The sequence below is a fragment of the Lissotriton helveticus genome, chromosome 4_1 (genome assembly GCF_964261635.1).
Source record: "Lissotriton helveticus chromosome 4_1, aLisHel1.1, whole genome shotgun sequence".
Classification (NCBI taxonomy): Eukaryota; Metazoa; Chordata; class Amphibia; order Caudata; family Salamandridae; genus Lissotriton; species Lissotriton helveticus.
This window is the reverse complement of record NC_136063.1, coordinates 1,571,933,919-1,572,078,097: the sequence shown is the minus strand read 5'-3', so window position 1 is coordinate 1,572,078,097 and position 144,179 is coordinate 1,571,933,919.

Sequence of the window (144,179 nt, the reverse complement as noted above, 5' to 3'; positions counted from 1 at the left end):
GTGAAATTTGTGTACCCAATTTAATGGTATAGTGATAATTATGGCTTATAACCCCTTTCTCAGCCTGTCCCTTTTTCAATGAAAATGTAAAGGGCTCTTTCGAGAATACCTCTTAACTAGTGAAGTAAACCATGGAACATCAGCAGAATTATTCAACGATACAATCTTTAGCAAAAATAATTTCAATGTACTTGGCAATGAAAGATTGTTTTAAGCTGCCTTTCTCAAGATTGTTTTACTTATTCATTTACTATTTGAGTTTTTATGGACAGAGTTTGATTGTGTGGCTGGAATGTGTGCTGGTGTCTATGAAAATCAGTAGCCACTGTATAGTGGGTGCAAACATTATGACATAAAGTGCACCATGGTACTGGATAAATGTACGCCTTACACCAGTGGTGTGTAATGTAGATGCAGGAGGGCCGTGTCCATCTCAAGCTTTCAGTCTAACCACTGGCTATGAAAATGCTTTCCGGTTAGAGTAATTGTGTCTAAATGTTCATTATTTCGATATCCTAAATGTCTAGAACTGATTCAGCTCTCTTGCACGAACATTGCTCCTCCCTACCTTGGCAATGGTAATTGCCAAGGAGAAATCAATGTTACAAATGTCACCATTGACTTCTGATCTCCTCATGTTGTCAAAAACCCTCTGGTTTTGCAACCTAAACACTAAACCATAAAATTCCGATCTTGGTGGGGTCCCTTAGTGTTTATCATCCAAAAAGAGATGCAATGTCCTCTGTAAATGTTTGTCAAATTGTGGCTGATGACTATTTTCTCACTTTTCAGTTCCTTCACGTTTGAACTTAAATCAATGGTCTTTGACTCTCGCTTAAGACATATAATTTATTAGTCTCTAGCCGTGCCGTGAACATTTTTTGTTGTTGAGCAATGCATGGATCACATCACATCTCAACTTGTATTGAAAAACAATAGGCAGATCTTTGTTGGGGACTTCAACTTCCACTGGATAAAACATAATTACAGCTTATTTATCTCCTTTGCCTCCTTTCTGCATGACAATGGCCTGACTCAACGCTATGTAAGAGGCATTTAAAGGGATCACTGACAGAATATCGACATCAAAAATATCAAAGTACAAAAATATCGATGCAAAAATGTTGTTGTCCCGAATATTGAAGTCCTATCTATATAATGGTAAGTACAAAAATATCAGGGGGAAAATATTGTTGTAAAAAATATCGTTGGTAAAAATCTTTTTTTTAATATTAGAAAATAATGTGAAATAAAGAAAATAATACATACAATTAAAAAAATAGTTAGAATTATTTGAAAATGTTTAAAATTATAAGTAATAAATATAATGTATAAAAACATACATATATATCAAATATAATATATATTTATTTATTAATATTAATTAATAATTATTTTATTAAATTTTAAATGGTTAGAAACATATTAAAATTATAAATACATATATATATATATATATATATACACACATAAACCAATAACATAAAAATAAAAATAAAACTAAATATACAATAAATTAAAATATTAAAATATTTTTAATCTTTTTAAAATACATTTTATACTACATTAACTTAAACAATAGAGAAAATATTGGATAGCGGAGGGGTAAAAATTACTAAACTCACTCCAGTGAGTGCAGCAGTAGAGAAAGTGTTGAATAGCGTAGGGGTAAAAATTACTATTCCAACTTCACAGAATGCAACAGTAGGGAAAGTGTTGGATAACGTAGGGGTTAAAATTACTATTCCCACTCCAGAGAGTGCAACAGTAGGGAAAGTGTTGGTTAGCGTAGGGGTAAAAATTACTATTCCCACTCCCGAGATTGGAACAGTAGGGAAAGTGTTGGACAGCGTAGTCGTAAAACTTAGTATTCACCCTCTTGAGAGTAAAACAATAGGGAAAGTGTTGGATAGGGTAGTGGTAAATATTACTATTCATACTCCAGTGAGTGCAACAGTAGGGAAAGTGTTGGATAGCGTAGGGGTAAAAATTACTATTCCAACTTCACAGAATGCAACAGTAGGGAAAGTGTTGGATAGCGTAGGGGTTAAAGTTCCTATTCGGACTCCAGAGAGTGCAACAGTATGGAAAGTGTTGGTTAGCGTAGGGGTAAAAATTACTATTCCCACTCCCGAGAGTGGAACAGTAGGGAAAGTGTTGGATAGCGTAGTGATAAAAATGAGTATTCACACTTCTGAGAGTGCAACAATAGGGAAAGAGTTAGGATAGGGTAGGGGTAACATTACTATTCCCACTCCAGAGAGTGCAACAGTAGGAAAAGTGTTGGATAGCGTAGGGCTAAACATTACTATTCCCACTCCAGAAAGTGCAACAGCAGGAAAAGTATTGGATAGCATAGGGGTAAAAATTACTATTCCACTCCAGTAAGCGCAACAGTAGGGAAAGTATTGGATAGCGGACAGTTAAGGATTACTATTCCTACTCCAGAGAGTGAAACAGTAGGGAAACTGTTGGATTATGTAGGGGTAAAAATTACTATTTTCACTCCAGTCAGTGCAACAGTAGGGACAGTATTGGATAGCGGACGAGTAAAAATTACTATACCCAATATGGAGAGTGCAACAGTAGGGAAAGTGTTGGATAGCGTAGGGGTAATACTTACTGTTCACACTCCAGAGAGTGCAACAGTAGGGAAAGTGTTGGATAGCGTAGGGGTAACAATTACTATTCCCATTCCAGTAAGTGCAACGGTAGGGAAAGTATTGGATGGTGGACGGGTAAAAATTACTATTCCCACTCTAGAGAGTGCAACAGTATGGAAAGTGTTGGATAGCGTAGAGGTAAAAATGTATATTCCCACGTCAGGGAGTGCAACAGTGGAGAAAATGTAGGATAGCGGAGGGGAATAATTTACTATTCTTACTACAGGGAGTGCAACAGTGTTGGATAGCGGAGGGGTAACAATTACTATTCCCACTCCAGTGAGTGCAACATTAGGGAACATGTTGGATAGCAGAGAGGAATAATTTATTATTCCCACTCCAGCAAAATAATTAAAAATAATAAACAAACAATTAATTAATTTAAAATATATATATTTGCCTCCCACCATATACCCCTATAAATGACACAACCGATGTTGTAAAACATAACACTTTTTACATAATTAATTAATAATTAATTAATTAATTAAAGTTAACAATGTAAAAACGAGTAATAATTCAATTCACACAATTAACAATATAAATCAATTTAAAATATATATTTTTTAAAAATACAAAAAAAAAAGAAATTAAATTACTTCCCAAACTATTCCCCTATCAACAAACAATACACTCCTAAAAAAGCACACAAATAACATAATTAATATTTAATTAATATTTATTAATAACCAGTTAATAAATGATTAACAATATATTATTTGTCACAATTTACAATAAAACATTTTAATACATAAATGTTAAATAATCAAAAAATATAAATACATTGATTATTATTAAATTACTTCCAACCCTACTCTCCTATAAACCCACAACCGACTCCTAAAAAAATAGCTAAATTTACATATTTACCAATTAAATATTCATAATTAACAAACAATTAATAACTAATTAATCATAAATTAATTATCACAATTAACAATATAAAATATTAAATACGTAATTATTAATTAATAAATATTATTCATTAATTTTAATTAAATTACTTGACTTCCCACCCTACTCCCCTATAAACCCACAACCCGCTCCTAAAAAATAACACAATTAGGATATTTACAAAATAATTACTAATTAACAACCAATTAATAAATAATTGATAATAAATTAATTATCACAATTAATAATATAAAATATTAAATATATAAACATTAATTAATAAGAAATATGAATTAATTACTTATAATTACATTACTTCCCACCCTATTCCCCTAGAAACCCACAACCTGCAGCGGAATAAAAACGCAACATTTAATTAAAAATAATTAATAAATTAAAAGAAATATTATTTAATTTACTATGATTAAATTCCTTCCCACCCTATTCCCCTATAAAGCCACTTAAAAAAATGTAATACCTTCTAAAAATATAATGCAAATATAATGCATATATTAAAAAATATATAATACGTAACGAAAATATAAAACACATACATTTAAAATATATACTAAAATACTAATATAAACATCGATATTATTAGGAATAATATTTTTACAAACGATATTACTGACTTGGATATTAACAAAAACAATATTTATTACCTTAAAGTCGATATTCTGGTCCACGACATTCTTGCTGCCGATATTCTTTCACTTCGGTATTCCCTACTCAATATTATGTCTGTGCGCCCATTTAAAGCCTCCACACATGATCTAAGTAGTGTCAAAAAAGTCAAAATTTTTGTTGAGGACCTAATTAAAGTAGACTTGTCTGATGATTAACAAACTGCCTTCACCATGACCTGTACCAGAACCACCACTATTGTATGAACTAAAAATCCCAAAATATGGCTCAGCAGTTTTAGGAATGTCAACATGAATGATCCTGTCTCTAGTCTTACAACTAATTTCCCCTAGATACCAGAGCATCAGGATGTTATTGTTGAAACCTGTTTAATGGTGCTATGCCCATGATTATTAATGACATTGAAACACTTACAAAAATCATGAATAAGAAATCTGTATGAGAGGATAGCAAAGAATTCAAAGTGGTAAAAACGTTAGGTGTGTGACTGCTGTTAGTGACCCTACGGTCAGAAGAGCTTTCATGGAAAATATGTTTGAATATGCATCATCATACATTTGATCTCAAATTGATTCTGCCAAGAGAACACCTACAAGAAAATTAAATTGCCAAATCTGTCACTTTTGCTTTTGCCAGTGTGACAGAGACAGGAAAGAAACAAGAAGAATGTTGTAAGTTCTTAGCCACTAAATATAAGCCTTTGAACCATCTCTCCGATCTCTTCCCATCACTCCCTCAGATACACCCCATCACATACACAAACTCTTGAAACCTCAGTTCTAGTTTAATAAGAAACTCACTAATTAAACCTCCGTGTATAATCTTCAAAGCTAAACTCCCCAGTAATGCCCCAGACCCAATCCCACCTAACCCAGCCAAAGAGTGTCACCCTAATGCCTGAGTGGAAAAACGGATCAATCTCTTGTTCTAGGAGTCTTTCTGGACTGTTTAAAATTAAGTCAACATATGCTCTTTCGAAGATCCTGTTGCACTGATTTAATTCATTTCTATCACAGGTCCAAATTTGCTAGCCAAATTGCTTGAAAATATCCAACAATAAGCAACAGAAGCAATTTGTGGAAGACAATATTCTTCTCAACATCTTCCAGCCTGGCTTCAGAGCTGGCTGGAGTATTAAAATGGCAATCTTGTAAATCATTGATAGAGCCCTACATATTCAAAACAAAGGTCACTCTTACCTGGTGATACTGCCTGATGTCATCATCATCATTAAAGATTCTTTATTCGATTTCATAACCATCAAAGGTGTAAAACATCCATGTGATACATATAACAGATTTCACTTCATTCAATATCCTTGATACATAAATAGAATAGATTAGAATAGAATAGAACATTAAAATGAAATAGGAAAATATAGTCCCAGCAAGCCTAATGCAATGCAATTTTATTACAGTTGTTTCTGTTGGTATCCCCCAAATTGATAATCTTATGTCTGAAATTCCTAAATTATAATTTAAAATTAACCCATTATAAGGTGCAATGTTTGGAAAAGTGCTTTTAGAGAGAAAAGGGCAATACATATAAACTATATAAGCACACTTATGTACATAATGCATGAATACTTAAAATAGTTTCCACAAGACAACCCATAAACTAAAAGTGCTCAAATTGACAATTATTTCAGGGACTTCGCCCACTTTGTCTAGATGTTGATCAAGAACCGAATGACATAAAAAACAACCAGACCAGATGTGTCAGTCATCAATATGCGTTTCGCCTCTCTAAAAGGTAGTACCTCCATAGAAAAACAGATCGGGTGCAAAAATGTCTGCACACACCAAGATATTCAGGACATACAAACATAATATGATCAAGTGTCTCAGAATTCATGCCACAGGCTGGGTAATTAATCAAATGAGAAATTGTTATTCCAATATTTACTGAACAATCGATGCGCCAAACAACCTGTTCTAATAAACCATCTAATAAACAAGCTCTTGGCCAGCAGTGGTATTGTCTATATAGCTTTTAAGAGTAGGAGTAGGTTTAAATGCCAAGAACTGCTCGGTAAGGTGGCCAAGAGTACCCCTGGTTCTTATCTCTTGTGACACAGAGACCAGAATGTCAACTTTAAGACCTACTTATTCACCTCACAAACTAATTCAGGCGAGTCCCACATTCTGATCAATCCCAATTTTTTTGCACCAGTCACAAACAAACCTTAACCAGGGTATCTCCAAGGCATGATCCATATTCCTTACATCACTCAAAGGAATCTTTATATTCAACTAATTCTGGTGTAGTCCAGATACAGAATACTAGTGATTTTAAGAGCGCCTGATCAGATAGTCTTTGCATCCCCATATCAAAATAAGGTGGCACCAAGATGGTACTTAAGGGGACCAAGATCAATGATTTAAGAAATATGTTCTGCATCACTGCAAGCCTCATGGTATCAGTGTAGCCCCAAACGTGTGCACAATCCAATGGAGCACTTCCGACCTTTGCTGAAAATGTTCCAAGGCCGGGGAAATGTAACACAAGTATGTGTTCTTCTAGAAACGTAGAATGGCCTTAGATCTGTGTGATATTGTGAGGGCTTGTTTATTTACTTGGTGGACCCAATTAAATTTGTCTGACAGAGTTACCCCCAAACAATCAAAGCTATAGACCCATTCGAAATGGTCTTTCCCAGCCATTACTGATCAGCTCTTATTAACATTCATATCTAAGACCATAAATTACGTTTTTGCAGCATTTAAATCCAAACCCCTGTGGCCACAAAACTCCAGAAATGTATTTAGCAGATTTTGTAACCCCATCTGGGACTTGGAGGTTAATAATGAATTGTCTGCAAGAATAAATATAGGTGTTGTAGCCCCCACTGAGAGTGGGAGAGTCATTGACACACTTTGGCAGTTTCTCGGCCACATCATTTACATATAAGCTGAACAAAGTGGGAGCCAAAATGCACCCCTGTCAAACCCTTCTTGCGACTATGATGTGCTTTGTCAGATCACCTCTATCACCCCACCTGACCTGCATGTAGTTTGTTTCATGCAACCTGGAGAGTAATTCAATTAACCCATCAGGAACTCCCATGGCTGCTAGTACTCTCTAAAGGCTCTCCCGGGGTATCAGATTGTATGCGGCACCCAGGTCAACAAATGTCACATACAGTTTCTGGTTGTTTAACAGGGCATATTTCCAATAAAGGAGGAATATTTTAAAACCTCATCTAAAGTGCTAACTTTAGCATGAAATCCTGCCTGAAAGGGTATTAGAATCCTCTTTTCTTCCATTCACTAATGCAATCTATTTAAGACCTGCCTGGCGAATATTTTTATATTATTTGATGGACAATTAGCATCTCCTTTTTGAAATATATGGAATAATTCCGCCACCCTCCAGGTATTCGGGATATTTCCACCCCGGCTATTGCATTAGATAGAATGTTCACATAACCAGCCCACAGCCCATGTTCTGATTTATATAGAACGCCTGGAATGCGATTGGGACCAGGAGCGTTTAGTGCCTTAAGTCTATTAATAGCAGAAAGGGTATCTTCTAGACTAAAAGAGATCCCAACGGTCTTCCCATTTCCCAGCTTGGTAATATCACTCTTGGGACACTCACCAACCACATTGGAGGGCTGTTTTGTAGGTGGAGCCGGAGCGTAGTTTTGCAAAATGTTCTTCCCATCTTTCTGGCGGGATATTATTCCTTCCGGGGTTGAAGATTCCAATTGTGCTATATGCAATAAAATGCCAGAATGTCCAGTCATCATTCATTTTGAGGGCCTAGAGCATGTGTTGCCAATTAGCATCTTCCCACTTCCTTTTTGCAAGATCGATTGCACACTTGTATTTCCGACAAGCTTTGCAAATCTCAGGTCGGTTACTTCCCCTAATTCTCAGTGCTTTCTTGGACTGCTCACAGTTGGGGAGTATCATTTTGAATCTTTGGGAGGGGATTGTAGGTTACCAGTCGATTTTTTTTATTAAAAAATGCTCCGTAATTTGTTAAAAAAAAGTCCATGAATCTAAGATTGGTATAGCCGCCTCAGGGGAATTGTCATAATTGGATAAATAATATATAAACCACAGATATATCTCGGTGTAGATGTTCTTATTAGCTATAGCCCTAGGCCAGTAATCTCTTCTGAAGTTGTTGGCCACAACAGGATCGAGGACCACAGTGTTGTGATTAGACAATGATCTTGTAAGGTCATTTCCCACAAGTGTCACAATCAAGGGTTTGTAGTCACTATCTGTAGGTGGCAAAACCACCATGTCATGAATATTGGCCAGAGACTGACCTCCAGGAAAACTTAATCAATCAGACTAGTAGTGACTCCCCTCTTAAACATGGCTGCTTTCTTTTGGTCAGAGCTGGTTCTCTAATTACATGCTCTCAAGCACTGCCCTACCAACACAAATGCAATTTGTAAAGCAACACTGGAGAGACAGTGATGTGATTTACCCTCAAGGCTAAGGATGTTTGATTGCCCATCCTCCTTTTCTGTTATCATACTAGGAAATTGAGAGGGTTCAAATGAAGAATTAAAATCACCAGCTACCATCACTTTAGCCTTCTTCTGGAACTGAACAATCAAATCGACTAAAAGAGATGTAAACTGTGATTCGCTATTCAAAGGCCTAGAACTAGCATATATATTTAGTAACACCAATTTCAAACCCTTTGGCAATTCAAGCATTACCTCCATTAAATCAGGTGAATCTACATTAAACAATTTATGGGTACACATAATGTCTGTCTTTGCCAGTGAAGAACATTGAAACCTGAAAAAGGAGTCCCACTGATACTTGGTCCTTTTAAACCAACAAAGAAGAAATTGGCACAGAAGCTGAAATATAAAAGTACATCTTCATTAACTTCAAATGAGTGAGACTACGTCACACCGAAGCCTTAGCAACTGAATGAGGCAGTCCAAGGAGTACAGAAAACTGGGTCTTTAAATATGCTTAGGGTTACATAGTAAGCATAAAACCAATGTGCAGTCCTGGCTCATGTAAGCATGCAAAATGACTAAGATGGGCATACAAGATCTGCTTGCTCAACAAAGTGGGGGGAGAGTTACTTCTCCATGCAGCAGCAAAAATAGCCTGACAGTTATACTAGAGAAGCAGGTGCCCTCCTGGGCATGTGTGAAGATGGAAGATGCTAAATATAATTTGTCTCTAGGCAGACTTCAAGAGCACTTAACACTGAGGGAGGACAGAGCACATGGCAAACAAAATGGCTGTCAGAAATACAAAATGGCTTTCCACTCATGCTAACAAATCCGTCCAATATTTAACAGATGGTCCTTTTAGCATGAGCTAAAGACATTCCTATGATCCAGTAGGAACATAGAAAATATTGGCACATTAATTTATATTTTTATCAATTTCCTAATTCGTTGCTAGGTGGGCATTTTCCTTTCTAAACATTTCATTAAGCGGGTATATGTAAACTATAAGCAGGAACGGAGCATTGGGTCATAATTAACCTACAGATAGCCAGAGAGAGTAATGACCACTATTACAAACAGAATTATCATTTTTCTAGTCCTAATCTAAAGCAAACCCTAAAATCATCTAGTAAACATGTTTAGGGCTCCTATGCATTTCAGTGACTATTCATTTTAAAATAGCTAACAGGACATCTCTAATAAAAACCTTTCCTAAACGACTGTTACATTTTCTTTTTATGAGGGCTAGAACATCAATTTAATACATCCAAGGAAAGGGTAAAGTCACATTTTTCAATTGCTCAGAAAAATGTTTTACATGCATAATAAGTATAACTAATGCAAATATTAAAGCGACTAAACATATTATTACAAAAACAATCCTGGCTCCAAGGGACCAAGAGGACCACACAGGGCCATAGGAATTAGAACATAGAGCTGCAAAGGGCTGCTCCTCCTCAAAAATGGGACGACTAAAGGGGTATATTATTGACAAGAAAAAGAAAAAAAAAATCCTTGGGGAAATTGAAGCTGTTGTACAACCAACCAGAGGAGAGTCTTCTCCTTGTGTCCGTTTGAGCCTCACAGGCAGGCTCTTGTTGTTTCCACGGTGGAGCTGCACAACTCGCAACTCAAAAATCCCAGTCCATTTTCAAGGAAAAAGTCTCTTCTTTCAGGATAGGGCAGTCACCCACCAGGCAAATGATCTTAGCGATCCTGTTTAGTGTCTCAGGCAGTGCACCAGTTTTTTTCACTTCAATCTAACAGGCAGCAGAGTCACAGCACCTGTACTCTAATCTCAAGTCCTTCCCTAACTCCTGTATTGCTCTGCTGGCACACTGCTCATTCGTTGGGGCCACATATTACATCCAGTGTACCCAAGTATCTCTTATCCAACAAACAAAGGAGCAAACTTGTATTCACTTTGGGACCAGAATTCAAAGGCCTGATGCTAGGATCTCTGAAGCAACCCTTGTTTGAAAAGGGGTCACCTCAAGCAAAGCCTCCTCGCCGTTCTGGTCGGTCTGTGACTCTCAGCTGGGCATCAACCACAATTTCTCCTTTCTGATTTGTGACTCCGTCTTTTGCCCAAGACAGTGGCAGGGGTATACACTTAACTTCCCAGTGCTTCCGCCTTCACTGAGGTCCTAGTTGCCAGCAATGCCTGTGCTGGTTACCTTCACTTTGGCTGCAAGCTGGACTGGTGCTGACGCTGACTCCCCAGGCTGAATCTGATGTCCGGGCCCCTCGGGTAGTGGTTTGTACAGCAGCAAATATCTATTTGTGGACAGAACAAAAGTTCTTTAGACAAGGCACAGAAGCAGTTAATCAACAGAGAGGATAGTTTCAAAATCCTTCCTAGTCTTGGGACGCCCCGTATATTAATTTACTAAACTCAGAGAAAAACAACACAGACATACTCTAAATCCTTACATTTGTGTATTCCTGTGTACTAATCTGAAAACCCTCAAAAAAGGAAATGTTCTACACTTTTGCTCATAAACTTTACATTACTTGTACAGGACTGAAGACACTTCTAAAATGATTCTTCTTATTTATTTATTTATTTATTTTAGTGTCTTATAGAGCGCAAACTTGACCAGTGAGGGTATCAGAGCGCTTTACAGGGTATATAAGGTCTACAAACCAACATAAAATGCAGAGAAATACTCTTACATCTTACCCTTACTCCTACTTGTAAAGGATTACAATCATAGTCTGCTTCAGTGCTCAGAAGTGAGATAGGTGTGACAGATTTGTGGGCTATACCTACATTGTACGCTTATGACCATGCTTTCATGTTACAGGAGCAACAGGAAAATCTTAAACTGCTAATTTCACAGGGGCTCTTATCTATAAAACAATATTTCCTTCAAAACATTTTTTGCTAAGGATCACATGGGCATCTTCCCTACGTTCTACTTTTCATGATCCAGACTACACAACATCAGCTCTAATAAGGACTGTCAGTTTATTTACACAGACTAGCTAATAAAAAAACTAGCAATGCCTTTGCAAAACTACAATAATGGTGTTATCACCTAAGACTTGTAGAACAAAACTACCCACATCTAATTCCCCTTAAAGATCAAAATAAGGGAACAACAATCTAGACTACTGATCCTGTCATAATTTCATCAAACAGGAAGGGCAGTAATAAAACCTATATATTTATTCATTTTATTAATGCTAACAATGTTTAAAACAGTATTACCGAATAGCCAAATAAATGTCTCATCGGTATTTCACAGACAGTTTAGACAGGCTAAAAAAATTTGAGAAAAGGAGAGAGCAACATACATATTACCTGGCCTTAATTTGTAGAGGAGCTAGCCTCCTTCCCCCATTTTGACAGTAGGAAACCTGAAACAGGTTTCACTTCTGTCAACACTATCAACCCCTATTTGGAGCAACTGGGCATAAACAAAGTTATAGGAGGTACATAGCGAATTTGAGAGAGCTAGAAAAACACATGAATACCCAAACCCCAATCCTTTTCGCAAATGTACAAATTTCATTGCCTCAGCTTTTTAAGCATTAGTGATGTATAAATATGGCAAAGCTTATCTGTTAAGCAAAGTTCCCATATACCATTATATCATTGTCTATCACATGAGTGCATAAAGTGCCTGTTTTTTTCCCAAAACAAAAAAGGTAAAACTTCTCCTTTTCCCTTGTCCTCTTTCAAGAAATGTCAGAGGTCAAAATGGCAATGCAGACCTTGCTCTGGGAGCCATGCTATGCTTCTAAATATAGAGCTGACATTTAACTGTTCCCAGCTGTCTTATTCTGTATTCAAGGGTGTCCATGCGGCTGTCCAAATTCGCCTAGAGACAGAAAGCTGGAAAGCACTTATCCCCTGTTTGTAGTTAAAAGAATAACTTCTGCTGTTTCATACATATTTTCAATTATAAGCAGGGTGCAGTATAGTTTTGCAGCAATATAAAGGTCAGCTATTTCTTTGATACCTAAATGTATGCATTTACTGAATCCTAAGGCACTTTAAAAGCTACTCTAAATCAATAAGCAGGGGAGGGGGCAAATGTAGAATGAATATAAAACAAATAGGAAACAGAAAACCTAAAAGAATGTCCTGACAGTGTGACCTCAGTGGCAGTGTCCAAAGCAGCAACTTTCCCCCAAAAAGCCTGTAACTTGTGACAGAGCTCGGGGATGACTGAGACACCGGATAAGGACCAGGGTGAAGGTCAGAAAAACAAAATTGTACACCAGGAGCAGGAAGCAATCCTAATTAAACTGTCTGATACTCAAGTGCTCAGAGGAACACAACTGTGCAGCAAGACCTAGTAAACACATCTCCAAAGACACTGTACTTCTATGTCTTATCCAAGATACAAAAGGGTACACATTCACCACCCGGCAGACTGATTGTTTCAGGAATTGGATCACTTGTTGAGCCATTGAGACACTTTTGTGACTACTACTTATAACTAAATAAACTAAAAGGGGGAGGATAGAGGTATGAATGATAGAATCAACCTCCAATTCGAATATTACCAAACAATAAGATTCTATCAAATAGTATTTTATTTTTATTTTTATTTTAAATATATATAGTGAAAAATAAGTATAGTGAGTGTTTCTGATCCTTGTGGTTGACACGGAAAAGCACTATGTGTTTTTAAACTACCCCTCACACACTATGATTCCCATAGTGTCATGCTTCATCATTGGGGTCTTCCCGTCCCTCTACGGGCCGGGCGTGCTATGACCTGCGAACTACGCGGGAGCACTTGTTGTTATGAAGATAGGCTATGTGTGGTGTGAAAAATAGTGTGAGTGGTAGGGGGTGGAAGGATTAAGTGAAAGATATGAAATGTTAAAAATTCCCTGGCTAGTAGAAAAAAATTACTTATTCACTTCCCTAGCTGGAAATGTTACACAGGGGTTGTGGTAGGGTTATTTACTATGCCCTACTCGGTCGACAAGTCGAGTAGGAACTTAAACATGTTGCACGTGGGTACGCATCCGAGACCTTTTTCCAATACTGAGATCTGTGCATTTGAGAGGTTGAAGTCAGTCAGATTTACTACTAGATTAATTTCCGACTGGTTGAAGCCCCCGTCATGCTCCTGGTTGATACCCTTGGTTGTTCGTCTTCTCTCCGTGTCCAATGGACGTTTGTTCCTCTCCGATTCCTGCCTTTGTTCCTCCATTGGCGTGATCCTATAAAATTAGTTTGGTCATAGTAGGGGTATTATTGAGGTGGATAGGCCCAGGGTGGGTACATCCCTTGGGGATGTGGGAAAGGAGGGGGTCCGTAATGTTGTGGTGGATACATTGGTTGGCCCTGAAAATTATCCATCCCCTTGGTCCATGTTGATATGGACATCTGCAGTTGCTGCGTGAGCCTTTGTATCTCGGGCTTCTGCCTCGGCTTGAATCTGAACTTTTGGATCCGGTGTCAGATGATTCATCATCAGTCTCTTCCCCACGGGTTGGTCTGTAGTCTTCTCTGATATACGGGTATGTTTTTTCGAGTCTGAAGCGGCTTGTATCTTTCTTAAGTTTGTTATATTTGCTCTGTTTAAGGGTTGCTTCAAAATCATTGAGTGTTTTATTGAGTTCTTCCAGGTGTTTCCTCAAGTTGGCAGGTGTTTCATAACTCTTCAGGCGTACTTCAACTGCCTGGATTTCAATTTTCAATTCTTGTGCCAGTCTGCTGGCAGTTTTTATGATTAACACTATCCAGTCTCTCGTGCAATACCATGATATCTGTGACCAATCGATTTTGAAACTCTTGTCATTTTGGAAAATCTAAAGTTTGTTGCGAACTATTAAGCCAGGTGGGGCAGCATTAACTTTCAAGTATTCAGACATTAGTAACCTGTGTAGGGCAGTCTTTATTTGGGTTTGTCTCAGCTCTACCAACTCGTCCCAATCGTTGTTACTTGTGGAGGGCTCTGCTGTATTTAGGCCCTCAAATGTGCCAAGCGATGACATGATGTTTGCAATTTCATCTTCAGTGAAGGTTAAACCCAAATTTGTAACCATGGTGCTTGTATGCAATGGTACGCTGTCTTGTTCAAACAAACTAATGAACAAAAGTGTGGTGTGTGTTGCAAAAGACTAAAAAACTCCCACAGCTGTGCGCCGTCAATAATATCTAAATAAACCAAAAGGGGGAGGATAGAGGTCTGAGTGATAGAATCAACCTCCAATTCGATTGTTACCAAACAATAAGATTCTATCAAATAGTATTTTATTTTTATTTTAATTTTAAATATATATAGTGAAAAATAAGTATAGTGAGTGTTTCTGATCCTTGTGGTTGACAAGGAAAAGCACTATGTGTTTTTAAAATACCCCTCACACACTATGATTCCCATAGTGTCATGCTTCATCATTGGGGTCTTCCCCGTCCCTCTATGGGGCGGGGCGTGCTACAACCTGCGAAATACGCGGGAGCACTTGTTGTTATGAAGATAGGCTATGTGTGGTGTGAAAAATAGTGTGAGGGGTAGGGGGTGGAAGGATTAAGTGAAAGATATGAAATGTTAAATATTCCCTGACTAGTAGAAAAAATAATGTATTCACTTCCCTAGCTGGAAATGTTAAAAAGGAGTTGTGGTAGGGTTATTTACTATGCCCTACTCGGTCGACAGGTTTCGTAAGCAGTCCCCCTGCTTTACTCATCAGGACCTATGTTGATCCCTACTACACTCAAAAAACTAACTAATGTATAATATGCCTACTTTCCTAAAATAGACCAGCAAAAATAAGCTAGTCTATTTATTCCAGGGCTTGAGTGGGCACTTGTGAGAAAAATGATGACTCAGTCTGGTCTCTGGAAGGAAAAAATAAATAAAAGAAGAGAAACAAGAAATAAAGGATCAAAAACATTGTCTGAAACTTATTTCAAAATGACACATCACTATTACGTAGATCTCAGTTTGACCTGTAGAAAGAAGTGATATATTTTTCTCATAGTCTTTTTTCTTTCTTGTCATGGATTCTCTGTTTTGTGATCCAGATGTTTAAACTGGCAAAAATCGTCATTATTTGAGGTCATTTTGCCGTTTTTTTAGTTTCATTAAAGAACTCACACACACATGATTCATTCATACATATAAGAACAAGACAAGATGTTTAGATTTTTAGGTACTGTGGGCGTTCAGCAATTGAACTGGTGCAGTATCAACGGATTTACGAAAAGCTTCGTATGTCGGTTGTTTACAGAAAAACAACCATTTGCGTGCTTTAGGATTTGTCAAATAAGTGGTAAATTTATAAAGATAGCCGCTCATTGTCATTGTAAAATGGTGGTAGAGAATGACATTCTCGTCTAAATACATTCATATGACGCAATTGTAAAGAAAAGTTTTTTAAGTATATATACATTTCTCAGTTGTTATCGTGCCCCATGAGCTTGGCATCAGAGGTTTATTCATATGGTCACTGTGAAGAGTAAGCGTTTAAAATAAGTCTAAGCTGCAGTGCAAAATGGCCAGAGATTAGAGACTTCTGGCCGTAGTCTTACTCACTTTACCTCTGAAAATACCTCTCCATTACGCCTCAGTGCCGCTCCGTGGGTTACCTTTGTATGTCTGACACTGTGATATTTATCGGTCTTGAAAGAGGAAAAAGACTGCGAAAAAGAGGCTTCTCCGAGGGCTGGTCTGCTGCCTTTGCTTCCGTTAGAACGCGGAAGTGTATCCGTCAGGCTTGAACACTTCAAGCACATAAGAAGGGATTGAATTACGACATCCCTTGGACTGAACTGTAATCTAATCAAATCCTTTCCCTTTGACCTCAGTAACTCACTAAAACGTACAATACGCAAGACCCTCTGATGCTCACTAATTAGAACCTCAGAGTACAAGATCATATAATGAACTTAACCAATTATTTATACATCCCTGTGACCAACAGGGTATGTTCCTGTGACCCATGTAAAGATCAATATGGAAAATCTACCAGATGTATTAATCTCTATATGTCTTATTCTTTTTATTCTACATCCATGACTTTAGACATATACCCTAAAGGGAACTACTATCCTCCTGCCCCCAGGAATTGAAACCTTTCTGATTCACAACCATGCAAACCCACCCAATGACTACACAATACATAGCCATTGCATGTACCTATATATAGCTAAACTCTGTGGCATTAATAGTTCACTTAGTTTGACCGCTCCAAGATGGCGTCAAGATATGCATAGTAGCACGCAGGACCATCCTGGAAATCCGGCAATTGACATAAGCCTACATCACGAGTGCTGCTCAACTTCACCGCCACCATTCGGCCACGCAGGGTTGAGGGTAGGTGCTGTGCTCCCGGATAAAAACGAGAGTAAATCTGGCTGCTCGCAACTTAACACATAACCGAAGCGTCATCAGCTACAGCTGCCCGCGCTAGCGATAACACATGCGACCAAGCATGACCTCTCTTTTCTTTTACATTTGGATATTTTTAGCCCGCAACTGTGTGTTTCACCTTGTGTGAACCCATGAAATTTGATTAACGTGATGATTACATAAGATCATATAGACTTTTTTATGCCCTGTTACCATAATTGCTCACATTATTGCTAACATGCCACAGTGCACAAACGATACTAACGATCAAATAGGGGCATGTGGTGAATATAATTAAGTTACTGAGATTAAGATGCATAAACAGATACGTGAATGGCACGATGACCCACAAGTAAAATGATGACGCCTAAGTGATTGTAATATTAATTCTGTTTGTGTGATTGTGTGTAGCTTTAGAATCTGTTTCTTGTGTCTGGTGACTATTCCAACTCCAGACACATATGGCGTTCCACATTAAGGGATCCTCTGACCAATAAGGACACTGTATGTCAGAAGCTATCTAACATGACTGTACTATATGTTTGTCTGTGTCCTCTTTCCTCTCTCCTTGTCTTCTAAGTCGAACCACCAGTGATATTAATCACAAGTAGCTACCATCCTATTAGAGGGGGGAACCAACCCTGAGCTCATAAGAGGGGTTGGTTTACCACCTTCCGCCTGTTTTTTGGTCCTCATGAAGTGCCAAGGAACAATTTGACTATTAAAGGTGTGATACATGTTGACCTCTTCTTTCAGGTACTAGGGGACATTGCTATCCTCATAGTAGCGCAAACCTACATTTTTTTATTCTGACAGGGCAATCCTTTTAATAAACTCTGTGCGATAGCCCCTAAACAGTTTTACTCAGTTCTACACTCACTTTTCACCACCCCACTAGAACACCCTCACACTCATCAAACAGCAAGAAAATCTAAAAGATCTCCGCTGAAGTGACCCTTCAGGGAACCCATAGGTCATTGCAGCATCGGCCCTACAAGGAGCACCCGACCGATGATGAAGCATGACATTCCCAGGAATATGTGAGGGCAACAAAAAACACTTTTGTTGATTGTCCCTCATAACCGGTTCAGCACATAGAAGTTTTTTCTCTCTCTTCTTGACAGATTTTGTGTCTTATTAGGAACAGTAACCCCCATTTTTCAAACATATAGGGGGTGATTAGAATGGACAGTCCCGCCATCCCCAATTATGATGCGACCGCCACCGCGGCAGTTGCATCTGACATTTTAACATTGCGGCGGATGCTGCTGGCTGCAGCACCCGCCGCAGTGGAATAATGCCATGTTGTGCATTGCCATGCAAAACGTGGCAGGCACCGCGCGGTGCCTGCCACCTTGTGCATGGCAATGTAGGGGGGTACCTTTGGTACCCCCAAGTGCAGACCCACCCCAGGGGCCCGCAATGGGCCCCCAAAGCAAATCCCCACCAGCCTTTCCATGGGAAGGCCTTTAACACCCAGCATCATAATATGGATGGCGGTGCCTACTAGGCACCGCCACCATATATGTGCCCCAGTTCCACCCAGTCGGCAGTCGTAAACATTACTGCCCGGCAGAAAAGCGGCAACAGACTTTCCATCCGCCGCATTACCCACCGCCATTGTAATCTGGCGGTGGGTAAAGCAGGTTACGATGCCGGGCGGATTGTCACCAGCGGGCTGGTTGTGGCGCTCCACCCGCCATTGTAATTAGCCCCATAGTGTATTTTGGAGCATGGGTATACTGGACCTTTTTCAGCTCCTTGTCCGCCTTCTTCCTTTTTTTGCAAAAAAGATATGTTTGTGCATGGCACTGAGTAGCCTTCTTTAACCACTTGGCTGCTAAGGGTGTTCGATGAGCTCCATTGACTTTCCATTGAAATCAATGGAAAGTCCATGACGAGTTACCCTTGTCATTAGCGCTGAAGGGGTTAAAGTTTAACATTGTTCAGTCTGTAAACCTAATGGATCTGAAACCCAGTCTTAGGGAAGGCAATTCGGTTCCAGATGTGAAGAAAGTACAGCATGACTATTATTTGATATGCCTTTGCAGCACAGGATAAGCCAGAGATGTTTCAATAGTTTGAAAAATATTCTAAGTCTGCTGACATTTTCTGTACAAAATGGGTGATGATGGCATGTTTGAGGGCTACAAAAGAGAGGAAGCACTGATTAGCCTGGTCATTAGAGATGAAGGTGCAGTAAGGGGAGGAGTTTTCGAGGACATTAAAGTTTGTAATCATCATCAGTGGCTGGTGAAAACTCATGAAGAGGAGTAGAAAAGGTACATACTTTTCGGTGAGATTCCTCAAGTGAAGGGCTGTGGGTGAGGTCCTCTCCCTTAGAGCAGTGATTTAGATGGTGGAGAAGGCAAAGAAGTTATCTCAAAGATCATTTGAATGTACAAAGAGGCTTGTCATTAGATGAAGGGTCAACGTCCCCTTAAAGGTATGAATAAGTTCTTTGGTTGAATTATCTGCCCCACTGTTCGAAATTTAGCGACATTCTTTTTAGCTCTGGTGGAAGCGGATTTGTAGCCCCTGGAGTGCACTTTCCGAGTATTTTGCTGAGATAGAATCTTTGATTTATTCAAATGACTTTACAGTGCTCTGCTTTGGCATTTCAGTTTGCAAAAAATGTCTGTGAATCAATTAGTGACCTTTATGGGATTAGGTTTGCAGGCGGACAAGGGGTCAAGAGTATCTAATGCACAAGAACATTTTTTTAATGTGTGCTAGGGTTTCCTAAGGTACTCCAAATGGGTCTGTCGAGTCCAGAAGCAGTTATGTGTCAATGGAAGGCTAGAGAATAAGTTCCTGTGTAATCCAGTTTTTTTTGTAGAAAAAAGATTTGTTTTTTAATGAAGTTATGTTGATTTGAGAAGTTAATATACTATGGTCTCATCAGGTCAACTGCTGGGAGCCTACAATGAGGCTTTTTCATGGAAAATGAGTCAATGCAATGTCCTTGTGGGTGAGAGAACCAATATTCACCAATATGGTGGTCTAGTGAGATATTATAGGCACTATCACTGATTGAGGGTAACAATCTGTAGTGGTTTCATTTCTCATATGGTCTAGCGCGTGTCCCCTCGCGCTAGTCCATCTGTGTTCCTTATTAGAATGTTGGTTGGAGTCTGAATTCTCCAGTTCTTCATGACACGTAAACTGCTGTATACTATATGGCAATGACTATTATATTTGATTTATATTTCCTGATAATGAATGAATACATTTTCTTAATGAATGATTTAACGAATGACTTTGAATAAGAACTTTTAGTGACTTTTTACCTCTTTTTGGCAAGCCTCTGGAAGGGCACATTAATTTTGTAGGAATTTAATATACCATTAAGACATTGTTTTGATATGCTTCTCACATTTTTCACAACGTACTTGCTGTGAAGTGTATAATGCACATGAACCACTGGTAAATAAGCCATGCATATATATTCGGGTTTTCAAAATGGTGCTGATTGTTATTTTCCACTTACATTAGGTGCACTGGAAGCTCAATTGTATATTTCAGTACAACTCACTTTATTGTTTCCAATCAACCATTCATTAACAATTAAAAATTCAATACATTTACAATGTATGCAAGTTAAAAATTGCACACCCATAGGAAAACAAGACACAGGGTGTATTGCATAAACCTTTGGTCATAAAGCAAACATCTAAGCTGTTGCAGTTTATAGTCAATCTATTTACAAGAATTAGTCAGAAAACGTAACCAGAGACACAATCAGTTTGCTTAATCAGATCATCTGCTCACCCACTCTTTCAACCCGCCCATCAAACCAGCCTTTTCGTCCATCCAACCATCAATCTATCCATTTACCCTTCACGTATTCATCCATCCTTTCAATCAATCAATCGAACGTATGTAAAGCGCACTACATACCCGTGAGGTTCTCAAGGCACGGGGGGGGTGAGGCACTACTGATCGAACAGCCAGGTCTTGAGTATCCTCCTGAAGGTCAGCAGGTCTTGGGTCTGTCGTAGGCTCAGTGGGAGGGTGTTCCATGTCTTGGCAGCGAGGTGGGAGAAGGATCTCCCACCGGTGGTTGTTCTTCGGATGCGTGGGACGGTGGCTTGTGCGAGGTCGGCGGAGCGTAGCTGGCGGTTGGGGATGTAGAAGGAGATCCGTCTGTTAAGGTAGGCTGGGCCAGTCTTGTGGAGTGCCTTGTGTGCGTGGGTGAGGAGCTTGAAGGATATCCTCTTGTTGACGGGAAGCCAGTGCAGGTTTCTCAGGTGGGGGGTGATGTGGCAGTGGCGTGGTACATCGAGGATCAGGCGTGCCGAGGCATTTTGGATGCGTTGTAGTCGTTTGATGAGCTTGGTCAGGGCTCCCGTGTAGATGTTTCCGTAGTCGAGTCTACTGCTGACGAGGGCCTGGGTGACTGTCTTTCTTGTATCTGTCGGGATTCAGCTGTAGATCTTGCGGAGCATGCGGAGGGTGTTGAAGCAGGAGGAGGAGACGGCGTTGACTTGCTTGGTCATTGAGAGCGTTGAGTCGAGGATGATTCCCTGTTTGCGTGCGTGGTCAGTGGGTGTTGGGGCTGCCCCCAGTGCTGTCGGTCACCAGGAGTCGTCCCAGGCTGAAGGGTTGGAGCCGAGGATGAGGACCTCCGTCTTGTCCGAGTTCAGCTTCAGACGGCTGGTCTTCATCCAGTCAGCGACAGCCTGCATTCCTTCGAGGAGGTTGGCTTTGGCTGTGATGGGGTCCTTGGTGAGGGAGAGGATCAGCTGAGTGTCGTCAGCGTAGGAGATTATGTTGAGGTCGTGCTGTCGGACTGCGTGTGCGAGCGGGGCCATGTAAATGTTGAACGTCGGGCTGAGAGAGGATCACTGATGTACGCTGCAATGATCTCGGAGGCGTTGGAACGGAATGGGGGAGGGGGACGCTCTGGGTTCTTCCGGAGAGGAAGGAGGTGGTCCAATCCAGAGCCTTGCCTCGGATCCCTGCGGCATGGAGGCGTGCGCGTAGTGTGCAGTGGCAAACGGTGTCAAAGGCGGCAGAGAGGTCTAGGAGGATGAGTGCTGCAGTCTTGCTGTTGTCCAGCAGGGTCCTGATGTCGTCGGTGGTGGCGATGAGGGCAGTCTCTGTGCTGTGGTTGCTGCGGAACCCTGACTGGGAAGGGTCCAGGATTCTGTTTTCTTTGAGGTATCGCGTTAGCTGTCTGTTGACGGTTTTCTCAATGACCTTGGCTGGGAAGGGGAGCGGAGAGATGGGCTGGAAGTTCTTGAGGTCTCTTGGGTCTGCCTTAGGTTCTTCGAGTAGGTCAATGATCTCGGCCAGTTTCCAGATCTCTGGGAAGGTCGCGGTCTCGAGGGAGAGATTGATGACATCGCGCAGGTGGGGTGCGATGTTGCTGCTTGCTCTGTTGAAGACGTGGTGCGGGAATGGGTCCGACGGACAACCGGAGTGGATTGAGCGCATGGTCTTGATTGTGTCATCGATGGTCACGCTGGCCCTGGCTAGCAGGGGGTCATGGTCGATGGTGTACGGAGGGTCTGTTTTGTTGCTGTCTGTTGGGGCTGTCTGGGTATTGAAGCTGTCGTGGATGTCTGCTATCTTGCGGTGGAAGAAGGTGGCGAGGGAGTCGCACAGGGCTTGCGACAGTGGGATATCGTTGGTGTTGGTGTTGGAGCTGGGGTTGGAGAGTTCCTTCACGATGTTGAAGAGCTCCTTGCTATTGTGTGCATTGTTGTCGAGGCAGTCTTTGAAGGAGGTCCTCATGGTCACCCTGATGAGGTGGTGGTGGTTGCAGATCGCGTCCTTGTGTGCCATTTCTTCTCTAGTTTCCGGCAGGCTTGCTTGGAGGCTAGGAGTTCTGGGGTGAACCAGCTGGCCCTCTTGCTGGTGTCTCTGTGGGGGGGGTTCTTCAGTGGGGCGAGGGTGTTGGTGCTGTCCTCGATCCAGCATCTAAGGCTGTGTGCAGTGTTGTCGGTGTTGGAGGGTTCGGTGGTTGGGCTGAGAGCGAGGTTTGCCTGTAGTTGGTCTTCGGTGATTTTGCTCCAGCAGCGGTGGGGGATCTTTTGGGTGCAGTGGTGTGTGGTGGGTTTCTGGAAGGCCAAGTGGATGCAGCGGTGGTCGGTCCAGAGGAGTTCGGTGGTGTGGTTGATAGAGACGTAAGGGCTTGAGGAGAAGACTAGGTCGAGCGTGTGGCCAGCGGAGTGGGTGGGTGTTTCACCCTTTCAGTCAACCACTCTTTCATCCATCCATCGATATATCATCCCTTTCACTCATTCATCCATTATTTCACTCATCCTTCCATCCATCCATCCATCCAGTCCATCCATCCATTCTTTCACTCATCCATCCACCCACCCTTTCAACCTTTCCGTTAGGCCAGCCTTTCCATCCATCTAGCCATTTAACCTTTCACTCATCCATCCTTTCATTCATCTATTGTTCCTCCCTTTCACTCATCCATCCTTACATCCACTCATTCAATCATTTATCCATGCCTCTATCCATCCACCACATCATTTACTGACCCAGCCACCATTTCACTCACAATCCATCTATCTATCCATCCATGCATGCATACATCGATTCATCTATCCATCCATACTTTCACTCACTCACCTTCCCACCTTTTTGCATTAATTATGAGCACTTGTCTTCTGAGTTGCAGATAGAAGAGCCCCATCAAAAACACCTCCCTCGCTGTAGCTGACACACCTGTATTAGGATCCTCCTTATTTAATCCCAGATGCTGTTTTTGATATTGAATGATTAATGTCTGCATAGATTATTCAGTGATTTGTACCTGATTTTAACAACTCCACCTGCACCTATCAGTAATATTGACCAGTAATATTGACCAGCCTACAAAGAGTATTGGAGTTGCCTTGGATTGGTTGAATTTAGCAGATTGAGAGTATTTCTTCCCCTCCCTTCTAAGTAAGTATATAATGTTTTGATTCATTGTGGGCATACTTTCAATAAACCCTTAATACTTCCTAGCTACTTATCTGATAGGGTTCTATAATTTTGCAATGTTCTGTTATGTCTTCCCTTTGGACCTTCCTTTACCTTGATCTCACATTTGCAGAATTTATCGCAATCTGGCTTTTCTGTAATCCAGATTTATTGGAGGTAGCAACTATTAAATTGTTTCATAAAGCATGCCCAGTCGCTTCCTTCCTGTTTTCTCAACAACCCAGCATTATTCTGTTTCAATATAGATGATGATGCCTCTTTCTTTATTTAGGCCATTTTCTTGAGGTGGGTTTAACTCCCCATTGCTATTTGCTTTGGGTTTGGTTTCCAATATTAGTCCACTGAACCCTCCTGTTATTCCCTTCCATGCCTTCCCTTCAAGACCTCTAGCGTCTTCACTTTGTTGTTCCCATTTGACTTGCTGTACAGGATATTTCCATTATGATAGTGATTCATGCCTGTTGATAAGGACTATTAGTGTATAAACATATATAGTTGGAGATACTTGTAATTAGAATTTAATATAATAACTAAATTAATCTTCTACTCTGGGCCTTAGGACTGGTATGGTGTATTCGGCCTTCCTTGTATTTGATGTAATTCAAAACAGGATCGGATTGGTTCAAAAAATAGGCCCGGGCACCAGAATAAAAATGGCCCCTATTAGCGAAGCAACTGGCAATTTCTTGGGAATCAACAGTAAAAACCAATCTACCTGGCCATAAACCCAGCCCACAACTGCTAAGAAACCCGTCCACACCCTGATCTGTCAGTCCAGCCCATTGGGCACTGTCTGATTGCCCTATAGGCCAGTCCGACCCGGCGTGCAAATGATGTGGAAGCAAGTTGCAGATTTCTCATAATTCTCATAATTTGAAACCATGTGATTTGATGAACTGAAGATACCCTATTTCAGGTAAGAACTTTCCCATTTAGTTCTATTTAATTGTATTTGGATCAATAAATGTTCTATTCATTCTCTGAGATTGACTTAATATCTATTTGTCTATGTTGCTATATTTAAGTTAGAATTTATGTCAGAAAGACATTTTTTGTTTTCTTAATAACTTTGGCACCATTTCATGTATCTGCAAAAACTTCCCAGAGTAAATCTTCTTCAACTTTTTTAGGGAAGGTTTTGCCCTGATCTTTTCGGCAGCAGCAAAAAAAAGACAGGAGTGACCCAGAAGTGTGATTTCCCATTATAATTCCCATAGGAATGTTTTCTCCCCAATATGAAAAAACTGCTGAGCGAAATTACCACAAATTTGGCAAAAAGTAGGAACTTTACTTAGAAAGTGTGCTTTTTGTTATTTACTGTAAATTTGTTCAGTAGTTTCCGTGAAATTAGCTTTTAAAAAAGTGCTTGGATGAGCTTGAAAGGTTAATTATAGTAAACAGTTAGACTCCTTTGATATCCAAAATTCAAAGAATAGTCTGGCACGATCTGATTGGCTGGCCACAATATGGCAGAAAATGTTGTGGCTGCCATTACAAGACTGGAGGACTCGGTCCCTGAGTCCTGAAAGATGTTTTGAATCTGAAAAGTTCTTAGATTGTGTTTTCTAGACCATCTAAAAAAAAATATATATACATTTTTTTTGTAGCCTGATGTCGGTTGTCGGTTGAAACACGTGTTGGCTAGAAGTTTGTACTTTTCGCTGGATATATATAAAAATTTTGGAATAAGGTTTCAAGATTGTGACTTTCTCTGGTTATATATTGAAAATTTGAAAACAGAAGAAAATAAAACAGAGAACTACAATAACGACGATACCGTGTGGGCTATCAAGTTTGAATCTATATTGAGTGCGCAGGGCTGTTTTTCTGTTTATTTGTTTTGGGAAATTGTCCTCAAGTGTGGGAGAGTGTATGTGGCCCCTTCTGGTTCTTGGAGCACCTTCATAAACATATTTCTTGGGACTCTACAATACACAATTATTTGCATGTGAATTATCATACGAACTACTGCCGAATGCATGGTGTTAATTGCCCATTTTGGAACTGATTAATTTGTTTACTTAGGTAGCCCCTTTCATTGTTGAAGGATTTTGTTTTCTGACAGCTTTAGACTTTCTGTAAGCAGTAATACCAATGCCTGACTCTTGAATATTATAGGTTTACCTTACAATCTTTAAAATAATTACCTGACCTACTGAAATATTTACAGATTCATCATTTGTAATAACAATATATCTTTTTCTGAATGGTGCTCATATAGATGATCTAGTTGCACCATTAAAGCTATGAATTCTGCACCTTTTGTATATGGTTCACATCTTGCACCTGAATGTCTTTTGATTCACTTCGAAAGACTTGATAAAACAAAGATGTGTTTATCTCTTCTGTCCACTTAGCTTCCAAGACTAAGCGATTGAATGTGGTAATAGACCGCAAAACACATTGATTAACCTGTCCTAAGGTCAACAATTCATTACTTAACGAAAGAGTATATTATTTTCCTCATGAGATCAAAGAGATTAGCGTTTACCTATCCCATTTTTTCTAGCTTAGCACTGCAGATCCGGGCAGGGAAAATAAATTATGGTAGACATGCCCACAAAAGGGGGGGCGTGACTATCACTGTGACCCAGCAGACCTTTGGCAGACAAACTACTGGGTCAGCGATTACTGCAGACAGAACAGGTTTGAAGGAGGGAGAAATAGGAAATTAATGGCTAAGGTTACATTATGGTGGTAATGCTCAAAGATCTAGACCCTTTGGCTCTGAAAGAAAGGGCACTACACTAACAGCTTTTTTTGCCAGGCCTTTGCATAACAGCCATCATATTTTACTGCTAGTAGTTCTGCTGTCACACTACTGACCTACTGCTGCTGCTTGATTAAAGCATCAAATATTTGAGACTAATGGCCTAGTTTAGATTCTGGTGGGACTGATCCCGCCGTCGCTTTTTCAGTGGTCTTCCCGCCTGCCACCTTAGCGATCCACCCGCTCAAATTAGATGTTCGCTGGTCACTGCAAGGAAGACCGCAGCAATCGTGCCGCCTCCCCCAGAATCTTTTTCCTGCATCAGCGGCATCCAAGGCAGAAGCTGCTGTCAGAGGGAGTCCCACCATGATTCCCACCATTCAGATTATGATATACCTTTCCCTTGAGGTAACTGTGATGGGGGATCCTCCAAACTCGAGTTGGCAGAATGGAAGAAAAAGAGTTGAAAACCCACCTTTTTTTGGAGTCCCACCTGCGATTCCGTCTTGAACACCATCGCCCAGGTCTATCCTGTGCTGCTACTACTTTACCACAATGCTCAGCCACCCTGTTGTCACCCGGAACTGAGGTAGGCTTTTGTGATGGGTGTGGGTGTACATTCAATAGTGTGTGTATGTTGTTGGTGTGTAATGCTATATGTAAAAATAAGTGCAGTACACATTACCTACATATACATATGGACACATGCACAACATATATGTGTATTGAGCTGATAAGAAGTTGTACTTACCTGTCGCCACACCACCATGGCTTCACTCCATCAGGACACCACTGCCAGCACAACAGGAACATCTAAATCTGCACATTGGAAACCAGCCAGGATGATGGAGATGGTGTACTGTTAGCCAGCAGAGAAGACCTTGCGCTGCTGTGCTCTCCTGTCTCTTGCCGTAACAACTTAATACGGCGGGCAGGCCACCATTAGCTTGATAGAGTATTTGGGGCCGCCACCACCGCGGGACGGCGCCAGTACTGCCAAGATCTAAATCAGGCCCCAAGTGGTGCCAGAATTCATTGCTCAGGTTGAATACTACACAAACTAGACTCTCTGGGCCTGATTACTTCTTTGGCGATGCAGCGTAGGGACCGCCCCGCTGCACCGCCAACACTGTGGTCGGGGCAGATTAGGAGTTTCCCTCTGTCTGGCGGGCTTTTTTTTATGTTCCAGCGGCAGTGCCCTGAAAATGGGCACAGCAATGGGAACGCTAAAATCAGTTCCTGCACGGCATGGAATGTCAAGTCCATGCCATGCAGGAATTGTGGTGCATGCATACAGTCTGGCACATGTGCATACATCCAATGAAAGATGCAGGAAGTTATACCAGACAATCTGGTATACACAGCCATCTTCAAAGCTTGAAAACTTATGGGAACTCCTGGAAACTAAAGGTCCTGGTCAAGCAGCATTGCTTAGTGCAACCTAACAGAACTGAAGCCATTCACTAGGCTACTTGATGCGCACCACACCATATTAACAGACCATGGAGTCTGTTCTCTAGGTCTCCCTAAAGTTGTCGCGTTCAGTTAACTGACCCCCTGCCACTAAGGTCTCAGTCAATGTGCCAACCTGAATCAGAAAGTACAGTTGCATTGCAACCTATACAATTCCCACTGAGTAATGTTTGCATAAGAAGTGTTTCTTGTAAAAATAACAGTTGCATGAAATGGGTCACGTACTATTAGTGGACACCTAAACCTTCTTTCATATAGAGATAACATTAGGAAGCAATAGGAAGCATAATATGCATTATAAATGTTGTTTTAAAATCCTAACAGTGTATATAATATAAATTGAAACCACATAGAACATAAATAGCAATTCAGCAGTGCAATGCATGTGTAGTGAAAACAAGATCAATGTAAACATGGTTATTGCATTGTTTTTGTTGGCCTTAGGACTCTGTGCACTTAACTAGTGCTAACCAGTGCTAAAGTGCTTGTACTAACTCCCCTAAACATAGTTAAATTATTTGCACCCCGATTAGCATATTACATTTACTTATAAGTCTCTTGTAGATTGGTACATCTTATACCCAGGGCCTGTAAATTAAAAGGCACTGGTGGGCCTGCAGCAATTATTGTACTACCCACTTAAGTAAACCCTTAAAAAATGTCCCAGGCCTGCTATTAAAGTCTGAATACAGTTTTAAACTGCTGATTTGACATGGCAAAATAACCTCCTTGCCAAAGCATAAACTCCCATTTTGTTACATACACCCCACCCCTATGGTGGTCTTGCTAATCAGTGAGAAACTGCGCATCGCGCGTGCCCACACATGCGCATTTCTCGCGTGAAATGCGCATGCGAGTTTGCTCAAGGATTACCGATACGGCAAGGAAGAGAAGGAGGGCAACCCGGGGATGCCGCAGTACAGGTAAGTGGTTTTAAATTTTTTTTAATTAATGTTTAATTACTTGTAAATGGGGAGGTGGAGGTGGGTAGCGGAGTGGAGCGGAGCAGAGTTCCACAGAGTTTGTGTGCAACTCCCTGGACCTCCACATAACTCCGCTACGCACACTATGCCCGGGTAAAGGGACTTGATTTGCTGCATAGAGCCTGCTTTGAACTCTCAGAGGCCAGCCATGCTGTTTGACCCCCTGCATCTTCACCTGAGCCCAGGGTTACCACAATGTATCCATGGGCTTATTTGCTGGTCTCCTATTCAGAACAACAGGGACATAAAAGGCTCCCACTGCCTTGAATCCACACCTGACGCAGACTGAGTCCAGAACCCCTAGAGCCTAAGATCTTGTGCTTATATGTGAAAATAAGTTATGGGCCAAATGACACAAATCTAATGAGGTCCTAGAAAAGGTGCGAAGCTTGCACATTCAGATTATGCCTGACAGACATCATCCATCTTGATTTTATTACATTAATTTATTAAAGAAATGGGAAAAACCTGCATGTAGAGGATTGTTTTATATAGTAAAAAATCACTTGTGTTGCAATTAGACTCATTCGAATACAGCGTTTAGAAATATGCTCTTTAGGAGGGCCACACTGAACACTGCTTCCAACATAGCACCTTATAAAAATGCGTTTGTGTGTGAACCAACAAGTAATTCCTTACAAGTCCATAATTTGTATGTTGTGACATTTATCGGGCATTTTTCCCCATAAACGTCAGCAAGTATAGTCTGTAGAAATGTACCTGAGAAATGTGCTGGGTTATATAGTGTGTGCCACAAAACACACAATACTGGTATGTGCTGTAACAGGAAGTTTAGCATATGCTGGGATTTGATGAGGACCATTGTGAGAAATAGCTGAATTATCATGCCATGTCACGATGGGGTTATAGCACAACCTCTTTTTAGACAAAATGGCTGCTCTGTGTGCACCTGAAATGCAATGTTGCTCCGTATCTGGCAAATGGACGCTTCTTTTAGTTGACAGTTCAATGACCTACTGTAGCTACAGGATAGCAGATGGGACACTTTGTTTACATTACACCAACACCTAACTCACTGCATAAACATGAACGAATTTGCAGCTTAATATCAGGCCGCCTAACTTTAAAGTTGGAAACAAATAGCAAATAATGTGTCCAACACCTCTTTAAAAGAACTGAAAAGGTCACTCTGAAATCACTACTTTTCAGCTAGGCCACTGCAGTGCAAGGCAATTCGTCTGCGTTTTCCTTACTGCCTAGATACAAAGCTACACTGTAAAAAAAAATAGCTACTTTTTAGCTGGTAATAAAAAAGCAGGAGGGCGCCTTGCATCTATCATCAAATATAATTTAAAGGGCTAATTTCCAGCTCTCGGGGCTCACAGCAAGCAGTTGGTTGGATCAGTAAACTCTAAATGGGAATTGGCAGCTGGCTCCGCTGGGCCTGGCCTCTCTATGGAGGACTGCGGTGCAGGATTTTTTTTAACAGAATAGGAAAACAATGATGGAGTGTCATAACGTCCGTGGCTTTTGAGTTGCACGGAATTATAGCTTACCGGTGCCAATGCAAACAGTTAAATGTTTCCAGTGAGTATAAACGCGGGAGCAACTCCACGTGGCTGCAGCACCTGAGTAAACATGGCGCGGCCGAAGAAGCTAGTAAAGCTACCTAGATCTGAGCCTCAGGGAGCACAGTGAGAGCACAAAAAAAATCACACCTTGAGTTACTTCATTTAGGTATACTCCTTGTATTCACAATCTAAGAGTGCCACTAAAAGTAGCAAAAAAACATGTGCTATTTCCACTAACTAATTTAAAAAGAATATTAATTTCATACGTTAATTAGTATTTACAGCGCATCTACACCAAACAGGGTTTCATAGCACTGTCTTGGGAGGAACAACATGCTGCTTTACATGGCAAAATGCACTTTGGGCAAACGTTTGCGAAATCAATCACTTTTTAGATCCTCCCTGAAACGTTTAAGTGTTTAAAGAACGCGCTATTATGAAATGTCAGTTTTTTCCAGGAACTGGAGAAGGGGGCGGGGTGGGGGTGGGAGATTACAGATGGACGCCATTTCTTGGTTTAAAAAGTCTCAGGTTCACTAAGCAGGGGCTAAGGCTGGTGACACAGATTTCGAGCTTACGCAAGAGAACTCAGGACACTGGCCTTACATTTACATACAGAGGTTTTGAAAGTGACACTCATCTGTGCAGGTGGCCCATGAAAGGATGCAGAATGGGAATGGCAGAATGGATACTCGTAGCCGTGTGGTCCCGGCTTTCTGTGTCTCCTGAAGGAGATGCAAAGAGCCTTGCTGGAGCGCATGGCTGAAGACAGCTGTAATCTGGCCTGCAGCCACTAATGTCAGATTTGAGTCAAACTTGGATCCAAGATTTCTCATTATCTCGTCTGGTTGTGAGAGTGCAGCCAACTTTTGAGCTCAGAAGATAGAGGGTCCTACAGAGTTCTCTCTTCCTCCGATCAGCATTAACTCCTTCTTGTCTGAGCTGAGCTTTAGGTAATGTTTATACTTTTAATCATGAGTTCCTTTCTTGTTCACAGTAATCAATCGCCTGCCACCCAATCATAGTAGAACCTGACTGCTGAGAATATACAATGGAATTTCATGGGCTGAATGGAACGAGACTATCCAGAGGCTCAAGGTAGGCATAGGTGGGCCGGTGGGAGGGGGGGCGGGAGGATTATGACTATTATTGTGGCAATTAATAAAAATTGAGACAAGAGCACCATTTATAACCGCAATGTTAAAAGAGACACATATAAAATCAGTAAGTGAAAAAATGTCTGCAGAATGATTTTTTGCAGAGCGGGAGGGCTACAAGAAATCCAGTGTGGACAAACTTAGCCCACTATTGTGCATGGATACCAAGACAGTTCTTGGCATTGTGCATTTAAAAAAAAAAATCCAAAACCGGGCGAGGTCCTTCAGTCAGTTAGTGGTCAGCAATACGTCCGGGCCTCTTTACAGGTGTAAACTCCGTGGTTTAAAAACCCTGGTTTCAGTGAAGTGCGATTGTGTCTTTGAAAATAGCGGGCAGTAACATAATAGGTGCAGCATGGATTTTTGCCAATAGGCACAAAATCTGCAACACTGACAGTTCGATTGTTTCACCCAATTAGTTCCATTTTCTGGAATTGGTAGAGCCAGAAGCTTGAGGCACAAAACTGAGCGCCGTGTGAGTCTATTTAAAGGTTCTTAGAGGGAGGTCTGGGTTTTGACATTTTTGTTATAGTTTAGGGCCGCATGCAGGGGCGGCTCTAGGCTCATGGTGGCCCTGGGCAATGAGCGTAGGTGTGTGTTCTTGTATTTGCCAAGTATCACAACTATGGTCTTTCCAGTGTTGACAGTGAGTTTATTACACTTATTATATACATTGAGCTAGCCCAGAGCTCTCTTTATCCCATTTCTTGTATAGTTTAGATGATAAGATCATCTACATATTGAAGTACGGGCAGTCTAAACGATCCAATCATTTGTGATATTGTTTTGTCTTGCCCCAAGTCTGCCGTGTAGAGATTGAAGAGAATTGGTGCTAACACACACCCCTGTTTTAAGCCTCGATTGATTGGTATTTCAGATGTGCTCTTGGATCCATTATCAGGCTTGATGCTGACCCATTTTTTTAAACATAGGTACATAATTGCCTTCAATAAAGAGGAAGAGATGCCCGGTTGCGCTAATTTTGACCACAGTATGTTTCTATCCACACTGCAGAATGCGGCAAATTAATCTATGAAGTAGGTGAGAAGAGGAGAACTGAAAGGCTTCTTTATTTGCGAAGCCAAGTAAGCTAGAGCCACCGCATTGTCAATGGCTGAGGACTTAGCCCTAAACTGGTTTGATAATAGGGAATTATATTTTCCTCTGCAGACTACATCTGCGTCTAACAAGGCAATGAAGTTGATCATTTGATTGGTCGTTGGGAGGGTCCTTTACCCTTATTATAGATCAAGTGCAGTATGGATCCTCTCCATGAATGTGGTGGTATTAAAAGGACCGATAATGTTGACTCATAACTCAGTGTTGGCCTTGCACACAGACCCAGGCAACCCGCTTGGGCCTGCCTCTCCATTCCCTCTGATTATATGTAGAACTTTGCTGACAGTTTTTCTGGTAAACAAATTTGCTTGTTGTACATTATCAGTGTTTGGTGTAGTATCGTTTGTTCATTCTTCCATCCCAAAGAGCTCCCAAGAAGATTCAACTGTTTCGTAAGATGGCTGGCTGTCAGAATTTGATGAAGCGATAAGAGAATTCGAATTTTGTTTGTTGTATAAGGTCTCAGCATGTTTAACCCACAGTTCCATGCAACCCCTTTTCCCCTTACGCCAGGTTTACTTTCTACTTCATAGGTGTATTGTCAGAATTTTGCCTGGTTGTGGAGGCCGAGAAGTGGAGTGGAGTAATTCTTTATTGCTCAGCTAATTAAACCCATTGCAATTAGCAAATTTACATGTAAATTAACTTAAAATGTAATTTTGTAATTTTGTCCAATAAAACATTGTTATCAAACATGGTTGTGGAGGCCGAGAAGGGAGTGGACGTAGACGCATTCTTTTTTCACGTATTTAGACTTAACACTCCATATTTACATACAGTGTGCCTTTCTTAATGTAAAGACCCTCTGTTGCAGAGTAGCATTTTCTCTGTTTGTTCTGTATTTTCTCTTGGCTTCCCTTAGTGTTCTTCTGCTTTTCTGTATCCCTGCAGAATGCCATTCATTATTAGAAAGCTCACGAGGAGCTTTTTCGGTGCTTTGTTGTCTGTCTCTCAGGGCTTGATTCAAAAAGTTCGTGATGGGGCCCCAAGACGCTGTCAAACTGTGGCCTAGGTCATGATTCCTCATGTAAATTTCCCAGTTAAAGGACTTTTTTCCAGTGATTAAGACTCGATCCACTGATCTTACTCACAACATTTAACTTAGTAGTCTCTCTGGCATTAGGCTGAAAGGAGAAACATTGGGGGGGAGGTGATCGCTAGCATATCATTATTTAATCTCCTAGTTTTTACGAACAGTATGCATAACGTGACTCGCAAATGAGTTGTCCATGGAGCTATCTCTAAACGTGGGCTGTATCTTGCAGATTTGGTGGTTCTGACTTTTGTTTGGTTGTAGTAGGCCTGGAGTTAGTCGCTCAATTTCCCCTCTTGCTGGACCTTTATAGATGCATTTTGGTTTTTCAGGAGAAGCGTGTCCAGGTTAGCAAGATTAAAGTCTTTAGCAAGGACAATCTCCGCAGGTGGCTTTGTGCATGTGATTTCTTCCAAGGAATCGCAGCAGTCATCCACTATTGTGTTTTTGTTGCCCTTATGAAAGTTTAAATAGATATTGGCCAGTAGTAGTGCCCTTGATTTACCAGCAATGTTACCCCCCTCAATTATCACGGCGTGCAGTAAAGGATTGGTGGTGTAAACACTTCTTCCTTCATGATGCAGGGTGATGGAAACATATATAGAATACGATACTGTAAATCCAAACAAAGGGCCTCATTTACAACATTTTTTTGCAGGGCGGCACCTCATTGCTTCTTGCTGCGCTGCCCCGAGTCAATAGAAAAGGGCCAGAATGCACTGTATGTATGAGAGACGACACACTCCTGTCTTCTTTCACTGCACAGGTGCACACATGGCTGCCTTGCCCCAATGCAGGCACCCTTGCACAGGGCTTGTATATAAGCCCCAATGTGATTGGACTTTCTTGCTGGCTTGTAAAATTCAGGGTATCCTGCTGTGGGAACATGATTAGCAGTCCAGGATTCTTGCAGGCAGATTATGTCCCCATTAGTAATTAATTGGTAAGCCTCTGTGGTTCTGAAATTCTGGACCCTACCGTTGTCCCGGTATCGAGGTCCAATACCCGTGTCCCGAAAAATCAACGTACCATGACGAATTTGGTGTCGACGAACCGATAATGATTAGGACATCATTCCTATGCATTTGCGTCATGATCGAGGCATGCTAACACCCCTGAATCGTAGTTTCCGTCCCGACCCCCCAGACTCCATTTTGTAAACGGTATCCATCTTGTGTCTTGCCCTCATGAAAAGTCAATTAAAGGTCGAGCTTGATCTAAAAGGACACGTCCACCTTCCCTGACTTCCCCCTGACCTGTCCCAACTGACTCCCTTGCCTCCAGCCAAACCTGTTTAGGCAGCTCCTCGCCCAGTGGCCAAACACGATAGCATCAATGCACAACATACCACAAACCATTCGCATACAGATCATGTCTTCTACACACATACACACCTGTCCACGCTCCCTGTTTATGGCCAGTTTTATGACTAGGAGGTGCCTTCTTTTATTGGGGCTTCACCGATATCTGATGGGAGTTCCGGGCCTGGCTAGGTAATCTATCACAAATTGGACATCTAAAATACGGGCTTGCCTACATGACTTCGCTCTTTTGTATTATTGTAGAAATATGTATATAGCCATATCATAAACTCAAGAATTCTTGCTTGCAGCTATTATTTTTGTATATAAGGAGAAGGCTGGTTCTGTAAAAACGAACAGTCTCCTGAGAACACATGACCCGTGCTTGTCGTGCTTCTAGGACACCTGTTACTTGGTAGCTATCAATAAAACTTGATCTCTGACTACGACTAGAAGACTCCGTGTTTCTGTGGTCCGAAACAAGGGGGAACTCAGAGGTCTTCGGGTGTTATCCCCTGACACCACCGGGTTCTTAAAAACCCGGCACCTCACCTCTTGCTCAGTCATTAGCCGTCAAAAACCAGCAACATTCCATGATAATAATGTGATCTCTTGTTTGAGTGGATCAGCCGTTTTCGTTGTAGTTGTGGTGGGAGTTTGGTTGACAGAGACTTTCGCTTCTACTTTATGAACTGTATAGTGTTTTTTTGTATTCTTGTTGCCACTGCTAGGAGTGCTGATTAGGTGCAGCCTCCAGTGTGCTGCTAGCCAGCTCCAGACTTCTTAACTTCCCATGGGACTTTTAGCTTTTGGTATAGTGGACCCGTATTGAGGCTTTTTTTGTATGCTTTTGGGTCTGAGGCACGTGGAGCATTTCTTAATATACTTTTGGGACGTGTTTCACCTTGTTCTGTGCCCACAAGGCTCTCAAAAATTGGAGGATTTTTCCCCTGCTTAACTTCTTGTATGTCAGTGCCCCAGTTTTCAAATACTGCAGGCTCATTCAAAACTGACATCAACTAAGGGGGTAAGCTCCAGGTCACTACAGTCTCTTCCAATTGTGGAGAGTGACACGTTCACATAAATTGAACCCTATCTATGTCTCTGGATTTTAGGTATTTCAAGGAGGGTATATAATGTAGTAACCGTAAAATGTTTGTTCTGTTGAGATTGTCTGTATTTCGTCTTGACATATATTGTGGGCAGAAAATAAGTTCAGTCCGCTTAGATTCTTGGTCCAAAGTGGTAGTGTGCTTGTACAGCTTATTGTTCCTGGGTGTCCTTGGCTGGGCTTCCAATCCTTGTGGTGTCCTGTTTAGAGTACTTTAACTCTCCTTGTGGAGGCACTCCATGCTTGCGCCATTAGTTCCTGCTAGGGGAGGCTCTAATAGTAGCTCCTGCAACTTAATGGAGCGACGGTCATTGTACTGACCTTTAGTGGAGGACTTCTTTGCTTGAGCTATAATGTTACACACTGGTTGTGCCCCAGTAATTGAGAGTTTACCAGATTCTTTCCTGTTTGTTTTTAGGGCCAATGCACCTGGGATGTTTTGGGTTGTGTCTGATAGAGCTGCATCTATACAACCGGAGCTAAAGAAGTGCGAATTGATGCTTGACAGGCTAAAACTGAGGGGCATATTACCAAGAAGTACGTTAGTAAACGCACAACGCACATCCCCATATTGCCGGCTATCGCCGGATTTCATCGCCGTTTTAGCACGCAATTATCGATGCGCATCACGTAGGCGAATTGAAATCCGGCGATAGTCGGCGATATGGCACATTAGCGCATGAAAACAAACGTTGTTTTCATGTGCTAATGTGTGCCTTGATAATATGGGTGGGTGGATTCAGCGTTATGATCCACTCCCCCATGTTATCAATGCCCTAACACCTGGTCAGAGCAGGCGTTGGGAGACCTGTGATAAACGAGTTTATCGCAGGTCTCCCTCTCCCAACGCCTGCCTAGGTAATAGGGTGTTCCCACCTCCAACCAAATTTTACATGTGGTTGGACGTGGGAACGCCCACTTTGCATGTCATTAGCGGTGTTAATCGCCGACATGCAAAGTGGGCTTGCGCCCGGCTTTAAAATGCCCTTGTTAATAGGGCTCTGGCAGTATCGCCGCTTTCTTGGCACAATTCCCCGAAAAGCGGCGATACTTGCCCTTGGTAATATGCCCCTGAATTCCTTGTTCCACCTGGGGTGGTTGAATCCTCATGGTGTACATGTCCTAGTGCCTGATCTTCCTTTGTTTGTGAATGGCAAAGACCTTCGGGTGCAGTGTAGCGCTTTGGGTAACATTCCTTAGTGGTCCCTCTATGGTCAGTCTGTTAAGTGTTTTGAGTTATTATTTTTTTCTTATCTTTTTTCCCCTCCTCGTTAAGGGTTTAATGAATTGAGTATTCAACTGTAGTTAGTCAGCACCAGATTGTTGTAGTGGGATGTCTGAAGCATTTGCCGACTTTAAGCCCTCTAAAGACGTCACAAAGTTATCGTTGTGTGGCTTCTCTCATCACCAGGTATTTAAGTTCCTGGGTGGATATCACCTTTCCTTCAGACTCAAGAGCTATGGTAAGAGGTCATTCAAGTGTGTCTGCCAGTGCCCAGTTTATCAACCATTGGAGCACATACAGTCACGGTGTTCGTTTAAAATATTAAATCTGGATTCCAGATTGACAATTTTTAATTCGATGTTAGATATGCAGTTAGCATCATTTTGCAGCTCTAGTTTATGTGATTGCCATGTTGGAGCGGTAGTGGCAACAACAGGGATGAATTGATCAACGTTAGGGTGGCTTTCCATTGCGGAATTACAAGCACTCCTGTTAGTTGGCCACTTACTGTTTAGCTCGAGAGAACGCCCTAGATTTGACTGTTCCAGTGCTTCCAAGATCTTCGCATCTGTGTCATTTAACGCAAAGTTAACAGGCTAACAGGCTGACATAGTGGGCGGTTGCATATTTCCCATGGTATAGAGGCATTCCTGTTTACAGAAAAAGCTTTGATTTCCTCAGGATCCTGATCATGATGCCCTCTCCATAGTTGTTCCTTGATTACTCAAATGAATAGCATTTGTTGGGATAAGAGGGCGAGTCATCAAAAGAGCGGTGGGGTCAGTTGCAGAAGACAGTTCAATTATTTCTGAGACCGCCATTATCTGGGCCCACAAATTAGTTCCCTTAGTGAGCCAGCATTAGTGAGGGCCGAATAGTTCTGTGGCTGCTGTTGAGATTGGGGTGTGCTGTTGGATTGGGCAGCATTTGGGAGCGCCACCATTCTTTTTTGATGCCATGTGTTAGAAATGGGGGTCTAAAGTTTGCAATGGTTTGAACCTTTATCCAAGTAGGCACCCTTCTTCCTAGTCAGGATAAGGGAGATACTCTACTGAAATAATCCCTGCTCACCCCCTTGGTAGTTTGGCACGAGCCGTCAGACTTATCTCAGAGGCAGTGTGTAAAACATATGCACATAACCAACAGTAATACAGCGAAAGCACTACAAAAGGACACCACACCAGTTTAGAAAAATATCCAATATTTTATATATTTAAAACAAGACCAAAGCGATAAGAATCCAAATTACAGTCCTTAAAAAGATGCACTTTTCAAGAATAACACTGAAAATGCAGTTCTTTGGAGTTGGTAGCTCCGTCGGGTGCTACCGTGATACTGAAAACAACAGAATCCAATAGTTCCATCTGACGGCATTGGTCGAGGTGTCAGCAGACTTGTAGACAGTACCTTTCAGTTGAGGCCGATCAGGTTGATGCGAGTCGGTCATGGCAACAGTCACAGTTCTGATGCAAAGTGGAGTGGTGTAGCGTGCTGTGCCCTCAAGACGCGGTACAGGCAGCGGCTCGGTGAGACTAGGGCTGCGATGCGGAGTGAGGCCGTGCTCATTGCAGGGCTGACAGGTAATGGTGCAAACAAAAAAGCCGGTTAGCAGGAGCTGGTGTCGGTTAACCTAGACTGCAGTGTGGGACGAGGCAGTGCATCGTGAGACTAACGAGTGGTGCCCCAAAGCCACGATGCGGTCACGGGTGTGGAAGTCAGCAGGCAGTGATGGTGTCGGTGAGACCAGGGTGGCAAAGTGAAATGAGGCGGTGCGGAGTGTGGTGCCCACAGGTCACGATGAAAGCAGCGGCATCAGTGGTAGTCATCGGTGAGACCAGGGTTGCAGTGCGAGATACGACGGTGCCCTCTGTGATGCCTTCAGGATATGGATAAACAACAGAAGATGCTCGTGCTAGTCAATTAAATGCAAAAACCTTTTTTATCCAAAACATTGGAATCAAACCAAATGTTTTTTGTTTTTATTTTATTTTTGTTCATTTATTTTGCTCAGTGTTTCTTTTTCACATATTATTACTTTTCATTTAGCAAACTTTTCAATTTTTCGGACCTTATGTACAAAACCTAAACATTAATATTTACAAAAAAAATTACCAACAAGATCATTCCGACTTTCAAACATACTCCACTCATACCATTACAGATAAAAATACAGCTGGAATTATAATGTTCACAGCAAAGCCATATGACATCTGTTGTCTCAAAAGAGAAAATTCAATCTATTGTTTAATCCTTTAGTTTGTTCAGTCTTTTTTCAATGGCTATTAACAGGCTACGCGTTTCGAACTCACGTTTATTTACGGAGTTCTCATCAGGACCATAGTCTCTTTTTAATCAGAGCATAGAGGAATGGCAGTGTCCCCGACGTGTGATCCATTTTTACCACGATGGGCGGGGGTCTAAGGCTTGATAATTTGTGCCGTGATCCTTGGCAAAACCGGAAGTCAACGCTACTCTGAACGTGGCGTGTACACCGAGGAAAGAATGCATTCCATGCTCAGCGCCCCGACCTGTTAAGGCGGGAGCACTGGACCCCGGACACCAAAAGCTGGCAGCCAAAATCCAGAGAGCCAGGCTGCGAGAAGCATCGCAATCATGCACAATTTACGCTTAGTAGCCCGAACATTGCACAATAGACCCAGGATACATGTGCGAATTGAACAATCAATAGATACCCCCACCATATCATTCAGCATTTGGATAACCTTTTCCCAATATTCCTTTATGAGCAAACAGTGCCATGCTAGGTGTATAAAGTCTGCGGAGTCAGTTCCACATCTTTTGCATCGTGCATCTGGCCGAAGACCATATTTATGAAGCCTTGCTGGTGTATAATAAGTTTGGTGCAGATATTTGTATTGTTAGATTCTTAAGTTACCATTAGGTGTCAACATTTCTGTAAGTGAGCAAGTTAACTTCCACTCCTCTTCTGTGAGCGGATTTTCTAGTGCATCATTCCATCTTGTCCATGCCTTATGTGTTGTATCTGCTATCTCCTCTTGAATTGTAATGTATAGTCGTGATATTAATAGTTTATTATCAGGAGAAGTGATGATCAGTTGTAGCGCATTCAGTTGCGGGGGTTCCGCTGGATATGTAGGGTAATGTTGTTTGGACGCCCCCTGGAGCCTGTGGTAAGTAAAATGAAATAGCAGTGTTTGATTTTTTACTTAATCAAAATCTCGCAGTTGTTTGAACATCCCATCATGATAGAGATCACCCATTGTGTCAATCTCTACCTGCTGTAATAGCTTCATGCCCACCTCTTCTTGGGTTACAGATAAGTTTGGATGGTGTTGTAAAGAAAGGGTAGGTGCACATAATGGAATCTTATGTGACAACTTGCCTATTTGATGCCATGCAGCATTGGTAGCATCCACTGTATTAATATCTTTGTTATGCAGTGGAGGACTTTCATGGGTTATTACCGCTGTCAGTGGGATAGGTAGCGCGTCACTTTCCTCTATGGCCGTATGTGTAAGATAGGGAGTTTGATGGTACCAATGGTGAGCATACTGCGCCTGTGCACATAAATAGTAGAGGCGGAAATCTGGAACCCTGAAGCCTCCTCTCGAATATGGTAGCGTAAGAGCTCGCATTTCAATCCTGGCCTGCGTGTCCGCCCAAACAAATTTGATCAATAATGAGTGTAGCTGACGGAACACTTCCGACTGAGGGGTGATGGGAATATTGTTAAATAGATACAGGAACTTTGGTAGCACTACCATTTTTACAATTGCTAGTCTATCAGCTAATGATAGAGGCAGTTGGATCCAACGGTCAATTTTGTCATTAATAGTGCTAATAGCTCTAACACCTCAGACAGACAACATCGCTCCCCATCTTCGCAAGAAACCTCAAAACCTGGCTCTTCGACAGACCCCCTCCTTGATGGAATGGAACCTGCACCCCCCCCATAAGTTAGAATCAATGGTCTGTTCATAGCCCAGGCTGACCTTTCAAGCTTTTCTATCAGCAGCATGTCACATGTTATCCCAACTAACGAAAGAGGCCTCAGGAAATCAAACCAAAATGGCGTTCGTTCAGTTCAGGCCCGATTCTGAGCATCTACATAAGTTGCGTATATTTACAAAGGGGTTCGATCGAAATAGCAGTGATATATTGGATACATTATGACAACATTATATAGTATAAACTTTATATTCCTTCATTGTCCCACGCGCTATAGGCATAATATCAGATATGTAATTATTTATGCGAATACGAGCCACAGGGTTGATATAAAGCAACTGGATCCACTGCTGGAAAATCGGGGGAAAGCCCATTCTTTTAAGGACTATCAATAGGTATGCCACTCTATTGAATTGAATGCTTTGGCCGCATCCAACATAACTGCGGCTGCTTTGGTAGTGGGTACCATGTAGTGAGATAGCGCAAATAGCGTCCTGGTATTGTGTGCTGTTGACTGAGTTGGTATGAACCCGGACTGGTCCGGCAGGACCAGCGCAGTCATGAGGGGTTGTAGTCGCACTGCCAACCGCTTTGCTAGTATTTTAGAATCTACATTTATGAGTGACAGCGGCCTATAAGATTCACAATATACTGGGTCCTTTTCTGGCTTTAAGAGGGCCACCAGTACTGCTTCTTGCAACGTGGGAGGGAGAATTGTTTTATCAAAGTCATCCCCATACATAGCAAACAGGCGGGGTGCTATTAAATCTACGAAGGTCTTGTAAAATTCACAGGTAGACCCATCAGGGCCCGGCGCTTTCCCATTAGGTAGTGATTTAATGACCTCTGTGACTTCTTCCTCTGTAATTAGTAAGGAGAGATACTTCCGTTGGGTGTCTGAAAACCGGGCAATGGCAACATCTTCCAGATACTGCATTATCTCCTCTGGGGGCGTAGTGTTTCGTGATTCATATAGTGCACCATACGCGTTCACAAATTCCCGTAGCTTGCATCTCCCCGTTGACACTCTTGATCTTCAGGACATTTTGTGAAGCACGACCCTCACATATTTTAGACGCGAATACACTCCCAGGTCTACCTCCCTCACCAAAGGCCCCGGCTTTAGCACATTTCGTACTATAATAGAGTTCGTCTTCAGCTAGGGACTGATATTCGGTCACAACAGTCCTGATGTCTCCCAGTAATTGTGGGGTCTGTGACTGCTCATATTCACCCTCTAGGGATCTCAACTTACTCTCACACCTATATGATTGTCTAATACCCGCAGTCGTGCTTAAACATACCCCACGTAGTGTGGCTTTAAAAGCCTCCCACAGCAGACATGGGTCGTCAGTGGTCGGTTCATTAAAGAGGAAGAACTCAGAGATGGCTTTGGTGATCGTGTCTGTGTATACTGTGTCGGATAACGCTTTCGCAATAAAGCGCCAACTATAGGGAGGGGGCATGTAGTAGGGGATTTCGACCGATAAAAGTACAGGGTTATGATCTGACAGTGTCCTTGGGAGGTGTTTGATACTGTTAGCCCAGTGCAGTGCATCCCTTGAACCTATCCAGTACTCAATGCGGGACCAGCTATTATGCGCAGCTGATGTATGTGTCGCTTCTCTACAAGTCGGATTCTTAGATCACCATATATCGTGCAATTGTAGTTCGGAGAGATTATCATGCATTTTATTCATAGCCTTACTGTGTGGTTCTGTTGTGGACCCTGACCTGTCAAAATGTTCATTCAATACCAAATTAAAGTCCCCTCCCCATAGGATTGTCCGATCTACCACATTGTGCAGTTTCTGCCTGTTAAATTTCATGAAAGAGATCAGGGGCATCCGTGTTTGGACCATACATATTTATAAGGACCAGCCTCTGTCCTCTGAGTGTACCTATAATAATGACGTACCTTCGCAAATTATCTGTTATAGAAGTTTCAATAGAGAAACCCTGTTTAATCCGTATTGTAACCCCCCTAGAATATGATGAGTACATCAAACTATAGCTAGCTTCAGCCCATTTATGCCCGAATTTGCAAGCAGAACGTGGGGCAATGTGCGGTTCCTGGAGCAATGCAATGTCGATATGCAACCGATCAAAATGAGCAAACATGAGCCTTATTTTTTTAGGATTATTAAGTCCCCGCACATTCCACATGAGGAGACTCAAGATCACAGGCCTCAGGTTATCTGGAACCATGACATGAATGAAAAACCATATCCCAATATGATAACAAAGTCAGAAACTGCACCCCTTTCATTAAACAGTAAATGGTTAGTTGCATCTGTCCAGCATTTTGTAGTAAAGTTATCCTGGATTGCGGCGTTGCATCTCAAGCACTTTGGTCTGTAGAACATAACCTCACCCACCCACACCCCACCCACTTTAGCACCCCAAACATGCCAAAGACAGATCCCCTCAATAAACCACAAACCAACCATGACCAACTTGGGGAATACCCACTGGAGGGTCCGCCATGGGCACACAACACCATCCACAGTAGTGGATGTGGTCAAGTTAACAATGTTAATGCAGTGTAAGTTTAATCTAACATAAAATAAATAGACTTGGCCATGATTCAAGCATGGTGCGTTGTAACGTGATTTGTGACAGCGACTAGCTACCATCATACCCATCCCTCTAGGACAGCTTCCGGGAAGTCCTAAAGGATTTATCAACCTATTTCGGAGCACTCCCAACCCCCACCTCCAACCTCCCCATAGGTGTAAAATGGAGCCCACAAATCGTACCATGCTAGGCTCTTTCAATTTACGCTTTCCTCAACTGTGATACTATGCCGGACCGCCACTAACCATTGATGAGCCACAACTCGGGCATAGAAGCTGGGTGCAATTAGGTCTCAGCATATGACTTGCAATGGGTCAAATATACATACAGAAGGAATATAACCCTAAATGTTCCCCCAGTTCAGAGGTAGCACCACCCTTCCTACAACCCATAAGCATATGCCATTTTCTACATGTGGAGAGTACATTAAGACATCATAACCCACAAGGAGGATACCAGACTTACCCCCTTTAACTACGTACTGTGGACCCCCGGGCAGGAATAGTAACACTGCACCTTCATCATGGCATGTCGAATTGTTTACCTTGCTTTAGCCTAGTAACTGTAAAGAAACACCCTCACATTAACCTCAGCATACCACATTAATAGACTTAAAATGAACTCATGTGTTTTTGTTACTACACTAGACTTCCTGTAGTGCAAGTACAACAAAAGAAAATTAGTCCGCAGAGCAGTTCCCTGCAAAGGGTCACAGCAGTGTCGCTCCGCTTTTTACCAATCCACCAATGTTCTCCATGGTCCATATGTATCAGCTGTCCATCACCTATGCCAGCACCCATGGACCGGCATCGTCGTGCGGCTTTACACCGTAAGTCAGAAATTACACAGACTAGTTTCTCAGACTCAGAGTGTGTTCTTTTCCTGTTCTATTCTCTCTATCCAGCTACGCCATTGCTTAAAGAGTATATCCTATTCAGAATCTTGGGATTGTTCCTCTCGCCGACGATCTTTACGTTTTGAAGTGATTTTCTTGATGAATTCCTGCACGGCTTTTGGAGTCTGTAGAATCGTTGATCGCTCCTCCCATGTTACCTTCAACATAGCAGGATAGAGCATGACATATTCCACTTTAAGTTCACGCAATTTCACTTTGGCTTGGATGAATTCTCTGCGAGCCTGCTGGACTGCGACAGTAAAATCAGGGTAGAATTCGAGCTTATTGCCCTGATATGTTATCTGCTGCTTCTCCCTGTCTAACCTCAGCGCGGCATCTCTGTCCCTATAATTTAATATTCGAGCGATGATTGGACGCGGGGCTGCTCCTGGGGGTGGACGTGGCGCAAGGGACCTATACGCACGTTCCACTATTAGGACTGTGGAGACATTTTTCCCCCCAAAGACTGACCGGAGCATCTCTTCCACATATGTCTCTAGTCGGCCAGTATTTGTAGTTTCTGGAACGCCTGCAATTCGAATATTATTCCGGCGAGATCTTGCTTCTGAATCCTCCACCTTGCTCTTTATAACTTCTAGCACCTTCTCCATCCCAGTACATTTACTGGTAGTTGCGTGCGCTTTATCTTCGACAGCTGCAATGCGAGTTTCCGCGTTGTCCAAGCGCTCACCTTGTTTGTCCAATTTCACAGCCATGCTGTCTACTCGCTGGGTGAGGTGGTCTAACTTCCCATTAATATCGGTGTGTGAATGCGATGCTGCGCCTTTTTAGTTGCTTTCTTGTTTCAAATGTGAGTTTAGGCTGCTGTTTGTCCGGTTTAACCATGCTGTTATCGGTTGTTGCAGGTAGACAAATAACGAGTTCAAGTCCCCCAAGCCTATGTTATCAGAACGGTTGTCTAAAGGTTCACTTAACAATAGCAACGAGGAGGGCCCGTGAAGAGGTACAAATAGTGTTTATATGCTAAATTTCCCATGTGAAGTAGAGTGTTAATATCTTGAAATTATGCCGCGGTACTACCAAAGTCATGGAAGCAATGGATCTCCGCCTGCTTCTAATGTCTGGACAAGGCAAGCCTCTGCTGTTCCCTGGGACATATGATGGAATGCCTTGTTAGTATGTCTTCGTGGGTTACGATTAATGTGGTGGATTGAAGCATGCCGTCCTTCACCATGAAAACCCTGCTCCGGTAACCTCCATTATTTCGCGCTCAGTTGGAGGCACTACCATGTCGCGCAGTGACTTGCCGATATTCCTGCCTTGCATCAGTATAGTAATACTTTAACAACATGCCACAACACTATCAGGGATATAAGGGTAACAGATCGCCGCGTGATGCAATTCCCTGGACTGGACAGGCTTTCAACGATCTAGGAGCCACGCTAAGCGCCGCCATTTTGCGAACGATCCGATTTGCCAGTCTGGAGCCCCATTGTAATGCTGTCTTCCTTCCAGGTCTTAACAAGAAAAGATCATGCTATCAGGGATACCGCTAGATGCGCATTTCGCTCATCACATACGCTGTGTGAGGTTTGTTTCTTTGTTTTGTTTAATGCTACAGGAAACAGCTTATTTGTCAGACGCCGCCATTTTGTGCCCCAGGGAGTGTGCGGTATAACGTCAGTCTGTTTTGTAAGCCTTCCGCTGCTCCGATAATTCACCCGTTCCGAGTAGTAAAACGGCGGCTGTGTCCAATTTCAGGATGTTTTCTGCCAGTCACGGAACACCCGCCCTCCTCCGCTTACCGCTGCATCACTGTCAGATCTCCCGGCGACAAGGGGGTTACTACTGTGCCTTCCGCCGCCTCAGTGATGCACATGATTAGGCACCCGCATACGTGTTTCTGACATCAATTTCAGCAAATCCCCGGCATACCTCTGCCGGGACTTCAGTGTCTTTCTTCAGGCTCCACCAGTTTCAGCTAATCGACCAGCTGCAGTTAGACTCGCGATGCTCCGCTACCAGGCGGCCGCCATATTGCTTAGGTCCGCGATAGTTGAGTCGGTCTGACCTTGAAACGATTTTACCATCTCCCACACCGTGCCACAGCACACATCTCCTTCCCAGCTAGGCACCACCACTTCCGACACATATTTCAGCCAAAATTCGAGAATTATCCACACTGCAACCGCTGCATCATGGCCAATTTGTGTACCTGACCGGCGGAGCTGTCTTAGCAGGCAGCCATTCCGCAGTGCACCATCTAGCGCCCCCGCTCCCCCAATATTTATACTCAGTTTCTCTTTGTTCTTTTGGGCAGAGAGTGCGTGTACCCATCCCAAACCAGTTCTGTCCTCTCTGGCCCAGCTTCCTGGCAGGAGGTGGAGACAGCATTGTCCAAAGCAGACCAGGCCCATTCAGGTGCAAGGAAATCTCCTCCTACTACTCTAAATGAAGCCCAGGTCTATTCAGCCCAGCCCTGTCTCAGCCAGGAAAGGCAGGACACACCTCGACCCCCTCAGTGGCTGTCTAAGATAATGCAAATCCCCAGCCACTTTCACTCCAAAGTCAGGCAGTCAATCCACAAACCCAGCAGAGGCACACAGGATGACTAAGCAAGTGAATACCTACTTTCTAAAAAGTGTATTTTCAAAACCAGAACACAGAAATTATCTTTAATCAATGATGCATTTTTGCATTCTGTGTTCAGGTATACTAAACCCTATTTCCCTATCATGTGTCAATGGTAAGATATGCTTATAAGATGTTATAAGTAAACTCCCATTCTATCCTAAGAGACAGATAGCCCTTCCATAGTGAAAACAAAAAATACTGTGATTCACTACCAGGAAATGTCATACATACCAGTATATGTCTTACCTTTAATATACACGGCACCCTGCCCACAGGGGTACCTTGGGCCTACCTTAAGGGTGACATATGTAAGAAAAATGGGACGATTAGGGCCTGGCAAGTGGGTGCACTCACCAGTGTGAGAAGTTGGCCTGGCATATGATGTCCACTATTCTAGTGGGCACCTTGCACCAGTCCAAACGACCCTTATTAATGGTAGGTTTAAGACAACCTTTATAGAAAGCTATCCTAGAGGTAGCTGTGGAGAGCAGCCTTCAGGCTAAGTCTTGAAGGAATGTAAAACCGCTTGTTTTACCAGTCTATAATCTCTTGAATGATCAAATGAAAGCACACCACACAAGGCATGTATCAAATATATATGTATTTATTCTAAACACAACCCCTCTAGTCTCTTTATGAGGCTAGAGGCCAAAGTACAACACACAAACTTTAAAGAGCATACAGTAAATAGCACAGTACACATTTTGCCCTAGGGGCCTCACAAACCATATACTAAAATAGTGGTATAACAACCGCGTGGGACGCGTGCATTGTCTAAACACAGCCGCGAATCACCATTAACTTCTATGGAGGAAAAGCAAGTTACAATTTTAAAGATTAAGGACACTTCGGAGTGATCTACGATGGAACCCCTTTAGACTTTGACACTTTGAGAGTCAAGACCCACGGGAGCACCGGAGTACTTGTGTTACCTCACCCAGGGAAGCTGGGTGCATAGGTGTCTTTTGGTGTCGGGTTTCGTCGTCGATTCCAATGGAGAGCTGCGGAGATGTGCGGCAGGTGACCAGAGGAAAAGTGTCCGGGTTGATCCAAGGGTGGATCGGAGATCTGAAGAACCTGAAAGCAGAGGGGACAGAGCCTGGGTCACTATACAGTGACCAGGATGGCAACAGGAAGATGCCAGCCGATGTTGGGTGATTTAAGGTGAAGTAGGTGAAGCTTGACTCTTCAGACACGAGGACCAGGAGGCATTGACGACAACCAGGAGCTGGATTCGAGCTGTGCCACGAAGGATGTTGAGTGCTGCAGCATTGGTATCCGGATTGTAGCCAACAAACCTTGGCAACAGCAACCCACACAAGATAACAAGATTGGCTTCGGTTCAGACCAGCAAGGTCTGAGGGACTCACCCTTTGGAAGGGAGTCAGAGCACATCTAGAGCAACCAGGAAAGCTCAAGAAACAAAGGATTGTACTTCGTGGGGACCCACTATCCAATGGACTAGGGATCGCAAAAGAACCTTGAGCTGCGGTGAAGAAAGTGAACTCACGGGACACTCGTGGAGTGTAGGCCTCTCAGTGCAAAAGGTGCTCGGGGTAAGAGCAATAAATAGCCCAATGCACAACGTTGGGAAACTTCGGGAAGTAGGTGCAGTTGCAAAATTGCAGGATGTCCAGGAATTCCAATCCCACGTCTCTCGTAATGGCTGTGGGTCTCAGCTTTGCTGGGATCCCGTGTTGGCCTCAGAGAAGTCTGGAAGTCCATGTGCTGTGTCGTAGATTCTTCAGGATCTGGCGGGAGCCCCGAAAATGCAGACCAGCAAGATGGTCCTAGGTGCCTGTTTGAACAGGGGGGTCACTCCTTGACCCCAAGGGAGATTTCTTCCATCTTCCAGTCGATATGGAAAGTCTAAGATCCAGGATTTTGTCTTCATAGTTTCATCCAGGGTAATCTAAAGTCCTCGGGACTGGGTTCCTATACTTATACTGAGTTTAGGGGATGGACTAACTCTAGGGTCCCACCTATGGGAGGACCGCGGGGGTGGTTACACCCCTTCCCCTTTGTCCAGTTTCACGCCAGAGCTGGGGCTGAGTGCCCCATCAACCGGTTTGAACTGGAAGATGTATGGAGCACCTTGTGTGCCCCAGGCAGTGTCTCAAAAGCATTCACTGAATGCAACCCACCCTGCCCCAATACACTAAAGCCTGTCTGGGGAGGTGCTGGCACCTCCCTGGACAGGAAACCTATTGTCCAGCCCTCCCCTGCCGGAGTTTCATCCAGCAGCAGGAGGTCAGACTCGTGTCTGTGGCAGCAGCATCCATTTTGTGATGCTGAGGCTCTGTAAAACATTAACCGGGTATACCAGTGATTACATGTCTTCTCCCTCTAGAAGGGTGGAATGCTACCCCCGCGCCCAGACCTGGCGGGAGGGTAGTATTCCAAAGTGTTTGACACCAAACACAACATGTTTTGATAAAGCCAAACCAAAGTTAGCATTAACCGTGAGGATTATAATGCACTTAAGAGTATAAGGTATGGCCATATCACAGAACAGTTAGCTGGAAGGGATTCCGAAAGCTGCAGAGGGCTCAGCTCATGCTAGGGCACCCTCTCACACAAAACCAAGCACTCTGCTTTCAGGATTGTCAAGGCCTGCCATAGGAGTGACTTATAGGTTAATATCTGTCTGTTTTAAATGGTGGATATAGGTATACTATATCCCAGAAAGGGGTGCTTACACCACCCTACCCAGGCTGCAAGTGCAGACCTGTGGTGCCATTTTGGAAGGCTTCCCGGGGGTGGCATAATACATGCTTCAGCCCCTGGTAGGCCTCTGGGGAACCTATGCCCTTTGTACCTAAGGTACCATATGCTAGGGGCTCGCCAGGTAACTCAGTAACCAATCTGGTATGTACCTAATGTACATGGAATCAATTTAGAGAGAGACCAGCTAGGCTGTGGTCCTGATTAGCAGGGCCACAGCCAGACTAAAGTCGAAAAACCAGTGAAACACAGCAAAAAGTTAGGGTAACCATAGGAAGCAGACCCTACGCTCCTACACAACGCCCCCCCCCCCATACGCAGGGACATTAAACTAACCTTGACCAGTTGAGTCTTCATGTTCTAAGTGGAAATATCTGGCGAGTCCATCTGCATTGGCATGCTTACTCCCAGGTCTATGTTCCACTGTATAGTCCATCCCCTGTAGGGAAATGGACCACCTTCGCAGTTTGGGATTTTCACCATTCATCTGTTTTAACCATAAGAGGGGCTTATGGTCTGTCTGTACTGTTAAGTGAGTGCCAAACAAGTATGGCCTCAGCTTCTTCAGAGCCCAAACCACAGCCTTCTGCTAATAAAAGCTACTGGCTGGTCCTGACCTTCATCATTCAATTGTGACACCACAACCCCTATCCCCAACTCAGAAGCATCTGTTTGGATAATGAATCATTTGGAGTAGATAGGACTGTCCACTGAACCTTCTTAGGCATTCTTTTAGAAGTTACGTCATTCATGGGTGTCACTATGGAACCATACCCCTTTACAAATCTCATATAGTACCCAGTCAGGCCCAAGAAAGCTCTGACCTGAGTCTGGGTGGTTGGAGCAACCCAGTCCATTATGGTCTGGATGTTGCTCTACAATTGTTGAACCTGGCCTCCACCTACAAGGTGGCCCAGGTGCACAACCTGACTCTGCCCTATTTGGCACTTAATAGCCTTGATAGTTAGGCCTGCCTCCTGCAGGGCCTCCAAAGCATTTTTCAGGTGGATCAGGTGATCTTCCCAGGTGGAGCTAAAGACAGCAATATAATCAAGATAAGCTGCACTATAGTTTTCCAGGGCTGTTAAGATTTTATTCACCAACCTTTGAAATGTGGCAGGTGCATTTTTCAGACCAAATGGCATTACCACAAATTGGTAATATCCACTAGGGGTTGAAAATGCTGTTTTTGGCTTTGCATCATCAGCTAGTCTGATCTGCCAGTAGCCAGCTGTTAGATCAAATGTGCTCAGAAATTTGGCAAATGCCAACATATCTATGAGCTCATCTGGTCTTGGAATTGGATGGGCATCAGTCCTAGTGACTGCATTGAGACCTCTGTAGTCTACACAAAACCGCATCTCTCTCTTACCACCCTGGATGTGAGGTTTGGGCAGTAGGACTACTGGACTTCAATAACTCCCAGATCCAAAATGTTCTGGACTTCTGTCATGATACAGTCCCTGACATGATCAGGTTGCCTGTAAACCTTTTTTTAACAGGCAGACTGTCCCCAGTGTCCACTTCATGAGTGCACCAGGTAGTCTGACTTGGAGTCAGTACTTGTCTGCAATCAGTTTGCTGCTGATCAGTGAGGCTGCCTGCCAAGGCTACTCCATCAACTGATCCATCATCAGGGTTCTGAGAGAGCAGGTCTGGGAGAGGGTCACTCTCTTCCTCCTGTCCTTCATCAGTAGCCATGACCAAGCCCATGTATGCCCTGTCAACATATGGTTTCCATCTGTTGACATGAAGCACCATATAGGGGCTCCTGGGAGTTCCAAGATCTACCAAATAGGTGACCTCTCCCTTCTGTTCAACAATAGTGTGAGCTCCACTCCACTTGTCTTGGAGAGCTGCTGGGGCCACAGGCTCCAACACCTACACTTTCTATCCTGGCTGGTAAACAGTCAGTACAGCCTTTTGGCCATGACAGGCTTTCTGTAATTCCTGGCTAGCCTCAAGGTTTCTAGTTGCCTTTTTCATGTACTCTGCCATCCTGGGGCGGAGACCAAGTACATAGTCCACAAAATCCTGTTTAGGGGGTTTGAGAGGTAACTCCATCCCTCCTTCACCAGACAAAGTGGTCCTCTAACAGGGTGCCCAAACAGAAGTTCAAATGGGCTGTAGCCAACCCCCTTCTGTGGAAATTCCCTGTATGCAAGCAGGATATCCCATCTCTGCCTGAGCTTTTCCGGGAGACCCTTAATCATACCCGTTAAGGTTTTGTTGAACCTTTCAACTAAACCATTGCATTGTGGATGATAGGGTGTGGTGAACTTGTAGTTCACTCCACACTCCTTCCACATTGCAGTCCAGTACCTAGACATAAAGTTTGCCCCTCTGTCAGATACTACCTCCTTAGGGAAACCCACTCTTGAGAAAACTCCCAAGAGGGATCTTGCCACAACAGGTGCTGTAGTGGTCCTAAGGGTAATTGCCTATGGGTACCTAGTGGCATGATCCACTACTACTAGGATAAACCTGTGCCCAGATGCAGTTTGGGGATCCATTGGTCTAACAATGTCAATCCCTACACGTTCAAAGGGAACCCCCACCACAGGTAGTGGTATAAGGGGGGCCTTTGTAGTGCCACCTGCTTTGCCACTGGCTTGGCAGGTTACACAGGAGCGACAAAACTCCTTGGTATCGTCAGACATGTGGGGCCAGTGAAAGCGAGGGACAATTCTGTCCCAAGTCTTGTTCTGTCCCAGGTGTCCTGCTAAGGGAATATCATGGGCTAGTGTCAAAAGGAAGCCCCTGAATGCCAAAGGTATGACCGACCTCCTGGCTGCACCAGGCTTGGGATCTCTACTCTCTGAATATAGGAGCCCTTCATCCCAATAGATTCTATGGGTGCCACCAGCATTCCCAGCAGCCTCAGCAGCAGCTTGCTGTCTGAGGGGTTCAAGATAAGGACAGCTCAACTGCGCCTGACTCACATCTGCCCTGGAAGGGCCCCCTATCCTTAAGAACAAAACATGACCAGGTTCAACCTCCTCTGGGACAGTTCCTTCTTCAGGCTCACAATCAGCTTCTTCAGAAGGCTGATCCTCACTCTGAGTCCAGAGCTAGTTCAGTGTTAGACTTTCTGACCTGTGACCTAGTCACTGCAAGGCCATGTGCTGAGATTCCTAACATTTCTGCATGGGTTTTCTACTACACTTCAGACTAGGCTGAAGTTTCTAGGCCATTTCCAAGCAAACATTCTACAGGGAGGTCTGCACTTATCACAACCTTCTTAAGGCCAGTTATTCCTCCCCAGGAGAAATTAACAACTACCAGACTATGAGTGGTCTTGACATTGCTAGCATTGATCACTTGGTAAGTCTCTCCAAGTATGATTTGTCCAGGATCCACAAAGTCTGGTATCATCATTGTGACACTGGCATCTGTGTCCCTGTAGGCCTCAGCCTTTTTTTCTCATTAATTAACAGTGTTTGTCTGTATTTGCCCAGATTACTGGGACTCACAGAGGAGGTCATATCCATGCCTACATCACAGACCAAAACAGCTTGAGTTGGCACTCTGACTAGGCCAGAGTTCATCTCAGATCTCTGGGTTAACCCCACTACACCCTTCTGCAGGGAACCACCACTTGTAGCTATACTAGGGGGAACAGTTGCCTTAGGTGCAATGGTTGCTGGAGCTGTCTCCTTTTTGGTGCAATCACTAGTCCAGTGACTATTAACCTTACAAACTTTGAACCATGGTTTTCTTTGGCCTTCTTTCTTTTTAGATTGGAGACCCCCACCATTAGAAGCTTTTTGGGGACCTTGTGAAGACTTCTGGTCTTTACCTTTCTCCCCACCCTTTTGGTCTTGCTTCTTTTGGTCACCACCTTGGTTCTGTACCTTCTGCTTCACCCTGGTTCCGACCCATGTGTCTGCCTTCTTTCCCATTTCTTGGGGAGAGGTTACATCAGAGTCAACCAAGTGCTGATGCAACAGCTGGTTCTGACAGTTATTAAGAATTTGTTCTCCCAGGATCAGATTATACAATCCTGTATAGTCACACACTTTACTGCCCAGTAACCAGCCCTCCAAAGCCTTAGTAGCACAATCTACAAAGTCAACCCAGTCCTGTGTCTGTGCCTTTTGGGTATCTCCGAACTGCAACCTGTACTGTTCAGTGGTTAGGCCAAACCCATCTATCAGAGCACTCTTCAGGACATTGTAATTGTCAGCATTCTCTTCTCTTACAGTGAGGAGATTATCTCTACCTTTGTCTGCAAAGGAGAGCCACAAGATTTCTGCCTACTGCCTCTGGGGTACCTTCTGTGCTTTGCAGGCCCTCTCCAGTGCAGTAATTCATTTGTGGATGCCATCCCCTGACTGATAGGGGAGGACAATCTTGTTCAGGTTTCTATGGTCATAAGACCTATCCGTACCACTTGGGATATTGCTGCCACAATGGGACTCTTGTCCCATCTTTTGTCTCTCTCTTTCAAGAGCTAAGGTCTCCTTTTCTAAGGCTACTTCTTGTCTCGTTATCCTAAGCTTGGCTTCTCTCATCCTAGCTTCACGCTCCCTCTTCTCAAGTGAGGTACCCCTCCTATGGGAAGAGGCAGAAGACTCTATAGATGTACCAGAATGGTTAGATTCCACTGAAGGTGATCTGTTACTTCTAGGCACACCACCAGGTCTACTTGGGAGGATAAGGGGAAGCCCATTCTGGTCTACCTCATGTGCAGGTAGATCTGGATTCCCCAGGTTTACGTCTCTGACATCTACCTGGTCTGCATCATCATCAGAGTCCTGGTGAGGTAACTCACCAGTGTTCTCTTCTTCTGATGTCTTCACCCCATTTCCTTTCTTCTTAGGATCTGATGCTTTCTTAAAGTCATCTAGCATTAACACCTTTATAAGGTGTTGGGTATTGGGGTTCTGCCCTGGCTTCAATTTTCTCCTGGTACACAAAGTCCTTAACTCTTGGAAAGGACATGTGTCATTCTTAGATACCTGTCCTTGACTGGCATCTGTAACAGACCCACTGGGACCTTCCTTTGAAGACATGACTAGTGAGGTGTGGTGTGTGCACCTCCCTACACCACTTGGTTTCGTACTAAGCCTCTCTAGAGTTGTAGGAAGGGTGTGCTAGGCCCTTGACACACAACTCTACGTTCAGTAGAACTTACTGTATTCTAAGCTTGATTTATATGTACCTATGGTACCTTTAGTGATTTTTCAAATGATATTCTCAAGATTATCTGGTAAAACAATGCAAGCTGGAATCCCACACGCTGCACACCAATGCGAGAAGTTGGCCTGGCATAGGATGTCCACTATTCTAGTGTCCAAATGACCCTTATTGATGGTAGGTTTAAGACAAACTTTATAGAAAGCTATCCTAGTGGTAGCTGTGGAGAGCAGCCTTCAGGCTAAGTTTTAAAGGAATGTAAAACCGCTTGTTTTACCAGTCTATAATCTCTTGAATGATCAAATGAAAGCACACCACACAAGGCATATATCAAATATATATGTATTTATTCTAAACACAACCCCTCTAGTCTCTTTATGAGGCTAGAGGCCAAAGTACAACACACAAACTTTAAACAGCACACAGTAAATAGCACAGTATACATTTTGCCCTAGGGGCCTCACAAACCATATACTAAAATAGTGGTATAAGAACCACGTGAGGGATAGAAGTGAGGCCTAGGGCCTGTAGAACTACTGGGGCAACCAAGAACCACCCAAGATAGGGATGCAGGAGACCCATGGGGGACGGGTGCAGTGTCTAAACACAGCCACGAATCACCATTGACTTCTATAGAGGAAAAGCAAGTTACAATTTTAAAGATTAAGAACAATTTGGAGTGATCTACGATGGAACCCCTTAAGTCTTAGACACTTCGAGAGTCAAGATCCATGGGAGCACTGGAGTACTTGTGTTACCTCCCCCAGGGAAGGGGGGTGCATAGGTGTCTTTTGGTGTCGGGTTTCTTCGTAGATTCCAATGGAGAGCTGCGAATAAATGCTGCAGCCGACCAGAGGAAAAGTGTCCGGGTGGATCTAAGGATGGATCGGACATCTGAAGAACCTGAAAGCAGAGGGGACAGAGTCTGGATCACTAGCCAGTGACCAGGATGGAAACAGGAAGATGCCAGCCGATGTCGAATGCTTTAAGGTGAAGTAAGTGAAGCTTGACACTTCAGCCGCGAGAACCAGGAGGCGTCGATGACAACCAGTGGCTGAATTCGAGCTGTTCCACAAAGGATGTCGAGTGCTGCAGTGTCAGTATCCGGATTGGACCCAAAAAGCCTTGGCAACAGCAACCCACGCAAGATGACAAGATTGGCTTTGGTGCAGACCAGCAAGGTCTGAGAGACTCACCTTTTGGAAGGAAGTCAGAGCACGTCTGGAGAAACCAGAAAAGCTCAAGAAACAAAGGATTGTCCTTCGTGGGGACTCTCTATCCAATGGACTAGGGATTGCAAAGGAGCCTCAAGCTGCATTGAAGAAAGTGGACTCACAGGACACTCGTGGAGTGTAGGCCTTTCAGCTTCAGTGCAAAAGGTGCTCGGGGCAAGGGCAACAAATAGCCTAATGCACAACTTCAGGAAACTTCGGGAAGTAGGTGCGTTTGCAAAATTGCAGGATGTCCAGGAGTTCTGGTTCCATGTCTCTCGGGATGGCTGCGGGTCCCAGCTTTTTTGGGATCTCGTGTCAACCTCAGAGAAGTCTGGAAGTCTATGTCCTGTGTCGCAGATTCTTCGGGATCCGGCGGGAGCCTCGAAAATGCAGACCGGCAAGATGCTCTTAGGTGCCTGTTTGAACAAGGGGATCACCTCTTGACCCCAAGGGAGATTTTTTCCATCTTCCAGTCGATTTGGAATGTCAAAGGTCCAAGATTTCATCTTCAGGGTTTCGTCCTGGGTAATCTAAAGTCCTAGGGACTGGGTTCCTATACTTATACTAAGTTTAGGAGATAGACTAACTCTAGGGTCACGAACGCGATACACAGACCTACCAGTGAGCGTGGAGGCGGATCGTCTGAACCCCAGCGATGAGCGGCATCAGTTAATTTTATCTGAATCTGCGACTGAAACCTTGGAAAAGCCAAGCCTGAGTTGATACCTTGATACCCTGCCTGTTCTGAATGAAAGAAATTCCCGGTAACGTGTCGTGGAGAAACCATCTTAAATCAACACGGAGGGGAGTTAATATATCGTATTGTGTGAGGCTCTTCACCCAGTGCCTCTTTTTGTTATACCGAGCTGTGATTTTGTAAGCTGTTTCTCTTGTCCCGGGTGTCCTGCCCCACCACTTATTGTTCACTTTCGCCCTGATGAAGGTGTAGCCCCGGCTGGGGCAACACACCGAAACGCGCGTTGTCGTTGTTCGCGAGGGGGCGGCTGGATTGTATCTACCCCAACCCCATCATCAAGATGACTTGTTCCATACTGTCACCTGACCATCGTGTGGTGCTTTTGTACAGTTTTTATTATTGAGTATGCTATGAATTGTGTGATTGAGGTATGGGTCTGTTTGGTGAATCGTGGCATTATTTGAAGGAATGAATGTTTTGTATGGTATAGGAGTGTGGGACCTGATGCATTGGAGCTATACGCTATTGAGTTCTGATACTCCACTATTATAATTATGAGTATTTAATCATCTTTGATATGTTTGTCAAACAAAATCAATAAAATTGTTATATATTTTGTAATTTTGGATGTGATTGACTTTTCTTGCACTTGATCAGTGTGCTTATTGAAGGACCTCGTTTCCGGGCCTAGACTGAAGATTTGGGGCAGGTAAACTTGTTTGCCTTTGGTAACTCTAGGGTTCCACCTATGGGAGGACCTGGAAGGGGTAATTACACCCCTTCTCCTTTGACCAGTTTTGCGCCAGAGCTGGGGCTGGGTGCCCCAGCAACCAGTTTGAACTGGAAAATGAATGGAGCACCTTGTGTGCCCCAGGCAGTGTCTCAAAAGCATTCACTGAATGCAACCCACCTTCCCCAATACACTAAAGCCTGTCTGGGGAGGTGCTGGCACCTCCCTGGACAGGAAACCTATTGTCTAGGCCTCCCCTGCCGGAGTTTGTCCAGCAGCAGGAGGTCAGACTCGTGTCTATGGCAGCAGCATCCATTTTGTGATGCTGAGGCTCTGTAAAACCTTAACCGGGTATACCAGTGTGTACATGTCTTCTCCCTCTAGAAGGGTGGAATGCTACTGGCGAGGGGGGGGGGGGTAGTATTCCAAATTGGTTGACACCAACGCGACATGTTTTGATAAAGCCAAACCAAAGTTAGTATTAACCGTGAGGATTATAATGCACTTAGGAGTATATGGAATGGCCATATCACAGAACAGCTATAAGGAAGGGATTCTGAAAGCTGCAGAGGGGCTCAGCTCATGCTAGGGCACCCTCTCACACAAAACCAAGCACTCTTCCTTCAGGATTGTCAAGGACTGCCATAGGAGTGACTTATAGGTTAATATGTGTATGTTTTAAATGGTGGATATAGGTATACTATATCCCAGTAAGGGATGTTTACACCACCTTTCCCAGATTGCAAGTGCAGACCTGTGGTGCCATTTTGGAAGGTTTCCCAGGGGTGGCATAATACATGCTTCAGCCCATGGTAGGCCTCTGGGGCACCTATGCCCTTGGTACCTAAGGTACCATATACTAGGGGCTCACAAGGTAACTCCGTAACCAATCTGGTATGTACCTAATGTACATAGAATCAATTTAGAGAGAGAACAGCTAAGCTGTGGGTCCTGATTAGCAGGGCCACAGCCAGACTAAAGTCGAAAAATCAGTGAAACACCGCAAAAAGTGGGGGTAACCATAGGAAGCAGACCCTACTCTCCTACAATAAGATCAACATGGCAGTTACAATCAGCGTGCAGACACTGCAGTGGCAGGTCTGAGAACCCTTTACAGGGCTGCTTGTGTGGATGGCACAACTAGTGCTGCAGGCCCACTAGCAGCATTTGATTTACAGGCACTGGCACCTTCAGTGCACTTTACGAGGGACTTACTAGTAAATCAAATATGCCAATCATGGAAACACCAATCCATAACACAATTTACAATAGGAGCAATTGCACTTTAACACTCATAGCAGTGAAAAAGTGTGCAGAGACACTAAACCAGCAAAAACAGAGTCAAAACCGGGAGGTCAGAATGCAAAAAGACAGGGGAATCATGCCAAAAGATGCCAGGTCTAACACCATGTTCTTCCGTCATGTGCTGGAAATTCAACTTTGAAATGGGGCATAAAGAAACAAGGGAATTCTCTTTCCACCAACTCTGACTCTGCTTCTTAGTTTATATCCTCTTTTAATTATGGAAATTGTCACCACTACAGTGATTAAGAATCAAAGGACAATTTTCTTCTGTAGTGCAAATTTACATTCAGTGGATGTGGCCACATTACCTGGTTAAGAACTGTATGGGTTCCTCATGGACCCCATGACCCAATGTGCTTAGTTTCAGGTTGATCTGCGAGTGACCACAGTAGTAAAACAGGGTGCATGAGCACCACACAGTAACAAATGTATCAACCAAACAGTCGTCCTTAGTCCCTTGAGTTATATTGGGCCATTTAGCTTAATTAGAATTGCGCTCTTAGACCTCGGCCTGTGCAGTAATTTGCAGTTCTGAAATATTGTGAGTATTTGTTGTGCTTGGAGAAGTGGAAGAGAGTAAAGAACACTGGATCTTACACCAGTCAGTTTTTTAAGGGAAATAAAACAGCATAATAGATGTTTTCTCCCTGAGCTAATTTCTCCGAGATGACTGATAAGAAAATTGTCATCAATGGTGTCAAAAACGGACTTAGACACAATAATTCCTGTTTCCTGATACTGTCTGAAACAGACACTCTTTAAAAGTCATCTAGTACTGCCAGTAGACTCTGTTCCTTGTTTGGGTGATAATCACCAAGACTCAGGGTATGAAAGGAAGATCAAATTAAGAGAAAGGCTAACAAAATATTTAACCATTTTCTAGGCTTGGGAAAAACCTAGACTTTATATCAACCAGCATCTGGTTTTAATGTAGCAGTGCAGGTAAAACCTATTAGTCAACTTAATGTCTTCAGTAAGCTCAAAAATTAATATATCCTGTATTATTTCTCTGGCAGAACTTACAGTTAGGCAAATTCATCCTGTAGATGCAACTGGATTCCAGTGAAATTTTCTCCATAGCAGTTTGGTAGCTAGTCAAAAACTCAAATGTCTGCATCTGTATCCAAGAGTAACCATTTTCATCAGGTGCACTTTCAATGCTATCAGGGTTTTCTAATTTGGTAAGGGGCAAAGGGGATATCAGAGGAAGAACTGGAGCACTATATGATTATTCCACAACATTTTTACTATTTTTTGAAGAACTAACATGAAGACGAAACTGGGAGTTCTTCCACATCACCTCTTTTTTTGTCCTTATTAGATAAGGACTGAGCTCTAGGAGTGTGTGAAGAAGGAATGAATGGAGCAGATGCTGCAAGTAATTTTCAAGCAAGACTGGGCTTAAAAGGGTTACACGCCCCTTTCAGAGACAAAGAGTCGCAGAGGAGTGAATGTCCCAGCAAATTAGTGCATAAAGATGTGCTTATGGATGTAGGATTGTCTTTTGTCTAACAGTGGAATTCAAATTTAGATTTCCATTCATTGTAAGGGAAGCTGTTATATATTTTTGCATACCAACCAGGGATGTATGTTTCTGAATGTAAAAGGCGGTGATTGACAAGGAGATAAATCCTTGTAGAAGCTACATGATATGAGAGTCTTCTGCCATTTAAATGGGTTGCTATCTATTTCCTCTATGGACAAGAAGGTATACAGGAAAAAAATCACTTTTTTACAGCTACAAACTGATGTACAGCAGGATATTTGTGCCCAATGGGGGTATTCTGCATGAGATTTCAGACTCACTTAAAAGACTCCTTCAGGTTATTGACAGGTAGACCCATGCCTTGGAAAATGTTGCAAAATGTTACCAAGATATGGCATAGATGCACCAAGAACAGCTGCAAATTGTTAAGAACGAGAGTGCACAACACCCTGCAGTGGCATGGAGGTGAAAGAGGCAATCAGCAAAAAATGCCAATGTCAGTCTTCACATCCAATACATGCAGGATATTATACAAAGAAATCTGGACCACCTGCACCACCACCTTTCCCACCACCTCCAGTACCAACTGTATTACCGCCTGCTTGACCTGCAACACCTTCTGCACCATTAGCACCATCACCTTCAGCACCAACTGCAGTGACACGTGCAGCACCAGCAACACCTCCACAACCACCCAGAACACGTTCACAGACTCATAGACACTTACCATCTCCAATTCGTAGGCAGAATAGTAGGAGAAAACCCAAGTAAATAGTGTGTGCACTATTTTTCTTATCTTGTCCTTTAAATAACAATTTGATCAGTTTTATCTTATTTTTGCACTATCAAAGGAGATATAGAAAGCTTTTAAACAACATTTAGACTTTTCCTTAGAAGGACATAGAATGCACCATACAGTATTTTTACTAGATTCAAGATTCAGATTTGTTAAGGACTTACATTTTTTATACATTTCGATTAAATGTTCAAAATGTATAGTTTTAGTGTTTGTACACAAAATGTCATATAGAAGGAGCCAAAATAAAATAAATAAACTTCTACAACAGAATGGAGGTACTTGGAGGGGTGTTGGGCAAATTATGAATAATGTAGAAAGTGTCAAGGGAACCAGTCAATATACAAAGGGGAAAAAATAAACATCCTCAGTCCCAAGCTAGTTCTAAATCGAGGGGCATATTTATAAGCCCCTTGCACTGCCATAGTGTTTCTTTTTGTGACGCTCCAGCAGGGCAAACCACAAAATCATATTTATGAGGCTACACAAAACCACTTTGCTTGGCTTTGAATGGCCTCATAGATATGGAGTAAGGCAAGGTAGCGCAAATCGCTGCGTTGCCTTACTCTGTGCTAGAGAGGTGTTCCATGGGTGGTTCAGTGGGTATTCCCACATAACACCAATGGATTTTGATGCTTCCCCAGATTTACAAAAACATGTAAATCTAGGAATGCGCCATGGGAAGGTGCAACGAGGAGATGTGTGTGGCATTCTGCAGCACACATCGAAAGAGGAAAAAGCCTCCCAGGATTGTTTTTGTGTAGAAAGGTGCCTCTTCCCACACAAAAACAAACCTGCTGACAACAGAGGCACCCCTGCCCCATGGTGCAAGGGTGCCTGTGTTGGCGCTAAGTTGCAGAAATGGTACCAGCAATGGGGGAAAGACAGGAATGCACTGTATTAGATAAATACAGTGCAATCCTGCTATTTCACTTTGAAGTAGGGCAGCACAACAAGATGACTTGCTCCTCTGCCAAATTCCCATAAATCTGCCCCTTAGTGTCCACTGTCAAATTATAAAAATGAAGTGAGACCCCTCCAAGTGAGTGGATGGATCCCAATCAGAACTCTGCTTGGGGGCAAAATTCACTAACGATCATCATTCTCGGCCTGATTCACAAAGGTAGACTTACTCTTTGGTGTAAAATTATGCTTTTTTTTGTGAATTTTATGAGTTGTATCTTTATGACTGCCTATGTTTTATATGTGGAGTCTCTGCCACAAGTGCAGAGTCTCCGCCATGAGTGGGGAATCTGCACTCGTAAAGATACTACTCGTAAAATTCCTTTGAGAATTGCAAACAAATCATACACTTATGCCTCAGTGAAAGTTTACCTTTGTGAATCAGGTCCTCAGCTTTTAATATAATGTCTTCTGACATGGACATCAATTGGCTGGCCGATGCAGGAGCCAACACGCCACAGGAAGAAGGACCAGGAGGAGTATCAGTAAAAACAGCAAGAAAAAATTAACTAGGAGATGGGACTACAGGAGGTGGGTCTAGTTGGGAGGCAGACACAACACAGTAGCTACAGTCAAGGAGGTGATGGCAACAGTCAAACTTTGTAGCGGCCCAGTGATCGCCTATCGGGGCATCCAGACCTCTCTCATAAATTCCTGGATGTCCCGAGGGAGAGCTCCCTGAGTTGCTTTAATTGACATCATCTCTTCCTTGAATGTAGCCACTGGGACAGACTCAGTTGGAAGGGAATGGTTAGCACATGAGCGGTGTAGGATGGCAGGAGCAGAATTATCCCTCAACGTTTGGCCTTCCAGGCAGGCACTGGAAGAGAGAAGAAGATGCAAGGGGTGCAGCTGGAGTTCCTGATGGAATGGGGGCCTCCGGTGTTGTGTGGTGTTTTAGGCTCCGATTGAATTTTCCCGATTCATGCCCTTATATAGGTACAATTCACGTTGCCCTTATATAGGCATAGAAATCAAGTCCTTATTTAGGCATAACCCTTGCTACCCAAATACAGGCATGGCTACTTCCATCCGTTCACCAAACGTCACAACGATTTCTTGGAAAACCAGCTTAAGCCATTAGGGAACTTCCCCTTGCTTAAATATTGATTTCTCCAAGAACTCAGTTACTTTACAATGAACAACTATTCCCCAGGGTTTCATTCATGACGTTCATATGCCCAACTTTACGTCAAACTATGGCATTCCTAAACACCTTCAAGGTATAAATATACCTTCACTTGCTATAGCAAGATACGGTGGTTCGGAGCAGTTCGAAGACCTACTTGCCCGACGCAGCTCGCTACAGCAAGTGCCGAAGGAAGCCGACTCTCCAGCTGACACACTGATCAGGAAGCTGCTTTTCTCCTGCCGAGAATCCAGCTCCAGTGTTTCCAGCTCCCGTTTCAGGGTGTTGGGAAATCGAGTCCAAAGACAGAGATACCAGACCTCCTTCATTCTAAGGTATGGAGCTGATTAGAACCTAGAGAAACCTTTGGTAGATTCTTGGCAAAAACTAAACCTATGCAAAAGACCATACTTACTTCTTCCCTCATACTAGACCTAGGTTAGGTACATTGGGGTAGGCATATTTTAGAAGCACCAGTTGAGTATTTTAGTCTATGTTATTTATGTATGTATTTTTATATGGCTGAAAAATCATACAATGCTCTTACAGTATTATTTCATATTACTGTTTACGCTGTACGCATTATAATTTGTAGTCTGCCTAACGATTGTAGCAGTTCACTGCTCTTGCATGAGAAAGAAGACTTTTTATTGAAAACGCCCGTCTCACTATTTCTCTGCAACTCTGTAGAAACGAAGCACGCACAATTGACTCAGTGAACTAGTTATCAATTGTTTCCGCGACTCTGAGAGATATATTCTTATTCTTGGGAAACAAAGTTGTCATGTTTATGCGATTTTCAGAAACTAATCTCTTCTTGTGTATTCGAGAACGTTTCTAGTGACCTCTGAGTTAGCTGGCACATACACAATTGAGGTTAGTATATTCGATAGAGACCTATTGGCATAAGTCCTACGTCAAATCTATAGGATATATTATTCAAATGCACAGAGCCTATTGTGAATATAGGAACTACACTACACCGGAGTTAAGGAGGTTGGTGGCAGGCTCAGATGGTGTTGCTTCCTGCTCTAGGGATACTACTCCTTGATGTTATTGTTTTAGGCCAGGAGTAGAACTTACCTGTTCCTTCCCATGGCTGTTGGTGCCGACTTCCACTTCTCTCCAGGAAACAGGCTTGAGGTGATATTTCTCCAGGCAGGTGAACCTCCCCTACTGGTGTTTCGTTCCTCGCTGGAAGTTTCAAGGCCTTATGTCCGCCTCCAAGGCACTTCTTGTCCCTAATCCTGCTCTGTTGTTGGTGGGCTAGTCCAGTTTGCTGAAAAGAAATAAAAAGCATAATAGAGAATTTATCAAATCAATGGCTAAATATTACATATCTCTATAATGGTAACTTACACTTTGAAAAACAAATCACTATCCAGTGCTGTAATGTAAAAATGATGTTGATTACAAGTCAAATGCATTGTCAATTCATGATAATGCTGATTTATCATTCATTCAATGTATTTGTAAGGTAATATAACATTTCTATTATGTGAAAACAAATTTTTTACCTAATATAAATCTATTTTCACAACAGTTTATGCACACTGTTTATCTTGAAGGACACATTTTGGCTACAACCCTAAAATGCCTTATAAAGAAGACCTTTAAAAGGGTACATATATGTTGTACAACAAAGATTATCATGCTTAATTGTATTACCTTATGTTTAGTAAACTAAAGGTAACCAGTGACACTGAAATGATTACCATTTGGGGAGGTGATTTCAATATTGGTTTATGCCCGTTAGCGGGGCACGAAAAGAGCGGCCTAACAGTACAGGAGGACCATTTTGCCCACTCAGATGGGGGGAGATGTTTAATGAGTTCCTAGTTACACACAACCTCAGTTTTGCAAATTGTTTATGCTCATCGAAGGTGGATTTTGGGCACACTTTTATAGGGAGGGGATTAGAATCTACATTACATTTTATAATTGCCCCTAACCGCTACGCAAATTATATCACAAGTTATAACATCCACAAAAATGTAATGAGTGATCATCTGCCCTTAAGTATTAACATTACATTTCCAACTGTTCTAGAAAGACAACACAATAATAAAGTAGTCTGGACCCAGAATGAACAAATGGGCAGGCTGAATGGATACACTCTGCGTTGGCTAGCACGATCCATCTGAGTTTAACAAATACATTATAACCAAGGCCTACAACGCTATCTTAACATGCCTAGAGGAATCTACTTCCCACGAAAATATACTGCTAGCATTTTCTCAAATCACTTTAACTGTCCAAAACTTGCTTAGAGCTGATTCAAGGACAATCGAAACAATAGGAAGGGGTGGTTTGATTCAAACTGTTCTAAACCGTATAAAAAGCTCAAAGAGGCCCTACATAAGACAGAGAGAGATTTGGGGGAGATCAGAGAATGTAGGAAACTATCAGGTAGATTCATCAATGCCTCAATCTGCGATTTCTAAATTGCGATTAAAAGCGAATCGCAATTTAGAAATCGCAGAATGGCATTCATGAATTTTAGCGAGAAAAAAAAGCGATTCGCAAGCGGCCGCAATCGGCGATTGCGAGTCCCAAAAAATCGGTAAATAATCGCAGAATCCGCCGATTCCCGTGTTGAAATTGCGATCTCGCAATTACCGAAATCGCAAATTGCGATCTCGCTAAATGCGAGATCGCAAAAACGTGAAGTTGCATCCTGAGCACAGTGATGACATCACAACCAGGAAGTAGGCAGGTTACACCCTCATTTTGCAGTGAGAGGCTGAAGTACAGGCAGCAGTGTCAGAGCTCCCCTCCAGTGTTTACCACATGAGTACAGCAGGAGACACCACAGTGGCAAGCATGTCACAGGATGCAGCAGGAGCTTCCACCAGTGGGAGAAAGCAGAAAATTAAGTTTTCTGAGCAGGAGCTCGAATACCTCATAGAAGGAGTAGCAAAGGACCAAAACAGGCTATTTGGCAGTGACTCCCGAAGGGTGCCAGAGGCCAACAAAAGGCGCATATGGCAGCGCATCCGCGCCAAAGTGAACGCAGTAGGGGTGACCCAGCGCTCGGTGGACGAGCTGAAGAAGCGCTGGTACGACCTAAGAGGGTGGGCAAAGGAAAAGATTGCGGAGAGGCTGGGGGAGCATATGGCGACAGGTGGAGGGGAGCCCACTGTCCCACAGAACACACCACTGGAGGACCGCGTGGAGGAGACCATCAATCCACAGGCCTGCGTGGGTGTGACCCATCTGGACTCCTCCTGACCCACCAAAGACACAACAGGTAAGTGCCATGCGACAGCGACCCCCTGTCCCCTACCCTAACAATGTCCATGACTCCAGTGCATCCCATAGCAAACCCCAATCATGCTGCCAAAGCACACCACTATAGCTCTATTGCATTGTGGGACATGTAGTCTGACCACAATTACCATCCTGTACCATTAAGCCTGACATGCCCAGTGTGAGTCAGTCCTGCAGCGAGTCAGGGAATGGTAGTCTGCATGCATGTAGCAAGCCTAACCGTGTACGGAACATGTCACTAATCAACGTCCACCTTAAATCACAGGTGGCGCTGATGTCCCCAGCACGGACAGCGAGGCCCTGGTGATTGATGACAACTTGGAGGACACGGAGGGAGACACACAACATGCCCCACAGCCCGTACCATCAGGGCAAGCTGCTGCGCCAGCGGTCATCCCACCACCTGCCCCTGTGGACCCTACCACCCCTGTGCCAACAGGCGCTGCTGTACCACCGCGCCGCACTCAACCATCAGTGGGGCCTGCAACACCAGCAGCAGGTCGCCAACCAACCCGCCGCCCTGCGGTTGTGAGGAGCCAGACTAGTGGACTGGCGAGAGAGCAGCGCACCAACACCTCCAGCGCTGGCAGGGTCAGAAACGTGCGTGCAGGTGGGCTCTCCATCGAGCGCAGGATGTTACATGTGCACCAAACTCAGGCCCGTCACCTAGCCGCCATCCATCTACAACTTGACAAGACCGCACGTAATGTGGATAGGATGACTGCAGCTCTTGAGGCCAACACACAGGCCATGTCCAGACAGCGCGATCTCAATCGCCGCAGGCACTGACAACTGATGACCTGCCTGTCGGCGTACACGCGCTCAAACTATGTTATGGGCAACGCCACCTCCCAGCTCTCGCGATGCTCCCTGGCCATGCAGATCCAAATGGCCCAGTGCTGCCAGGACGTTGCGACAGCCCTGGAGCATATTTCAACAGCCATGCAGGGCATGCAGGCTACCGGCCATGACCAGGCAGACGACACCAGCGAGGCTACATCAAGCCACAGCAGCCAGTCCCTTCCACCAGTTGTAGCACCCCGCCGCAGCAGCAGGCCCTCTGCTGCCTCACAGCAGACTCAGGGGGAGGACGTTGAGAGGAGGTCAGGGGCAACTACCCGGAGATGCCACTGAACTGTTGAACATTCACATGAGGGTACATGCTGACGCCACAAGCATGCCCTACAGACATACAGACATATGACGCAATATGTCAGTCTTGTTGAAGTTAACAGAATGACCATTTTATTGTGCAGTAACATATAAAAAAAATCTGATTAACTTAATCTGACTCATGTCATTATTAATTTTGTCATGCATCAGTTGAGTAATGGGTGTGGGGAGTGGGTGCACTAGAAATAGTTCATGCTGATTTGGTTGTGGCGCCTCTGTCCTTCAGCAGGATTCTCTCCGCGTGCGTGGCGCACATGTGCAGGTGGTTGATTTTCCCCTTCCGACTCACTACCAGAGATGTCTACAGGTATCCTGCGCTTGGTAGCAATGTTGTGGAGGATAGCACACACGGCCACGATGCGGCAGCAGACCTCTGGGTCGTATTTGAGGGCCCCCCCAGTCTTGTGCAGTATGCGGAATCTGCTCTTCAAAAGGTCAAATGTCCTCTCAATGCAATTTCTTGTGCGTATGTGTGCTGCATATTAACGCCGCTGCTGTGGTGTTGCAGGGTTGAGGTATGGTGTGAGGAGGTACTCTTGGAGGGCGTAGCCGCTGTCACCTGAATGATAGGAGCAGAGGGTGAGTGCCTGTGCTGCGCAGCATCATTATCACATACTTATATTGTGGGGCATGTGTACTTACCCAGTAGGTGTCCTTCACCAAAGTCTCCCCTGGCCAGTCGTGTGTGAATGCCACTGTGCCGGAATATGAAGGAGTCATGTGTGCTCCCCGGATACTGTGCCACAATGTCCGTGATGATTGTCTTTGCATTGCACACCATCTGGATATTGAGAGAGTGGTAGGACTTGCGGTTGCGATACATATATTCCGTTTGTGCTGGTGGGCAGATGTGGATGTGGGTACAGTCAATGCATCCTATTACATGTGGGAATTGTGCTACATTGTAAAATTGCAGCTTGGTGTCATTCAAGTCCTGTTGGCTGGTGGGGAATGAGATGTAGTGGTGTAGGCGGGTCAGCATGGCCTCCAGGAAACTCCTTGGGCAGCGGGACATGGTGGGCTGGGATATTCCCCCTGCAACAGCGACTATCCCTTGGAAGCTTCCGGAGGCCAGTAGGTGCAGGCTGCACAATACCTGCCCATGGGTGGGAACGGCATTTGTCCTCCTTGTTGGGTGCTGCAGGAGGGGGTCTAGGTCCCGGATCAGCTTCAGGATCATTGGCACATTCAGCCGGTACTTGGCGTAGATTTGCTCCCTGGATGCGAAGTCTTTTCCGTGCTGCTCGCTGTAGCCTTCGCCGCCTGACCACCATGTAGAGTCCCGGCATTGTGAGAGTCCTCAGGCTCCAGCTGCATGTCCTTAAGTATGTTTGGTCAGGCCTGCACCTGTTGCTAATAAGGAAACGTTTTTTCAAATATTTTTTTTTCCTTACTGGTTACCACCTGGTTTGGGTTCTCCTTAAATTGCGCGTCACAAAATGCGATTTGGTTTTTTTTGGCAATTAGCGATTTTTCATGAATTGCGATTGCGATTTATTTGCGATATCGCAGTTTCATTCGCAGAATCCGTGCTTTCTCGCTATTACAGATTCGCTAATGGGCTTCTTCAAGGATTCGGCGAATTTTATTGCAATATCGCAAATAATGTTTTGCGAATTCGCTATTTCTGGATTTCAACTGTCTTGAATTCCATTTCTGGAAATTGCGATTGCAATTGCTTTTTCGCAGCTATTGCGATCGCAATTTATCTTCATGAATCTGGTTGTATATAATCAAGCCAGAAGATCACGACAGAAGGAACTTAAAGAAAAAGCTTGCGTCAGCCTATAAGAGGCCTCCATAAGTAACGATAGCTCTTCTTTTTAGCAAGCGGTGAATGCACCGTTTTTTACTAAGACCAATGCCCCGACAATAGACGTGGCAATTGAGGAGAAAACCTGGGTGGATTTCTTCTCAAATGTGTTTAACTCGCAGGGGGGACAGAAAGTGCAATACATTGCGCAAGACAGCAGGGGGCTGGGCCGTCTGTTTCCTTTCCTATTGATTTTCAGATTACACATAAAGATGTTATTGGGGCAATAAATGCAAGTAAGAGTGGTAAGGCCCCAGGACCAGACAGGGGTGCCAATGGATTTGTTCAAATCAATTCCATCTCTATGGACACCACTAATAACACGGGTCCACCCAGCATGTTGTATGAAAGGCTGGTCAGAGTTGATCATTGTACTGATTATTTGAAAAAAGGGGAACATGACAATCCCGCATGCTACCGACTGATATCTTTGTTAGAATCCCTGATGAAGGTAGCAGGAAGGATTGTCTTAGATAGGCTGCAAACATGGGCTGAAGAAAATAATATTTTAAGTGATGTACAATATGGTTTTAGAGCGGGCCTATGAGTAAACGAGCTGGCTTTAAATCTTAGTATCCTAATAGGAAAATATACCCAGGCTAAAGCAGGGAGATTTTATTTGGCATTTGTCGACCTCACAGCCACTTTGACTGTGTTATTCACAGTAAATTGTGGAACATTTTGGCTGCTCTAAAGGTCGACTTGGTCCTGGTACAGTTCTTATGCCAACTGTACACGGGGGCAACTGCCAAGGTCCGATATGGAACTTAAGGGGAGTGCACTGCATCGTTTAAGGTGGAGTAGGGGGTGAGACAAGGATGCGTCTTGGCCCCATTCCTGTTCACTCTTTACACCAATGCTTTGGAGCAGGAATTGGTGGCCAAGACAAGGGATCCACCATATGTCAATAAATGCCCGATAGACTCCCTCCTCTACGCAGATGATGCAGTGCTGATGGCACGCAATCAGATAGGACTGCTGAAAGCTCTTGCATCCTACATTGGCTTTGTGGAGGACCTAGGGTTAAAACTAAATGCAAAGAAAACCTTTGTAATGACCTGTGGGCGAGGGAGACAGAAATGTAGGAGTCTCCAAGTTGGGGGAAACAGGAATAAATCCGCAAATATGTTTACATATCTGGGAGTCCTGTTCGCACTGGTACCTGGGGCCAGGCAGTCAAGAGTAGTAGTCTTCTTTTTATGAAGTCGACCACGGCTCTTATAACTTTTCAAACAATTTGGGCAGAAGGCCCCCGGAAATTCTTTAAAAAATGTATCAAGCGAAGTGTGTGAGTGTAGCTATTTTGGGGCAGGAGTCTGGGGGTTTTATGATCCCTCCCCTATTCAATACGTTGAAAATGCTTTTCTAAGATTCATTTTAGCTGTACCTGCTAGCTCCCCTGTTTTTAACTGCCACAGTGAATTAGGGATACCATATATTTCAGACGTCATTCAGGTACAAACAGTGTTTCTCTGGCATAGAATTTGGACCTCCAGTAGCACAGGCCAAGAAATAATAAGGGATTCTATGAAGCTCGATCATGCCACAAAGATTACTTGGTTAAAGTATATAAAGAATTGTATGTACGATTTGGGGCGCCCAGGGTATAATACTACCCTAGAGTCACTGAATACCATCTGCCGGAAGGAGTTTAAAGTAATCTGCATGACCCACCAGGAGACAAACTGTCTGTGAATCGGGCCCCAAAAGTTGAACTTTATGATTTTCGGTATTCACAAAGGGTATTTACAAGTAGTAAATGTTCTTGTGAATACCAAAAGTCGTAACGTTAGACTTTCATCTCACTTTACCTTTGTCAATCGGGCCCACTGAAATTAGGAAAGGGTCATGTACAAATGATATTTGTGTAAAGTTAGGCTTTTTCATTTTTTTTCTTAATAATATATGTAGTATGTGACATTAAGTTGTTGTATGTTGATGTGGATTAGTGTAACAATGTAGCGAAACTATAACAATCAACTTTTTATGGCTCGATCATAGCATGTTTGCTGACTACATTATGCAAACTAATTATAGTTGTCTCTGCGTGGAAATTTATTGACAGTGTGTTATTTTTCCAGCCTTTCTTCATCAACAGCAGACTGCAGAGCCACATAAATGTAGTAACCAAACTAGCAGCTCACCAAAAAAGAGTTGACAAGCAGATACCAAACCTGCAGACCCTGACTTCTGTTCTGTACACCTACATGATCTAGATGTGTGCATTGATCAGGGTCAAGATCTATATGAAAGACCCATCATATGGTGATGTTGTTCATGCAACTGGCTACAACAATCTTATACAAAGCTTCTGGGGAGCAGGCACGGCCCGTGCCGGGCGTTATACTGGGGTGGTGACATCAGGCAGGGTAGGGTCAGGGTGGGGGGTTGTAAAATGCGGGATATGGACCATTAGAGGTAAGTACCGATAAAAATAAATAAAATGAATTTTGTTGCCCACGCTGTATCGCCAAATGTGATGCAGCGTGGGCAACGAAATTCGTTGTATTTATTTTTATCGGTACTTACCTCTAATGGTCCATATCCCGCATTTTACAACCCCCCACCCTGACCCTCCCCTGCCTGACGTCACCGCCCCAGTATAACGCCCAGCACGGGCCGTGCCTGCTGGGGAGTACACCAGCACCCTGTACGGTTGTAGTGTAGTTCCTATATTCCAATAGGCTCTGCGCATTGGAATAATATATCCTATAGATTTGACATAGGACTGAGGTCTACTAGGTCTCTATCGATTATATTAGACTTAATTGTGAGTGCCAGCCACTACCATTACTTACCTGCCGCCACCGCCGAGAGTCACACCACGCCAGCAGTCCAGTCAAGGAAGCCGCCCACCACCGAGAGTCACACCGGGTACAGCAAACCGCGCCGCCGCTCCGGGAGGACCACAACTCCCGGCAGGCACCGCGGCGGCGCGACGGAGTGACGCGGAACGCGCCAGCAGGGCGCAGGGCGCAGCGACAGCCCGATAAAGGGAGAAGGAGACCGGCAAAGCGGGGGGAACTACCATTACTTACCTGCTGCCACCGCCGAGAGTCACACCACGCCAGCAGTCCAGTCAAGGAAGCCGCCCACCACCGAGAGTCACACCGGGTACAGCAAACCGCACCGCCGCTCCGGGAGGACCACAACTCCCGGCAGGCACCGCGGCGGCGCGACGGAGTGACGCGGAACGCGCCAGCAGGGCGCAGGGCGCAGCGACAGCCCGATAAAGGGAGAAGGAGACCCGCGTCGCGGGACACGAGCGGGACGCCCGGGGCGAAGCCCGGGCAAAGGGCGGGACCTCTTAGGCCCTCAGAGGCCCGAGGAGCCTGGCCTGTGCCAGACACCCTGCCCGGTTGCAAGTAGCCAAAGGACATCGAGACTGCATAACTGTAAGTTGGCTAATTCCTGCTGTAACATACCATTGTGAGCCCCTGAGTTCCTGTTGTAATGAGATTGGTACTGGATATTGGCCATAAGCATTTCGTGCTGTACAGTGGGTTATTTTTCGGGCTTGCCATGAACCACCCACAGACCAGAAGCATGGCAGCCGCTGGGGCAAAAAAACTAACTGGTACCTTAGATGATTTTATAGTACGCACAAATGCCCTTATTGATGAAGGGATCATACTGATGGATAGAAGGGTGTCTCAAGACTTAGCTATGGCAAAGCGTTCCTCTCTGGGCCATATTGCACTAGCTTGCACACCTAATAATGTATCCGCTCCAAAAACACTTGTAATGGTACATAAGGACCAGGGTTGTGACTTACCAGCCTCGCAGGAAGGTCTGGAGGCAACCCCAAATCTCTCCTTGTTGCTGGATAATGGCCCGGCTGCAACCGAGAATGTAACCACAGCTAGTACCCTAATTGGAAGGGGGAGGAAGGAGGGGGCAATCCCTAAACAAAAGCCCATTAAAACGACCACTCAAAAAGGGAAAAACCCCCAGATTAGTAAAACCCATGACTCAACTCAGTTGGTTCCGATTCCGTTGAATGTGAGCACCAACCTAGATGCTCACTCCAATATTAATGATACTGCAGGTGGGCCCCGGGCAAGTGTGGGTATAACACTAAGTCTGCCAGAGGAAACCATCTTGGATAGTAGCTTGGAGGGGATCTTGGAACTAAGTGGGGTAGTTGACAATCAAGCTGGAGGGGGTGAGGACAGTAGTAGCCTAAGCATGGTTAATAATGATATCTTTGCTATGCTAAAAACTCTCTTAGAACCTATAGAGGTTAGGCTACGATGTCTGGAAAAAATACTGACTAACATCCATAAAGATATTAGTGCCCCTAGCTTCGACTCGAACAATAAAGTCCAAACTATGAACAAACCACCCATAGCTGCTAAAAGCGATGTTATCACTAATCCACCTCCAAAACCCACCACTAATCCACCACCAAAACCCACACCAACATCTAAAAACCCAACCACAGCTGATAAAGTAGTGCCACCCACACAAACTCCCAAGGATAAAGTTAATGCTGAAAAAAGGGAGACACGTAGAAACATACATCTACCACCAGAAGCCTCCCCATATGTTGTGGTCCTTACTGGAGTCCCCCAACCTGATAATAAATCAAATGAAAATAATGGGGGACTTGTAAATAAAACAATACATTGGTTAAATGATAATTACCCTCTCCCACCAGCCTTTAAAAGTAACATCCTTATGGTCGAAAGGGCTCCTTGGGTGGGGTATAATAATAATAAAAAAAGGACACACGGTGACTGTGTGGTGATAACATTTGAGAATCCTCGCACCGCAGAATTTATTACATCGAGGCCCCCAAGAAATTATGGTTTGTCTATTGTGGCTAGGTCACTATCCTACTTTTACCCTAAGGGTGAACAACCGGATAATAGGTGGAGCTGGACCAGGGACAAACGACACCATGGTGGTAATACTGGTCAGGCTTTTGATAATAACTACCACAACACACAGTGGAATGGGAGGCATGAAGATGGTTGGAACACTGTGAAACACAAAGGGAGGCCTCCTTATTTTTATCCACAAGGTTGTGACCCTGAATGGACAGGCAATCTGCAATTTCCTCCATTTTTTCCGTGTTATAACCGGTTTGATTGCTTGGAAGCAGTGGACTGACTCCCCAAGAACAAGGAAGATGTCCGGCTCTTTAACAATCCTGTGGGCTTGGGTTCTATAAGTTGTCTAGGGTCTGAGGAAACCCCAGAAATACAGGTGGGGGATGTGTTTATACAAGGGAGCCTGGTCAGAAGTCTAGGGGATACCCTAGATATTTCACCTGTAGGAAAAGATTACTGTAAGGTGCTCTTTTGGAACGTGGCTGGGTTAAAACAAAAGATTACCAATCCAACCTGGGATGAGGCCATCACCAACGTGGGAATATTAGCCCTTCAAGAAACTTGGGCCACCACGCCGATACATCTTAATGGCTACAAAACTTACTTTACCCCGGCGGTGGGTGGAGTACACGGGAGACCCAAGGGGGGGGTTGATTGTATACATATCTAATCTCCTAGTATACGATAAAATTTATTTTTCCCCTGGATCTAGTTACTATCAAAAAATAGTGATACATACAAGGAAGGGTCCAAAGGTGGTTCTTTTTAATTTTTACAATAACTGTTCAGATAGCATGATTAAGGACGTACTTGACACACTAACCTCAGAAATGCAAGACGAACTTGATAAGAGCAAGAGGGCTGAAGTTATGTTATTATGGGGGGGTGATTTTAATTGCACTCTCTGCAAAAAGGGCCAAAAGGGTATCTGTGGTTTAATGCTGGAACAAGATGTCAATTTGACGCATTTTGAACATACCCTATTAGGCGACTCACTAAATGAGATGATTTTTAATTTTAACTTTGGGTTTTCAAATGAGTTAGCACATCATACAACGACATTTGCCCCAACTTTTGTTGGGCGGGGTGCCTCATCTATTATTGATTTTAGTTTATGTACACTTAGCTCCGCGAGCAGATTGATCAGAGCAAACATCATGGACTTACCACTGAGTGATCATCTGCCACAAGTATTAATAATGGAGAACCTATTTGCTGTAGTCGATACTAGAGAATGTCCGAACCAAATGGTTCAGGACGTGAGGTTGGGTGCCCAAAATGGCTACAACCTTAAATGGAGCAGACTGGTCCCGGATGATTTCCAGCATAAAATATTGAGTAAATGCATGAGTAGTTTCTTGATCTGTCTAGATGAACACGCAGAGAACCGTGATATAATAACACATTTTAATATCATCTCTAGTACAATTAAGGAAGCTTTGTGGGTTGAAAGGAAAAATTCCCTAAAGTCCAATAGGAAATGGTTTGATAAGAAGTGCACTAGAGCCTTGACAAAGCTCAGACATGCAATTCATAAAAGACCACGGGACGTAATCCTAATTAGAATTGCAAGGAAGGTCTATAATTCAGCATTGAAGGACAGGAAGGCCTCGATAAAAAGGGAGGCTTGGGACAACCTATGCGCTGCCTCAAAATCAAAGGATCCGGCTGCTTTTTGGAGGGTCATTAATACCCCCCTTTTACATGAACAAAAAGCACGCATGGAAATTGCCATCTCAGAAGATGAGTGGGTGGCTCATTTTTCCTCCCTTTATAAGGTTGTGGAACTAACCCCTGAAACAGACCAGGATGCGGGGTTGCTAAATTTAGATACATCCAGAACTTTAATTGTAACCCTTCCTGAAGTTACAGCAAGCTTGAAGGCGACTAAGGGGGGCAAGGCAGCAGGACCAGACGGTATTCCAGCCGACCTCTATAAGGCTAACATCGAATTATGGGGGCCACTGTTGGTTCAGCTCTTCAATGCCGCTCTGGTAAATAGCCCAATTCCTACCTGGTTTACATCGGTAATAGTCCCAATCTTTAAGAAAGGGGACAGGCTAAATTGTACTTGCTATAGGCCAATTTCCTTATTGGACTCTTCTATAAAAATTTTAGGGAGAGTGATTTTAGCTAAACTGCAAAGCTGGGCGGAGGATAATGGGGTGTTAAGCGATTTCCAATTTGGGTTCCAAAAGGGTTTAGGGACCATAGAGCAAGGTTTGAACCTTTTCACCTTGCAACAGAAGTATATAAAGGTTAAAAAACAACGTCTATACCTCACTTTTGTTGATTTAACATCAGCTTTTGACTGTGTGTCACACACTAAATTATGGTCAATTATGGCCGAATTGGGGGTAGACAACGCCATTATATGCTTCCTGAGAGAGCTTTATTCTGGGGCCACTGCTAGTGTCAGATACGGGAATAATGGCGAATGCAGCAGACAATTTGGGATTGGTCGGGGTGTGCGCCAAGGGTGCGTCTTAGCCCCCTTTCTATTTTTGTTATATATAAATGGAATGGAGAAGCACCTCGTACAGGAGGGCAGAGACATGCCTATGGTGAGAGGTAGGCCTGTCCCTGCACTGATGTACGCTGATGATGCTGTTTTGATGGCACGCACACCAATGGCTTTACAAACTTTGGTTACAGCCTTTAACACTTTTATGCTTGGTTTAGATTTGAAAATCAATTGTTCTAAAACTTTATCAATGTATTGTGGGTCCAGAACAAGCAAGCACGTGAAGCCAATCTTTATAAACTCCAATCCCCTAGAAAGGACCCCTACCTTCCCATATCTGGGGATATTGTTCCATGAAAGTGGCTCATGGACTACAGCAATTCATGCTAGATCTTTGTTATTTTCTAAGACTATTATGGCCCTAAAATGCTTTATGAAAAAATTAGGTAAAAAACCCATAAAGGAGATTTTAACTGTTTATAATGCAACCTGTATATCTGTAGCTACCTATGGTGCAGGATTATGGGGGTATTCAAACATCAGTGCGATTCAGATCTTGGAAAACAAGTTTCTATGCCACATTCTGTCCGTACCCCAAAGTACTGCAACGATGATATGCCATGCTGAATTGGGAACACCTTATGTTACCGATACCATTAAAATTCAGCCAGTCCTCCTTTGGCATAGGGTTTGGACAAATGATGAATGTGTTGTCAATCGGGCTATTTTAGAGGATATTATGGCATTGGACAATATCAGCAATTTTAAATGGATAGGCTACGTTAGAAACTTTCTTGAAAAAATAAGTTGCCTCCAATACTTTGAGGATCCGCAATCAATGGAATATATACCTAGAAGAGATTTGAAAAATCTGTGTATGGCGTACCTCAAGGAAAAGAGACACATAGAAGAGGCGAGAAAAAAGACTGTTTCTATCCACCAGGACATTCTATGTGGAGAAAAATTGCAGCCATACCTTTCATTGTACATGTCCAATCATGAACGTTATCTTTTGACCCGTTTTAGATTGAATATTGTCTTTAGGACATTATCGTTCCCCGTGATGAATTGTTGGTCGAAGGATTTATGTCTTTGTCCATGTGATGATGTATCCCAACAATCCGATATACATATATTATTCTTTTGTAAATTTTATACTCTTCCTCGAAAGAAACTTATCATCCCTATCCTCAAGGATTTAAAAGTATATAGATGCCGCCTAGCATTCACAGAGTGCCAGAAAATGGAAACTGTTTTTATGGTTGCCTCAATTGCAGAATTTTTAAAATTAGTTTTTAAGTGCCGTAAATCAATTCAAATAGATTGATCGTTTTTATTGTATATATGAATTCAATTCTGTTGCTTTTCTTTTCTTTTTCGTGATTTTTAAAAAAAGTTCATTCTACCTCTTGTAAATTGTACCTTTCATGCTACTTTCATGGTTATCTTGTTTTTTAACCGAATAAAGTATTTTTGAATCTTGAATCTTGAGTGCCAGCTAGCTCAGAGGTCACTAGAAACTTTCTCGAATAAACAAGAAGGGATTAGTTTCTGACAACCGCATAAACATGGCAACTTTGTTTCCCAAGAATAAGAAATACATCTCTAGAGTCGCGGAAACAATAGATAGTTATTTCACTCAGTCAATCGTGCATGCTTCGTTTCACCAGAGGTGCAGAGAAATAAAGAGACAGGAGTTTTCAATAAAAAGTATTTATTGAACAGCCTTCTTTCTCATGCAGAGGAAATGAACTGCTACAATCGTAATACTGGTTGCAAAGTACAATGCGTACAGTACGAAGAGTATTATAAAATAATACTTTAAAAGCATGATATGGTTTCTAAGCCATAAAATACATAGAATACATACATTCATAAATAAAGACTAAAAGTACTCAACTGGTGCTTCTAAAATACGCCTACCCCGGTGTACCTAACTTAGGTCTAGAACAAGGGAAGAAGTAAGTGAGGTGTAGCTTAGTTTCAGTATTCTTTGCCAAGACTCTAATCCAAGAATTCTCTAAGGGTCTAATCAGCTCAGTACCTTGGTTTAGAATGAAGGAGGTCTGGTATCTCTCTCTCAGGACTCGATTTCCCAACAACCAGCAAGGGTAGGTTGGAAACACTGGAGCTGGATTTCTCGGCAAGAGAAAAGACAGCGTCTCTCTCAGTGCGTCTGCCGGAGGGTCGGCTTCCTTCGGCACTTGCAGTAGCAGGGCGTCGGGCAAGTAGATAGTCGAACTGCTCCAAACCACCGTGTGCTTGCCTGGGCAAGTGTGGGTATATTTATACCTTTAAGGTGCCTAGTTTGACGTAAGGTTGGACATAATAACGTCATCAAAGACTCAGTTCTTTGAAAACTCCATGAGTTCTTGGATAAATCAATATTCAAGCAAGGGGAAGTCCCTGACTGCTGAAGGAGGTTTTTCCAAGAAATCGCTGTGGATTTTCGGAACTAGTGGAAGTAGCCATGCCGTATTTGGACTGCATAGACTAAGTCTAAATATGGTTATGATTTCTATGCCTACATAAGGATAGGGTGATTTATACCTATATATGGGCATGAATCGGGAAAATTACACTAGGGTCCTAAATTCATATACAACACCCACTCCACTTTATTATGTTTAACATTACTAAATTATAAGCACTAAAACATATCTAAAGCATGTGTCTACAATCACCCTCAAAATACACAAAATGCATATGAAAAGGTTGCACACGAAAAATTCGCATTTGTACAGTACGCTTTTAAGAATAGTGTTTTCATATGAAGTATAAAGCATGAAAGCATTAAAATTAACTAAATCAGTAATGAAATGTACATTCATGAAATGGCTCTTAATAACAGAAAAAAAAAGGTTGAGACCATCCGATAGCGGAATAGTATACTGTTTTGGTTGTGAAGACAAGGTCAAATATTGTCTCTAGGGAGCATTCAAAAGGAATTTCTTGTACTCTAAGAATAGTTCTACTTTAAGCAGATTACTTTGTGCCAAAAAAAAAATGTATTTTCAAGTTCTTTGGGAAAAAGTCAAATTTAGCAGTAGAAAAATAGAGTTCCAAAGCTTTGGAAGGATTGTTATGAAGAGTGAAGAAAACATCAAATCATCTAAGCTGGCAAAGAAATCGTCTACCTCAGTAGGTGAAAGTGGAACTACTTCATTAAGTAGATCAATTGTGCACAGATGTAAGGAATTGACATCTTAAAAACTTTTCTCTTTGATTTGCACTCACCTGCTTTACCCCCTAGCCCCGGTCCGACGCGGCTGTGTTCCGATTGTTCGGAGGGCTTCCGGGGAGGTTAGACTCACTTCCTGTTAGATCGGCGCTCTAGCCTATGCGCATCCTGACCTACTTAATTCCCTGCTGATGCGCACGTGCAGCCAGCGTGCCGGCGGCACGCTGAAGGCACGCAAAGGCAAGCCCATCTGCGCCCGTCCGCGGCGGCCGGGACTAGGGGCCAGGCACTATGCTAATTTTTTTACGTATGCTCCCCAAGAACTAGTTGCACTTCGGGGCAACTGGGTTCTCCCAGACCATACTCTTTCATGTATCAAAGACATGTGAATTTTAAACCCCAGCCCCACGACATCCCTTTCATTTCACTTAGGCCAGCTGATTCATTCCCCGCCCGATGTTATGGCATCTGTGCCTTCCCAGCTTCCCCTTGCTCAGCCCCCTCCCACGACAGTGTCAGCCTACCTCCTTAACACTCGTTCGGTAGTTAAACATCAGCTTGAACTTTTTACATTCTTGGATACTGTTAAACCGGACATGTTGTTTCTTACAGAAACATGGCTCTCATTTGATTCCTCTCCAGACATATTAGCGGCAATCCCTGACCCTTACTATATTTTACGCTCTGACCGTCCCGATGGGAAGGCCGGAGGTGGCGCTGCAATAATTATTCACTCCAATTTTCAGTTTTTGCCTTTCCCAACTATTGCAGCGGTTGATTTTCTTGTCATTCGCTCCACCTCTACCACGGCTCCTTTAAATTGCGTCCTTTTTTATCGCCCGCCGCAGTCTATGCCCCTTTTTCTTCAGGCAGTCGAGGAACTATTGGCTACGCTGGTGGTAAATAACTCTCGCATCTAGTAAACCTCTGCTTCCATCTAACACCTGGGCTCGAAATTGGGGACGAGTGGACATACCCCTCCTCTGCTCTTCCCTCTCATCCTCACGCCCTAACTTACTTGACCTTTCCCCTCACTCCCAGGCTATCGCAATTAATAGCTGGCTTTCTTCAGCCTGCGATCAGTTGGCCCCTCTAAAACGCCTCAGGACTCGCCGCCTTCATGATTCCAATAGATGGTTCACCTCCGTGCTAAAATCTAAAAAGTTGTCTCTTAGGCAGGCTGAGCAACATTGGAGGTTGAGGTACTGCCCTACTTTAAAATCACTGTACCTCACTTTGCTACATGATTATAAGAAATCTATTCTTCAGGATAAATCGTATTATTTCACTTCAAAAATCCTTCTTTCAGCTATTAAGCCTAAAGACATTTTTTCAATTGTTCATGATCTGTCTACTTCTGTAAGAGTCACCCTCAAGCCTTCCCCCTCTCAAGCCCTCTGTAACTCTCTTAACGAGTATTTCATTGACAAAATCACCACAATCAAAGCTAACATCCCTCCTTCCTCACCTAACTTCTCTTGTCCTGAGCTTTCCTCTAATCCCCACCGTTTGGAAAAGTTCCCCCAGATATCTGGGTAAACGTTTTCCTCCTTACTCACCAAAGTCAAATCTGGGTCTCCTTCCGACAGTTGTCCTGTTCACTTACTAAAAGAGATCTTCTCTGTCTGTCCGGATCCCCTGTTGTTACTTCTTAACAATTCCCTCTCACTGGGGACTGTCTCTGAATTCTTCAAATCTGCTAAAATTATTCCTATCTTGAAGAAGGCAGGGGCCGATCCGTCCTCTCCTTGTAACTTTCGTCCCATTTCTTTGCTTCCTTTTATGTTTAAAATTCTGGAGAGTCATGTTACAACTTGCCTCAGCTCCTTCATTGAGAATACACATTTTTAGACCCCGATCAGGCAGGCTTTCGTCCTGCACACTCCACAGAGTCTGTCATCCTCTCTGTGTTGGATGAGCTTAGATGCGGAGCCGATGCCAGCTCTTCTTAGGCCTTGGTTCTCCTGGACCTGTCAGCTGCCTTTGACATGGTCGATCACACCATCTTGATCGATCGTGTCAAAGGCGCAGGTATTCGGGGATCCTCTTTGGCTTGGATCACCTCGTTCTTGGAGAATCACCAGCAGACCGTTCAGCTGGCCGGCTTCTCTGCTGCTCCTCGCCATATTACCTGTGGGGTCCCCCAAGGTTCCTCTCTTTTACCTCTTCTTTTCAATCTCTACATCTTTCCTCTCATCTCTGCTCTTCAGAAATTGGACGTCACGGTGTTTAATTACGCCGATGACCTCCAACGTATCTTTCATATCTCTTCTCACTCTTCTTCTGTTCTCAACTTTCAATCAGTTATGACTTTTATCAACGACTGGATGAATTCTAACCACATTAAGCTCAACCCTGATAAGACCGAGCTAGCGCTTACTGGTGGTGCCTCCAGTCCCTGGTCCTCTTCTTTCTGGCCCTCTTCTCTGGGTCCCCCTCCTTCTCCCTCTGTTTGTGTCAAAAGTCTCGGTATTAGAGTTAGCAGTGATCTATCCATGCACTCTCAAATCAGTGCGGTGGTCTCATCTTGCTTTCTCAATTTACGTATTATACGTAAAATCTCTTGTTTCTTTTCTACTGCGGCACTGAAACTAATCTTGCTAGCCATGGTCATATCCCGTCTGGATTACGGAAATGCTCTCTATGTCGGTATTCTGGCATACGAGCTCCGCCGTCTCCAATTAATCCAGAACCAGGCTGCCAGGTTAGTCTACAAATTCCCCAAACATTACCATGTTACCGCACTGTTGAAAACATTACTTTGGTTACCGCTCTTTGAACGCTCTTTTTTCTAACTTTGATGTCTGATCTTTAAGGCTCTTGCCGGCACAGCGCCTGCCTTCACAACTGCTAAACTTAAGGCTTACGTCCCCACCCGTGACCTTCGGTCTTCCTCTAGCACCTTTTGTGCATTCCTCGTTACAGAAGGAAGAAACATGGTGGCATGAGCTTCTCCTTCTTGGCCCCCTCCTTTTGGAACTCTCTACCCCTTAGCATTAGGACTACTGCCTCTTACATGGATTACCGTAGGGCTTTGAAGACCCGGCTCTTTTTGCAAGCTTTTGCCGAGTAGGCTGCACCCCCGTTCCCCACGTACTTCCGTCCTGAGTGCCAAGAAACCGTCTGGTCTACAGGCGCTATATAAAACTTATAACTTTAACTTTTAACTTTAACTTTTAACTTTAACTTTAAGCGATGTAAAGCATCGCCGTCAGCATCAGTTGCCGCGTTAGCAATGTTCAGAGCAGATGGTACCTGTGTGCCTGTTGATCCGCGTATCTCACCACCTGTTGGATTTGCCGGTGAGATATCAATGAATGCCTTCATCAGGATAGGTAGCCGTTGGGGTCAACACAACACGTGAGCCGTTACCGGACCCAGTAATGCATCTGCATCCATTGGCGCAACCAATGATAGTGTTAGACAAACATCTAACATGCATTCTTCTCCACAAAGCAGGCATCGTAGAACAGGTAAGATGCAATCTTGCCAGATTGGTCTGAATGAAAGAAACCATGTGGTAATCAGATCTCTTAAACGAGCCAAGCCAAGAATATGTGTAATTCTGTCACGGTACTGCATAGCCAGGAGGGCGTCCATGGTAGTCTGGGCTTCGTTTGTGACTGGACTTGCCGGTGAACAGCCTTTACAACGAAACTTTTACAACGCACTACCTTTACAACGCAACTTTTACAACGCAAACTATTACAACGCATTGCTCTGGGGGGCGCTCTAGGATAGGGAATAGGTTAATTTACTATCCAATAACCTTCCCTAGTGTCCACGGGGACTGGAGTTGGAATAGTAAATTAAACTATTCACTATCCAGCACCCCAAAGCACTATGCGTTGTAATGGACTGCGTTGTAATACTTACGTTGTAAAGGCATGCGATGTAAATGCATGCGTTGTAATGTCATACATCCGGACTTGCCATATCGGAGCAGGAGAAACAAAAATAGAATTCCTGCTACGAGTCCCAAAATGAGAGGCAAACCACCAAACACAGAGTGCACGAAATTTGGAAAAATGCAGAGGACTGCTTCAAATGGTGCTAACAGGCCCGAAAAAATCGTCTTAAATATATGTGCAATACCGCTGGTATCAGACATGTTTAAGATTTGACCTAGCATTTCTGCTAAATGTACTGGGCAGTTTGTTGATAATAATGCATGTATCTCTGCAGAAGTCCTTGCAACTTGCAGATCATACGTTTCACTAGACGAGGTCAGTGGCACCGTTTTTTGCAAAAGAATGGCTTTCATTCTGCTAAAAGTATCAATTCGTATAGGAGAGATATTCAGTGAAGGCCATAACGCCGACTCCCTGTATGTCTTGCTTTTTGGATACAATACTTGCATACAACAAGTGATCCCGGCTGACACACTAACTAGATACGCTTTTCCTGGCAACATGCCACAACAGCTGTGATCATTGAGCATAACGTAGCTGCCATTGGAAAGCTGCCTGAAAATTGGATCTATCACTGCTGCTGGTGAACCGTGCATGTGGCAAGAAAGGTTATTTGAAGAACCTTCGCAGGCTCCGTGTAAATTAACACCTTCGCATAAAAGTGTACCGCTTAGTGAGGTTTTACAATTTTTACTAATAAGAAACACTTCCTTTCCCCCACTCCAACATTTGTGTGTGTATGGTAAATGCCAGGTTGACTTAATGTATCCTTTACCCAACCTTTCATACAGGCCCGCTGGTATATGTTTTAAGCAATACTGAAACTGGAAAATCGTCACTGGTATCGTGATGGTGCCATGTATTATCAATTCCACGACTGGTTTCTCAGAAACAGTTAATGGTAATCTTTCCTGTTTTTCAATGCTCAGCACCGTATAGTCTGCTCCTTTTTGTGCCAAAGAGATTTGTTTATCTGTAAGGTTAAAGACAGTAAACAATGACGTGGTGTTGATTAGACGCCATGGCACGTAGCCTGAACGCAGATTTTGTAATGTCCAGCCTAGCAGCATTATAGAACGTAATTGAGACTGGCCATGTTGTAACATTAGCAAGTCGTGCTCTATTATGTCAATGGCAGAGGATACAATGCTGTCCAAAGAATATATTCTGGAGGACAGAGTCGTTAACCCATTGTCCACTACAGAGAGAGCTTTCTCTAAATTAACACAATCAATTTCTCGTATCCTTTCTGCAGTTTCCATTTGCGTGACTTTCCATGCTTCATTGTAAGCAGAGTATATACCGGTGTATATGAAACGTATTTGACGTGGTTTACGAGGTCCAAGTAAGAAGTCTCGTAAGTAAACGCCTTCTTTGAGTAAAGTTAAGTGTTGTTTAATTTATGGAAGTGTGGATTTCTGTAGCTACTCAAGGCATAGTTTTCCTACACTGTATGTTGTAACTATCCCTGGATGTTGTCTCTGGGAATGTCTTGGATCTGGCCTGTTCATTTTGAACCCTTGTGTTTTGTTCACAAATCTATCTTGACTGTTATTCATGTCTGTGGGCCAGATTAACCATTTTTTCCAATCAGGATTAGTTCTATTCTGTTGTAAAATCTGTTTTACGTCTACCTCCTCATCTGCAGTGCTATTACTGTCAGTTGTGGCTTTAGGTATGGACGGTTTGTTTAAATCTTTTATCTTAGCTAAGCCAAGACAAGATGTTTGTTGAACAGTGTCATTTAAAAACATTATTTGTTCTGGGATAATGCAGGCACTGAATAAGGCTTCTAAACCTTGCACCTGCCAGTCTTTTGTGCCCCAAACAGTTTGTGTCTCAATGTTGTCTTTCCAAAAGTTAAAACCTAATGTAGACAGCTGAGCATAAAAGTTCGCAGAATACATTTGTTCAGTATTGTTCAGCATGTTTTTAATTCCTGTCTTATTCACATTTTTTAAATAAAACATTTCTGGATTTGTGACATTAAAACCTGAGAAGTATGGAAAGTTTTCATAAAATGTTTTTGAGCTGCCCTTTGGCGGCGTTGGACAATGTTCCCATTGATTATAAGTAAAAACATTTCTAGGGTTTGCAGACTTGTGCAAATAATGGTGACCATAATGATTAAAACAATACATTTGTTCATAATCTGAGGAACCTTCTAACTATTCATGTGTAGTGAATTTAGCTGACATTTCTAAATCTGTCATCATGTTATTAACAGTTTCAAAGTCCCAATCATCAGAAAATGTGCTGGGTGAGACAAAGTCACTCAAAGAAACCTTAAACTGGTGTGGAATCTTCAACAGTTCCACCGGGCCACAAAATGTTATAATCAGTTGTGTCCCATGCTATACCACCAGGTATAGGAACGGCTGTGATGTTCACTGATGGCAGGTCTCTTTGCTCATGATGAGATGATTTGTGAGGTTTCAGGAGCAAGTTGATGTTCTTACTTGCTGTGTCCATTGTACTGTATTTTCCAGCTATCATCTGTCCCAAACTTAAAACAAGAATGAGCGAAAGTAGGAGCAAAATTCAACCCACGGTGTAACCAGATATATTTTTTCAAGTTGATGAAAAATTCTGTTATTTTTTCTTTGAAAGTTTTATTTGCTGGCGTAGTTTCAGGTTCACTGGGATCCTCAGAAAATGTATCAAAGTTGATGAAATCGCCAGAGGCAGTTCTGTCAATTGTTGGGATTGCATCCGGATTTTTCAGAATCGCTGGAGATGTTTCTTCCTTTGTCATATTAGTATAGTCAGAGGCTATATCATTGTAGACAGGTGTTTCTTAACATACTGGTATTTGGGTTTCATGAGGTACAAATTCCATGGCTTTGTTGCACAGTCCTTCTTTTCTTACTGCAGGTTTATCAAAGGTGGTAAGTCTTTCAGTTTGAACCTCTTGGATTGTAGCAAGATTTGGCCGTCTGCTACATCTTGGGAGTCCACTGAGCCTACTACTTATTATCGGCCACATGATGTGGTTTTACCAGGTCGATGGACACGATTCTGTTCTCCCTTTTTCCAGCATGGGGTGGTAGTAACACTGATCTTGTTCTGTGGATTGCTAAGACAGGTACTGCTTTTCTGTAAGAAGGCCCAAATTCCTTCTTCACTGCGATCTTTTCCCTGACTACATCCCCAATCTTTGGAATCCAGACAGGCCTTGCTGGGACAGATGGTTTTTCTTCAGTGGTCGTTGGCTTTTGTGTTGTGTTACTCAGGCTTTTTCTTGTTTCATTTAAGTCCGGTAAAACAGCCAAACGGTCTTTGATATCAAAGGGTTTTTGTTCCACCACTGAAGTTTGACAATCAAGATCCAGGATGAGCATTCTAGTACCAAATAGTAATTCATATGGAGTGATTCCCCCAGAGAATTTCTTGGCAGATTATTAAGACTACGTTGGACATTTATTAGATGTTTGACCCACCCGTCACCCGAACCTAATACCCTAGCTGTTATAGATTGCTTTGTGTCAAGTTTTTTTCTTTCCACTACCGCATTTCCCTCAGGATGGAATGGACTTGAGTACCGCAATGCAACACCCAAGCTAGCCATGGCCTCTTTGTAAGCTTGAGAGCTAAACGCAGGACCCTGTTTAGAATGTAGCGAGCCGATTGCGTATGTGCCGATAAAGACTCGCAAATCTTTTATAACAGTTCGGGCGTCAGCCAAGCGCTGAGGCCACATCCAAATGAATCTTGTCCAAATAGTTGTGGGACCGCATCCGTCCATAGTGATGTCTGCGTGTAGAAAGTCTAATGCTGTCTAACAGTGGTGTCTGTACTGGGCTGGCTACACTCTAGTCAGGTACCTGGTGGCTTTCAAAGCTAAGATCTCTGTAACAGGTATCACAGTTAATTCCGAATTTGTAAACTTCGACGCTCATTCCCGGCCACCAGTACATCTCTTCTAATTCTATTAGAGATTTGAATATCCCTTGATGTGTCAGACCCTCTCCCATATGTGCTTCGTGAACCAAAGCATCTCTGTGGTTCCTTTTTGGAATTACTCTATCCCCCACTCAAGGTATTCGAGCAAAAGGAACGGAGTTTGCATCAATTATGTATGTATATCCGAGTGGATAATTTAGAGGTAACGCTGCATAGCTGCCTTTCAATGAGGCATTTACTGCTAGCATTGTTTCACCGTCTATTTTTGTTTTTGAACGAGTGATTGCAGCTACGGAAGCCGTTTGCACAGCTGCCTTCGCGGCCTCATCAGCCAATGAATTCCCTGCAACGTGAACGCCATCACGCTGATGACTCAGTGTATGAATCACGTGAGTCTTTTTTAGTTCTTTTTGCAAAAGAACTACTTGTTCCGAAAGCATTTTATGCTTAATTGTGCCACCTTCGCATATTTAAACCGTTTTGTACCAAGTTCTGCAGATATTCATTGTAAGACTGGACACAGTAATACGAATCGCATACTATAAGTGTGGGGAATTTGCGATCGGTATTTTCAAGCGCCATCTTGAAAGCCTGTAGTTCAGCTCGCTGAGCTGTACAGTCTTCTAATGATTGAGTTTTAGTGACCATAGGTCTAAATTTACTTTCGCGCCAGCGACCTTTAACAATCGCGCACACAGCACTATAGGCTTGTTTACCCCCAATTGCAGGCTCTGCTGATCTGTCTGTATAGATTATACATCCGTAATGTTCCAGAGGCAGAATTTCGGTCGGCAGAGGACATTCTTGTTCGTATTGGAGAAATTCTTGTGTCTTCAAGTATGGGTCAAAAACGTATTCAACGTCTGTTGCAGCAAGAGAGTTACTTGCTTTTGTCACTTCCTCTAAAGCAGGTACAGGTGTTACGATCATTATGCGTTTACCCTGCGCTAGAGCTCTCTCTTTTGCTACTGCAGTTTGAACCGCTGTCAGAATCTTTTCTGTAGAAGTGAATTTCATTTCAGTGTGTGTGTACAATTGTGATTTGTACGCTATTGGTGCCTTTTCACCTTCATTAAGGGTTAGGTATGCGAATCCGCACCTCCCTGGGATGATTCGGATTACAAGATTGGGCACGTTGTCGCGTGTCTGTAATTGTGTTTTTGCTAACATGTCTGTTTGCACTGAACGCAAAATTTCTGTGTGTTCTTGAGTCCAATTAGTTGGTTTGAAATCAGGTTTTATTAATTCGTAGAGAGGTCTAACCCTTTCTGCGTAATTTAGAACATAAGTTCTACCACAATTCAGGAAACCTAGAATTGACTGTAAGTTTTTTAGCGTTTTTGGAGGTTGGAGCAGTGCACATTTCTCTAGAAAGTTGGCTGCCAGGCTTTTGCCTTCACTTGATAACTTGTATCCTAAGAATAGGACGTTGAGGTGGGCAATTCGTGATTTCTTGAAATTGAATATATACCCTTCAGAAGCAAACCCAAGTATTATGGTGTTCACTCTTTTCAAGTGCACGTCCAAATCATCGTCTGTAAGATAGATGCCATCGACATAAGATAATGCCTCATCATCATACGTTTCTAGTAACTCTGTTACTCTGGCTGAGAATAACCCTGGACTATTCTTGAATCCCTGGGGGAGACGGCAAAATTGTCTGTGTACCCATGATGAAGAAAGCGGTCAAATACCTACTTTCTGGTTTAATGTTTTGACAGAAGAAACCGTTAGAAATATCTAATGTGGTTTTATATTTTTTACGCGCGATAATATTCATCAGTGCTGCACTGTGTGCATTCTGTACTGCAAAAGTTTTGCAACAAGAGTTTAAGTGTCTGTAATCCAAAATTAGACAATATGTATTGTCTGGCTTGGAAACAGGAAACAAAGGATTGTTCATAGGTGAGGTGCATGTTTCAATCACCCCTTGGTATTCAAGTTGATCTAAGATCTCCCTGACCTGTTTTTTATCTTCTTGCTTAACTGGATACTGCCTTTGTGCAGTAGGTTGATTTTTGTAACTGAATTTTATGGTGAGTAGAATCCTCATCCCATCCTACATGATTCTTGTATAATGCTGGAGCCTGGGCTACAGCCCATTTTCTGGCATAGGTGTATTTTTTATGAATTGGAATGTGATTAGAGAAGGCTGGCATAATTATCTCTTCGCAATGTGGGCACTCCCTGACAAATTTGGGTGGCCAGTCTTGTTCAGCTAGAAGAATGTCATAACCCTTAGATAGCTTCTCCCAAAAGAGTGCTTTTATTTTCCTAGTCATGTCCCCCTCCATCCGTAGTGTTACTTCCTATAACTTATGGGGTACACTAACCCTGGTGTCGGTCGGCAGTCTCAACTTGAATGAATTCATTCAAGTCCACTGTCTCCAGATGATCCTTCAGGATCTTGTGAGCTATGGTGACCTCTGCTGCGCCTTCTAGCATTGTCTGGGCCCACTCCCCGTTCTTGAGTTGTGTCCTCAAGATCCTCTGCATGTCTGATCTTTAGACTTGCTACCTTCTTCTTGGTGAATTGAGTTTTCTTATTTTTTGGAACGTGCTGTTCGTCTTTGGACTTCACGCGTTCTTCTTTTTGTTCTGATCGTCCTCTTCTTTTGGATATCTGTGAGGAAGACTGAAAGGTACGAGAGGAATGTGTATCAATCTCTTGATATCTATCAGGTTTTCTGAAATTATCCCTATTTCTAAGGTTATATCTCTTTTCAGAGGGCTCCTGTTGAGGAGACCTTCCTCTGGACTGGGAACGCTTCTCTTTAGGAAGTGTCTGTTTAGTGTTTTCCCACTTCTTTTTAGGAGTAGTGATTATCAGTTAGTTGGGGTTTTACTGGTTTTCCACCCAAACTATCTCTACCTAGTTCTTCATAGGATTTTTCAATAGTTCTGGCAAGCTCATAAGGTTGTTCAGTAATATCTGTTTCTTTTAGTTTTTGGCGGATCGCCATGGATGCTGCTTCACCTTTAATGTTGGCTAATAGTATATCTGAGACCTGTTTCAAATCTTTCGGTAATTTCATACCAAGATTTAAGGTAGGTTCTGGTCCGTATTCCTTTTGAATCTGTCTTAGGACGTCTGGTATCACCGCCATGGACGGAACACTATGTGTTTTTGTGTAGATTGAAGCAAAGACTGTACCCCAAGTGCCACAGTCCTCTACGTGTGGTGCAATCCCCATTGGTAAACAGATTGTCAGAATTCTGTGTTTCTCATGAGGCATACTATCAGGAAATACTGCCTCTATTTGAGTAATTTTTTGAGCTAACCAAAACGGAATTTGCTCACGTTTTGCGGGCAATTTACCAATGACTGACTGTATTATTTGTGGTGTAATTTTGTTTGTGTTCCCTGATGAGGGGTGTGCTGTGAAATTCTTATAGTAGGTTGGACTGTTAAAGTCCGCATGACATATTGAACCAATTGTCTATGTATTTTAATTAATTGTTTTAGCTGAGCTAATATTTCTGGACCTGTCATTCTTTCAATGTCAGGATGTGGTGTATAGGTGGCTAATACCGGCCATGTTGCTTCTGGTCTACCTAGTGGACCGAGCCTGGTAATGTGATTTTGATGTTGTAGGGCGCCATTAAACCAGAGCTGATGTTCTTGGTAAGTTAGTGGAATTTCAACGTCCTCGAAAGGAACGTATTCCTCTGGAGGTTCCTCTATTTTGTAGTAGTGGGACTCGTGTATTACTGGATTTGCTGCAGGAAACAGAATCCATGAATAGAATACCTCTGTCAGCCGATATTCATGTGCCTCTATATCAAATAATACTTTACCACCTCTCGATGATACTCCATTTTCTATAAGTTTTATAGTGATTGTTTTCCTTATATTTACCGGGATGAGTATGGCATCTGGGTCATTTTGTTAGAGATTTGTGTCGTCTAAAACTACCCGTGCTGCAGCTGCAGCTCTCTCCCTTTTGTCGTCACTATCCGTCATTTTGTTGACCGAAAGTTTTCCGAGCAAGTTTTAAGAAAACAAAGATTAGGTGCACAATATTTTAGAACACTGTATCCTTCAACGTTAAACAAACCAAAAACTAATACATAGGATTTTCGACCTACTCAGTTTTTATGGATATTATATCCTATTTACCCACTCCAGACGTCTCTTGGAGTATTTTACGGGAAAAAGGGGTCTGTGTGAAAAGCACAACTGAGTTACTCTAGTATCTAGCGTTAAATTATCGCCTTACCAAACGTTGGGCGCCATGTAGTGTAGTTCCTATATTCCCAATAGGCTCTGCGCATTGGAATAATATATCCTATAGATTTGACGTAGGACGGAGGTCTACTAGGTCTCTATTGAATGTATTAGACTTAATTGTGAGTGCCAGCTAGCTCAGAGGTCACTAGAAACTTTCTCGAATAAACAAGAAGGGATTAGTCTCTTCTGACAACCGCATAAACATGACAACTTTGTTTCCCAAGAATAAGAAATATATCTCTAGAGACGCTGAAACAATAGATAGTTATTTCACTCAGTCAATCGTGAATGCTTTGTTTCACCAGAGGTGCAGAGAAATAGAGAGGCGGGCGTTTTCAATAAAAAGTATTTATTGAACAGTCTTCTTTCTCATGCAGAGGAAATGAACTGCTACAATCGTAATACTGGTTGCAAAGTACAATGCGTACAGTACGAAGAGTATTATAAAATAATACTGTAAAAACATGATATGGTTTCTAAGCCATAAAATACATAGAATACATACATTCATAAATAAAGACTAAAAGTACTCATCTGGTGCTTCTAAAATATGCCTACCCCGATGTACCTAACTTAGGTCTAGTACAAGGGAAGAAGTAGGTGAGGTGTAGCTTAGTTTCGGAATTCTTTGCCAAGAATCTAATCCAAGAATTCTCTAAGGGTCTAATCAGCTCCGTACCTTGGTTTAGAATGAAGGAGGTCTGGTATCTCTCTCTCAGGACTCGATTTCCCAACAACCCGCAAGGTTAGGTTGGAAACCCTGGAGCTGGATTTCTCGTCAAGAGAAAAGACAGCATCTCTCTCAGTGCGTCTGCTGGAGGGTCGGCTTCCTTCGGCACTTGCTGTAGCAGGGCATCGGGCAAGTAGATAGTCGAACTGCTCCAAACCACAGCGTGTTTGCCTGGGCAAGTGCGGGTATATTTATACCTTGAAGGTGCCTAGTTTGATGTAAGGTTGGACATAATAACGTCATCAAAGACTCAGTTCTCTGAAAACTCCATGAGTTCTTGGATAAATCAATATTCAAGCAAGGGGAAGTCCCTGACTGCTGAAGGCGGGTTTTTCCAAGAAATCGTTGTGGATTTTCGGAACTAGTTGAAGTAGCCATACCTTATTTGGACTGCATAGGCTAAGTCTAAATATCGTTAGGATTTCTATGCCTATATAAGGATAGGGTGATTTATACCTATATATGGGCATGAATTGGGAAAATTACACTAGGGTCCTAAAGTCATATACAACACGGTCACTACACCTGAATCATAATTTGAGGAGGCCTAAAGTGCGCTCAATAATGGCTTGGTAATGCATGTGTGCCATATTGTACCCCTGCTGAGATACTGTGGCTGCGCATCTGTAAGATATGAGGAGAAGGAGAGGGAGAGCATACCTGGCCCAAAAAGTTTTTTGCACAGGGCCTCTATAACGATAGAACTAAATTATGCATGTGTACCTATGTGCCGTGTGTGTCTGGCACATATGTGTTGGTGTGTTATAGTCAATGCTGATTAGTGTTGGGATGCCACCCCAGATACAAATGGCAGCCCCATATCAGGTGTTATTACTTACTAAGAAGCCACATGTCACCAAAATGTCCAGCAACTAAGCAATGTGAAAGAGGTGACTGGTGGAAAATGAAGGTGTTGTGTATGCTTCAAGGAAAGGCAGCACACACATCTGTAAAGCAGCCACTGGCATTGCAGACAGCCTGCACATTGATAGAATGCCAGTGGTGTCTGTTGTGGAGAAGGTGAGGTGGCGTAAGTGTCACATGAGTGCATTCAATGGCACCTAGCACACATGGGAAGTGGGAAAATCCATATAATTCCCTTGCCAATCTTTATCTGTTCACCATTGACTGGCATGACTATAAACTGCTGCACTCTTCTGTTGATGTGAATCAGCCCCAATGTGTCAGGATATGGTGTATACCCAGCCAATGCAGACCAGGTGGCCCCGTCATTTCTTAATCTACCCATTCTAATGCTTCGCATTACATGGGATAGCTGACTGCCAAACCATGCTTGGTGTTTTTGATAGTCCAATGGGACCTCTAAGTCATGATAAGGTTCATAATTAACTGGGAGCGCAGTCTATCTATATATAAAAAGGTTTCCAATATTGGGTTCTGCACGATCAAAATGAACCCATGAGTAAAATATTTCAAAAGGGTATGCAGCATGTGCATTTACAGCAAGAGCAATATTTGAGTGAGATATGTTTCAGGTAACAACCAATCTTGGATCATTAAGACAGTTAATGGAATCCAAACTCTCTATTATTACGGAAAGGCATGCTCAAGAAGTCTAGGCAACCAAGGATATATTTTAAAGATTTATTTAAAAAACTAAATCTTATTCTGGTGCACACAATATGATTTGTAACAACAATAAAAACAAGCAAAATAGTAGACGCAACATGCACCAATAGTGTGAACTGCAAAACGCGTTCAAGACTACTTTCAGTTTCTAAGATGGTCCGCACGCACATGTCGGTTTGAACGTTAAGGCTTTTTTTATTATAATAGTAAATTCTGCTATTCCTGTCTGTGCTGGCAGCCTGATAACTTCTAGCTAGCCTTAAGCAAAAGTATTTGATTCAATTCTGCAGGGCCTTTGTATCAAATTAGCCAATGTCTCTATCTAAGATGGGTTCCATGCTCCAGTACACACTTCTGCCCATCCTCATTAGTTAGTCTACCCCCTCTTTTAAGTATTTGCATGTGTTTACCATATTGTGGGTACATAGAAAGGCAGGAGCCCCTGTTGGTAGTGGCTCGCTATGGTAAGAGTCTGATTGTGATTTCTCATACTCATCTGAATCTCAGGTAAAGGGACAAGGGTTTACAGGCCTTGTGCCACGCCTCATTTCACACTTATTTTCCCTTCTTCTGTACTCCTCCAAATCCTGACTGTCTAGCTATTTTTGCTTTTATCTTCCCATCATCTCCTACCCTGACAAAAATTGTGTGTATCGTGTTTAGCAATACATCAGCCACAACAACATAAGCCATACAACCAAGTGACAAACAACAGTAAAGGCTGTTAGAAGTGTACTTAAAATTCTTGTTTGAGCTGCACTTATATTATAGGCAATTGCCAGGTTTTGCACTGATTCATTCTCCACTCCAATTCTCCACTCCAGTTTGTTTCTCTTTACCTCTGGTGCCTGGGGACATTGTTAGGGGCTTGGTCCAGGGCGCCCCTGTTTCTTCCTTTTTTGAGGCCATTCCAACCGCCCCATGCACCATCTGGTAAAAAGAAAACACAGCATGTCAGGAAGCTTAAAGTTCAAATAGAGTTTAATGCAAACAGCAAAGCAAAGGATCAAATAACAATTGTCATTTCAACTTACCAGGCCCTTGCTAGAAAACAGCAAGTTAGGTCAAAAAACAATACAAAAGCCAGTATTTATAGGTTTTCTCCCAATATAAATATAAAGAATAACCATGTGACAGAAATGTGTTGGTCTTAGGGAAAACTTGTCTAATGCGCAGATGGCAGGCTCTTCCCCTCAATGAAGAACAAACTAGCCTTGAAGAGAAGATATCATTCATATACACAATACTAGCCTTATTATTCTCACAACTTCTTGCTTCCCTTGCCAGGTCTGAACACAAAATTATGCTGTTAGAAAATTGTGTAAGATAGAACTTGAGGCCTGAGGATTTCGGGCCTACTGCAAACACTTGCTGAGTGTCACAAGAAGTTTCAAGCTGATATAAAACAGTATCCATATTTGATTAAATATTTGATACATGCAGGATTATGTTACTAACACTACATTGCATGTGAATAGATAAACATAATGCAGACAGATTTTAAGATTGTTTTCATAAGGTTTAGGAGGGTATTTATGGTTTTAGTACCATCCAGAAAACTGAAGTTAGGGTAGATGCACTGCTTCTTCCAAGAGCAGGAGCCAGGCCACAACATTTTAAGTTCTCAATTTTTGTGGTGGACATTCTTCACCCGCACAACTCCAACATGCATTGCAGAAGCCTCTTAAGAGGGAATAAACACTGTCGGAAATTCTGGTTCACCATGGTGGTTATGCTAATCTTGTCTTTTATGATTGTCCACAAACGGAATCCATCTTCGGGACACATGTGATTAAAGACAACACTCTTTGAGGTTAGTTTCATAGTATGTGGGAGACATGTGCAACTAATTCTGTCCTGGACTACAATGGCTTCCATGGCCATTTTGGACAGATGCCCTAACAATGTGAACAGTGTCAGCGGGGGTTGCCTTAGTTGGGCAAGTTGGGCACATTGTTTTCGACATAATGTTTATGAACCCAAGACTGTCAGTTGGGTGTTCCCAATGACAGCTCTAGCAGAAACAAAACCATCCTTTCGGGACTGATAATGATGTGGGGCAGAGAGATAAAGAATAATTGAAAACATGTAACATTTTGGTGAATGTCCTATGACTTCTACCCCAAAATGACACGCATAATATCAGTCTGTTACTGGTCTGTCCAACAAAGCGTAGCTGTATATGCTTTTTAGTGTTGACATGAGATATCCATTGTTTGTGTTAGCCATATTTAAGGGATGAAGCAAAACTAGCTTCAGAATGGAACATAGAGGAGAATTTTGAGTGGGCAATGAATGCATTTTAATGGTAATGCCACAGTACAATGCCAAGCTGAGCCATTGAATACATTGTGATATGGGAATGTTATGAAAAATATCAATAACATATTGCTAACTGAAACTAGAAGAAGTGAACATTTGAATGACACTGTATGTAGTTTGAGGCATTGTGATGAACAACTACAAGTCTCTGTTCTACAGGATGTCAGAATGGCAGGTCCCAATAGTATTGTAGTGAGAATAATACCAGTAGTAGGGGTTACAGACATCAACGGAAGTTGTAGGTTTAGTACTATTAGTCAAAGTAGAATACTGCATATGTTTATGAGATATTACATACAACTGAGAATGTATTGCAAGATATCAATCACAATTTGGTGCTTATAAAAACATGGAAACAGGGAAGTGATTGACAATACATAAAATATGTTTATATAATGAGGTAACTTTGACTTACAGAACAGACAGTGTAATGTATTGTATTGTAACCTTTTTATAGTACTCCACACCACATACTATATCACCCAGGGCTTCAAATTGCATCACATTCCTAGGTGACCTTTCAGAATCAGTGGCTGAAAAGAGTGCTAGTTTGGATACCGACATATATGATAGATGTTGGGGGAGGAATATGAATTTTGGAAACATACTCTGAACATGGAGAGGCTTCTTCACAGTACATAGGCATGATGTGTTGCAGTGTGTACTAGAATTGGTGCTATTGTTTTTTTTTGACTACTTGCTATATTTAAAAGACAGTTCTTGCTGTCAGCCAAAGTAAAGTAGTATGCCATCAATAATGCCAACAGAAGCAGAACTTTTTTCAATACAATCTAACACTGCATCAAGCCCCTACCAGACCCACCTATTCAACGGAAATGTGCTATGCCATCAACTTTGTCTTCAGTGAAAAAATACAGACAATCTGAAAGTACATCGACAATACCAAGCCTGAGTCATCTCTTATGCCTATCCCTTCTCATAGAATCCTACAATGGTCAACCTTCAAAGCACTCTCTCTTGCAGATCTTTTTTGTTTTTGTTTAATAAAGTATACTTTTTGGGGGGGTGACTACACCAGGTGAATACATTCTGGGATGTTATATTAGAACATTTGATTCACTACATGTGTAGTGTAATGGTGATAATTATAAAAGTGTGAGGATAAATGTGCGAAAATAGCAAAGTAGTACTGTTTTAAACGTGGAAGACCTAAGCCACCATCTTCTGTTTGCCTACACAGTACATAAAGTGCTAACCGTGGTGACTTAATAGCCCATAAAAATGTGGAACTCAGACTTCTATATATAAAAAAATCCATATGCACAAAGCAAGGAAGGAAAGAGGGGGGGGCGTGGCCTGGAGCTGTTGATGGTGGACGTGTAGTTTGACGGCTCCGTCCTGTGCCCTGAACACCAGCTAAATTATCCTATGATCCCCTGCCTGCAACCCGCCTGATTCATATCCAGATTGTCTCCGGGGACAAGCGGCGTGTAACGGTGCCACGTTGCCCTTCTGGAACCGCTCCTGTGAGAAGTTCGGCCGACGGACCCTGCTGCGGCCTGCTGCACTAAGTGAAGCCCCGGACTTGCGTGATCGGCCTGGCCGGCCTACCCCCATACTCCTTCGCGGTCCAATCGGGACCCAGGATCGGGCTGCGGCCGCTTTGCCGACCAGGGACGCGGGGTGAGACAAGGTGCCCACACCCCCTACCGAGGCTCTGTTGCCCCCCTCCCCCTCGGCTTATGAAGCACGGGCTGTCCGCGCTGCTGCGCAGCCCCACCGAAACGCGGGAGCGCCTCCGTGCAGTCCCCCTCAACCCGCCAAAGTGATCGGCGGGGCTCCGGCGCTGCCACCACTGGGTCCGAGAACTCAGGAAGGGCGACACACACGGCATAGCCGGCGCCGCAAACCAGCATTGTCCCGCACGGGATACCGGAGTCAAGGAGCAGGCCTGGCTGGCATCAACAACACTCTGGCGCCATCTTGTCGCTGCGTTGGGGCTAAGTGGTGACTCTTGAACCCCTGATCAATCAGGCCACGTGAAACAGGGTGGCGGACACTGGAGACCGGCAGCACACGCAGGTGGGGGACCGTGGAGAGGTGGGGTGCCTCGCGCGTTGGCGCCTTCATGCAACGCTGCGGCCCAGACATCTTTGCGCTCTCGTCAGCCACGGTACATTCACTTTGACGCGCACTGGTTCACATCACCCTTGCCATCTACGCGAACCTCGCCAAGGCACAGGCGGCGTATCGACTCATCCTTGGTTGACGCCTCATCTGGGTATCCTACACCTCCCTTACCAGCACTGAGATATACGCTGCATCTACCTCTTTGCAGTACAAAGTGGACAGGCCATAACAACTGCCGTACATTCAGAGGGCACACGGCGGTCGGCTGCCTCTACTACAGCGCCACCCTGCAGACAAGGTCTATGGGCAGGACGAAGGGCAAACGGCAGGATCAGACCACCCGAACGGACATGCAGTCCACCAGTTCGGAGGACCCACTGGCCTCCTCTAATATGGACATCATCCCGCCGACCGGTAAGGGGTCTCAAGACGCCAAACTAGATCTAATCCTGAATGAAATACGCGCGACGCGCGAAGCGCTAGAATTGCGCATAGACAATATGGCGACCGGCCTATCCTTACTTAAAGCGGACCACAACAAATTGGCGGATCGAGTGGCGGAGCAGAAAATAGCGCTAGACGACATTATCCCGCAGCAAACGGAACACTCTGCGAAACTAGAAAATGTGGAGAAGCAACTGAAGCAGCTGTGGGGAAAGGTGGACGAGGCGGAAGGACGGGCCCGCCGCAACAATGTCCGCATCCTGGGCATTCCGGAGAGGAGCGAGGGGAGAGACCCCACACAGTTTGTAGAGGATTGGCTTAGGAAGCTGGTGGGCCAGAGAGCTCTCACCGCTCTCTACAGTGTGGAGAGGGTGCATAGGATGCCATCACGGCCCCCACTATCTGGGGCACCCCCGCGCCCACTGATCGCTCGTCTCCTCCATTTCAAAGATCGTGACACTGTCCTCCGGGCGGCCAGGGAGGAAGCGCCGATACGCTTCGAGGACAAGACCATCTCGGTCTACCCTGATTTCACGCCCACTGTGCAGCGAGCCAGGTCCACCTTCATGGGGGTGAAGCGCAGACTGCGTGACAGGAACATGAAATATGCCCTTTTGTTCCCTGCTCGGCTAAAAATCCTGCATAACAACAAGTCCCACTTTTTTGACTCGCCTGAGGAAGCATCTGAATGGATGGAGGTCGCCCTGACTCCGCCGACGTCGCAGGACCAATTCACAGACCACCACAGCAACGCCAGTAGGGGCTCGCCAGACCGACGGAACGACACTCACAGCCCTGGGCATCACTCATCTCATGGAGCATCGGGGGCGGCGCATACTCTCGGACACCAGGCGACGGACCACACGTCATCATCCACACATCAGCGTCTCACTGAGGCGGCCCTGGCTGCCCACGACGCGGGAGCAACCGGAGACAGACTCACCGTTACCACTGACACTCATACTGAGGTGTCTGGTTCAGTTGACAGCCTACAACTTTTCCCGAAGGTCACGGCACAGATGGCAGCGGAGTTCTGAGCCACGACACGATTACTTCTCTCCAAGTGGTAACGTATGTCAAATCCCCTCCCTCACATATGGTGGGTTGAATGTGCAGGGATCTATCATATTGTGGGCTCTCACGCCCACGCAGACAGTTCAGTGCCAACCGTCGGAGGTCCACCACCCCCCGGTATGCACACGTACTTGACTGTGTTGTGCCCACGTTGGACACCATGGTTTGGCTCCTGGGTACGTTGGCTCAGGGACCTTTTTGTTTGGGGGTTTATTGATTGCGAGACACTCTTCTATTTTAGCACAGCAGGACATATGGGGTCGCCCAGTTGTTACACCTTGCCACACCGCACAGATGGGAATGGGACCTCTTAACAATTACCACTTGTGCACCTGGAATGTTCGTGGCTTGGGATCAGTGCATAAACGTCATAGAATCCTTGCACAACTCAACCGGAGGGGGACACAAATTGCCTGCTTACAAGAGACACATTTGAACGCTGCTGAAGCGGTGAAATTGCGCAAGAAGTGGAGAGGACAGCTCTATGCCACCTCATACTCCGCATTCTCAAGGGGGGCGGCAATTTGGATGCGTGGGTCTCTTCCTTTCCAGTTGTTGGAGCAACGGGTTGATAAGGAGGGTCGCTATGTGTTTGTGAGGGGTCTGTTGGATGGGGAGGAAGTTGTTGTGGGATGCATGTACTCGCCTAATACGAACCAGTTGGAATTTCTGTCCAGTGTCAACGGGGTACTTGCAGACTGGGCTGACCTTCGCTAGGTAATAGGGGGAGATTTTAATGCTGTACTAGATGTTCTGCTGGATAGGTCACACCCCCCCTTACTGGCTACTGAGAGCAGGAAACAGGCTGCTGCGCTTGCGAGTTGGGCTGAGGGTTGGAACTTGGCGGATGTGTGGCGTAGCATTCACCCCATGGACAGGGAATACACCTTTTTCTCCCCTCCCCACCAGCTTCACACCAGAATCGATCATATTTTCTGCTCAAGGTCCTTTACTGCATTGATTGTCCAAACACAACACATGGGGAAAACGTTCTCGGACCATAGCCCCGTGGAAATTACATGGTAGTGGGGTAGGAGGCTAGCCCCCATACCGACCTGGCGGCTAAACCCTGAACTCCTAGAGGACTCGGTTTTCCGGTCCTCCCTCTCCGACACTATCGATACCTACTTCTCCACGAATGCGGGCACGGCTAGCTCCCGGCAGGTAGAATGGGACACTTTCAAAGTATGTCTGAGGGGGGCTGCTATGACTACTAGGGTGGGAAGGAAGCGGGAGGTACTTAGCCAGCTTCAGGAGGTGGAGGGCTCGCTTGCATCCTTAGAGAACGAGGCAGCGGGTACCAACGCTCCCTTTCCGCCGCTGCAGGAGGCACGGATTAGACATGCAGAGCTGCTGGAAGAGCTGCGAGTTATTGACTTTAGGGAATTCACGAATAGGCAGCACACACAGGCCGATCGGGCCGGCCCCCTACTTGCCCGCATCCTGCGGGACTCCCCGATCAGCCAACCCATTCTGCGGATTTTGGACCACTCTGGCCAGCTGGCTACCACCCAAGTAGGGATTAATACAGCATTTAAGGACTACTATACCGCGCTATATGGCCCCCCACTACCCCTGTCCGAACCCGCATTAGTGACCTTCATGGCGGAACTGGTTCTCCCGCAGCTTACTGCAGATCAGAATAAAGCCTTAAAGCGTGCCATAACATTGGCAGAAATCAGACAGGCAATCAGAACCCTCCCTAAGGGTAAGGCCCCTGGAACGGATGGCCTGCCAACCGACTTCTATGCCACTTACATGGACCTCCTGGCCCCGCGCCTACACATTGTTTATCTGGAAGCTCTACGCACAGCCTCTCTACCACAATCCACCATGCAAGCTCTGATTACGTCCCTCTTGAAACCGGCCAAAGAAGGTTTGCAGTTGGCCGATTATAGACCCCTGTCCCTTCTTAATACTGACTCAAAAATTTTAAGCAAGATACTGGCATCGAGACTCGTACAATACGTGCCACATTTGGTCCACCAGGATCAATGCGGCTTTGTCACAGGTCGTAATACGGCCATGAACCTTCGGCGATTGGCCCAGCTCATGCTTGGGAGCGATGAGGGTATGGGCTCCGAAGGGTGCATCTCTCTGGACTTAAAACAGGCTTTTGATTCCTTGAGATTGGACTATATGTTTGCCACATTATCAAAATATGGGATCCCGCCGGAATTCCTCGATTGGGTCAGATTATTATACACGATCCCCACGGCGAGGGTACGTACTTCCAACCAAATCTCGGGCCCCATGGCCATTGCCAGAGGCACCAGGCAGGGCTGCCCACTTTCCCCTCTCCTCTTCGTTCTTGCCCTTGAGCCATTGCTCTGCAGACTTAGGCTGCTAGCCCCCCGTTACGGTATACGGCGGCATGGTAAGGACCACATTGTCTCTGCGTACGCGGATGATATCATATTATATCTCCGAGATTTGAGGGGTGAGCTGGGCCAAGTCTCCCAGGTTTTTGAGGATTTTCGAGAAATATCTGGCCTCACCATCAGCGAGTCTAAGTCCTACGGATTCGCCTTTGTAGCTGCGGGTGATTCGACCCCCCTGTCTTTTGCCCCACATGAATTCCAGATGGCGGAAACCACTTTCCGTTACCTGGGAATACAGATATATAGAGAGGCGAGCATGATGATAGACGGCAACCTGGGGAGGGCCATTAGAGCACTGAAGTCACAAGTTCAATTTTGGCTTACATTGCCGCTCTCCATACCTGGCAGAGTGGCAATTTCCAAGATGGTGATGTTGCCCCGTCTTATCTACTACTTCACCAACCTGCCGTTCCAGATCCCAGCGGTAACATTCAAGACCCTCGACTCCCTGCTCACAGAACTTGTGTGGGGACATGGCCGCAGGCGAATAGGGCTGGCTAAGTTGCAGCTTCCCTCCAACTCCGGAGGAATGGGCTTACCGGACTTCAGGGCTTATCATTATGCATGTCAGCTACAATGGTTGGCTTACTGGGTGGCGGGCCGCAATCTTCATGAGATTAATCTGACCCAAGATGACCATGCTAAGGGGAAAATACACATCTTGCTCCTGCCTGGATCGGATCTACCTAGAAACACTACGCCACTCCTCAAATTGGCGGTCACACATTGGCGAAGGGCATTGAAATATACGTCCACTGGGACACCTTATGCCCCCACAATACCACTCTTGGGTATACCACTGGGCCCGGGCACACTTACAACGACTCTACTGGAGCCCTGGCGTGACGCGGGTGTGACACATGTGGGTGACCTGTTTGCGGAGGGGCACTTGTTGTCCTTCGAAGACTTCAGAACCACGCAGGGCATACACGGCGGCTCCTTTCTCCTGCATGCCGGTCTCCGACACTATATCTTGCGCAACTGGTCACCCGACGGACGGGAGCCTATTGCAAATCCTCTAGTCACAATGCTTTATCTCATGGGGACGGGCGGCCATCTAACTAAGTGGCTCACTGTTAGCATTAAATCGGGGAGGGCGCTTACACTGGCACCACAAAGGGCGGCATGGGAAGTGGATATTGGGAGGCCGTTAAGAGATAAGGAGTGGGAGCGCATACTGCAATTCCCCAGAAAGGTAGCTAGAAATCCCAAGTACAAGTTCATCCAACTGATGTTGCTGCATAGAGCCTACCTAACACCGCACCGCCTACATGTGATGTTCCCTGCATCCAAGAGCAACTGCCCCCGATGTGATGCAGACGACGCATCTCTGGTACATATGATGTGGCAATGCCCCAAACTGGGGTATTTCTGGACCACTGTCCATGACTCACTTGAGAAGGCTGGTACATTGACCCGATCACCTACCCTGGAACACATGCTCCTAGGGCTAGGTCCATCGACCCGCACCAGGACCGTGGCGGCGCGCTTCTCGGATCTGGCCCTGTTGTTGGCTAAGCGTGCCATCACGATACGGTGGAAGTCATCGACACCGCCCAACCCTGACCTATGGAGGGCGGAAGTTGTACGTTGGGGTAAGGCTGAGGGCGAGGCATTACAAAGGGAAGAGAATAGGGGCCTTCGCAAGACACCTATCTCACTGGATTGGTTTGCCACTTTGGGGGTATTTGAGGCTGGCGATGACAGTGATGATGAGGATATTAGGGAATAGCCAATTAGGGTGCGGTTATGCCCGTACTCATTCTTATATGCACTACCACGAACAATACCTACGATGCACTATGAGGCAACACGGGTAGATCGAACCCGTCTGTCGCATTCCGTTACCTAACCAATCTGTGTATTGACCTCAACTATGTGTAAATAACTAGAGTGTGACCCAAATAGCGATATTTAGATTATGTGCCTACTTAGAGAGTGAATAGTGGGAACTCGCAGGGTGGAGGGTGGGATCGGGAATGAACGGGGTTTGTTAGTTGTTATGATTCGTCGACAAAATGAAAAATCGAATTTACCAAGTTTGTATATTCGCTATGAGCAACCGCATACATGTACAACAGAGTTTAACATTGGTATTGTATAAACACATCTATATTCTGTTGTTGCTCTTCAACTTTGCTAATAAAGAGATTTTCAAAAAAAAAGCAAGGAAGGAAAGAGAATAGAAAATTAAAAAGCAGCAAGATTGACATCCAAATTAATAATACCCTACCTACAATTGAAATTTGGAGTTTATTCCAATTATTAAGAAAGGATTTAACCTTATCAATTAAAAATCAGGTCATGGAGAGCTTTGACCTTGGCTATTGTATACATCCCTAAATAGCTCTTGGGATTTGGGTAAATTAAAGGGCATATTTGTTTTCTAGAAAAGTGGCTAAAGTTCAATTTTTGATCTGTTAATTTTATACTCCCATAGCTTGTGAAATTCAGAAAAAACATTGAAAACATTACCCTGGATACTGAAATCTGGTTTTAAAAACAACATCATGTCATCAGCGTTGAGTTTGATTTTTGGCATTTTGTCAATTGAGGCTTTAATTTGGTTTCTCTTTTGTATGGTCATCACAAGTGGTTCAATGAAGCGAGCGGATAAAATCAGTGACAAGGGACACCCCTAACTAGTTCTGCGCTTAATTTTGCATAGCTCTGCATCAACAGGGTTTACAATCAATCATGCTTGTGATCCTCATAAAGACGTCTTAATACAGTAATAAACTTTGATGGGAAACCAGACACTTTTAAAATGAAGAGAAGACTGTCAAAATTGACCAACTCAAAAGCCTTTTTGTGGACTAAAAAAAAGATATGATTTGATAACTGTCTATTCATAAAAAAAATCAAATGCTTTGACTAAACAGTGAGGATTCATCTACAAATGCCTACCTGCAATAAAACCATTATGATCCTGATGAACCAGTCAACGTATAATCATATTCAATCTACTCACCATTAGTTTCTAAATTATTTTGTAATCTGAATTGAGCAGACTAATGGATCCATAAGAATTCAGATTCTCTTGATCCTTTTCCTTTTGAAGAACATGAAACTCCACCACGGCATTACAGGATTCATGAAACTTAATGCCCTGTCAAATATAATTTATAAATTGGACAATGACCGGGTTTAAAACATTGGCAAACTTTTTTTTTTTAAATCGGTAGGAAATCCATTGTCCCTAAACCCCTTTCTGTTGGATAAGGATTTATTCACTTCTGTGACTTCCTCCAGTGTATCCTTTATCAATAAAGAATCCCTAGCATGTAAATCTAATACTCCTATCACAGGATTTACCAAATAAGCATGTAATCTACTGTAATTAGTGGCTTGCCTTTGACTCTATAAGCGGCTGCAATATTGAAAAACTCTATTTTAAACACTTTTACTATCCACTAGCCTGATATTAGTTTCTGAATCCCCATGTGATTTAATTGTATTTTTCACTGTTTTTCCCATGCCTGCCAGGCTAAAAAGCAGCCCTTACATTTTCTTTCTTCATAAACCTGCTGCATATAGGCTCTATTACTTTGAATAACCTCTCTGTTATAATATTCATGTGTTTGTTTATTAGCCTGTCCCAAGTGTTGGCGACTCAGGGTATTTTTTAAATTAATATAATGCTCTTGGGCTTGTTTTAATTGATTCTCTCACTGCTTTCTCTCCTGCTTTGAACTGTGCCTCCTTGAAATACCTTTAGATATAATAATGGCTCTCATTGTTGACAAATGTATTCCACACTTTATCTAACTTTGCTGGATGCATATTTAAAAAAAAACACTGAGTAATTTCCCTCTCCATTTCAGTAACCCAGGACCCTTCCTCAAACTGTGATCTATTTAAGGCCCATCTGGGAGAGGAGGAAGATTGCTCAATATTTGCAATATGCATTCCAGCAGAGAAGGATCCAAGAACCAGTTTGGATGGTGGCTATATTTTTTGAGAATAGTGCTGGCTGTGACTAAAACAAATTCAAATCTCGTGGCAGACTTAAATCGGGCTGAGAGGCAAGGCTATTCCCAATGTTTCTGAAAATGTTCTTTCCAAGGGTCAACCAAATTTAAGCTTTGCCTATATTGTGCCACAATCTTGCCGTCAAAGAGTCTAGACTGGGATCCTGGAGGAAATTAAAACCACTTCCTAAGATCACTAGTCCAGGATATATTGCAAAAGACAGAAAAACCTCAGCTAGCGGTTAAGGAGGATCTTCTATTTGATTGTAGCGAATTTGAAACATGGTCCAAGTATTACGCCATTTACTCAAGACCATCTATCGGGTGCCATGAAACAACACACTGGGCTTCACCCAGAGGAACAAAATTTGGCTACCCCATAATCGCAGGAGAAAGAGAGAGGTACAAATAATTAGACCTTCTCGTGATGTACCAGACAATAATCAAGTGGGAGTCAAAACTTGGAAGAGATCGTCAGAATATCACCATACCTACTATGCTAACACACTATTCTCAGCTGCCATCTGAGCTATGCACTGATTTAAAAAACATGTGTGCCTGCTCCACAGAAGTAAAAGCCTGAAAACAGCCCTCCATATACAACACTTTCAGCTCAGACTGTTTTACTAAGGAAGCCTGTGCACGTAAAGCTTTGAAAGGGACCAATAAATTCCATAAGTCTCTATGGGCCAGATGTAAGGAATCCTGAAATACCCAGTCCTTAATAGCGAATTTTACCGATTCGTTATTAAGAACTCGGTATTCCAGATGTACGTAATGAATCAGTAAAATTTACCGATTCGGTAATAATCGCTAAAAAATAGCGACCGATTCGGTAATTAGCGATTCGTTAATTAAAAAAATTGGTAATTGTCGAAGCAGCCAATCCTGTGCATCCTCTTTACCTCCCAAACAGGAAGTGGCCACACCCATGCAGCTGCACTGAACCTGGAGCTGACTGTGAGACATGGAGCTAAGCAGAGAAGCCAGGAGCAACTCAACTGAATTTTACAAATTAAACTGAGCAAAATGGAAAACCAGGAGAGGGAGAAGGAGGCAGGTGAAAGAAAAAGGAAGCACAAATTCAGTGAGAGGGAGCTGCAGGTCCTTATTTAGGATGTGACCAATGACCACGACAAAATATTTGGCAAACATTCCCTGCACATGCCTGAATCACAGAAAAGGCACATTTGGCTTGCAATTCAAGAAACAATAAATGCCATTGGAGTCACCCAGCGCTTAATTGAGGACCTAAAAAAACACTGGTATGATCTGAGGAAGCATGCTAAGGAGAGGCTGGCAGAGAGGCAGAAGCAAGCCAACCGTACAGGTGGAGGGAGGAACACAGCACCTGCACCAACTGCCCTGGATCTCCTGATCGTGTCCACCCTCCGGCCGGAGAGTGTGAGTGGGATTGGGGATGCAGAGAGCTCAGCCAGAGCTGGCAACAAACAAGGTAAGATGCATTCACAGCATGCTGCGCCCCCCACTCCCTACCCCCAAACTCCAAAGAGGCATAGGGACTCCCATTCCAGTACATGTTTTACTTAAAACCTGCAATGCATTATGGGAGATGTAGTCAGGAGTAATGCATGTCAGAACAGTCAGTCCACTGAACCCTAAGGCATGTGACACCAATTAACAATTAGCAAGCAGAGTACAGTCAGTGTGATTGGCAGGCATGACATTTATTACAATGCAAATGCTGCCAGATATGGGAGCAAATGTACATTCTGTCTTCACAGGCGAGCGATCTCGCAGGGCAACAGAGGGGAGCAAAGAAAAGGTACCCAGGACAGAGAGGACACAAGAGGAGGAGGTCCAGTCGCCTGCAGGGCACACCACCCATACCACCACCACCGCCACCATCACCACCACCACCATCACCATCACTACCACCACCTCCATCACCATCACCACCGGCACCATCAACACCACCAGCACCGAGAGGCAGGAGGCATGCAGTAGCCACCCTCCAGCAGATGGAGGTGTGAGGCGGACGGCACAGGAGGACAATAGTCCACGGTGGCTGAGGATGCCAACGGGGCAGGCTCACAGTCCCCCACAGACCGCGCCTACACACGTTCCAGATGCCGCAGGGCAAGGGCAGCCAGTCCTCCTTCTCAGGGCGAAGATGAGAGTATGTTCACTGGCCTTCAGGGGAACATGTTGAAGGCCAGCGCCGGCAAGGAAAAGCCATTAGGTCAGTGCAGCAGCAGATGGCACAGATGAATGGCCACATGCAGCGTATTGAGAAGGGCATCTGTTCCATTAACACTACTGTGTCTGAGGGCATGTGGGACGTGTCCGAGGCAGTGAGGCTGCTGTGCAGCAAATTAGATGAGGACCATTTGTCAAGGCGCAGGGAGAGGCAGAAACTTGACAATTACACCAAGGCGGTGACTGTCTCTCCACTGCCACCTCTCTGCTCTGCAGGCGCTCGGTGGCCATGCAGGAGGAGATGGCCCACTGCAGCTGTGATGTGGCAAGGGGGATGGTCACAGTGACCACTGCACTAGAAGTGCTACAAACAGACAAGGTAGCCACTACAGGTGATGGGGGTGAAAGTGAAGAGACTACTAGCCACAGTAGCATCACGCCCCCTCCCACAGAGTCCTGGAGGCACAGCGAACACCACAGCACTGCCACAGGACAGACTGACAGTGAGTACAATGGGGCCAAGGAACGCAGCAGTGCAGCACCTGTGGGCGCAGGAAGTAGAGGCAGCCATAACATTGTTTTCCTTAAATGGGTGATGTAACCCATTTTTTGTATAGACTCTGCATTTGATTTAGGCCTAACATGTGACTCACTTCAGGTTGCTGTGGTGTGCTATGACCATTAAACACCATCACTCACATACAGTAACTGGATACGTCTCCTTACTTACTCAGAAATAGTTGTGTGTTATCTCAGCCCGTCTGTGTCTCCCATCCGGTGCTGCTGCCACACCTGCTGCGCTGTGCTCTGGCTGTGGACAGTCCTCACCCTCGTCCTCAGAGTCAGTTAGTTCCACTGCTGTTCCTTTCTTTGTGTCAAGATTATGCAGCATTGCACATGTTGCTAATATTTTGCAGCAGATGATGGGAGGTACTGACGTGCACCTCCACTTGGCAACGGAACCTGTTTTTAAGTAGTCCAAAGGTGCGCTCCACAACGTTGTGCTTGCTTTTGGGTGCCACATTGTATCTTCTTTCACTTGGGGAGGAAGGGTTGAGGTGTGGAGTTAGGATAAATGACTGCACGGCATATGCGCTGTCGCCTAAATGGGAAAGGAAGCGCCATTAATCAGAGTCACTAATACATTCATCTAAGGTATACATCAGGGTGTGTCACATTGATTTGCCTACCAGGTATCCTTCTCCAAATTCACCACCAGCCAGATGTGTGTAGATCCCACTGTTCCTGAATATGTATCAGTCATGGGTACTCCCTGGAAATTTTGCCACGATGTCAGTGATGATGTTGTCTGCATCACATATCACCTGCACTTTGATGGAATGCGTGGATTTGCGGTTGCGGTATATTTGTTCTGTAGCAGCAGGTGGGCAGATTGGTGTGTGGGTCCCATCAATGTACCCTATTACATATGGGAACTGTGCCTTTTGGTAGAAATCCAGCTTTATCTTCTGCAGTTCCACTGGGGCTGGGGAAGCATATGTAGTGATGCATTCTCTGCATCATGGCATCCAAGAAGGAGTTGAAGAAACGGGACAGGCAACTCTATGACACACCACCTGCCACAGCTATCACACCCTGGTAACTTCCTGATGCACCTGCACATGTTTTGGTATGGGGTGTGCCCTTGGTGGCTGATGCTCCAGGAATGGGTGCAGGTCCCGTATCAGGTATAGGATGGTTTGTAGGTGTAGCCTGTACCTCTCATGTATTTCTGCCTCAGTCATTTGGAACAGTGTGACAAGCAGTCTGTACACACGCTCCTCCCGTCTCCCAGACCCTCAGTCCTGCTGCTCGCAAACGTAGCCGCCTTGCTATGACGTAGAGTGCCGCCATTGTGTTCACACTGTTGCATTTTTGGGCTGTTTATATGCAGTGCACCTGATTACCACCTGCTTGGAGTCAGTGGTAATTCCGATTCTTAAATACCGATTTTTGGCAAACTCAGTATTACCGATTTTTGGTACATCGCATTTGCGATTATTTACCGATTTCTTATTTATCGATTCAGTATTTTAGTGTTTCGGTGTCTGCCAATAGCTAAATAAGGAATCGTTAACTGGTTTCCCTTATTTTTACCGATTCCTTATTAGCGATGGCGTTCGGTAATACCTACATCGCACACGGGTAAATACCGGTCGGTAACGCTGAAATTTATTGAATTTTGGCTTTACCGACCGGTATTTGGCCACCTACATCTGGCCCTATGTCTCTTAGCTGCAGCCACTGTCATATCTTGGTAGATCTGAAAAGAAAATTCTACTTCAGAGCCAAATTACTTCTGTTGTCTTGCTTTCAACAAAATTCATTCTTTTATCTGGTAGTCTGAAAAGTTCACCAGAACTGTTGCATGGATATTTCTATTGCGCATTGTGGACTTGCCCTGGGACTCGGTGAGCTCTCATAAATGTCAAATCCACCATGCAGTTGGGAAGAATGTACTTCTGAACGAATATTTCAATAAATTGAATCATTCCACAAGAGTCTTCTGCATTTTCCGGAATTACATTGAATCTTAGATTGCTACATCGTGAATGATTCTCGTTCTTATCTTGTTTTTCTTTTAATGCAATAATTTCTTTTTCCAAGTGTGATGAGCTGTCCTTAACTGTCCTTGCTGGTCTTTAAGATCCGAAACACACTTTTCAACCTCCTCAAGCAGGTCGGTGATGAGGGAGAGTTTATTCTTGATACCCGAAAGCCGATTTTGCAGATTCAGCAGTTTCCGTTTTGACAGGTCTTCAATTTTGTAATCTCTTGTAGAATTGTCTTCAGTAGGTGTATAAAAGGCTTGGGGAGGCATGGAGGAGTGTTCCTGGGATTCAATTGAAGGTGCACAATTCTGGAGGATACTAAATTCTTGAAGCAACCCTTTAGTCATTCGACTAATCAAGGCTTCCCGATGAGCCATCACTGGAAATACTATCTATAGTCACCTAGCACTGTGTATTTCAACATGACTGAATTTTAAATTAATTTTAAAATGGGATAGTTTTTCACATTGTAACATAGTATGATACATTCATATATACGGAAAATGATTGCATTCTGATGCATCTGAGCATTTATATAGTGTTTCTTACTCTGATGAAACACAAAGGCAAGCCAGGCTGCACCAAAGCCACACCCAGACGACACCAGACAACAGGAACCGTGGTCTTTCCAATAGAGACCCACAGGTGAAACTCACATACTTGTGCTTGTTCCTTCACTCTCTAAGGGGGCCTCTTTATGTCCTGTAATAAATGCTGTAGGGGCACTCTTGTTACACTTTAAGGCCCTTTTTCCTGTCTGTACTGCAGGGCTTCTTGCCTCCTTGTCACCGGCCTACAAGAACCTATTATCTTCTTGGGGTCAATTATTAATTCCAACTATATCATATGACCATTGCTCTAACATTATCAAGCTTGTCCGCCCACATAAAATGGACAGAGGGGTAGTTATTATCTTTCATCATAAATACCAATGTACTACACTAGATATCATTTGCACCGTAGGCTCCAATGCTCTTCTGTTTAATAGGTCTGAGTACTCATCACCCCTCCTGTGAGGTGCTTTGGTCCACAGAACCCAGGATCTAAAAAATACTTAAGCTCTCCTTTGGCAGATATATTGGCCCTTATACCATCAAGTATTGCAATTTCCTCATGCTAGGAGACTTCAACTTCCATTATGAAGACAAGAAGGATATGTACACCATTACTCTTAGGGATGACCTTGAGACTCTGGGCCTGTTTCAAAAAGTATTGAGCCCGACTCATTCTGCAGGACATACCCTTGAACTGATTTTTTCCAATCCCAGTGCTGTCACAGAAGAATCTTTCAGCATGTACCTAGTGAGGGCACTACCTTTTTAATTTCTCAATTGCTATGCATCTTGGACACCATAAAACTCCTCCTAAACATTCTAGTGCTGAATCCAGAGTCTGGAATCTCATAAATAATACTAGTTTGACTAACTTTTTCCACTTACCGTCATGGAGACTAGCAGATAATATCAACATGGCGGCCTCTCAATTTAATGCTATCATTATTGAGACCCTAGCCACTATAGCTCCTAAGAAAGCTTGCAAATCAAGCAGGATATCTTCCTAACATCACTAAATGGTGTGCCCTACAGTAAAGGGAAAACAAAAGACAACAAGTGGCTTGAATGTACCTGGTGTCACTCCATACCTTTGAGCCCGACAAACGGCTTACGGAGGGGCACTTTGTACCTATCACAAAAATATTTGTCTGTCACACCTAAGCTGTCCCACAGCACGCACTGACTGAAACAGATTCTAGTGACCTTTTTAAATTACTAAAATAATGTACCCATCCCACTGTCTGCTTACAAGCCATCCCTGCATCACAAGCACGGTGTAGCACTGTATCCACTTTCTTCCATGATAAAAGCAGAAATATCTACACTAATTTTGCTACATAATCACTCTTAACTCTCTCTCCCACCTCCAAAGGCCTCCCAGCCCCTATCAAATTAGCTCCCTGGCTAGGTTTCAACTGTTTAGAATGCCAGAAGAGGAAACTTCTCAGGAACCCCAATGCCCTCTGTCTCTACAAATAATTCCTGATAACACCAGTATGTTCAGATCCCCTCCAACAGATCTTTTTATTATGTGCTTTTTCGGATTCAGCTACCCTGCCAGCTTGAAAACGCGCTTAAGTACCCCTGTATAGAAAACAAACATGCACACCCCTTCATTCTTTCTAACTACTGGCCATATTACTACTTCCCTATGCGGTAAAATTTCTGGACAAATGTATTAATGTCCAGTTGATGGGGGTACGTGGCCAAGCCTGCAACCAAGATGGCCGCACGGCATTTAAACTCCCGTAGGCGTCGCCCAATCATCCACGTCATCGTGCAGGTCTCGCCACTGCTAAGGAGTGTGTTTTAATTACAATCCAGGTGATAATTGCTGTTGCTGACCTGCTTGTGGCCCCTGCCTGATCGGCGTATACAGCACCACCCACTGTGGTCTACAGAGGCCCCATGAGTACAGGGCTCACGGGTGAGCTTGAGGACGGGTTTATGGCGAGGGCTCCGACGGGGATAGAAGTCCACAGCTACACTCTCATCTGATGTAATTGCACCTACCATGAGGTGTCTGGCCTGGATGTGGCTGCGTGGCACAGTGGAGTCGGGCATTGCTGTGACTGGATTCGGTCCGCTGCAGTAGGTGAGTTCTTGCCTTATGTTCTGTGCCTCGCCGGTTGTAGCACATTGTCGCCTTGGCTGCCTTGACCCGCTCCACCTGAGATACTGTGCCGGCGTCCCATAGGTTGCTTGTGGCTGCCAATCATTGTGGCAGATACCTGACCAGGGAGCTGTGTGCAGCCTAGCGATGTTTTCAGGACTTTCTGGTGCTCACTGCAGCCAGGTACCAGCACTCCATGCATTACTGCTACGTGATTTATGGAATACCTACACGGCTTCACTCCACATCGCCTTGGAGGTTTGTGCTGTCCTCTCCTTTTGTTTTCTCTTTTTTCTGCCGGTGAACCATAGCAGTCCTTGCCACTGTGATCCCTGGGTGATCTGTGATATAATCCACACCCTACCCGACCCTGCTGTACTGCTCACTGAGGTGTTTTAGGGGATGTCCCCCATCTGGTCTGTGCCATTGGAGCCCCAGCCGTGGTGACTGTGATTTGAAGTGATCACTCACAACTCTCCCTATGTTTTTTATGACCACTGATCTATATTGGACCAGTTTCTTTCCAGTCACCCTTGGATCACTACTTTTATGGGGCAGCAGGGGGCAGCTTTGCTGTTGCATTCTGGGTTGCTGATATTTCTGCATTATTGCGCCTTATGGTCGATTTCACCATTACCTCCAGAATGCTACTCTTACCTTGGCCTCCCGCCCTTGTTCCTCTTGGTACTTATGTAGTACTTCAATATCATACACAATACCACTAGAATGGGATGCAGTGATCCTAAAGAAAAGCAACTTAGTTTTCAACCAGCCAAAACCCCACATAGCCAGCATTCACCCACTGGTTCAGAGGACTCTTCGCAGCACACAATGCCCTCTGCCTGGCACTGCTGCGATCATGTCGGAACTTCGAGCCGGCTTTAGGGTAATCTATGCCAGATTCATAGAGCCTACACTACTCCTGACGCCCTTGTGACATTTTACCCTACTAGATCTAACTGTTGCCCTTAGTGCTAGGAGGAACATGCAGATTTTCTTCACCTGGCATGAACATGTTGGGTGATTGCCTATTTTTGGAGAGATATTCCCTCCACTCTGTCTCCCATGGTTTGATGCTCTCTTTCACCTGACCCCTGATGGCCCTGTTAGGCTACGTTAAGTCATTACCATTAAGGCTATGTCACTACACTGCCATCGCCTTATTGCTTGCCAAACTGCACATCTCACTTCACTGGGGGACTCGCACACTCCCAAAGATGGCAGCTTGGTTGAAAGACCTGTCTTATTGTGATATTTACTCTGAGTTATATGTTTCTCTCCAGCCAATTACATCTAGGTCCAAGGATATATGGCAGCCACTGCATAAATATTTGTTGGCTATGGATGTTTCTACTGAGGATGAAACAGCAGATTAATGCCTACCATCTGTTGATTGTTTTTTCATATTATTTTTCTTTTGCATTGTTTTATGGTATTTAATATGTTGCCATGTCATTATACATAAGTCATGACTGTATTTTTTTCCTAGATTGGTTCAACTTCTCTTTTTTTCATAATTCTTGTGTTTTTCACAGTTTTACTATTTTTTTACTGCTGCAGGAAATCCACGTTTCCACGTATATAAATGGTATTTTGCAAAATGTTTTTTGCTTAATGTATGTATTGTTGTTTGAAAAATTATAAATGTTTAAAAAAATGTTTAGTGGATGTCTTATCTACAGTGTAACAATCTTTTAGATCCTTCTCAGAATGGCTTCAGGGCTTGCCACACCGAAACTGCATTGTTGACAGTCACTGATGTTATCAAGAGCCGGTTGGATGAGGGAAGAATGCTACCCCTCATTCTGCTAGATATCCATGCACCATTCTGCACTGTATTGCATGCCATACTTATCCAACTCATGCACGAGATACGTATCCATTCTAAGGCCCTGAATTGCTCCAGGCTATTCTTACTGATAGAATGCAATCCATCCATATTCCTTACCTCAAATCGACCTCGTTTCTATAAATAAATTAATCTTCCAAGGGTCTTCTGTTCGCCTGACCCTCCTAAACTTTTACAGTACATCACTTGCCGTCATTATAAGAGCATGTGGTTTTAAAAATATATCTTATGCTAAAGACACTCAGCTAATTATCTCCCTCTCTGAGAATGTTGAAGAGATGAGACACAGGGTTCTGAATTGTCTACGTAAGGATGAAGGACATCATTGATGGATATAAGACTGAGGTGATTCTTTTTAGTAAAGCAAACACCATTTGGGCACCAGATTGGTGGTCTAGCTCAGCTTCTCTATTATACTGACTTAAACGGCTAGCAACCTGGGTATTGTCACTGACAATTCCCTTTCCATAAAAGAACAAGTTAAGGCAGTCTGTGGTATCTCTGATGGGACCTTACACATGCTGTGCAAAATCTGCCAATAGCTGCTTTGGACTGTCTCCAAACTGTAATCCAAGCACTAATAAATGGTTGGTTGGATTATGGCAATGGTGTTTATGTGGGCTTTGTTGAACCTATATTAACAAGACTTCAAACTATTCAAATCACAGTGAATAATCTGATTCTTAATTTTCCCAAGCATTCTCCCTTAGCTTGACCCTCAAATCTCTACACTGCTTACCAAGGCATGAGCGATCCATATTTAATCTCCTATGCCACTCCCACAGAGGAATCCATGCTGCAGGTCCTTATTACCTTTGTTACAGTATATCTTATCATAGACTACTTGGACTCGTTGGATCTTCCACCTTGGTTCTGTCTCACAGCCCTCGTCTTTCCAGGTCAAGTGGCCGTTTCTTTTTGATATTTTGCGGGCCATCAATGGAACATCCTTCATCGACAAATAAATTCCTCCAGTTCAGGAAACTGCTCAAAACTTGGCTTTTTTTAATCTATCCCCCTTCCTTTCTGATCTTGGCTTTGGACGATGTATGCCTGCCTCTTATTTTTAGGATTCATTAGCACCTGGATAGCCCCTTCGTGAGTAGTATTTGATGCTATACAACCCCTCCTAACATGATGTAGCGTAATATAACATGATGGCACTGTTAGGAAAGGCAGTAATCAGTAGATAAGGGTAGAGGAGTCCAATGGAAGACTTAGTAGAGCAGTCCAAGGGAGGGTAGGCAAGGATATCATGGTATATGATTTTACCAAAATCTGGTGGCAATAGGCCTACAATAGCTTGTTTAACTCAGGGGCTGGTTTACTCTACAGCAACAGGAGATCCTGACTGAATACATTTGTTAGCTTTTTAGAACATCTGCAGCATGGGAGAGCCATTGGAGAGGGCAGAGTTTCATGGCCTAGGCCATCAAAGTCCCAAATATCAATGACAGCAAGGAAATACCCCTTTAAACGTATCTCCTTTTACCTAGACACCGGAGAAGTTTTAAGACATGGGCAAAGTGGGCTTTGGCCCAGGGCCCCAGCCTTTCAGGAGGCCCCGTGACAGAGCCAGCTATCTTCTGCATAGAGTCTTGCCCTGATGACCCTGAATATTTTTTAAACAGATTGTTATAAATAACATTTTTCTATCATTTATTTTTTAATGAATGAGAGTCTATTACAGACCATACATTTTGCTGACAAAATGTGTTTGTTTTATGCAACATTCATATAAAAAGATTATTTTAGCTCAATAAAGGACCTCGCATATGATAAATGAGAGGGTGTGACAGATTATTTGCAGTAATATTAGTGAGCTGCTGCTGTGTTACAATACTGAACACACACATCACTATCACTGAATATCTGATGTACACACATTTAGAATTTGACCAAAGAGGGTATGAAGGAGCTGAAGCTTGATCATTAAAACAAAGCTAATGCGAACAGGGGCTCCAAAAATACATTTGGCCTAGGGCCCCCAAATCTTTAAAACGTCCCTGCTAGATGCCAGTGGGAGCCCTGCATAGAGAAACCAAATAATATTGAAGAAGAGGTATAACAACCTGAGTAGACAATAAGATCACATTATCTGCCTGGCTGTATTGACACAATAGGCAATATGACCAGCCCAGGTTACAGCAACCAAGATGAATATTAAAGGAATGGTGGATAACTGTAGTACCAATGGGCAAAGCCAAGAATCGTACCTCATTGATGAACATGACTTTTACAAATTGGGTTTTGCCCATTTAGTATGCCCAGATTTTTTGCTTTTTTTGATTACCGAGGTTTGGACTTTTTATTGTGAGTGAGTCTCACTACTTGTGTCTCACCCACAGTAATCATATGGTAAATGAACTGCACGTTTACTGCCATTATCTGCCTTTTAAAATAAGGCCTCCGCGATGCATCTTAGGTAAGGGGCACTTCACTGGGTACATGTGAACAAGTGCGCAAAAGCATGGGCACAAATGTGCAGACTGTCGTTGTGAGACTACTGCTGTGCCCAACCGGGTAACTGTGCGCAGGTAGCCTGGTGCAAAGGGAACTCAGCAAGGTAAGATATTATCCTGGAGTAGGCCTTGTAATATTAGTGGGCAGCAATAGATAAAGTGAGCATGATTTACTGTTTTGTCTGCAGTGACTGTTATACACATAGGGGGAAATCTGCCTTACAGTGCAGGTTCACTTCACATAGGCCTTAGAAACGGGGTGGAAGGTGTTCACCCAGTTAAAATACATAGGTCCTAAGATACATGTCCACTTTATGGGTCAGACAGAATTTTCATATTTCCCTGCCTCAGCTCAGGATGAAAACCCAGGCCTTTTGTCACTTTGCTGGGCCAAGTTAATTACATTTCTTCACAGCAGAGGAGACAAAGGCCTCCCCACACAAAACGAGTAATTAACAATGTTTCCGTCAGGTCCAGAAGGGAAAACGGGTGGGTAAGAAAATCTTCATATATTAATTAGCTGTCACGCTGTTCCAGGGTTGCAGCAGCTCAGGGCTAATGCACAAAGGAGGAAGCCAACACAGGAAGGGGCTCCTCTTTGAAGTTGTTGTGGGAAAGGCCCTGGCAGTGATGTCAGCGAGGGGCGGAACTGAAGCTCCCAGAAGAGATGTGACCAATGACTTCTGTACGGTGCCATCTTGGACTATTCCAGCATGATGTGCAGGATGGTGACACCCTCAGATTGGCCAGGAGTGCCTGGCTTCTAGAACCGTTCACCTCCATTTATAAACTCTAGCCCAAGGAAATAGAGTGATTTTAGCTGTGACTTTTTATTGGGACTGGACTGTGGTAACAGCCATGGACAACTGAAAGGACAAGCCCCCTGATGCTGTCAAGGACTAAGGACTCTGTCCCTAGTTGACCCCAGGATCAGTGGGTCTCTGCAGGGGCAATTGAGGCCATTCACCGCTTGAGGATGAGTTGGGGGAAAGATCTGGACTCCTGCATCCAAGCGGAGTAGAGCAGCACCAGAGTACAAAGACTAGAAGAAAAGCTGATGCAGGGAGCCACTAACACCAGCTCCCTGCAACTTAGCCACTTTGGAGGCCTGGGGACCTGCTAGAACTGCTCCTGGTGTCCAGAGGTCACCATCAAAAGTAAAATGAGCACAGGATTGTCAATTTTAAGGTTGGTAATCTTTGACCCTCAGAGAGGATCGGAGCATGTGTGGCTCCGCTAGATCAGTGAAAAATTACCCCTGAGGTGGGCCAGGGAATCTGTGTGAGGAGCATTTTTCTCATGTTACCCAGAAAGTGGGCAGACGTGGAGCCTCCACCCCAGACTCATGCTTGCCCCCAGGGGCGGCACAAGAAAGTGGCCCGAGACCCGATCTCTGGGCCCCCGACAGTAAAAGAGGAAGGGGAACGTCAGTTATTGTGCTCCCCCAAGAAGGAAATATTTTACAAGTTCATATCTTTCCGTACGTAACATTACTTCCTAAATTTCAGTGCAGGTCTGGTTTTGCATTAAAATGCTGATTTGTGATAGCCCCAAAATGGGCTGGAGCAACACCAACAATGATCAACAATTATTTGGGGATGCTGCAGGAGGCACAGCAGCCATTCCAGTGCTTGCTTGAAAAAAAGAGTGACCCTATGTTAGTGGGGGCCAGCAATGTACAACCCCCAGACATTTTCATTGATGTTCAAGCAATTCCATGGATGGAGCTTTTGTTCTGCTGCTGGGAGTGCAGCATTCTCTGAGAGCTTGAGCTTTGACTGCATTTAATGTGGCCTGAAAGTGTAAAAGATAAAAATACACAGACATATTATGTTTATCTTTAATGCTTCATTAACCATCTATGCTGACAGTAATTGTTGAGCAAAGTTGAAATGCTTTTTTAAGAGTGAACGCTGCATTTACAGATAGTTATTACTGATTGCATAAAATGATGGTGGTTTTATCATGTGGATTGTTTGTCTTTTAATGTGATGACCCTTGACAAAGACTCTTCAAGTTCTACTTAAAGTGACACCCTCTATATTGCATGTGCTATCTGGTATAGGTGGGGGGATACTCTGATTATTGGGGCCACGAAGTCAAATGTGATTCCATAATGTAGCCTAAGGTATTTCTATCTGCCCCATGTACATAATAAGTTAATGACCCGCGAAGCGGCTTGTTTGGGGGCTAGTTCTTCTGCCTGCAACACCCATGTGGGACCTTTTTCCCAGGGTGTACCTCATTCCATCACCACTGCTCCTGCCATGCCCATTTCAACCGGAACCAAGCTGCACTGACCCTGATGGGACTTCAAGTCCCAGGCTGCCCAGCGCTCCAACAGAGTGGACACAGCTGTGGAGGAGGAGCCACCACGTGCTGGAGAGCGCTGCAGCCTTCCCGCGGCGCGGGATGCATGCGGGCGGCGCCCGGGCCAAGGGCGGACTCATCCATGCCCGTTAGAGCCCAGAGGAGGCTGGGCTGGGCCACCCCCTTTACTCCCAAGTTCCGGGATGTAATTGGGAACAACGATCAAGGTACTGTGTCTGCGCTTTGTGAGCGCTGTTAACTTGTAGACATCCCTTGAACTTTGCCTCATTCTATGAAGTTTGTATCTCAGTTGTAGTTTACATCCCAAAATGACCACTTGTTAACAAATCTGGACTTGGTACTCTGTATCTACCTTGTGCATGCGCATGTTTGATTCCTTTTGAAGCTTAATTGCTATTCCTTTTCCTTTCCTCTTTGGACTGCACTTCCTTCAGTGTGCTCTTATCGAGATATGTATGGATTTTAATACTTTATTAACCATCTCCCGCATTTGATTTGATTTATTCTGTTTATTGAGCTGGGTCTCTCTAGTGTGTAGGTCCCAGATAGAGCTCCCTACTACAGGTAACACTTTACGGTGGTTTTGTGTATGCTGGCTGCTCATTTTTATTTTTATTTTTACGGTGTCTGTAGTAGGCATTATTAACATCTGCCATTAGTGCCCAACCTTAATTTGAGCCCCTAATCAACGCCAGTGTCCACCTAGAATAACTTAGTTATACTGCAGAATGGGGAGACGAATCTGTGCTGAAAAGAAACAGGCCCCACCTATGTCTAAACCTAAAACCAGACCGACCTCCATTGATAGGATGTTGGAAAAGGCATTAGGAGCTCTTGCTTTTGAAATCGAGAGGACAGAGAGATGATTGTCCCTGACCCCAAATCTAGAAACCTCATTGATCGACCCCAATATCTCACAAATCTCAGGGGTGTTGATAACCGACTCTCCAAGGAATCGGACACTAATAGTTGATGTAACCAATGCTGACCAAACCAGGCCAGATATACCTACTCAATCCACTCAACCAGGTAAAAAAGGGAAACCTAAGCCTACAGCTAAACTGGCAGCAAGAAGAAAGAAGTCCACAGGAGAGACATTAGAAAGCAGGAAGTCGGGATCAGGAGATTTAGTTGACAGCACAGAAGGAATAAGCGAACAGCCTGTGTGGGTCACAAAGCTAGTGGTGGACTTGCAGATTCAAATGAGGGACGTAGTTAAGGACGAACATCAACCACTCCTAGAAAAGGTTGACAGAGTGACTTCACTTTTTAATGACTGGTTAAACACTAGGGGGGTACCATTCAGTAATGTAGATCCTGAAACTAGAATAGATGACCAGACTACCGCGAATATTTCAGTGGCTATCCCTGATCCCATAACCCGCAAACACCCTCCGTTACAAGTAACAAGTGAGAGACAGCAACCTGCGGTTTCTACTAGAGATAGCAACACAAGGCCACCTGCTACCTCACATAACCAAGCCAACTGAGGAAAATGATATTTTGCCTAACCAAATATGTCCTCTACATATACCCTATGTTACATGTCATGTGCATGTCACCCATGCATATTTCCCGTAGTGGCCTGAATCACTAGGCCTCTGCAATCATGTCCTGCATTAGAAATGCCAGTCATCAAAGTCTCCCAAACATTAAGTTAGCATAAGGCCCATGTATTTGCATTGCATTGTGCACTTTTAAATAAATATGTAATGAACCCATTTTGTGGCGCAGCCCGAGCCACTTTTCTGAAATAAGGGTGTTTCATGACTCCTGACACACTGAAGCTGCAGTTACGTCCCTCTGACCTCGCATACTTCTAGCTCAGCCGAGAGAAGCCCAGCAAGAGGCCAAGACAGTATTATGAATAACAGTTATCAGAGGAAAAGTACACAGAACCCGTCCGAGGGAGATAGGCCTAGCCATTCTGTCTCCATTTAAGTAAATCACAGTGCTTGCACCCATAGAAAGCTCATGCAACGAATAAATATGCCCTCTCTGTCTTTTAGTGACGAACAACCTTTGCTTCTTTTGCTTGCTGACTCTAGATATCAGTTGTACTAGATGTGCTGGTCGCCTTGACACAAGAGATCTCTCTACTAGGTTGAAAGTCAGCCTCCTCCCAGTTACACGTCAATTGCACGTCATGCTCAAAGTTGCACAATTAGGGCACAGTTCGAGCTGGTCATGCCAACTCCTCCTCTAAGTACCCACCCACCTATGACACCTACCTATCACACACCTATGACTCATCAAAGTACACACCCTCATGTACACCCACATGTTCTTATCTCATTTTCTGTCTTGCGCCTGCTCCTATGTACAAGGAGTGAAAAGTATATAATATAATGTTTTGTTATTAAATGTTAGAAGACTCTTCCTGAACCTCTGTGGTGATGGAACATATTCTCCCTTTGACTCGAGTTATTGGAATAAAGCCCATTTTAACTCAGATACCACGGACTCTGCTTCTCACTTGATGCATGCTAATTGTTAATGCCTAGAAATTCAGCCAGGGTAATATTTTATTTACCACATAATTTGGCGCCCGAATAGGGACATATCCCTTTCCCCACTCGCCGGAGTTGTCGGTCTAGCCTTTGCCCCCTTCTACAGCCGTGACGGACTTCAAAGCGCACCAGCAGGACTTCCTGCCACTCCCTCAGGCCCACGGAGGAGGACGGACTGCGACCAGGCATCCATGTGAGGCGGTGAGGAACGCAGGTCGTCTCAACCAGAGGCCCAGCCCGTGAGAGAGCAAGGTCCGAGGTCTCCAGAGGTCCACCTGTTCCAAGGCGCAAGCGTAGTCAAGTCAAGTTTCCGAGGCCTTCAAGTTTCAAGTTCTGCTTTCCCGGTGAGTACCACTATGGGAAATGTATCAAATTTCAAGACAGGCTCATTTTAAATGAGAACGGTCAAGACGGGCCCACGGTAAAAGGTGGGCCCGGTAAAGACGTGTCTCAATTTTTTGGGACCGGTATGGTTGTACTGTATTTTCAGTGCACAAACTGTTTTTCAAGTACATGTTTAACTCTCTGTATCAGTTTAGGTTGTATCTGTTTCAGTGTTTAAATTGTTTAGTGTGAATGATTGTTGATTGTTACAGTCTATTTTTGTGTATTGTGTTTCCATTGTATTGGTTTCTGTTTTCAAAATTACGTCAGATAGGGACCAGAAGAGGTTTACTAGAATAGACAGTTAATATCCGGCCTAGAGACACACCTGGTCATTTTATGTATAATAAGCATGGGCTAAACGCCATTTGGAAAAAGAAGTCAAGACCCTCTCAGAAAGATGCCATTGAGTTATGGCGCAAAGAGTGACATAGGAGAACAAAGAATGAATTCAATAAAGCAGAGAGAACTAAACAAGCCAAGAAATGCCGTTGTTAACTGGTATTTATCCCGTCTGTCAGAAAAACTAGCTAAAGTGACCACCTCAGAAAGACCCAGTAGGTAGAGAACGCCACCACCTGTACCCTTTAGAGTATGTAGTATTAAAGCCGACAGCATCTGAAGCGTTCATTTCCTTGTATCTAGACAAGTCCCTTCTGGACTGCGAAAGTGCCTTGTGAGTAACTAGTTGGTTTATTTGTGAATTGCGCTTTGTGCTTAAGACTTGTGAATAGTTTGTTACATCCATGTGTGTAACGCCTTGTGAATGGCTTGTAGTTGCTTGTGAATAGCGACTTGACATTAAGACTTGTGAGTAGTTTGTTGAATATTCTTAAGTATAGCTCCTTGTAAATATGCATTGTGAATAGCGTGTCATTTTTGTGACTTGTTGAGTTTCTTGTAAATATGGCTTGTAAATAGCGCCATGTAGTTATGTTTTGTGCAGAGCATGTTATCATCAGGTCCCTAGCCATTACGTTAGGCAGGAGAGAGCTGGATCTCTTTCAAGTGCTTAGAGAAAATGTTTTGAAGATGTGCGTATGTGTTATGTGATAACGTGGAGAGATGAGTTCATGACTTTCCCATGTACTGCAGTCATTGGGGAATGATTGTGCTTTGGCTGCCAAAGAGTTAATATCTTTTATTGAGAAGGCAGTATTTGTTTTAACAAGGTGTTGAGGAATTTTGGTGTTTTATTTTGGTGTTTGCTGGGGGGGGGCGTGTTTTTGAGCGGAAATTCATACCCGTTCCTGTGGAGGAATTAGGTTGCTTTTTGGTGAGGATTTAGGAAATCGCTTGGACTACTGTGATGCCAAGTTTGAAAGGGATCTGAGCTGTGGAAGTGGTGGAAAAAGCATGTTTTGTGTGGAGGTGCGATTTGCCATGTTATCCAATGGGCGTATTCAGTTTGCAGATTGAATGGTAAAATGTTGCATGGAGAGTAAAGAAGTGTATTTGTAAGGGTTTTGCTTTGGGACACTTGATTTAATGTGTTTGGCTCAGAGGTGGGTAGTTGTAAATAAACCAGTCGGATTGAGATAAGGGTTTTGCACGGAGGGTGCTTAGATGTTTTCAGGGTTGACAAGAAAATATAAATCAGACCCTTCATAGAATGCGTTTTTAATTAGTGTAATAGAACAGTGTGTTTTTTAAATAGGAATGTTTCTACAGAATATTTTTCCCAATGCAAGCTGCCCTTTAGAATAGCGTGTGAATTTTAGCACACTCACTTAGGAAAATGGCTCTTTGTAAATTAATGAACGTGGCCCTTTTTGATAGCTACAATACACTACCATGTTAGTGCATTGCTAAGAGTCCCCTACATTAGTTTGATTTGCATTCATTTAGTTTCAAGGCTCACCTGTGTACTTTGACAGGCTGCTTCAATTAATATGTGCAGAGAACAGTCCCCACTAAAATTAGAAAACATGGCCTTTTGAAAAAGTATGAATCTGGCCCTTTTAATAGGTAGAATAGAAAAGCTGACACACTTACTTATGAAAATATTGGTTATGCAATGCAGAATTAAGAAGTTCGACATGTTATTTTCAAAAAAGTAAAATATGGTGTGTTTCCATGCCATGATTGGCATGGAATATATGTCTTTATTAATTTACTTTTTACCACGTTTTAAATTTTGCTTCAGTTAAAGTTAGAAAAGCTCTGGCCTGGGAACAGATATGTTTTGAAGTACAAGGAATGTGTTTTTAACCTTGAGACACAGTCCGAGACCGAGATGGCCTGGCTCCCAGTAAATGTTTATGTAAAGGGAGGGCTACTCCCTCTTGGAGCGAGCAGTGCCTGTCTTGTTGGCCATCCTCCAATTCTTTTCCGCGGACAATTATTGGCTGTCCTCCAGCTGAGTCAGGCTCTTCCTTGCAGCAAGCTTCATTGACTTCAGATAAAGTCATGCTTGCAAATGGATAGTTATTCCCCCAGTAGTGTAAACAGAATAATTGGCAGGAGTCTTGCTCTTGCAATGAGTTCAGCATCTGGCAGTCATTCAATTTTAGATCACAGTGTAGCCCGGCTTGGAATTGATTCAAAGCTCCGAGCGCGAACATAATTCTAGAGGGAGGGGCTGTTTCTCAAAGGAGTATCGAGGCTTCTAGGCCTTCTGTTTATGACAAGAATAATGTGGATTTTATTCAGATACATGTAGAGAACATATTGTAGGTAGTATGGTCATACTATTACCAGGATTTAGAGTAGGATTTATTGTAAAACTGCTGAGGTTTTGGATAGAGGTTCCCCAATATAAAATAGTGCTTTTGAATTGAGAATTCATTTTTATTTGTTTATTTATTTTTATATAATTATTTTTGCTAGATTGATGACAGTGAGCCCTAGCATTTACAGTCAGACACTAAAGACAGCTAGACAGTATTCACATGCCTGCCAACACATAAACGACATTCTAATTACAGCAAGATCAGAACCAGACTGTGACATTGCATCTCTGACAGTCTTGTACTTTCTGTGTAAGGCAAGTGGTGTACAACACTTGCTTTCCAAGGAGGGTACACCAGGTAGACAGCTAACACAAGAACCATACAGCTCATTACTAACCTTTCACAGCCCAGGACACAAAAGGAAGTACGTGCCTTTATTGGCCTCACTTCTTACAGTATGCATATCTAGCAAACCACTCATACAGTTAACTACACAGGAGGCAGCCATTTTGACTGTTCTCCCTAGGACACAAGAACACACCTTGGCATTTGAGGAATTAAAAAGAGCATTATGTCACGCGCCAGCTTTAGCGACTCCATGTTACAGTAAACATTTTATGCTTTTTTATTTTTATTTATTTTTACATTTGACTGTAGCGAGACTGACAGGATATGAACTGACATTATTTCAACCACACATAGAGATCAGACGTTGTAACATTCTGAATCCTGCAACACTTTTGCCCTCAAGTACAGTAAATGCATCACCACATGACTGTGTGGACGTAATGAATAAACCAAGACAAGACCTGACAGATATTGCACTTCTAGACCCTGACCGGACACTCTATGTAGATGGATCATGCATGAGAACAAGTACAGGCTATGCTGTGACCACAGGAAATAGATACACTGTCTGCTCAAGCAGCAGAGCTCATTGCTCTGACACAAGCCTACATAAGAGCAAAGCACTTGAAAGTAAACATTTATACGGATTCACAATATGCCTTTGGCGTAGTCTTGACCTCCCATGGGACCATGATTCAGCACAGCCAGCTTATTCAGGCCCTGTTAGAAGCCATACATTTACCTACAGCCATTTCTATCCTGAAATATAAAGCTCATACCAAAGTTACAGACACCATTACCCAGGGTAATGGCTCAGACAGCACAGACACCACCAGACACGACAAGGACAGAGGTACCATTACTGACATAAAGCATGACAGTCAGGGATCCCACACAAGATGTACTCGACATACAGACACATGCCACAACAGATGAGATAAAGAAATGGACTTTACAAGGAGGGGTCCAGACTAACCAAGGTTAGATGACTAAGGGAAAAGGTACATTGTTTTCTTCTCAGCACATAGTCCAACACACGTAGGAGAGAAGATGAAAGATGATGATAGACTGTTTACAGTATATTTGGTTTAACAAGCACCTATGTGCAACAGAAAGTGCGAACATGTATGATCTATTGCCAGTTCAATCCAGGTAAAGGCATTCCGGTGGAACTAGGCGGATTGCATCCTCCTGACCACCCTTTTGAGGTTCTCCAGACGGATTATATCCAAATGGACAGATGTAGAGGTTTAACAAGTATGTCCTAGTAGTTGTGTGTGCACTGTCTAGATGGACAGAAGCATATCCAGTTCCAGATTATACTGCTGTTACAACAGCCAGACAATTAGTGCGCAGTATTTCCCCAGATATGAATCACCTCATGTGATCTATTCAGATAACGATCAGCCATTCTCTTCTGAATTAATGAAACAAGTGTCCCTTCGAGGAAATTCCATTGTGTCAGACACCCAGAAGCCGCAGGCCTTGTAGAAAGACAAACCAGACAATTAAGACAAAAGCTGCTGAGATCTGTACAGAAAAAGGCGTGGATTGGATGGTGGCCATGCCGGTTGCCCTCTTTTACATGCGTATGGTAGCTCATTCCAGAACAGGCCTATCTCCTTATGGAGTATATATGTGGGGTACGCCTAGGCCAAAGAAAATAACTGATGTTGACAGTAATATGCTGACAGATTACCTGGCTTCCTTGATTTCTGCACTACTCTCTTTTCATTCACAGGTTGCTGCCGCCTTCCCTGACAAACACCCAGGTCAAGGAACATGCCATAGCACCAGGAGAATTTGGACTCCTCAGGATCTTTGATCGTTCAAGTCCCCTTGAGCCACGTTGGAAGACGCCGAAGTTGGTGGAAGGACGTAAAGGCCGAACTCACCTTCATCACTATTTGGAACTTTGGAACATTGGAACTTTGAAACTTTTAATAAAGAAGACCTTTGCTAGAAAATACCCCTCAGCAAGAGTATAGGTCTAGATTAAGAGCCAGCAAGTCAGACGTAGTTTAATTGTTTAAGCCCACCCGGTGGTGAATTGGTTAGACTCGATTCTGACATGCATAAGATCACATATGAGAATAGCAAGAAGAGAGATAAGAAGGAAAAATACTGCAAGAGATTACGCAGTAGATGTATAGTTACCTTAATCATCCTTTTTATTCTGTGCATTGTTATAATTGGTGTCAGTTTATTGCTACATGTTTTCTTTCCCATTTCCCACTGTAAAAGGGGGACAGGATGCACACCTGGTATTCCTCATTTTCCAAGTTTAACCTCTTCATCTAAGATATGCGTGCTGATTGAAAGGAGTGCCATGCCCAGTTGGCACTAGGTTTATAAACATCGCTGTAGTGAGGCTAGTTACTGCCTCAGACAATCGCACTGCAAAACGTGCGAAATTCGCAAATATGTATTTGTTTATTCAACCATGCTCAAAATTCATCCAAATGTTCCATGATATTCCATACTCTTTTATCTTCTTCTCAAATTTTTATTACGAGCGGAGACAGGGTGCTTGCAGATTGAAACGCAAAGGATGAAAGTTTAAACACAAATGACATGCTGTTTGATTTGTGGGAAGTAAGAAGGTTCTTTGAAACCATGAGCACCGAACGGGGTGAGGGGTTGTGCTTAAAAAAGTGACACTTTAGAAATAAGGACGGCTTTATCAAGAGGGAAGTAAGGACAAGGAAAGTTAGTATGGCAATTCAGTTACACATGCAATTACCGCGCTAGGCTTGTTAGAGTGTAAAAAGATGTAATTGTTGCATAACAAAGTTACTATTGGGCTGTAATGGGTAATTTTGTACGGAAGACATAAACAGCATTTGTGATTGTGATTATTTATTCTGTTGACAGTGACCCCCGAAGAAGGGCGTTGAGCCCGAAATGCATTGGGTACTCCTTTTAAATAAACGCTGCCTGATATGAATTTATGCTTCAGCCCTGTTTATTCAAGAAGTCTGGATAGACGCAGAGTGAGCAGTAAAAACTCGGAAATGGCATAGACACGCAGCATGTGGACTCGTGTAAAAAATTTGAGAAGAAGATAAAAGAGTATGGAATATCATGGAACATTTGGATGAATTTTGAGCATGGTTGAATAAACAAATACATATTTGCGAATTTCGCACGTTTTGCAGTGCGACTGTCTGAGGCAGTAACTAGCCTCACTACAGCGATGTTTATAAACCTAGTGCCAACTGGGCATGGCACTCCTTTCAATCAGCACGCATATCTTAGATGAAGAGGTTAAACTTGGAAAATGAGGAATACCAGGTGTGCATCCTGTCCCCCTTTTACAGTGAGTTTATTACAGATGCCCTACACCAGGATTGCACCCAACGGAAGAAACTGGAAATGACTAACAAAAAAACTGATAAAATGTTAAAAAACTTGAGTCTGCATGCTGAGAGCAACAACGTGGTTCATCTTTGACGGCGGTATTCACGAGCAAGGTGCTCACTGAAATTGACTATGTAAAGGATGTTTTAAATGTTCACAATCAAGTTTGTTCTGAGTGTTGCACTATTGTTTTACACTTTTACTTTGAGTGCCGGATAGGTGCGTTTAACTGAGTTGCGGTGTATTGTGGGAAATGTAGTAACTGATAGAAAATCTAAGCGTAACATCAAGCAGGTGCGAGGGCGGGAGATTCAAACAGAAGAGCCTCATTGGTCAGATAGAATGATCGGCTAAATAAGAGAGGGATTATGGGAAGGAGACTGACGGGAAGGTAAAACGGAGGAGGACAGATGATTTTTAAACAGCATATGGCAGGTATGAGCTAAGTAGAATGTGAGTGGATTAATGACTAAGTGGCAGGCATGAGCGAAGTAGAATGTTAGTGGATTAATGACCGAGGGGGAGAGGGAGAGAGGAGGTATTGTGAACTTACGTGAGAGGGAGCGAGGAGGCATTGTGAACTGATGTGGTTGCATAGAACAGAGGAGGGGCAGTTAAGATCAGAGAGAGTTTCTTGGGATTCCACTAACTTAATTACGAGCGGAGACAGGGTGCTTGCAGATTGAAACGCAAAGGATGAAAGTTTAAACACAAATGACATGCTGTTTGATTTGTGGGAAGTAAGAAGGTTCTTTGAAACCATGAGCACCGAACGGGGTGAGGGGTTGTGCTTAAAAAAGTGACACTTTAGAAATAAGGACGGCTTTATCAAGAGGGAAGTAAGGACAAGGAAAGTTAGTATGGCAATTCAGTTACACATGCAATTACCGCGCTAGGCTTGTTAGAGTGTAAAAAGATGTAATTGTTGCATAACAAAGTTACTATTGGGCTGTAATGGGTAATTTTGTACGGAAGACATAAACAGCATTTGTGATTGTGATTATTTATTCTGTTGACAGTGACCCCCGAAGAAGGGCGTTGAGCCCGAAATGCATTGGGTACTCCTTTTAAATAAACGCTGCCTGATATGAATTTATGCTTCAGCCCTGTTTATTCAAGAAGTCTGGATAGACGCAGAGTGAGCAGTAAAAACTCGGAAATGGCATAGACACGCAGCATGTGGACTCGTGTAAAAAATTTGAGAAGAAGATAAAAGAGTATGGAATATCATGGAACATTTGGATGAATTTTGAGCATGGTTGAATAAACAAATACATATTTGCGAATTTCGCACGTTTTGCAGTGCGATTGTCTGAGGCAGTAACTAGCCTCACTACAGCGTTCTTTCCCATTTCCTCACATATACACTCTTCCAGTAACAGCACCGCAGAGCACACATTTAGTGACCTGCCTCCCCATGAACTGTCATATCGACTTGCACTACGTAACAATACATTTATTCGAATGTTACACCATTCTCATCAGACCAGCAATGCAACTGACTGCTGGGTATGTGGCCAACTGCCTCCTTATCAAGAAACAAAGGGAGTTCTGCCATTCTACCCTTTACCGTTCTCACACAATGGTTCGTGTGGAGCATGGTTTGCTCTAATGACCTCAATAGATAGAAGGTACATAGCTTATTCAGGTGGCTGGATATATGGAAACCTGAATAAAGTAATGAATGAAGCATGCTTTCCAGACAAAGACGGATTCCCCCAAAGAAAGGGATCCGATTTAGAGAATGAAGAGTACGAACAGGGAAATGCATCTGTTAATTTTATAATGTTAAATGTTCAGCCCAAGCAAAATACAGGTCCACAGTTTATATCAGTCCTGCCAGCAAAAGGTGATTTATGTGTTAGTAAGAAAGGCTCAGTACATATGGGACACAGCGAGTGTAACACTGTAGTAGAGTTTGATGATAACGGACTATCTTCTTTCAAAACATCACGCCATACCTATTTCATTTGTGGTCAGACAGCCTATGTACATCTGCCCTTAGACTGGGGTGGGACTTGTTATATAGCATTCTTATTGCCACCCGTTTTTCTAGCCCCATCCAATTATCACAGAGATTCACGACTAGAACATGTTAGACAAAAGAGAGAGACAGATTCTGCAGGTATCGATCAGACTGAAACAGCATGGGAGCAATATACAGATTTCAACAGAGGATTCTTTTTCTTCATAGGTCCCGTCCAAAACAGTAAACTGATACGCAGGTTAACAAGGACTCTTGAAACAGTTGTAAATATAACTGCATCTGCCCTGGCGAACTTAACCCAGGAACATTCTGCTATTAGACTTGTCGTTCTTCAAAACCGCCTCGTTCTAGACGTCATCTTGGCGGATAGGGGCGGAGCTTGTAGAGTGATCCGATCTAGTTGTTGCATTTTCATCCCAGATATTGCACCATCTGTGTACGAAGCAATAACAAGACTCCACAAGATTGCTAATGCCATACATCAAGATCCAGGCACATGGACTTGGTCCAGTTGGTTCTGGGGTGTAATATCTGCATGGGGATGGAAAGTCATGTCCTTCCTAGGAATGGCCCTACTTATGGTATTTGGTTGCTGTCTCTGTCTGCAGTGTGGTCCGGCGATTTGCGGCCTGTGTGCCACTGCCTGTATTCCCCATCCACGTAAACAAAGAGTTAAAGATGAACAAATGATTCTGTATGATGAACTATACGGTCTCATGAATATAGATGTATCCTAAAGGGTTATGTAGGGAACAAGGAGGGAATGAGGAAAATGATATTTTGCCTAACCAAATATGTCCTCTACATATACCCTATGTTACATGTCATGTGCATGTCACCCATGCATATTTCCCATAGTGGCCTGAATCACTAGGCCTCTGCAATCATGTCCTGCATTAGAAATGCCAGTCATCAAAGTCTCCCAAACATTAAGTTAGCATAAGGCCCATGTATTTGCATTGCATTGTGCACTTTTAAATAAATATGTAATGAACCCATTTTGTGGCACAGCCCGAGCCACTTTTCTGAAATAAGGGTGTTTCATGACTCCTGACACACTGAAGCTGCAGTTACGTCCCTCTGACCTCGCATACTTCTAGCTCAGCCGAGAGAAGCCCAGCAAGAGGCCAAGACAGTATTATGAATAACAGTTATCAGAGGAAAAGTACACAGAACCCGTCCGAGGGAGATAGGCCTAGCCATTCTGTCTCCATTTAAGTAAATCACAGTGCTTGCACCCATAGAAAGCTCATGCAACGAATAAATATGCCCTCTCTGTCTTTTAGTGACGAACAACCTTTGCTTCTTTTGCTTGCTGACTCTAGATATCAGTTGTACTAGATGTGCTGGTCGCCTTGACACAAGAGATCTCTCTACTAGGTTAAAAGTCAGCCTCCTCCCAGTTACACGTCAATTGCACGTCATGCTCAAAGTTGCACAATTAGGGCACAGTTCGAGCTGGTCATGCCAACTCCTCCTCTAAGTACCCACCCACCTATGACACCTACCTATCACACACCTATGACTCATCAAAGTACACACCCTCATGTACACCCACATGTTCTTATCTCATTTTCTGTCTTGCGCCTGCTCCTATGTACAAGGAGTGAAAAGTATATAATATAATGTTTTGTTATTAAATGTTAGAAGACTCTTCCTGAACCTCTGTGGTGATGGAACATATTCTCCCTTTGACTCGAGTTATTGGAATAAAGCCCATTTTAACTCAGATACCACGGACTCTGCTTCTCACTTGATGCATGCTAATTGTTAATGCCTAGAAATTCAGCCAGGGTAATATTTTATTTACCACACAACTGTCCATCCTTACTTCAACAACCTAGAAGACAGTGGCAACCAAATAGACAGCAGGCAGGGGTGAATGCTTACACATGCATAGAAGCCACAAAGGATAACCTCCCTCCATCAGTCATCAACCTTCCCCCTGCATCAATCCCTTATGTTTCAATCCTTGCAGGTATACCAGAACTTAGAAGGGATCAACATGAAACTCATGAGGAACTCAAGAACAAATGTGTACACTGGCTTGCCAATTACAGGCACTTTAGGTTTGATCAGGTGGAAGAGATCTTAACCACACGCAGAGTAGGTTGGATAGGTAGGCGACCAAAGGATTTAAATGAAGACTGCATAGTGATCAATTTTAGAAACCCTTTGATGGTCCCGAGAAGTCTTAGCTAGAGACAATAGGAGACAATTAGGTACTATTCAAGTTCTCCCTCTGGGTTATTTTTATCCCCCCAATGGGGTGCACCAAGATACAAGGTACTACGAGCGGGACTGGAGAGGTGATGCTAATATTTGCGAGCTAACCCCCCCAGTTCAGTACTGGCCTATGCAACCTATTTTTAACATCCCATTAGCAAATAGGTACAGCAGTCTAGAAGGCGTAGATTGACATGAAGTTCAGGCCTCAAATATCAAAGCTCAACCCTGGCCCCCGCCACTGATAACTAGGGAAAGGGCTTTTTCAACAGGACCCTGCATGCCATGTGAGGAAGGAGAATCCTGAGGGAACATGAGCGGCTACCCAGGCTCAAACCCCGACGGCTGTGTTATGGTGCCCACTGGCAACCAAAAATTTCCATTAACCCAAGGGTCTGATTTGAATGAAAACTTTGGACCAAACAAGGCCTTACTACAACTAACTCCCACAGTGGCTAACAAAGTCAATTGCCCTAATTGCCCAAAGACAAGGGTCCATTCTGGTCTGAATAGTAAGATAGATGACCCCAATTGGGGCCTTTTCATTGATCAACATGAGATCTGCATGTTTCAGGAGACGTGGGCCAGAGGGGATGTTTCAAAACTGGGTTTAGCCACTTTTATCATCCCTGCAACAACAGGGAGAAAAGGGAGACCATCAGGAGGGCTTTGTATATGGGTGGGAGTACATCTAGGCTGTACGGCCAAACAGATTGACCCAGCTTCTAATGATATCTTGTGTGTCATTTTGCATTTCCTTTCAAAGATCTCTATAGTCCTTCTAAACATGTACTCTAGACCAGTTAGCCAGGGTAAGGAGTCAAAAACATTGGAAGACCTAACTATTTTTTTAGCCACCATTGCAGATGAACATATGGTGATTCTAGGAGGGCATTTTAATTGCCAGTTCGAGCCACTTGAGGGAATGTTCTATGATAGCCTTTATGATGAGGACAAATATTGGGCTATCCCGGAGACTAGGTGTCCGCTGGTTAAAGAATGGTACCCTTTGGTGATGCAGATGAACTGTCTTGTCCTGAATCACTCCTTAAGAGCTTGCAACGGTAGAACACAGTCTGATACTTCCTGCAATAATACCTTCCATAGAAACGATTGAGGTTCTTTATTGGATTATATTTTAATTGACTCTAAATCATGGCACAGGCTGATCGATTTTAAAATTATATCACGGTTTGATAGTGACCATAATGCCCTAGTACTTGAACTTAATGAGCTTAACCCTGGGAGTGTCAAAAGTACTTATAACCCCATTGATGATAGGCTGACACTCTCAAACTGTAGGAGAAGAGTATGTTGGTCGGATATGTCAGACACAAGCCAAACTAAGCACCCTCTATGAAGCTATGATTCCGGTGCTTCTGACTACATCTAACTCAATTTCCCTCAATGGGGATAGAATTGATCCCCAGATGGCCGCCACGAACCATACCAAACTAGGAGAAGTCGCATTAGACTTTTTCCCCCTAAAAAATTAACAGGCCAAACCGGAAGATCCCTCATCCATGGTATAATGAGCATTGCCGTAAAGCCAAAAGAACCCTGGTACTGTCTATTAAGGCCAAGGATCGTTCTCTAATCAAATCATCAAGAACGGCCTATAAGGCCGCAGTTACCGAGGCCAAAAAAGTATTGGAATCAGATAACTGGGACACCCTGAGAAGTTCCCTGGGTTCTAGGGACATGAGGACCATCTGGAAAGCTGTAAATATAGGTAGCTCTGGTGCTAAATCACCAATAGAGCCCAATCTGGATCCAGAGGTCTGGCGGAATCACTTTGAGGCCCTTTATTCAAGGGAAGAGACACTGGAAGAAGGGGAAACTAAGGGATGCTGTGTGGGGTCTGATCTTTGACTCAAACAGAGCTCCCCAATGATAACGATGATGAAATCCCCAGCATAACTCTAAATGAGATTAGCAGCGCTCTTTCTAAAATAGCCCCAGGCAAAGCCCCTGGACTAGATAAGATCCTTCTGGATTTATTTCATAGCGAACCAACTATATGGGCTCCGTACCTTTGGGTGTTATTTAACGCCATACTCCAATGCATGAAGATCCCTGCCAATTGGGCTGGGGCCGAAATAATCCCCATCCACAGAAAAGGTTCACCGTTGCTGCCAACCAATTATAGGCCAATTAGCCTCATTAACATTATGCAAAAAATGTTTGCGCTGGTGTTGTTGCTTAGGCTGCATAGCTGGATGGAGGAACAGAAGATACTCACCCCCCTGTAGGCAGGTTTTTGAGAAAAAAATTCCACATTGGACAAAATCCTCAGGCTACAAATATTACACTGGAAGACCGTGTGTCTGGAGGGTGGCAGCCACTACTTAATATTTGTAGACCTGCGGTCAGTTTTTGATTTGGTCCCTAGAGAAAAGCTGTGGACAGTTCTTTATGAGATGGGGGTTCCATCATACCTATCCCAAGTTATAAAGCAGCTCCACCAGGACAATTACGCCCAAATCAAATTTGGCAAGGAGGGAAAGCTAACAGCCCCCATCCCGATAAACCGTGGTGTTCGACAGGGTTGTGTGATTGCACCCTCTCTTTTTAGCCTCTATATTAATTGTCTAGTAGAATTTCTGCTTGCAGAGAAAGATCTTGATGCCCCTAAGTTGGCATCACACAAAATCTCTGCAATGATGTTGCCGACGATACTTTATTAATCTCTAAATCCCCCATGGGGATCCAGAGGGAACTTAATAGATTCGAAGCGTTCTGTAGTGAGAGAGGATTAGAAATTAATCTACAGAAAACCAAATTTATGGCATTTAACACCACTAAAAGTACGCGGGCAAATCCTACTTTAAATGGTATTCCCCTCGAGAGAGTTTCCTCTTTTGATTATCTCGGCATCGCCATTACAGAGACCATGGATTGGGGGGCGCAAATTAAAAAATTTGCTCTGAAATTGACACAATCGTCAGGTCGCCTAATGAAGGTTTTCCGCAATTCCAGCCATAAACCGGTGAGCCCTGCTATAGAAATATATAAGGTTCAAGCAAGGGGAGGGGAATAATACGGTGTGAATTATGGGGCCACTGTAGCTCTGAGAGCCTCACCCGGATAGAAAACAACTTCCTTAGACAGTTGTTCAACCTCCCACAAAGAACCCCTCTCCCTCCACTCCAATTAGATTTCGGCGTAAGGGCAATCGCCGAAGAATCTAATCTCCGACCTCTCTTATATTGGCGGCGTCTGTGGGTCACTCCAGAACTCGCAGTATACAGGGAGGAACCAAAAAAGCAAATGAATCTACGGGGGGGTGGGTAAACTCCCATGGCTTGCATATATACTGCACATGACAGCCAGTCTGGGGCGGGATGGTCTCTGGGGTGACCCGGAGCTCGCCTGCTCCTCATTTTCAAGGAAATCATTAAAGGTCCACTACGGGGAGTTCAATCTAGCACAGCTCCACTGTAACCCCCTAATAGGCAAGTTGACCTCAGCTTATGTAGAAATTAAAGATAGATAGAGTTTTGAGCCGGCTTTGGATGATATCAAGCCGGCAGCTGCAAGAAAGCTTTTTCTACAATTTAGATATGAGTCCCTGCCTCTTCGTTCCTTTACACACAAATGGGGGGGGCCTGCAAGCTCTGAAAGGCCCGGCATGCGATTGCCCCGTGTGTTTTTTAGTTGCCCCGGATATAATAAGGCAAGAAAGCGCTGGTTGATACAGATCTGCAGAAACTTGGGAACCAGGAGCTGCTCTGAGGCATTCAGGATTCTGAAACGTGATTGTAGCATCCCAATGGTATACTCAGTAGCAGACTATAGCCCTGCACAAAGGAAATGGGGATTTTTCTTAGGTCCATCCTATATTACCGGCTATCTGTAAAAAGAAGGCATCTATGGACCCATCCTGTGCATAGGCTCTATTGTACAATGACTAGCTAAATCTGAGTTATGTATTCAGTGTTTGATATCACGCCTCTGGAGAAACTGACTTTTTAATCAATCATCTGTTTTAACTATTTATTTATCATGCACTATGCACTTTTAAATGCCAGTACTGTTTTTCGCCCTGATTAATTTATTGTCAGACTAGATGTGATTATTTCTTGGTGATATAACCCGAAATGAGGGCACCCTATAATAGTGGCAGGCAATACTATTTTAAAAATCTCTGCCACACATATGTTTTAATTAAATCCTTGCTGTGTAGTATCTGAGACTATGTTTTAGGGTAAATTGATCTTTTTAAATTATTTATTCATTTTGCACTATGCACTTTCATATGTGAGTACTGCCTCCTGTACTGACGAATCTACTGTTATACCCGAATCGACCATTTTTTCTGGTGAAGTAAACTGACTAGATAGAGAACATCCTAAAATTGTGCTAGGCAATTTCTATCGACAAATATGTGTGCCATGCTATGTCTACTTCTGTTTAATCAACTGTCTTTATTTTAGCGTTTTTTTCTCTGTATGTATTGCTATTTGCCCTTTTAAGGTCACACTGACCGAAATAAAGTTTTTATTGAATTGAATTGAATAATGAATATTATTTAATAGTGTGTGTGTAATAGATGTGCTTTTCATGTTTCAAAGAAAAAACCCTGACTGGACAGTCATTTATTGTTATTGTTCTGTGCCAGCAAATAGTGATTACTAGCCCAACCCACCTCCCCTGAGTCGGCTTTCGACTGTTCTGCTTCACTATCCAGAGAGAGTCAAGTGCTACAATGGTATGCTCGTTCCCCTTGTGCAGGCCTCACATTCTTCACAACTAATAACCCAATTTACTGCAATTACATTGTACATGTGCATGGCTAAATGTTCATTTTTAAACAAGTGGTGGCAATATGGTATTGTATTCAAGCAGCATTTGGTCAGATAAGGCTGTAAAAGTGAGTGTGTTGCTAAAATTTTTGGATACTGTGTAAGGAACATACATGGGTGAAAAACTGGCATGTTGTGCATTGGAAAGTATATGGAAAATTTAAAAAAAGTGTTCAAGTAAAAAATAAATATGAACAATATGTTTATGTCAAAAATTAATGCAAATTCAATTTTATGCATTGACATAAACTGTAGAACAAAATAGAGAAAATGCTACAGTATGATTAAATTAATTTTGAATTAAACTTAATGGAAATATTTTAAAATACATGTAAATTCTTTCTATTTTTATTTTAGCAAAACAAAAAATTCCCACCAGAAGAAAAAACATGTTTGATTGTACATTAATAAATATTAAAAGTGATGTATGGAATTAAAGGGAATGTAATTATTTTAAATAAAATAGAATGTTCTATTATGCTTTAAATTAAAAATAGGTTAATGGGGGCGTGGCTACCGCGCTGAGCAAGATGGCGGCTCTCACCTGAGCTCTGCTGCATCACAGAACGTTGGGGGAGGATTTTGTCCGCATTTGCACCTTGCCTTGCAGCTGTTGGGCAGTGTACACCTCCTGCTTCATGGCGGCTTGCATTTACCGCCTCTTGAAGTAACGCTTCTTCTACTTCCAGCCGCTTTTGCTGCATATTGGTTTTCCTGACGCGTGCGCTCACCATTTTGTTTGCGCAGCGCTCATCTACCAAAGTGTTTAAGTAATGTTGCTAAGTTAAAAACCAGTAGTGAAGGGAGTGCCATGGGGTGATAGGGTGGGGGAGGGGAAGGGTGGGGGGTAGTAAACTCTGGCTCACGGCCGACCGGAGTAATGTAAATAAATAAATAAATAAAAGGAATGTCATTGCATGCTGAAACGCCAAATGAGTTTCAGCGCGCACATTATTCCAGTTGGCCGAGCTCCGGAGTTTATTATCCCCCACCCTGCCCCGCCCCGCCCCACTGCCCCGCGGGACTCCCTCCACCGGCCGCTACTGTTAAAGACACTGACAAGTAGATATTTACGAGGAGCCTGTTCACTTTCCCATTGAGAACCTGCCCAGTATTGTCGTCCTCTGCCAGATAATGAACTGTTATAAGCTGGCTGCTCTCTGAAGAAGTCTGTTTACACTTCCAACCAGAGACCAAGCCTCCAGAAAGGAAATCTCATCTTCCAATCAGACATTCAACTCATCCTCTTTCCTGCAGTACGGCTGATCATATGGAGAAGTGTAAAAGTTGCATCACATTTTTGCCCTACCCCACCTTATGTAGTTAATCTTTGTACCAACACATTAAAATGAGAGCTTGTCAGTGTCCGTGAATAAGAAGCTGTGTGTTTTTTTTGCTCGGACTGTTCTTTCATTCTACATTTTGAATAAGTTGTTTTGGGCACTGTGGGCTTCACATGAAAAAAGAGGTGCATGAAGACTTATTTTGTCTATGCCCACTGCCACTTTTAATGCATCAGTCAGTGGCCACTGCTAACCTATTTCTTTCTAATTTCCTAAATCCTACCTTCATGTGCCATAGACTGCCATTAAACCTTAGAGACCGAAAAAACAGAACTTGAATTTTTTAACCAAAGAGAGTCAAAAATGATCCTCCTTCTCCAGTTCAGTCTTCTTCCAACCCGGTCTTAGATTCTATTTTGGATGAACTAAGAGCATTAAAACTGTTCATGAGTGCCACCACTGAAAAATTACAACCGATTGAAGACAGATGGATCAGTATGGATAGGTAAAATGTCTGAAATGGAACAATGCGTAAGCAATCTTCAAGATGTGTCTTCTAAAATACCTTTACTGGAACAAGAACTCCATAAACTTAAACTCCACACTGAGGACTTAGAAAACTATAACAGAAGGTACAATCTTTGACTTTATGGTCTGCCCGAAAATATCAAAGGTTCTGATCTCTCTTATTTGAAAAAATTCTTGGCTGACCTCCTCAATCTTCAACGCCCCTCAACATCCAACGAGCTCATCGTTTTGGTCCACCACAACCTCACTCCAACAAGCCAAGTGGCATAATTAAGCTTTTTCTGGAATTCACAGACCTAGAGCATGTCCTAAAAATTGCCAGAGAAAAACGTAGTTTTGTTTGGTCGAAAAATAACATCTTCATCTCACAGGATCTCTCTAATGCTACCAGTGCTAGACATAAAGAATTCATAGCCCTTCGACCACTAATGAGATCTATGAACATCCGTTATGGCCTCCTACATCCTTGTCTATGCAAAATCACCCATGAAGGTGTATCCCGCTCTTTTGAAGATCCTCTCAATTTAAAACAGTGTTTGCACTCTATCACCAGAATGTCTATGGACACAAATGTTCAATGTCCTTGAAATCTTCTATGCGGCTATGTGAATAAACTGTTGCTGTGTCACTGTTCATTATTACTCCTTGGTTTGGTCTTTAATGATCCTCATCCATTGATGATGATTGGAGCGGTCCAAATAAGTTCTCTTGTACTATCTCACTTACGCTATATTTTATATTATCTTCTTCGCTATACTCTTCTTATCCTCTTCCTCTCCACCTCTCTACATTGTCTATCTTGTCCCTGAGTGCGGACATGCCCGTTTTTTGTCTCTTTCTCTGCTTATTACAAATCTGGCTTCCTGTCCTTGATCTGTCTCTCCTTCCTTTTTCTTTTTCTACTCTTTTTTCACTTTCTCTCCCTGTTTTGCTTCTCTTCCTTCACTCTCCCTCTCTTTACTTATCTTCCCTTTCTTCTACTTATATTTGTATGAGTATTTTATTTATGTGCTTTTGTGCAATCTTCTTAATTGTATCCTCGTTTCTACTGTTTATGATCACCGTTTTTCATTTTTATTGTTGTTTTTTGCAGTCTGTCACTATTGTGTGTATCCCCTTGTTTCGTAAACATCAATATGTTTAATGCTGTTTCTTGGAACGTTCGTGGTCTGGGTCATCCTGTTAAGCACCAAAAGGTACTTTCCCTTTTATCAAAACTTAACTTTCAAATTGTAATGACATTGAATCTCTTAAACTCAGGCATCAATGGGTGGGCCAGGTTGTTTTTTTCTCCTGCTGTTAACTGTAAAGGTGGTGTTGCTATCCTTGGCCATAAATCTTTGAACTTACAAATTGTATCTACTAACAATGATGCAAGTAGACGAAGGGGAATACTTCATGCCTCAGTTTATAATAAGCTTGTTACTTTTTTAAATATTTATGGGCCAGTTAAATCTGACCCTGATTTTTGGAACAGTATTAAATTAAAATTATCCTCAATTACTAACCCTAATATTATTGTTGTTGGCGATTTCAATAATTGACCCTTTCTCCGACAGGAAGTCTGATTGTAAATTTAAACCAGATAAATCTCATAAAGCGTTTCAATCTCCTATTGCCTCTCATTCACTCTATGATGCTTGGAAGACTAGTAATCCTGATGATTTTGAATTCACGTTTTATACTAATGTTCATCATACTATGTCCCCTATTGATTATGTTTTAATTTAGAAACCTTTACTTCCCTCACTCCAATCCTCTGAGATTGGCTCCATTTTTATTTCTGATTATGCCCCTGTTTCTGTTTCTCTTGATTTGTCCCTTACTACCTCCAAACATGCTAGATGGTGATTTAATGACTCCCTGGTAGCTTTTTGAAGGGGTCTGCACGCCGACTCTACGGTTTCCTGCTTGTGTGTGGTGGCCGGGCTCAGCTCTGCCGTTTTCCTCTCCACGCCCTGACTGGCTGGGCTTTGCTCCGCCGTGCTGCTCTTCACGCCCTGACTGGCCGGGCTTGGCTCCGCCGGTCGGGTCGGACTACAAGCCCCAGCAGCCTCGACGCCAGGACACCGCCCCCCTCACTCTCCAGCACCAGGAGGCGCATAAAACACTCACCGCTGCCGAGGACCAGGTGGTAGCTTTTTGAAGGGGTCTGCACGCCGACAACGGTTTCCTGCTTGTGTGTGGTGGCCGGGCTCAGCTCCGCTGTTTCCCTCTCCACGCCCTGACTGGCCGGGCTTCGCTCTGCCGTGCTGCTCTTCACGCCCTGACTGGCCGGGCTTGGCTCCGCCGGTCGGGTCGGACTACAAGCCCCAGCAGCCTCGACGCCAGGACACCGCCCCCTCACTCTCCAGTGCCAGGAGGCGCATAAAACACTCACCGCTGCCGAGGACCAGGTGGTAGCTTTTTGAAGGGGTCTGCACGCCGACTCTACGGTTTCCTGCTTGTGTGTGGTGGCCGGGCTCAGCTCCGCCGTTTTCCTCTCCACGCCCTGACTGGCCGGGCTTTGCTCCGCAGTGCAGCTCTTCACGCCCTGACTGGCCGGGCTTGGCTCCGCCGGTCGGGTCGGACTACAAGCCCCAGCAGCCTCGACGCCAGGACACCGCCCTCCTCACTCTCCAGTGCCAGGAGGCGCATAAAACACTCACCGCTGCCGAGGACCAGGTGGTAGCTTTTTGAAGGGGTCTGCACGCCGACTCTACGGTTTCCTGCTTGTGTGTGGTGGCCGGGCTCAGCTCCGCCGTTTTCCTCTCCACGCCCTGACTGGCCGGGCTTTGCTCCGCCGTGCTGCTCTTCACGCCCTGACTGGCCGGGCTTGGCTCCGCCGGTCGGGTCGGACTACAAGCCCCAGCAGCCTCGACGCCAGGACATCGCCCCCTCACTCTCCAGCGCCAGGAGGCACATAAAACACTCACCGCTGCCGAGGACCAGGTGGTAG